The 132,500-nt window shown below is 47.6% G+C and overlaps 7 protein-coding genes across 9 annotated transcripts in view; 4 read left to right on the top strand and 3 right to left on the bottom strand.

Annotated features, from left to right (window-relative positions):
• Nucleotides 1-18,477, top strand: part of LOC140281632 (voltage-gated potassium channel subunit beta-3-like) — a 35,324-nt gene extending 16,847 nt beyond the window's left edge. The window contains exons 9-14 of the mRNA XM_072376133.1: nucleotides 254-339; nucleotides 6,370-6,490; nucleotides 14,012-14,106; nucleotides 14,186-14,306; nucleotides 16,152-16,240; nucleotides 17,268-18,477. Coding sequence (XP_072232234.1) covers nucleotides 254-339; nucleotides 6,370-6,490; nucleotides 14,012-14,106; nucleotides 14,186-14,306; nucleotides 16,152-16,240; nucleotides 17,268-17,360 — 605 coding nt within the window. The 3' untranslated portion in view covers nucleotides 17,361-18,477. The remainder of the gene's footprint in view (nucleotides 1-253; nucleotides 340-6,369; nucleotides 6,491-14,011; nucleotides 14,107-14,185; nucleotides 14,307-16,151; nucleotides 16,241-17,267) is intronic.
• Nucleotides 18,478-24,239: 5,762 nt separating this feature from the next.
• Nucleotides 24,240-35,390, top strand: mepceb (methylphosphate capping enzyme b). Its single transcript, XM_072376131.1, has 7 exons — nucleotides 24,240-24,643; nucleotides 32,193-32,556; nucleotides 32,672-33,232; nucleotides 33,312-33,858; nucleotides 33,933-34,145; nucleotides 34,224-34,332; nucleotides 34,985-35,390. The coding sequence occupies exons 2-7, from the start codon at nucleotides 32,210-32,212 to the stop codon at nucleotides 35,035-35,037; spliced, it is 1,830 nt and encodes a 609-aa protein (XP_072232232.1). The 5' UTR covers nucleotides 24,240-24,643; nucleotides 32,193-32,209; the 3' UTR covers nucleotides 35,038-35,390.
• A 4,946-nt stretch (nucleotides 35,391-40,336) lies between these two features.
• On the top strand, nucleotides 40,337-53,754 carry LOC140282314 (uncharacterized). Its single transcript, XM_072376897.1, has 8 exons — nucleotides 40,337-40,510; nucleotides 41,397-41,498; nucleotides 41,590-41,944; nucleotides 45,286-45,606; nucleotides 46,542-46,892; nucleotides 50,469-50,801; nucleotides 50,901-51,236; nucleotides 53,600-53,754. The coding sequence occupies exons 1-8, from the start codon at nucleotides 40,337-40,339 to the stop codon at nucleotides 53,752-53,754; spliced, it is 2,127 nt and encodes a 708-aa protein (XP_072232998.1).
• A 6,697-nt stretch (nucleotides 53,755-60,451) lies between these two features.
• On the bottom strand, nucleotides 60,452-69,821 carry LOC140281635 (uncharacterized). Its single transcript, XM_072376135.1, has 6 exons — nucleotides 69,701-69,821; nucleotides 62,522-62,563; nucleotides 62,135-62,398; nucleotides 61,809-62,051; nucleotides 61,527-61,736; nucleotides 60,452-60,626 (listed from the first exon to the last, which is right to left on the bottom strand). The coding sequence occupies exons 1-6, from the start codon at nucleotides 69,729-69,731 to the stop codon at nucleotides 60,544-60,546; spliced, it is 873 nt and encodes a 290-aa protein (XP_072232236.1). The 5' UTR covers nucleotides 69,732-69,821; the 3' UTR covers nucleotides 60,452-60,543.
• LOC140281631 (uncharacterized) lies at nucleotides 68,131-72,068 on the bottom strand. The gene is made up of 4 exons (XM_072376132.1): nucleotides 71,138-72,068; nucleotides 70,862-70,996; nucleotides 70,298-70,774; nucleotides 68,131-70,168 (listed from the first exon to the last, which is right to left on the bottom strand). The coding sequence occupies exons 1-4, from the start codon at nucleotides 72,062-72,064 to the stop codon at nucleotides 69,842-69,844; spliced, it is 1,866 nt and encodes a 621-aa protein (XP_072232233.1). The 5' UTR covers nucleotides 72,065-72,068; the 3' UTR covers nucleotides 68,131-69,841.
• Nucleotides 72,069-74,001: 1,933 nt separating this feature from the next.
• LOC140281934 (uncharacterized) lies at nucleotides 74,002-76,639 on the bottom strand. The gene is made up of 3 exons (XM_072376448.1): nucleotides 76,606-76,639; nucleotides 74,767-76,499; nucleotides 74,002-74,719 (listed from the first exon to the last, which is right to left on the bottom strand). Exons 1-2 carry the CDS (start codon nucleotides 76,637-76,639, stop codon nucleotides 75,235-75,237), a joined length of 1,299 nt encoding a protein of 432 aa, XP_072232549.1. The 3' UTR covers nucleotides 74,002-74,719; nucleotides 74,767-75,234.
• Nucleotides 74,988-125,809, top strand: dlg4b (discs, large homolog 4b (Drosophila)). 3 transcript variants are annotated; one of them, XM_072376127.1, is made up of 20 exons: nucleotides 74,988-75,129; nucleotides 77,121-77,240; nucleotides 80,231-80,301; nucleotides 91,153-91,278; nucleotides 108,480-108,530; nucleotides 118,563-118,687; nucleotides 118,800-118,969; nucleotides 119,721-119,857; nucleotides 119,932-120,082; nucleotides 120,174-120,427; nucleotides 121,775-121,877; nucleotides 122,102-122,198; nucleotides 122,294-122,470; nucleotides 122,558-122,595; nucleotides 123,359-123,406; nucleotides 123,654-123,755; nucleotides 123,828-124,000; nucleotides 125,013-125,122; nucleotides 125,205-125,296; nucleotides 125,372-125,809. In XM_072376127.1, the coding sequence occupies exons 1-20, from the start codon at nucleotides 75,111-75,113 to the stop codon at nucleotides 125,476-125,478; spliced, it is 2,271 nt and encodes a 756-aa protein (XP_072232228.1). In that variant the 5' UTR covers nucleotides 74,988-75,110; the 3' UTR covers nucleotides 125,479-125,809. The 3 variants fall into 3 exon arrangements, with proteins under 3 accessions (XP_072232228.1, XP_072232229.1, XP_072232230.1); XM_072376128.1 differs by lacking the exons at nucleotides 74,988-75,129; nucleotides 77,121-77,240; nucleotides 80,231-80,301 and adding an exon at nucleotides 80,404-80,681; XM_072376129.1 differs by lacking the exons at nucleotides 74,988-75,129; nucleotides 77,121-77,240; nucleotides 80,231-80,301; nucleotides 91,153-91,278 and adding an exon at nucleotides 101,782-102,167.
• Nucleotides 125,810-132,500: the final 6,691 nt, after the last annotated feature.

The following is a 132,500-nucleotide window of genomic DNA, read 5'->3' as shown; positions in this document are numbered from 1 at the left end:
ACTTCAGCACCTGTCCTGTGTGTCTCACCTGTGTGTCTTACCTGTGTGACTTCAGCACCTGTCCTGTGTGTCTCACCTGTGTGACTTCAGCACCTGTCCTGTGTGTCTCACCTCTGTGTCTCACCTGTGTGACTTCAGCACCTGTCCTGTGTGTCTCACATGTGTGTCTCACCTGTGTGTCTCACCTGTGTGACTCACCTGTGTGAATACAGCACCTGTCCTGACTCGCTGTGCTTCCACTGTCGTGTTGCAGAGATCGTGCGTGCGATGACCTTTGTGATCGATCAGGGTTTGGCCATGTACTGGGGAACGTCCCGCTGGAACGTGGTGGAGATCATGGTGAGGCACCGCACACACCTGTAGCAGACTCACCTGTGTGTCTCACCTGTCTCACCTGTGTGTCTCACCTGTGTGTCTCACCTGTGTGTCTCACCTGTGTTTCTCACCTGTGTTTCTCACCTGTCTCACCTGTGTTTCTCACCTGTCTCACCTGTGTTTCTCACCTGTGTGTCTCACCTGTCTCACCTGTGTTTCTCACCTGTGTGTCTCACCTGTGTGTCTCACCTGTGTGTCTCACCTGTCTCACCTGTCTCACCTGTGTTTCTCACCTGTGTGTCTCACCTGTGTGTCTCACCTGTGTGTCTCACCTGTCTCACCTGTCTCACCTGTGTTTCTCACCTGTGTGTCTCACCTGTGTGTCTCACCTGTCTCACCTGTCTCACCTGTGTTTCTCACCTGTGTTTCTCACCTGTGTGTCTCACCTGTGTGTCTCACCTGTGTGTCTCACCTGTCTCACCTGTCTCACCTGTGTGTCTCACCTGTGTGTCTCACCTGTGTGTCTCACCTGTCTCACCTGTCTCACCTGTGTTTCTCACCTGTGTGTCTCACCTGTGTTTCTCACCTGTGTCTCACACCTGTGTGTCTCACCTGTGTGTCTCACCTGTGTGTCTCACCTGTCTCACCTGTGTTTCTCACCTGTGTTTCTCACCTGTGTGTCTCACCTGTGTTTCTCACCTGTCTCACCTGTGTTTCTCACCTGTGTTTCTCACCTGTGTTTCTCACCTGTGTGTCTCACCTGTGTGTCTCACCTGTGTGTCTCACCTGTCTCACCTGTCTCACCTGTGTTTCTCACCTGTGTGTCTCACCTGTGTTTCTCACCTGTGTGTCTCACCTGTCTCACCTGTGTGTCTCACCTGTGTTTCTCACCTGTGTTTCTCACCTGTGTGTCTCACCTGTGTGTCTCACCTGTGTGTCTCACCTGTCTCACCTGTGTTTCTCACCTGTGTGTCTCACCTGTGTTTCTCACCTGTGTGTCTCACCTGTCTCACCTGTGTGTCTCACCTGTGTTTCTCACATGTGTTTCTCACCTGTGTGTCTCACCTGTGTGTCTCACCTGTGTCTCACCTGTGTGTCTCACCTGTGTGTCTCACCTGTGTGTCTCACCTGTGTTTCTCACCTGTGTTTCTCACCTGTCTCACCTGTGTTTCTCACCTGTCTCACCTGTGTTTCTCACCTGTGTGTCTCACCTGTCTCACCTGTGTTTCTCACCTGTGTGTCTCACCTGTGTGTCTCACCTGTGTGTCTCACCTGTCTCACCTGTCTCACCTGTGTTTCTCACCTGTGTGTCTCACCTGTGTGTCTCACCTGTCTCACCTGTCTCACCTGTGTTTCTCACCTGTGTTTCTCACCTGTGTTTCTCACCTGTGTGTCTCACCTGTCTCACCTGTCTCACCTGTGTTTCTCACCTGTGTTTCTCACCTGTGTGTCTCACCTGTGTGTCTCACCTGTGTGTCTCACCTGTCTCACCTGTGTGTCTCACCTGTGTGTCTCACCTGTGTGTCTCACCTGTGTGTCTCACCTGTCTCACCTGTCTCACCTGTGTTTCTCACCTGTGTGTCTCACCTGTGTTTCTCACCTGTGTCTCACACCTGTGTGTCTCACCTGTGTGTCTCACCTGTGTGTCTCACCTGTCTCACCTGTCTCACCTGTGTTTCTCACCTGTGTTTCTCACCTGTGTGTCTCACCTGTCTCACCTGTGTTTCTCACCTGTGTTTCTCACCTGTGTTTCTCACCTGTGTGTCTCACCTGTGTGTCTCACCTGTGTGTCTCACCTGTCTCACCTGTGTTTCTCACCTGTCTCACCTGTGTTTCTCACCTGTGTTTCTCACCTGTGTTTCTCACCTGTGTGTCTCACCTGTGTGTCTCACCTGTGTGTCTCACCTGTCTCACCTGTCTCACCTGTGTTTCTCACCTGTGTGTCTCACCTGTGTTTCTCACCTGTGTGTCTCACCTGTGTTTCTCACCTGTGTGTCTCACCTGTGTTTCTCACCTGTCTCACCTGTGTTTCTCACCTGTGTGTCTCACCTGTGTTTCTCACCTGTGTTTCTCACCTGTGTTTCTCACCTGTGTTTCTCACCTGTCTCACCTGTGTTTCTCACCTGTGTTTCTCACCTGTGTGTCTCACCTGTGTGTCTCACCTGTCTCACCTGTGTTTCTCACCTGTGTCTCACCTGTGTGTCTCACCTGTGTTTCTCACCTGTGTGTCTCACCTGTGTTTCTCACCTGTGTCTCACACCTGTGTCTCACCTGTGTCTCACACCTGTGTTTCTCACCTGTGTGTCTCACCTGTGTGTCTCACCTGTCTCACCTGTGTTTCTCACCTGTGTTTCTCACCTGTGTTTCTCACCTGTGTGTCTCACCTGTGTTTCTCACCTGTGTCTCACACCTGTGTCTAACCTGTGTCTCACACCTGTGTTTCTCACCTGTGTGTCTCACCTGTGTGTCTCACCTGTCTCACCTGTGTTTCTCACCTGTGTTTCTCACCTGTGTGTCTCACCTGTGTGTCTCACCTGTGTGTCTCACCTGTGTTTCTCACCTGTGTTTCTCACCTGTGTGTCTCACCTGTGTGTCTCACCTGTGTTTCTCACCTGTGTGTCTCACCTGTGTTTCTCACCTGTGTCTCACACCTGTGTCTCACCTGTGTCTCACACCTGTGTTTCTCACCTGTGTGTCTCACCTGTGTGTCTCACCTGTCTCACCTGTGTTTCTCACCTGTGTTTCTCACCTGTGTGTCTCACCTGTGTGTCTCACCTGTGTGTCTCACCTGTGTTTCTCACCTGTGTTTCTCACCTGTGTGTCTCACCTGTGTGTCTCACCTGTGTTTCTCACCTGTGTGTCTCACCTGTGTTTCTCACCTGTGTTTCTCACCTGTGTGTCTCACCTGTGTTTCTCACCTGTGTGTCTCACCTGTGTGTCTCACCTGTGTCTCACCTGTGTGTCTCACCTGTGTGTCTCACCTGTGTTTCTCACCTGTGTTTCTCACCTGTCTCACCTGTGTTTCTCACCTGTCTCACCTGTGTTTCTCACCTGTGTGTCTCACCTGTCTCACCTGTGTTTCTCACCTGTGTGTCTCACCTGTGTTTCTCACCTGTGTGTCTCACCTGTGTGTCTCACCTGTGTTTCTCACCTGTGTGTCTCACCTGTGTTTCTCACCTGTGTTTCTCACCTGTGTTTCTCACCTGTTTGTCTCACCTGTGTGTCTCACCTGTGTTTCTCACCTGTGTTTCTCACCTGTCTCACCTGTGTTTCTCACCTGTCTCACCTGTGTTTCTCACCTGTGTGTCTCACCTGTCTCACCTGTGTTTCTCACCTGTGTGTCTCACCTGTGTTTCTCACCTGTGTGTCTCACCTGTCTCACCTGTGTTTCTCACCTGTGTGTCTCACCTGTGTGTCTCACCTGTGTGTCTCACCTGTGTTTCTCACCTGTGTGTCTCACCTGTGTTTCTCACCTGTCTCACCTGTGTTTCTCACCTGTGTTTCTCACCTGTGTTTCTCACCTGTGTCTCACCTGTGTCTCACCTGTGTGTCTCACCTGTGTTTCTCACCTGTGTTTCTCACCTGTGTGTCTCACCTGTGTGTCTCACCTGTGTGTCTCACCTGTCTCACCTGTCTCACCTGTGTTTCTCACCTGTGTGTCTCACCTGTGTGTCTCACCTGTGTGTCTCACCTGTCTCACCTGTGTTTCTCACCTGTGTCTCACACCTGTGTCTCACCTGTTTTTCTCACCTGTGTTTCTCACCTGTCTCACCTGTGTTTCTCACCTGTGTGTCTCACCTGTCTCACCTGTGTTTCTCACCTGTGTCTCACACCTGTGTCTCACCTGTGTTTCTCACCTGTCTCACCTGTGTTTCTCACCTGTGTTTCTCACCTGTGTTTCTCACCTGTGTGTCTCACCTGTGTGTCTCACCTGTCTCACCTGTGTTTCTCACCTGTGTCTCACCTGTGTGTCTCACCTGTGTTTCTCACCTGTGTGTCTCACCTGTGTTTCTCACCTGTGTCTCACACCTGTGTCTCACCTGTGTCTCACACCTGTGTTTCTCACCTGTGTGTCTCACCTGTGTGTCTCACCTGTCTCACCTGTGTTTCTCACCTGTGTTTCTCACCTGTGTTTCTCACCTGTGTTTCTCACCTGTGTTTCTCACCTGTGTGTCTCACCTGTGTTTCTCACCTGTGTCTCACACCTGTGTCTCACCTGTGTCTCACACCTGTGTTTCTCACCTGTGTGTCTCACCTGTGTGTCTCACCTGTGTTTCTCACCTGTCTCACCTGTGTTTCTCACCTGTGTTTCTCACCTGTGTGTCTCACCTGTGTGTCTCACCTGTGTGTCTCACCTGTGTGTCTCACCTGTGTTTCTCACCTGTGTTTCTCACCTGTGTTTCTCACCTGTGTTTCTCACCTGTGTGTCTCACCTGTGTTTCTCACCTGTGTTTCTCACCTGTGTGTCTCACCTGTGTTTCTCACCTGTGTGTCTCACCTGTGTCACCTGTCTCACCTGTGTTTCTCACCTGTGTGTCTCACCTGTGTTTCTCACCTGTGTGTCTCACCTGTGTTTCTCACCTGTGTGTCTCACCTGTGTTTCTCACCTGTGTTTCTCACCTGTGTGTCTCACCTGTGTTTCTCACCTGTGTGTCTCACCTGTGTCACCTGTCTCACCTGTGTTTCTCACCTGTGTCTCACACCTGTGTTTCTCACCTGTGTGTCTCACCTGTGTTTCTCACCTGTGTGTCTCACCTGTGTTTCTCACCTGTGTTTCTCACCTGTGTGTCTCACCTGTCTCACCTGTCTCACCTGTGTTTCTCACCTGTGTGTCTCACCTGTGTTTCTCACCTGTGTTTCTCACCTGTGTGTCTCACCTGTGTGTCTCACCTGTCTCACCTGTCTCACCTGTGTTTCTCACCTGTGTTTCTCACCTGTGTTTCTCACCTGTGTCTCACCTGTGTGTCTCACCTGTGTGTCTCACCTGTGTGTCTCACCTGTGTTTCTCACCTGTGTGTCTCACCTGTGTGTCTCACCTGTGTCTCACCTGTGTGTCTCACCTGTGTGTCTCACCTGTGTTTCTCACCTGTGTGTCTCACCTGTGTTTCTCACCTGTGTTTCTCACCTGTGTTTCTCACCTGTGTGTCTCACCTGTGTGTCTCACCTGTCTCACCTGTGTGTCTCACCTGTGTGTCTCACCTGTGTCTCACCTGTGTGTCTCACCTGTGTTTCTCACCTGTGTTTCTCACCTGTGTGTCTCACCTGTCTCACCTGTGTTTCTCACCTGTGTTTCTCACCTGTGTTTCTCACCTGTGTGTCTCACCTGTGTGTCTCACCTGTCTCACCTGTGTTTCTCACCTGTGTGTCTCACCTGTGTTTCTCACCTGTGTGTCTCACCTGTGTCTCACCTGTGTCTCACCTGTGTGTCTCACCTGTCTCACCTGTGTTTCTCACCTGTGTTTCTCACCTGTGTGTCTCACCTGTGTCTCACCTGTGTGTCTCACCTGTGTTTCTCACCTGTGTTTCTCACCTGTGTTTCTCACCCTTGTGTCTCACCTGTGTCTCACCTGTGTTTCTCACCTGTGTGTCTCACCTGTCTCACCTGTGTGTCTCACCTGTCTCACCTGTGTTTCTCACCTGTGTTTCTCACCTGTGTGTCTCACCTGTGTCTCACCTGTGTCTCACCTGTGTGTCTCACCTGTGTTTCTCACCTGTGTTTCTCACCCTTGTGTCTCACCTGTGTCTCACCTGTGTGTCTCACCTGTGTGTCTCACCTGTGTTTCTCACCTGTGTGTCTCACCTGTGTGTCTCACCTGTGTTTCTCACCTGTGTGTCTCACCTGTGTTTCTCACCTGTGTCTCACCTGTGTTTCTCACCCTTGTGTCTCACCTGTGTGTCTCACCTGTGTTTCTCACCTGTGTGTCTCACCTGTGTTTCTCACCTGTGTGTCTCACCTGTGTGTCTCACCTGTGTGTCTCACCTGTGTCTCACCTGTGTCTCACCTGTGTGTCTCACCTGTTTTTCTCACCTGTCTGTCTCACCTGTGTGCATCAGGAGGCGTACTCTGTCGCCCGGCAGTTCAACTTGATTCCTCCAGTGTGTGAGCAGGCAGAGTATCACTACTTCCAGAGAGACAAAGTGGAGCTGCAGCTGCCTGAACTCTACCACAAGATCGGTACAAACACACATCGACACACAACAACTTTAACTCACCTGTCTCAGGTGTAATAATCACCCAGCTGAGGCGGGTCTAACTTTAACTCACCTGTCTCAGGTGTAATAATCACCCAGCTGAGGCGTGTCTAACTTTAACTCACCTGTCTCAGGTGTAATAATCACCCAGCTGAGGCGTGTCTAACTTTAACTCACCTGTCTCAGGTGTAATAATCACCCAGCTGAGGCGTGTCTAACTTTAACTCACCTGTCTCAGGTGTAATAATCACCCAGCTGAGGCGTGTCTAACTTTAACTCACCTGTCTCATGTGTAATAATCACCCATCTGAGGCGTGTCTAACTTTAACTCACCTGTCTCAGGTGTAATAATCACCCAGCTGAGGCAGGTCTAACTTTAACTCACCTGTCTCAGGTGTAATAATCACCCAGCTGAGGCGTGTCTAACTTTAACTCACCTGTCTCAGGTGTAATAATCACCCAGCTGAGGCGTGTCTAACTTTAACTCACCTGTCTCAGGTGTAATAATCACCCAGCTGAGGCGTGTCTAACTTTAACTCACCTGTCTCAGGTGTAATAATCACCCAGCTGAGGCGGGTCTAACTTTAACTCACCTGTCTCAGGTGTAATAATCACCCAGCTGAGGGGGGTCTAACTTTAACTCACCTGTCTCAGGTGCTTTGCTGCTGTAATAATCACCCAGCTGAGGCGGGTCTAACTTTAACTCACCTGTCTCATGTGTAATAATCACCAAGCTGAGGCGGGTCTAACTTTAACTCACCTGTCTCAGGTGTAATAATCACCCAGCTGAGGCAGGTCTAACTTTAACTCACCTGTCTCAGGTGTAATAATCACCCAGCTGAGGCGTGTCTAACTTTAACTCACCTGTCTCAGGTGTAATAATCACCCAGCTGAGGCGTGTCTAACTTTAACTCACCTGTCTCAGGTGTAATAATCACCCAGCTGAGGGGGGTCTAACTTTAACTCACCTGTCTCATGTGTAATAATCACCCATCTGAGGCGTGTCTAACTTTAACTCACCTGTCTCAGGTGTAATAATCACCCAGCTGAGGCAGGTCTAACTTTAACTCACCTGTCTCAGGTGTAATAATCACCCAGCTGAGGCGTGTCTAACTTTAACTCACCTGTCTCAGGTGTAATAATCACCCAGCTGAGGCGTGTCTAACTTTAACTCACCTGTCTCAGGTGTAATAATCACCCAGCTGAGGCGGGTCTAACTTTAACTCACCTGTCTCAGGTGTAATAATCACCCAGCTGAGGGGGGTCTAACTTTAACTCACCTGTCTCAGGTGCTTTGCTGCTGTAATAATCACCCAGCTGAGGCGGGTCTAACTTTAACTCACCTGTCTCAGGTGTAATAATCACCCAGCTGAGGGGGGTCTAACTTTAACTCACCTGTCTCAGGTGCTTTGCTGCTGTAATAATCACCCAGCTGAGGGGGGTCTAACTTTAACTCACCTGTCTCAGGTGCTCTGCTGCTGTAATAATCACCCAGCTGAGGCGTGTCTAACTTTAACTCACCTGTCTCAGGTGCTCTGCTGCTGTAATAATCACCCAGCTGAGGCGTGTCTAACTTTAACTCACCTGTCTCAGGTGTAATAATCACCCAGCTGAGGCGTGTCTAACTTTAACTCACCTGTCTCAGGTGCTCTGCTGCTGTATTAATCACCCAGCTGAGGGGGGTCTAACTTTAACTCACCTGTCTCAGGTGCTCTGCTGCAGTAATAATCACCCAGCTGAGGGGGGTCTAACTTTAACTCACCTGTCTCAGGTGTAATAATCACCCAGCTGAGGCGTGTCTAACTTTAACTCACCTGTCTCAGGTGTAATAATCACCCAGCTGAGGCGTGTCTAACTTTAACTCACCTGTCTCAGGTGTAATAATCACCCAGCTGAGGGGGGTCTAACTTTAACTCACCTGTCTCATGTGTAATAATCACCCATCTGAGGCGTGTCTAACTTTAACTCACCTGTCTCAGGTGTAATAATCACCCAGCTGAGGCAGGTCTAACTTTAACTCACCTGTCTCAGGTGTAATAATCACCCAGCTGAGGCGTGTCTAACTTTAACTCACCTGTCTCAGGTGTAATAATCACCCAGCTGAGGCGTGTCTAACTTTAACTCACCTGTCTCAGGTGTAATAATCACCCAGCTGAGGGGGGTCTAACTTTAACTCACCTGTCTCAGGTGTAATAATCACCCAGCTGAGGGGGGTCTAACTTTAACTCACCTGTCTCAGGTGCTTTGCTGCTGTAATAATCACCCAGCTGAGGCGGGTCTAACTTTAACTCACCTGTCTCAGGTGTAATAATCACCCAGCTGAGGGGGGTCTAACTTTAACTCACCTGTCTCAGGTGCTTTGCTGCTGTAATAATCACCCAGCTGAGGGGGGTCTAACTTTAACTCACCTGTCTCAGGTGCTCTGCTGCTGTAATAATCACCCAGCTGAGGCGTGTCTAACTTTAACTCACCTGTCTCAGGTGCTCTGCTGCTGTAATAATCACCCAGCTGAGGCGTGTCTAACTTTAACTCACCTGTCTCAGAAGTAATAATCACCCAGCTGAGGCGTGTCTAACTTTCACACACCTGTCTCAGGTCATTTGCTGCTGTAATAATCACCCAGCTGAGGCGTGTCTAACTTTAACTCACCTGTCTCAGGTGCTCTGCTGCTGTAATAATCACCCAGCTAAGGTGGGTCTAACTTTAACACACCTGTCTCAGGTCCTTTGCTGCTGTAATAATCACCCAGCTGAGGGGGGTCTAACTTTAACTCACCTGTCTCATGTGTAATAATCACCCAGCTGAGGCATGTCTGACTTTAACTCACCTGTCTCAGGTGTAATAATCACCCAGCTGAGGCGTGTCTAACTTTAACTCACCTGTCTCAGGTGTAATAATCACCCAGCTGAGGCGGGTCTAACTTTAACTCACCTGTCTCAGGCACTCTGCTGCTGTAATAATCACCCAGCTGAGGGGGGTCTAACTTTAACTCACCTGTCTCAGGTGCTCTGCTGCAGTAATAATCACCCAGCTGAGGGGGGTCTAACTTTAACTCACCTGTCTCAGGTGTAATAATCACCCAGCTGAGGCGTGTCTAACTTTAACTCACCTGTCTCAGGTGCTCTGCTGCAGTAATAATCACCCAGCTGAGGGGGGTCTAACTTTAACTCACCTGTCTGAGGTGCTTTGCTGCTGTAATAATCACCCAGCTGAGGCGGGTCTAACTTTAACTCACCTGTCTCAGGTGTAATAATCACCCAGCTGAGGCGGGTCTAACTTTAACTCACCTGTCTCAGGTGTAATAATCACCCAGCTGAGGCGGGTCTAACTTTAACTCACCTGTCTCAGGTGTAATAATCACCCAGCTGAGGCGTGTCTAACTTTAACTCACCTGTCTCAGGTGTAATAATCACCCAGCTCAGGCGTGTCTAACTTTAACTCACCTGTCTTAGGTGCTTTGCTGCTGTAATAATCACCCAGCTGAGGGGGGTCTAACTTTAACTCACCTGTCTCAGGTGTAATAATCACCCAGCTGAGGCGGGTCTAACTTTAACTCACCTGTCTCAGGTGTAATAATCACCCAGCTGAGGCGGGTCTAACTTTAACTCACCTGTCTCAGGTGTAATAATCACCCAGCTGAGGCGTGTCTAACTTTAACTCACCTGTCTCAGGTGTAATAATCACCCAGCTCAGGCGTGTCTAACTTTAACTCACCTGTCTTAGGTGCTTTGCTGCTGTAATAATCACCCAGCTGAGGGGGGTCTAACTTTAACTCACCTGTCTCAGGTGTAATAATCACCCAGCTCAGGCGTGTCTAACTTTAACTCACCTGTCTTAGGTGCTTTGCTGCTGTAATAATCACCCAGCTGAGGGGGGTCTAACTTTAACTCACCTGTCTCAGGTGCTCTGCTGCTGTAATAATCACCCAGCTGAGGCGTGTCTAACTTTAACTCACCTGTCTCAGGTGCTTTGCTGCTGTAATAATCACCCAGCTGAGGGGGGTCTAACTTTAACTCACCTGTCTCAGGTGTAATAATCACCCAGCTGAGGGGGGTCTAACTTTAACTCACCTGTCTCAGGTGCTCTGCTGCTGTAATAATCACCCAACTAAGGTGGGTCTAACTTTAACACACCTGTCTCAGGTGCTCTGCTGCAGTAATAATCACCCAGCTGAGGGGGGTCTAACTTTAACTCACCTGTCTCAGGTGCTTTGCTGCTGTAATAATCACCCAGCTGAGGCGGGTCTAACTTTAACTCACCTGTCTCAGGTGTAATAATCACCCAGCTGAGGCGGGTCTAACTTTAACTCACCTGTCTCAGGTGTAATAATCACCCAGCTGAGGCGTGTCTAACTTTAACTCACCTGTCTCAGGTGTAATAATCACCCAGCTGAGGCGTGTCTAACTTTCACACACCTGTCTCAGGTGCTCTGCTGCTGTATTAATCACCCAGCTGAGGGGGGGTCTAAGTTTAACTCACCTGTCTCAGGTGTAATAATCACCCAGCTGAGGGGGGTCTAACTTTAACTCACCTGTCTCAGGTGTAATAATCACCCAGCTGAGGGGGGTCTAACTTTAACTCACCTGTCTCAGGTGCTCTGCTGCTGTAATAATCACCCAGCTGAGGGGGGTCTAACTTTAACTCACCTGTCTCAGGTGCTCTGCTGCTGTAATAATCACCCAGCTGAGGCGTGTCTAACTTTAACTCACCTGTCTCAGGTGCTCTGCTGCAGTAATAATCACCCAGCTGAGGGGGGTCTAACTTTAACTCACCTGTCTCAGGTGCTTTGCTGCTGTAATAATCACCCAGCTGAGGCGGGTCTAACTTTAACTCACCTGTCTCAGGTGTAATAATCACCCAGCTGAGGCGGGTCTAACTTTAACTCACCTGTCTCAGGTGTAATAATCACCCAGCTGAGGCGTGTCTAACTTTAACTCACCTGTCTCAGGTGTAATAATCACCCAGCTGAGGCGTGTCTAACTTTCACACACCTGTCTCAGGTGCTCTGCTGTTGTATTAATCACCCAGCTGAGGGGGGGTCTAAGTTTAACTCACCTGTCTCAGGTGTAATAATCACCCAGCTGAGGGGGGTCTAACTTTAACTCACCTGTCTCAGGTGCTCTGCTGCTGTAATAATCACCCAGCTGAGGGGGGTCTAACTTTAACTCACCTGTCTCAGGTGCTCTGCTGCTGTAATAATCACCCAGCTGAGGCGTGTCTAACTTTCACACACCTGTCTCAGGTGCTCTGCTGTTGTATTAATCACCCAGCTGAGGGGGGGTCTAAGTTTAACTCACCTGTCTCAGGTGTAATAATCACCCAGCTGAGGGGGGTCTAACTTTAACTCACCTGTCTCAGGTGCTCTGCTGCTGTAATAATCACCCAGCTGAGGGGGGTCTAACTTTAACTCACCTGTCTCAGGTGCTCTGCTGCTGTAATAATCACCCAGCTGAGGCGTGTCTAACTTTAACTCACCTGTCTCAGGTGCTTTGCTGCTGTAATAATCACCCAGCTGAGGGGGGTCTAACTTTAACTCACCTGTCTCAGGTGTAATAATCACCCAGCTGAGGGGGGTCTAACTTTAACTCACCTGTCTCAGGTGCTTTGCTGCTGTAATAATCACCCAGCTGAGGCGTGTCTAACTTTAACTCACCTGTCTCAGGTGCTTTGCTGCAGTAATAATCACCCAGCTGAGGGGGGTCTAACTTTAACTCACCTGTCTCAGGTGCTTTGCTGCTGTAATAATCACCCAGCTGAGGCGTGTCTAACTTTAACTCACCTGTCTCAGGTGCTTTGCTGCAGTAATAATCACCCAGCTGAGGCGTGTCTAACTTTCACACACCTGTCTCAGGTGCTTTGCTGCTGTAATAATCACCCAGCTGAGGGGGGTCTAACTTTAACTCACCTGTCTCAGGTGTAATAATCACCCAGCTGAGGCGGATCTAACTTTAACTCACCTGTCGCAGGTGTAATAATCACCCAGCTGAGGGGGGGTCTAACTTTAACTCACCTGTCTCAGGTGTAATAATCACCCAGCTGAGGCGTGTCTAACTTTAACTCACCTGTCTCAGGTGCTTTGCTGCTGTATTAATCACCCAGCTGAGGCGTGTCTAACTTTAACTCACCTGTCTCAGGTGTAATAATCACCCAGCTGAGGGGGGTCTAACTTTAACTCACCTGTCTCAGGTGCTCTGCTGCTGTATTAATCACCCAGCTGAGGGGGGGTCTAACTTTAACTCACCTGTCTCAGGTGTAATAATCACCCAGCTGAGGGGGGTCTAACTTTAACTCACCTGTCTCAGGTGCTCTGCTGCTGTAATAATCACCCAGCTGAGGGGGGTCTAACTTTAACTCACCTGTCTCAGGTGTAATAATCACCCAGCTGAGGGGGGTCTAACTTTAACTCACCTGTCTCAGGTGTAATAATCACCCAGCTGAGGCGTGTCTAACTTTAACTCACCTGTCTCAGGTGCTTTGCTGCTGTAATAATCACCCAGCTGAGGCGTGTCTAACTTTAACTCACCTGTCTCAGGTGCTTTGCTGCTGTAATAATCACCCAGCTGAGGGGGGTCTAACTTTAACTCACCTGTCTCAGGTGTAATAATCACCCAGCTGAGGCGGATCTAACTTTAACTCACCTGTCTCAGGTGTAATAATCACCCAGCTGAGGCGGGTCTAACTTTAACTCACCTGTCTCAGGTGTAATAATCACCCAGCTGAGGCGGGTCTAACTTTAACTCACCTGTCTCAGGCACTCTGCTGCAGTAATAATCACCCAGCTGAGGGGGGTCTAACTTTAACTCACCTGTCTCAGGTGCTCTGCTGCTGTATTAATCACCCAGCTGAGGGGGGTCTAACTTTAACTCACCTGTCTCAGGTGCTCTGCTGCAGTAATAATCACCCAGCTGAGGGGGGTCTAACTTTAACTCACCTGTCTCAGGTGCTCTGCTGCTGTATTAATCACCCAGCTGAGGGGGGTCTAACTTTAACTCACCTGTCTCAGGTGCTCTGCTGCAGTAATAATCACCCAGCTGAGGGGGGTCTAACTTTAACTCACCTGTCTCAGGTGCTCTGCTGCTGTATTAATCACCCAGCTGAGGGGGGTCTAACTTTAACTCACCTGTCTCAGGTGCTCTGCTGCAGTAATAATCACCCAGCTGAGGGGGGTCTAACTTTAACTCACCTGTCTCAGGTGTAATAATCACCCAGCTGAGGGGGGTCTAACTTTAACTCACCTGTCTCAGGTGTAATAATCACCCAGCTGAGGGGGGTCTAACTTTAACTCACCTGTCTCAGGTGTAATAATCACCCAGCTGAGGCGGGTCTAACTTTAACTCACCTGTCTCAGGTGTAATAATCACCCAGCTGAGGGGGGTCTAACTTTAACTCACCTGTCTCAGGTGTAATAATCACCCAGCTGAGGCGTGTCTAACTTTAACTCACCTTTCTCAGGTTTAATAATCACCCAGCTGAGGGGGGTCTAACTTTAACTCACCTGTCTCAGGTGTCGGAGCCATGACCTGGTCCCCGTTGGCCTGTGGTCTGCTGACAGGTAAATACAACGAGGGAATCCCTGAGAGCTCCAGAGCCACCATGAAGGTACGAGTACACAGAGAAACATCACCATCAGCAGAAGGAAACCATCGGTTACCATGGTGATCAAACTGTGTGTGTGCAGGGTTACGCCTGGCTGAGGGAGCGCATGTGCAGTGATGAGGGCAAGAAGCAGCTCAGTAAAATAAAGGAGCTCCACCTGCTGGCCGACAGGCTGAACTGCACCGCCGCTCAGCTCGCTATAGGTACACTGACACCAGAACCAGAACCAACATCAGAACCAACACCAGAACCAACACCAGAACCAGAACCAACATCAGAACCAACACCAGAACCAGAACTAACATCAGAACCAGAACTAACATCAAAACCAGAACCAACACCAGAACCAGAACTAACAGAACCAGAACCAACACCAGAACCAACACCAGAACCAACACCAGAACCAACACCAGAACCAACACCAGAACCAGAACCAACACCAGAACCAGAACTAACACCAGAACCAGAACTAACATCAGAACCAGAACCAACACCAGAACCAGAACTAACATCAGAACCAACACCAGAACCAGAACTAACATCAGAACCAGAACCAACACCAGAACCAGAACTAACATCAGAACCAGAACCAACACCAGAACCAACACCAGAACCAGAACCAACACCAGAACCAGAACCAACACCAGAACCAGAACTAACACCAGAACCGACGTCAGAACCAGAACCGCAATCAGAACCAGAACCAACACCAGAACCAGAACTAACATCAGAACCAGAACTAACATCAGAACTGACATCAGAACCAGAACCAACACCAGAACCAGAACCGACGTCAGAACCAGAACTAACATCAGAAACAGAACTAACACCAGAACCAGAACTAACATCAGAACCAGAACCAACACCACACCACCACCAGAACCAACACCAGAACTAACATCAGAACCAGAACTAACATCAGAACCAGAACCAACACCAGAACCAGAACTAACATCAGAACCAACACCAGAACCAGAACTAACATCAGAACCAGAACCAACACCAGAACCAGAACTAACATCAGAACCAGAACCAACACCAGAACCAACACCAGAACCAGAACCAACACCAGAACCAGAACCAACACCAGAACCAGAACTAACACCAGAACCGACGTCAGAACCAGAACCGCAATCAGAACCAGAACCAACACCAGAACCAGAACTAACATCAGAACCAGAACTAACATCAGAACTGACATCAGAACCAGAACCAACACCAGAACCAGAACCGACGTCAGAACCAGAACTAACATCAGAAACAGAACTAACACCAGAACCAGAACTAACATCAGAACCAGAACCAACACCACACCACCACCAGAACCAACACCAGAACTAACATCAGAACCAGAACTAACATCAGAACCAGAACCAACACCAGAACCAGAACTAACTTCAGAACCAGAACTAACACCAGAACCAGAACTAACATCAGAACCAACACCAGAACCAACACCAGAACCAGAACCAACACCAGAACTAGAACTAACACCAGAACCGACGTCAGAACCAGAACCCGCAATCAGAACCAGAACCAACATCAGAACCAGAACTAACACCAGAACCAGAACTAACATCAGAACCGACACCAGAACCAGAACTAACATCAGAACTGACATCAGAACCAGAACTAACATCAGAACTGACATCAGAACCAGAACTAAGATCAGAACCGACAGACCCGACATCAGAACCAACAGACCCGACTTCAGAACCAACAGACCCGACATCAGACCCGACTTCAGAACCAACAGACCCGACATCAGACCCGACTTGGTCTTCATTTATATTTGAATCAGCGTCCCAAAACTTTTTGGAATCAGATTTCTAAAAAAGGAGCTGAAACGTTGAATTTATCCTTTTATTGTCACAATAATTTACATCCAGATTTGTACTTAAAAGGAAGTTAGAAAACTGGATGTAAATAAGTAATGAAATCAAACTGACTACTCAACCATGTTCAGGGTTCTCATTAAAAGGCACACTTAGCGCTCCGTATGTGATCTTAAACTCCAGGAAGTCCCATTCTGTTTGTCTGTTCTCCAGCCTGGTGTCTGCGGAGTGAAGGCGTCAGCTCGGTTCTGCTCGGAGTCTCCAACACGGAACAGCTGCTGGAGAACCTGGGTTCTATCAGGGTAGAACACAAACACAACAGTGGTTCTCACACAGTGCTCAGCTCAGACTGAGGTTCTGCTGAGGTTCTGCTGAGGTCGTGCAGCAGCAGGACCGGCCAGAAATGTTGGACCGTCAAGTTTTTCAGAACCAAACATGAGGTTTTTCAAAGATTCATTCCAATGTAAAGTTCAGGGGAACATTAACAGAACCACACAGGAAGGTTCTAAGAAGGTTCCCACACTACAGATGTTCTGGTTAACCTTAACTGAACATTATATTCAGATCAGGACAACTGTCAGAGGAACCAAAGATCTCAGAGATGTTAGAGCAAAGAACCCGAAAACAGAACCCGGTTTTAGCTGTAACTTTCAGAGATTTGGGCCGTCTCTAAATACAACAAATCACCATAAGCAGAACCAAACAAAATAAGAACATAATTATAGAAATATTAGATATATTCCTCTGCTAAGTCTGAGCCTAACCCAAAGTGGTCCAAAGTGTGTTCTGAACAGTCATCCTGAGCTTTCTCTACTCCAGGATTCCTGCTGTCAGCCCAAGAAAAGGTTTTTTTTAGTTTCTAGAGGCTGGAATAAGCATTACAACAGCAACACTAAGAAAAGGAGCCTGGATGAGGTGTTTTTTAAAAACTCTGAGCCCTAAAAGACAAAAACAAGCATAAAAGTGGGCTCATTAAAGATAAATAATGCTGTCCTATGCCACCAGAGGGCGTCACTCATGGCGGCTCAGTTATCCTAAAGCTGATAGTCGTCGCCTCATGAAGTCAGACAGTTCTGTTACAGAATCTGTAACTTTTATTCACAATCCTTTAGGTTCTGTTTAGATCGCGGTGCCGTGGTGTCATGATGCCGTGGATCCATACCTCTGATTCACTCGGTTCAGTTAGACTCCCTCTGGTGGCAGAGAGGAGAATTACGGAAAACAGAAAAATATACGTCTGACTCTGAACATCCAATCAGATCTCTGGGTTTGTCTGAGCGTGCAGTTCCAGGTCTGTGATTGGTTGACTGCTTCTGTTCTGTTTCTCAGGTGCTGACTCAGCTGACTCCACCCCTTATTGCTGAGATGGATGTGTTGCTTGGCAACAAGCCACGAAACACCAAGAAGGAGGGAAGGAGCTGAGGAGGAAGAACAAACTTTATTTAAAATATTCGATAAGACGACAGAAGATTTTGACACGAAGAAGCACAGAAGAGTGAAGGGAGGCAGTATTGTATTTATTCATCATGTGACCACTCCGTCGTCATGGAGACAGGAACACAGAGACCTCAGATGATCTGAAATATATCAGAAATATTTATTCTTGTATTAACCTGAAGTAATATTGCAGAGTTCTTGCATTCTGTTAATCATCAATAAAACTTATCAGATCAATAACTTATCAGCAGATTATAAAAGAACAAACATCACAAGCACAACAAAACAGGATGAAATCAGAATATAATTCCTTATTTCTTTAGTTTAGAGCCAATAATGTACATATGGAAGCCCATTCATGTGAAAAAGTTAAATGAACAGTTGAACAGACGAAGAGTTTTCTTTCATCAAACAGTTCGATCGGCTGAGATCAATAACAGATTGATCGCTGAATAATCACTAAACTAACTAAAAATGTGGTCAGTAAACACATGAAATGTTCCTACAACTAAAGTTTAAACAGGAAGTTGAATTATTTTTTGCTGCTTACATAAACATTTAGAATTATTTTCACGTTCATTCTTTTTTCTTTTTGGCATTAACGGGCTTCTGTAGTTTGTGTTTGTTGTGTCATGTTAAAGCGAACTGTTGTAAGAACTTAATGTGAAATCTAGATTTTATGAATGTAGACGCTGCCCTTCTGTCTGTGTTTAGATAGACCAGATGTTTACCTTTAAGGTGCGCAAACTGAGGGGCCGGGACCCCCGGGGGCCGCCGCTGCCGCCTCACACTGACCACGACTCAGAGAAGCATGAACGGGACACAAATATGAACCACAACAAAATAAATGAGTAATTATTGATTATCAATTATTAAATGTTTGGGTAAAAAAAGAACCAACACAACAATGAGTCCATTTTAAAAGAACCTTTAATGGAACCTTTAACAGAACCTTTAATGGGACCTTTAAAGGAACCTTTAATGGAACCTTTAACAGAACCTTTAACGGAACATTTAACAGAACCTTTAATGGGACCTTTAAAGGAACCTTTGACGGAACCTTTAATAGGACTTTTAAGAGAACCTTTAACAGAACCTTTAACGGAACATTTAACAGGACCTTTAACGGAACCTTTAACAGAACCTTTAATGGGACCTTTAAAGGAACCTTTGACGGAACCTTTAATAGGACTTTTAAGAGAACCTTTAACAGAACCTTTAACGGAACATTTAACAGGACCTTTAACGGAACCTTTAACAGAACCTTTAATGGGACCTTTAAAGGAACCTTAAACGGAACCTTTAACGGAACCTTAAATGGGACCTTTAATAGGATTTTTAAGAGAACCTTTAACAGAACTATTAACAGGACTTTTAACAGAACCTTTAACAGGATGCTAAACATAACCTTTAATGGGACCTTTAACAGATCCTTTAGCGAGACCTTTAACATGACATTAAAAAGAACCTTTAATAGGACCTTTAACGGAACCTTTAATGGGACCTTAAACGGAACCTTAAACGGGACTTTTAACAGAACCTTTGACGGAACCTTTAATAGGACTTTTAAGAGAACCTTTAACAGAACCATTAACAGGATTTTTAACAGAACCTTTAACAGAACCATTAACAGAACCTTTAACGGAACCTTTAACAGGATGCTAAACAGAACCTTTAACGGGACCTTTAACAGATCCTTTAGCGAGACCTTTAACAGGATATTAAACAGAACCTTTAAGAGGATCTTTAACAGAACCTTAAACGGAACCTTTAACGGGACCTTATATCGAACCTTAAACGGTACCTTTAACAGGACATTTAGTAGGACTTTTAAGAGAACCTTTAACAGAACCTTTAACAGAACCATTAACAGGACTTTTAACAGAACCTTTAACAGGATGCTAAACAGAACCTTTAACGGGACCTTTAACAGATCCTTTAGCGAGACCTTTAACATGACATTAAAAAGAACCTTTAATAGGACCTTTAACGGAACCTTTAACAGGACCTTTAACGGGACCTTTAACAGAACCTTTAATGGGACCGTTAAAGGAACCTTTAGCAGAACCTTTAACAGGACATTTAACAGAACCTTTAACAAAACCTTTAACGGGACCTTTAACAGATCCTTTAGCGAGACCTTTAACATGACATTAAAAAGAACCTTTAATAGGACCTTTAACGGAACCTTTAACAGGACCTTTAACTGAACCTTTACCAGAATCTTTAATGGGACCGTTAAAGGAACCTTTAGCAGAACCTTTAACAGGACATTTAAACAGAACCCTTAACAGAACCTTTAACGGAACCTTTAACATATCCTTTAGCGAGACCTTTAACATGACATTAAAAAGAACCTTTAATAGGACCTTTAACGGAACCTTTAACAGGACCTTTAAAGGAACCTTAAACGGAACCTTTAACAGAACCTTTAATGGGACCTTTAAAGGAACCTTTGACGGAACCTTTAATAGGACTTTTAAGAGAACCTTTAAAAGAACCTTTAACGGAACATTTAACAGGACCTATATCAGAACCTTTAACAGGACCTTTAACGGGACCTTTAACAGAACCTTTAATAGGACCTTTAACGGAACCTTTAACAGGACCTTTAACTGAACCTTTACCAGGACATTAAACAGGACATTAAACAGAACCTTTAACAGAACCTTTAACAGAACCTTTAACAGGACCTTTAACAGAACCTTTACCAGGACATTAAACAGAACCTTTAACAGAACCTTTAATGGGACCTTTAAAGGAACCTTTGACGGAACCTTTAATAGGACTTTTAAGAGAACCTTTAAAAGAACCTTTAACGGAACATTTAACAGGACCTATATCAGAACCTTTAACAGGACCTTTAACGGGACCTTTAACAGAACCTTTAATAGGACCTTTAACGGAACCTTTAACAGGACCTTTAACTGAACCTTTACCAGGACATTAAACAGGACATTAAACAGAACCTTTAACAGAACCTTTAATGGGACCGTTCAAGGAACCTTTAGCAGAACCTTTAACAGGACATTCAACAGAACCTTTAACAAAACCTTTAACGGGACCTTTAACAGATCCTTTAGCGAGACCTTTAACATGACATTAAAAAGAACCTTTAATAGGACCTTTAACGGAACCTTTAACAGGACCTTTAACAGGACCTTTAACAGAACCTTTAATGGGACCGTTAAAGGAACCTTTAGCAGAACCTTTAACAGGACATTTAACAGAACCTTTAACAAAACCTTTAACGGGACCTTTAACAGATCCTTTACTGAGACCTTTAACATGACATTAAAAAGAGCCTTTAATAGGACCTTTAACGGAACCTTTAACAGGACCTTTAACTGAACCTTTACCAGAATCTTTAATGGGACCGTTAAAGGAACCTTTAGCAGAACCTTTAACAGGACATTTAAACAGAACCTTTAACAGAACCTTTAAACAGAACCTTTAACAGAACCTTTAACGGGACATTTAACAGGACCTTTAACGGAACCTTTAACATATCCTTTAGCGAGACCTTTAACATGACATTAAAAAGAACCTTTAATAGGACCTTTAACGGAACCTTTAACAGAACCTTTAATGGGACCTTTAAAGGAACCTTTGACGGAACCTTTAATAGGACTTTTAAGAGAACCTTTCAAAGAACCTTTAACGGAACATTTAACAGGACCTATATCAGAACCTTTAACAGGACCTTTAACGGGACCTTTAACAGAACCTTTAATAGGACCTTTAACGGAACCTTTAACAGGACCTTTAACTGAACCTTTAACAGAACCTTTAACGGTACCTTTATCAGATCCTTTAGCGAGACCTTTAACATGACATTAAAAAGAACCTTTAATAGGACCTTTAACGGAACCTTTAACAGGACCTTTAACTGAACCTTTACCAGGACATTAAACAGGACATTAAACAGAACCTTTAACAGAACCTTTAACAGGACCTTTAACAGAACCTTTACCAGGACATTAAACAGAACCTTTAACAGAACCTTTAACAGGACCTTTAACAGAACCTTTACCAGGACATTAAACAGAACCTGTAACAGAACCTTTAACAGGACCTTTAACAGAACCTTTACCAGGACATTAAACAGAACCTTTAACAGAACCTTTAATGGGACATTAAACAGGACATTAAACAGAACCTTTAACAGAACCTTTAACAGGACCTTTAACAGAACCTTTAACAGGACCTTTAACAGAACCTTTAACAAGACATTTAACAGGACCTTTAACAGAACCTTTAACAGGACCTTTAATGGGACATTTAACAGTCACATAAACTTATAAATATGTTGATCAGGTTATTGATCAGAGGAAACCGAAATCTGATCTGATAAAACCTGAAAATATCTGCAGTTCTTTCCGAACATTTGAACTAAAGGTCTTCAGTTCTGTCTTACAGGCAGATCAATACAGAACCTAATCATAGTAATTGATCAGGAGATCCTCTGTGGTTTTCCTTTGACCCGCGTGGGCAGATTGCAGCCCTGTGATTTTACTGCGACATGTTTGGACCGACGCTGTTTATGGAGCCTGTTAAATGAAGCATTAGATCAATAAACACTGTGTAACCCTCTGGAATAATTATTGATGAGCGTATTAACAGAAACTGATCAAACTGAGGACTTAGGAAATGCATTTTGTGTGAGAACAGCTCCACAACAACAGGCGATTCTGTCACAGCTTCACACACTCAGTCACTTCCTGTCTGAGCTACAGCTGGACTGGTCCATGGAACCGGGCCGGAACATCGAACCGGGTCGGTCCATGGAACCGGGCCGGAACATCGAACCGGGTCGGTCCATCGAACCGGGCCAGCATCCTGGTCCCAGTTTACCTGATCAGGAGCAGAACCCAGTCTGACTCTGTGGACTGTGAGAAAAGCTTCCAGACTTCCTGGTCCATGTAATCCAGCTGAACTCACCGCTCAGACGCCGTCTTTCAGCTGCTTTAACGGTGATTCTGTGGTTATAAAGTCAGGATTTTATCAGAGCAGAGCGACAGTCTGAAATGCTTTAACACGAAGCCTTAATGGGCTGATTTTAGTCCCAGTTTCTGACCAAAGAAACAGAAAAATAGTGACTGAGAGCAGCTTTATGGGGAATTCAGCTGGATTAAGAAACTTTACTGTTTTTACTGAAAGATGCAGAAAGATTTTTTTGGAGCTGTTAAAAAAGTTTTTTTCTAAATTATACGTCATATTTATTCATTCATTTGTATATTTTCTGATTCAGTCATTTATTATTTATAGATTTACTTGTTTATTTGTGGCATTTCTGTTACAACTGAAGACTAAAATAGGAGTAAACCTGAATTATTACATCTCCAAAACATGAACAGGAGGAGGCGGCTCCTGTTCATGTTTCTGTATCTATCAGACGCTTTTATCCAAAGCCACTTACAAATGAAGATATAACAGCTCTATAAAAAGCTAACAATAAGCTACATAGAAGGAACCCCGGAGTCCGACTCTGTCAGAGGGGACAGAGTAGAGATAGGGTGCAGGCATAGAAGGAAGTGCAGAAAGATAAAGTGCAGAGATAGAGGGGGGAGGGAAGTACAAGGTAAGTGCTGGGATAGGAGATGCTCTCTGAAGAGCTGGGTTTTCAGGAGCTTCTTGAAGATAGACAGGGACGCCCCTGTTCTGGTAGCGCTCGGTAGGTCATTCCACCATCGTGGGACGACACATGAACAGAGTTTGGATTGTCTTAGGCGTGGTGTAGGAGCTGCTAGACGACAATCCTGGGACCAACGGAGGGACCCAGTTGGGACAGAAGCCTTTGCAAGAGCCTTCAAGTAGATGGAGCCGTTCCATTAAGCTCTTTGTAGCTAACATCAGGGACTTGGATCTGATGCAGGCGGCATCACCTGAGGTCCTGGTTCTGACTCACCTGAGTTACTGATGACGCCTCCTTCATCATCACAGTTCCTGTTTCGGGTCCTTCTCTTTGTGGTTCCTCATCTGACCTTTTCAGGTTCTGGATCTCTGTTATGTCTGTTTACAGGTCTGATTCTGTTCCTTTCAGCTGTGAAACCACCTGCCTTCTCCATGGCTGTCATTATAAAACCGTAAGCTCTGGTTCTGTTCTGGCTCAGTTCTGCTGTCTGAACATGTTTGATGATGAAATAAACTGTGTACATGGTGCAGATGCTGTGTGAAGTTTCCTCTGTGATGAGGAAGATGTTTTAAAACTGTCAGATACAAACTGTGAGCTGCTGATGTGTTAAAACATCACAGTTAAATCTGAACTAAATCTGAGCTAAATCTAAACCAAATAAAGGACTACAGCCCTCGCTCTCTTTTACCCTCAGTTTGTCTCTCAGGCTGATTCAATTTTATTTAAACTCTTTTTAAATTTAAAACCGAAAAACCAACTGGCCTATTCGACCGTCCCCACTGCCATTTATTGAGTTGGCATATTTAGTTGTTGGACACGATTAATAGTCAGAGTTGTGTTTCCTGTCAGAACAGCATCAGGGTAAAAAAATTCCGAAAACGAAGAAAAACTCCACTGTTCATCAACAAAGTCAGATTCAGAGGCTATACCCAAACTTCGCTTGTAATAACTTTATTGAGCTCAACGTCCAAGAATATTAACGCCTACAGGTGCTAAATATCACCCAGCAAACTAAACTTTTTACCGTTAAATAGTTTGTTGTTTTTAGTCAGGCACGGCTCCGGACACCTCTGCTTCAGGGACTTCTCCCGCCCCTCACTGGGCCACAGCCAATTGTACAACTGCTTGTGGGCGCGAGCGGCCCTCAGCCCCACACCTGATTGGTCAGTGGTGTTGTCACGCACGCGGCCCTGCTGTTGGCCTATAAAACTGCGGGCTGTGCTTTCTGCTCACCGTGAGGGCTGCTAACGGTTAGCTGCTTGTCACGGTCAAATCTCTACAAGTTTTGAGGAAGTTGCGGTTCAACAGCCTGCGCACGCACTCACATACATGCACGCTTACGTGCGCAGAGCTTCGCGAGTGTTCGTTTTCACGCACAGCGTGGGTTTTTGCGTTGTTTTGTATTTTCTTTAAAGGGGTGTGTGCGTTAGCCTAAGGCAGCTAGCTACAGAAGCTAACTGTTTGTTTCTTGTGGCGTTTGAATTATTCATGAAGGCGCTCCGGGATTGGTGGAGTGAGCGGAGGGGGCGTGGCTAAGCCTTCTTTTCCCCTTTGGTATGGGGGAGGGGGAGTTGGCTACAACAACCAACACACACACCCACGCTGAGGTGGAAGTGAAGAGCTGCAGGACTCGGTGAGTATGATCGATCCCACAGTGATTGATTATTGACGGTTGAGCTGTTGCTGTGAGCGAAGCGTCTCCGGTGAACTTTTAAGGGTTTTAACCTGCTTCAACAGAAGCTGCAGCCCTGAACAGAGACAGTTCGTCTTCTCCACACATCACTTCACGTTCAACACGTCCTCAGACCGTCCAGAGTTGGAGAAAGGCCCCCTGTGGGGTGTCCTCACATGGCCTGTAACACTTCTCAGGGGTTCTTTTCTGCCTTTATGCTGTTTTAAGCCTCAGGAGTTAAACACAGTAAAGTGACACCAGCCAATCAGATCGATTTATCATCAATGCCGTCTGCAGATGGCCGGCGTGTCACAGTGCTCTGAGCCCAAGTCCAGAACCCGGCTGCACCCTGACCCTCATGTTAGAGGTTCTGTCATCCAGGTTCTGCCGGCATTAATTTAGATCAGAACCAGCAGTGGAACCGGTTTAGAGCCTGAAACAGAACTCTGACTTCCTGTCTATTACGTCTAAATTTTATTTCTACTTTTTATCAAATTAATAATCAGAAGAAATAAAAACTGATTTAGTGCAGCTGAAATAATCAATAACTGTCTGTAACGATCAATAAGTATCTGAAATAATAAGTATCTGAAATAATCAATAACTGTCTGTAACGATCAATAAGTATCTGAAATAATCAACTGTCTGTAACGATCAATAAGTATCTGAAATAATCAATAACTGTCTGTAACGATCAATAAGTATCTGAAATAATAAATAACTGTCTGTAACGATCAATAAATATCTGAAATAATCAATAACTGTCTGTAACGATCAATAAGTATCTGAAATCATCAATAACTGTAACGATCAATAAGTATCTGAAATAATCAATAACTGTTTGAAATAATCAATAACTGTCTGTAACGATCAATAAGTATCTGAAATAATCAATAACTAACGATCAATAAGTATCTGAAATCATCAATAACTAACGATTAATAAGTATCTGAAATAATCAATAACTGTTTGAAATAATCAATAACTGTCTGTAACGATCAATAAGTATCTGAAATAATCAATAACTGTCTGTAACGATCAATAAGTATCTGAAATCAATAACTGTAACGATCAATAAGTATCTGAAATAATCAATAACTGTCTGTAACGATCAATAAGTATCTGAAATAATCAATAACTGTCTGTAACGATCAATAAGTATCTGAAATAATCAATAACTAACGATCAATAAGTATCTGAAATAATCAATAACTAACGATCAATAAGTATCTGAAATCATCAATAACTGTAACGATCAATAAGTATCTGAAATAATCAATAACTGTTTGAAATAATCAATAACTGTCTGTAACGATCAATAAGTATCTGAAATAATCAATAACTAACGATCAATAAGTATCTGAAATAATCAATAACTGTCTGTAACGATCAATAAGTATCTGAAATAATCAATAACTGTCTGTAACGATCAATAAGTATCTGAAATCATCAATAACTGTAACGATCAATAAGTATCTGAAATCATCAATAACTGTAACGATCAATAAGTATCTGAAATCATCAATAACTGTAACGATCAATAAGTATCTGAAATCATCAATAACTGTAACGATCAGTAAGTATCTGAAATCATCAATAACTGTCTGTAACGATCAATAAGTATCTGAAATAATCAATAACTGTCTGTAACGATCAATAAGTATCTGAAATCATCAATAACTAACGATCAATAAGTATCTGAAATCATCAATAACTGTTTGAAATAATCAATAACTGTCTGTAACGATCAATAAGTATCTGAAATAATAAATAACTGTCTGTAACGATCAATAAGTATCTGAAATAATCAATAACTGTCTGTAACGATCAATAAGTATCTGAAATCATCAATAACTAACGATCAATAAGTATCTGAAATCATCAATAACTGTAACGATCAATAAGTATCTGAAATCATCAATAACTGTAACGATCAATAAGTATCTGAAATCATCAATAACTGTAACGATCAATAAGTATCTGAAATAATCAATAACTGTAACGATCAATAAGTATCTGAAATAATCAATAACTGTTTGAAATAATCAATAACTGTCTGTAACGATCAATAAGTATCTGAAATCAATAACTGTAACGATCAATAAGTATCTGAAATAATCAATAACTAACGATCAATAAGTATCTGAAATCATCAATAACTGTAACGATCAATAAGTATCTGAAATAATCAATAACTGTTTGAAATAATCAATAACTGTCTGTAACGATCAATAAGTATCTGAAATAATAAATAACTGTCTGTAACGATCAATAAGTATCTGAAATAATCAATAACTGTCTGTAACGATCAATAAGTATCTGAAATCATCAATAACTAACGATCAATAAGTATCTGAAATCATCAATAACTGTAACGATCAATAAGTATCTGAAATCATCAATAACTGTAACGATCAATAAGTATCTGAAATAATCAATAACTGTAACGATCAATAAGTATCTGAAATAATCAATAACTGTTTGAAATAATCAATAACTGTCTGTAACGATCAATAAGTATCTGAAATCAATAACTGTAACGATCAATAAGTATCTGAAATAATCAATAACTGTCTGTAACGATCAATAAGTATCTGAAATAATCAATAACTAACGATCAATAAGTATCTGAAATCATCAATAACTGTAACGATCAATAAGTATCTGAAATCATCAATAACTGTAACGATCAATAAGTATCTGAAATAATCAATAACTGTAACGATTAATAAGTATCTGAAATAATCAATAACTGTTTGAAATAATCAATAACTGTCTGTAACGATCAATAAGTATCTGAAATCAATAACTGTAACGATCAATAAGTATCTGAAATAATCAATAACTGTCTGTAACGATCAATAAGTATCTGAAATAATCAATAACTAACGATCAATAAGTATCTGAAATCATCAATAACTGTAACGATCAATAAGTATCTGAAATAATCAATAACTGTAACGATTAATAAGTATCTGAAATAATCAATAACTGTTTGAAATAATCAATAACTGTCTGTAACGATCAATAAGTATCTGAAATCAATAACTGTAACGATCAATAAGTATCTGAAATAATCAATAACTGTCTGTAACGATCAATAAGTATCTGAAATAATCAATAACTAACGATCAATAAGTATCTGAAATCATCAATAACTGTAACGATCAATAAGTATCTGAAATAATCAATAACTGTAACGATTAATAAGTATCTGAAATAATCAATAACTGTTTGAAATAATCAATAACTGTCTGTAACGATCAATAAGTATCTGAAATCAATAACTGTAACGATCAATAAGTATCTGAAATAATCAATAACTGTCTGTAACGATCAATAAGTATCTGAAATCATCAATAACTAACGATCAATAAGTATCTGAAATAATCAATAACTAACGATCAATAAGTATCTGAAATCATCAATAACTGTAACGATCAATAAGTATCTGAAATAATCAATAACTGTCTGTAACGATCAATAAGTATCTGAAATAATCAATAACTAACGATCAATAAGTATCTGAAATCATCAATAACTGTAACGATCAATAAGTATCTGAAATAATCAATAACTGTCTGTAACGATCAATAAGTATCTGAAATAATCAATAACTAACGATCAATAAGTATCTGAAATCATCAATAACTGTAACGATCAATAAGTATCTGAAATAATCAATAACTAACGATCAATAAGTATCTGAAATCATCAATAACTAACGATTAATAAGTATCTGAAATAATCAATAACTGTTTGAAATAATCAATAACTGTCTGTAACGATCAATAAGTATCTGAAATAATCAATAACTGTCTGTAACGATCAATAAGTATCTGAAATCAATAACTGTAACGATCAATAAGTATCTGAAATAATCAATAACTGTCTGTAACGATCAATAAGTATCTGAAATAATCAATAACTGTCTGTAACGATCAATAAGTATCTGAAATAATCAATAACTAACGATCAATAAGTATCTGAAATAATCAATAACTAACGATCAATAAGTATCTGAAATCATCAATAACTGTAACGATCAATAAGTATCTGAAATAATCAATAACTGTTTGAAATAATCAATAACTGTCTGTAACGATCAATAAGTATCTGAAATAATCAATAACTAACGATCAATAAGTATCTGAAATAATCAATAACTGTCTGTAACGATCAATAAGTATCTGAAATAATCAATAACTGTCTGTAACGATCAATAAGTATCTGAAATCATCAATAACTGTAACGATCAATAAGTATCTGAAATCATCAATAACTGTAACGATCAATAAGTATCTGAAATCATCAATAACTGTAACGATCAATAAGTATCTGAAATCATCAATAACTGTAACGATCAGTAAGTATCTGAAATCATCAATAACTGTCTGTAACGATCAATAAGTATCTGAAATAATCAATAACTGTCTGTAACGATCAATAAGTATCTGAAATCATCAATAACTAACGATCAATAAGTATCTGAAATCATCAATAACTGTTTGAAATAATCAATAACTGTCTGTAACGATCAATAAGTATCTGAAATAATAAATAACTGTCTGTAACGATCAATAAGTATCTGAAATAATCAATAACTGTCTGTAACGATCAATAAGTATCTGAAATCATCAATAACTAACGATCAATAAGTATCTGAAATCATCAATAACTGTAACGATCAATAAGTATCTGAAATCATCAATAACTGTAACGATCAATAAGTATCTGAAATCATCAATAACTGTAACGATCAATAAGTATCTGAAATAATCAATAACTGTAACGATCAATAAGTATCTGAAATAATCAATAACTGTTTGAAATAATCAATAACTGTCTGTAACGATCAATAAGTATCTGAAATCAATAACTGTAACGATCAATAAGTATCTGAAATAATCAATAACTAACGATCAATAAGTATCTGAAATCATCAATAACTGTAACGATCAATAAGTATCTGAAATAATCAATAACTGTTTGAAATAATCAATAACTGTCTGTAACGATCAATAAGTATCTGAAATAATAAATAACTGTCTGTAACGATCAATAAGTATCTGAAATAATCAATAACTGTCTGTAACGATCAATAAGTATCTGAAATCATCAATAACTAACGATCAATAAGTATCTGAAATCATCAATAACTGTAACGATCAATAAGTATCTGAAATCATCAATAACTGTAACGATCAATAAGTATCTGAAATCATCAATAACTGTAACGATCAATAAGTATCTGAAATAATCAATAACTGTAACGATCAATAAGTATCTGAAATAATCAATAACTGTTTGAAATAATCAATAACTGTCTGTAACGATCAATAAGTATCTGAAATCAATAACTGTAACGATCAATAAGTATCTGAAATAATCAATAACTGTCTGTAACGATCAATAAGTATCTGAAATAATCAATAACTAACGATCAATAAGTATCTGAAATCATCAATAACTGTAACGATCAATAAGTATCTGAAATAATCAATAACTGTAACGATTAATAAGTATCTGAAATAATCAATAACTGTTTGAAATAATCAATAACTGTCTGTAACGATCAATAAGTATCTGAAATCAATAACTGTAACGATCAATAAGTATCTGAAATAATCAATAACTGTCTGTAACGATCAATAAGTATCTGAAATAATCAATAACTAACGATCAATAAGTATCTGAAATCATCAATAACTGTAACGATCAATAAGTATCTGAAATAATCAATAACTGTAACGATTAATAAGTATCTGAAATAATCAATAACTGTTTGAAATAATCAATAACTGTCTGTAACGATCAATAAGTATCTGAAATCAATAACTGTAACGATCAATAAGTATCTGAAATAATCAATAACTGTCTGTAACGATCAATAAGTATCTGAAATAATCAATAACTAACGATCAATAAGTATCTGAAATCATCAATAACTGTAACGATCAATAAGTATCTGAAATAATCAATAACTGTAACGATTAATAAGTATCTGAAATAATCAATAACTGTTTGAAATAATCAATAACTGTCTGTAACGATCAATAAGTATCTGAAATCAATAACTGTAACGATCAATAAGTATCTGAAATAATCAATAACTGTCTGTAACGATCAATAAGTATCTGAAATCATCAATAACTAACGATCAATAAGTATCTGAAATAATCAATAACTAACGATCAATAAGTATCTGAAATCATCAATAACTGTAACGATCAATAAGTATCTGAAATAATCAATAACTGTCTGTAACGATCAATAAGTATCTGAAATAATCAATAACTAACGATCAATAAGTATCTGAAATCATCAATAACTGTAACGATCAATAAGTATCTGAAATAATCAATAACTGTCTGTAACGATCAATAAGTATCTGAAATAATCAATAACTAACGATCAATAAGTATCTGAAATCATCAATAACTGTAACGATCAATAAGTATCTGAAATAATCAATAACTAACGATCAATAAGTATCTGAAATAATCAATAACTGTTTGAAATAATCAATAACTGTCTGTAACGATCAATAAGTATCTGAAATAATCAATAACTAACGATCAATAAGTATCTGAAATCATCAATAACTGTAACGATCAATAAGTATCTGAAATAATCAATAACTGTCTGTAACGATCAATAAGTATCTGAAATAATCAATAACTAACGATCAATAAGTATCTGAAATCATCAATAACTGTAACGATCAATAAGTATCTGAAATAATCAATAACTGTCTGTAACGATCAATAAGTATCTGAAATAATCAATAACTAACGATCAATAAGTATCTGAAATAATCAATAACTAACGATCAATAAGTATCTGAAATAATCAATAACTAACGATCAATAAGTATCTGAAATAATCAATAACTAACGATCAATAAGTATCTGAAATCATCAATAACTGTAACGATCAATAAGTATCTGAAATAATCAATAACTGTCTGTAACGATCAATAAGTATCTGAAATAATCAATAACTAACGATCAATAAGTATCTGAAATCATCAATAACTGTAACGATCAATAAGTATCTGAAATAATCAATAACTGTCTGTAACGATCAATAAGTATCTGAAATAATCAATAACTAACGATCAATAAGTATCTGAAATAATCAATAACTAACGATCAATAAGTATCTGAAATAATCAATAACTAACGATCAATAAGTATCTGAAATAATCAATAACTAACGATCAATAAGTATCTGAAATAATCAATAACTAACGATCAATAAGTATCTGAAATAATCAATAACTGTAACGATCAATAAGTATCTGAAATAATCAATATCTGGACAAAGTAAAGGTCCAGATGTTTTATTTATGTTTCCTGTCAAATCTGCTGTTTTGTTACAGAAGAAGAAGAAGTGACTTCTGTTATTGATCCATTGATCAGCTGATTGCTTCATGTATTGATCCTGTCGGATCTGATTGGCCCTGCCTCCTGCCGGTCTCACCGACTCCGCCCCTTTCTGCTCTCAGATTGTTGTGATTGGTGGATGATGATGTCGTTGGACAAAGAGCCTGTCCTCCCTGCTGAGGCGCCCGTCTTCCCCGTCAGCCTATCGGAGCAGTCGCAGCTGGCTAAGCCCCGCCCTTTGGTCCGGCCTAAGAACGGCCTCCAGCCCCCCAGCAGCACCCAGCCCCTCCTCCACGGCCCGCCTGCTCAGCGAATCGGGAAGAGGCGTTTCTCCATGGGTGTCGGATTTAAGGGCGTGGCCAAGCGCCGTCGCCGTGCCAACAGCGACAGCCAGACGGAGCCCGTGTTGCCGAGTCACTTCCTGATGGGCGGGAACATCTTCGACCCGCTGAACCTCAACTCGCTGCTGGACGATGACGTGAACAGGTGAGGTGCTGATGAGTTTGTGCCCGTGAGTGTGCACGTGGTGATCAGTTTGTGCCCGTGAGTGTGCACGTGTGCAGGTGCTGATGTGACCCGGTTCTGTTTTGATGGTCCACAGGGCGACCAATCAGGAGACGCCAAAGTGCTCACCCCTGCCGTCGCGCAGCAGAGACCCCGTAGAGATCCTGGTTCCCCGTGACATCACTGACCCACTGAACCTGAAGGGAGGGGGGCAGGATGGGGGGACGGCGGGGGTGCTGCTGTCGCCCCTGAAGTCCAGAAGGAGACACAGGTACCGGCACCACGGGGGCGGGGGCGGCGCTGGAGGCGAGGCGGAGAAGGAGGCGGTGCCTGCCCGGCTGTTCCGCCGTTCAGGTGCACTTCCCGCTCTGACCATAGAGGGCGGCGTCTGCACGTCCCCGCTGTCCTGCGAGCTCAACACGGCCATCACCTGCCGGGATGACGTGGCCCCGCCCCCCATCCTCCCCAGGAGACACACCCACCCTCCGCAGGGCCCCACCCAGAAGCCCGGGACCCAGGCCGATGGCCGCCATCGGAAGCGGCGCCGCACCACGTCGATCAGGTCGGCGGACGGTGGCGCAAACACTGTGCCGGTGGTGACGGCATCTCTGCCAACCAAGTTTCAGACGCCACTTGTGGGCGGGGCTAAAGCCGGCAGGTGAGTGTTACACGGGGTGTGATGCAGAGCACTGATCTGATTGGATCGTGTGGTCATGTGACCTCTGTGGCTCTCATAGGTGTGGAGGACCTCCGCTCGGCTCCGCCCGTCCACCACAGAAGAAGAAGGACAAGCACAGATACCAGTATGGCAACCACTGCCGTTACTACGGCTACCACAGTTTCTATGGCGACGGGCACGAAGGGCGGGTGGGCGTCGAGGAAGACCCAAGGCTGGGCCTCCTGGAAGCCGATTGGTTCAGAGACAAGGCGGTGCTGGATGTGGGCTGCGGCGCCGGTCACATGACGTTGGCTGTCGCACGCAGGTTTAACCCCACCCACATCCTGGGGGTGGAGCTAGACGAGAGACTGGTCCACGCCGCGAAGCAGAACATCCGGCACTTCCTGTCACATGACCTGGTGGTGGAGGAGAGGGGAGGAGAGAGGAAGGAGGGGGCGGAGCAACAAGGGGCCACGGAGGTGATGGAGGAGCTCCAGCGGGCCCTCTCCCTCCTGCCCTCCCCCCTCTCCTTCAGGGTGAGTCGGGGGCCTCTCTCTGCTCCTCTCCTTCTGCTGCCTCCCCCGTCCTCCTCCTCCAGGTTCCCCAACAACGTCACCTTCCTCCAGGTGAGCTCCACCTTACCATCCGCGCTCCGCCTGTTGCCATGGTAACTGCATCATTGCTCTGACTCCTCCCACAGGGTGACTACGTGTCAGAGAGGGAGGTGTGGCCTGGCTGTGGCCAGTATGACGTCATCGTATGTCTGGGCGTGACCAAGTGGGTGCAGCTGCAGTCAGGTGATGGGGGCGTGGTCAGGCTGTTCAAACGGGCCTATCAGAGCCTGTCGCCTGACGGATTATTCATCCTGGAGCCGCAGCCGTGGAGCAGCTACAGCCACAGCAAGAGGGCCTCGGTAACACACACACACACACACACACCTGCGCGCCTCAGGTGAGTCAGCAGCCTCATGAGTGTGCACGTTGTGTTTCAGGAGGCCACGTTACGCAACTACAAGGGTCTGAGGCTCCGCCCAGAGCAGTTCACCTCCTACCTGACAGACAGCGTGGGCTTCAGCTCCTACAGGCTGCTGAGACACTCAGGTGAGCCTCACCTGCTTCACCTGGTGGACGAACCGCTGCTTCTTCAAGAAGGAAAGCTGGTTACAGATGGTGCTGGAGCTGGGAAATGTAGTCTGTGGTGGCGTCGCTGATGATGTCACTGATGATGTCTGCGTGGCATCACTGATGGCGTCACTGATGATGTCACTGATGATGTCTGCGTGGCGTCACTGATGATGTCACTGATGACGTCACCGTGTGGCGTCACTGATGATGTCACTGATGACGTCACTGCGTGGCGTCACTGATGACGTCATCGTGTGGCGTCACTGATGACGTCACTGCGTGGCGGCTGTAGCTCAGGAGGAAGAGCAGTCACCCACCAATCGGAAGGTCGGTGGTTCGACTCTGGCTTCCCCGGGCTACATGTCGAAGCGTCCTTGGGCAAAACACTGAACCCCACGTTGCTCCCCCCAGTATCATTGGGGGTATGAATGATACTGGGGGGGGCACTCTTAGTTATATCCTAAGAGTGTGTGAGTGGGGTGAATGCAGCATGTAGTGAAGCGCTTTGAGAGGTCAGCTAGACTAGAAAAGTGCTGTACAAGTCCATTTATCATCTCCTGAACAGCCGTTCGTCTTTTCTACATGAAAACAACCTAAAGTCAGTAAAAGCATCTTTTCTTCTTTCCAGGTAACCAGCGGCCGATCTACCTGTTCCACAAAGGCCACGCCCACAGGAAGTGAGCTCAGTGGACCATGTGACCACGGTGCCGCGGCATCCTGTTTCCACTAATGAAGGGGCTGTGTCTGATTGGACGGTGGGACTCCTCCTGAGCACCTGACTGGCTGACACAGGCCCGGCGCCTCAAAGGATTGTGGGTGTTTTTGCTCACGCCGAACGTCACGTTTCTGGCCAATGAGACGTGGAAGTGCTGACAGCAGAGTGAGCGCGCTCAGTGTGACCTGAGGAGAGCTGGAACTGAGTGTGTCATGTGACCTCACTCTGATTGGACAGTGGCTGCAGACAGGAAGTGACTCTTTTCAAAATAAAACTTCCTCCTTGTGCTTTTTCAGAATAAACTGCTTTCAGAAAATGTTTCAGTTTGCTGAGATTGGACCTTAATTAATGCTGATCAATAACAGATCAATAACTGATCAATAACAGATCAATAACTGATCAATAGCAGCTTTCATGTAACTTCTGTCAGGCTGAATGTTTGTTCATCTGGTTAAAGAAAACAGACGAAAAGAGTTAAAACGCCGTCTTTGCTGTTAGTTTGTTTACAGACCGGCCTGCGCTCGGCGTGCTTTCGGCCTGCGCTCGGCGTGCGCTCGGCGTCCGCTCGGCGTCCTTGTTCGGCTTCCTGTTGGGGCTGAAAGCGGCGGCGAGGGGAACCCGTCTTTGAACGTTACACGAGACGCTGGCATTCGGGCTTTTACAGGGAAACAGAACCAACAGTCGAGTGAAAGGAGTCTGAAGCTGAAACTGCAGGAAGCGGTTGAACTCTGACCCCTGACCTCTGACCCTCAATGTGACAGATCATCAGTAAAGAATTACAGAGCTGAGTATAAAGGGTGAGATCTGATCTGAAGCCGTTCTTCTTCTGTTGGGGTAATAATTGTGTGACATCATTCCTCCACCTGTTCTGTTACGATCAGAACAGGGAGGAACCGGCCGTGCTGTGGCGAGCGCTGTGGCGTGCGCCGTGGCGTGCGCCGTGGCGTGCGCCGTGGCGAGCGCCGTGGTAACATGGGAACATGAATGAAGAAACAGATGAATCAGCTAAAACTTTATTTTCGTCTCTGAAACAAACACATTTCTATGATGAAGTCAGAACAGGGGGCGTGGCCTGTGTCACACCCCCAGTTCTAGCCCCGCCTCGTTACCGTGGTAACCTGGCAGGCGAAAGCTCAGCTCGTCAGATCCCTCCCTGCTGTCATCAGACAGCTGTGGAAGCGTGTCTTCTTCATCTGTCCGGCTGCCGACTGTGACCCCGCCCACATCCGCAGCCACGCCCCCCGTGGCCCCGCCCACTTCGGCTGTCTGGTTGGTGTCGCCGTGCAGACCCTGGATCATGGCCTGGGGCGGGGTCAGAGGGTCGAAGTTAAATGTGTGACCTGGTACAGTGTGGTGGTGTCATGTGACCTAACGGTGATGTCACCTGTGATGTCACCTGATCCCGGCGCTCCTCATCGGCGCTGTCGCCTCCTTGCTGCTCGGACTTCTTCTGTCTCGGTAAAACCAGTTCACTGAGCCACCGGCTGCTGCTGGTGGCGTTACTGGGAGGCAGGAGCAGCTCCGAGCTCTGACACGTGCACGCACACGTGCACACATGCACACACACGCGCACGCAGTTAGTCATGTGACCAACCATGTTTGTTGAAACCTGATCTGAACTGAAGCGGCGGCTCACCTCCTGCGATGAGTCCACCTGCTCCACGGCCTGCAGGAAGTGACATCATCATGACCTCGTGCACACTTGTGACATCACACACATAAAGGTCAGTTACAGGTCAACATTACCGTGTTTTCCAGCTGCTGAGGCGCTCGCTGCAGGTGGACAGCCTGTGGAAAGAAGTCCATCAGCTGACCTCACAGGTGCTGCTAAGGCTTATGGGTAATGTAGTAAAATCGTCAGCATTCACAGGAGAACGTTACGTTACATTCATCAGACCCCCCCCCCCCGACCTCTGACCTCCAAACTCTGGCTGGACTCTGAGGAAGCTGATGATGAAGAGGAGGAGGAGGATGAAGATGATGATGTCATCTGCTGAGGGATGTCAGGAGTGGGCGTGGCCTGCAGAGAAACCTGCTGAGTTACTCTGACCCAGAACTCAGTTCTTTATGTTTGATTAGATCAGACCGTTCATTAGGGAGAAAACTGCAGCTTTAAATATAAATATAAACATAAATATAAATATAAACATGAATATAAATATAAATATAAATATAAACATAAATATAACCATAAATATAAACATGAATATAAATATAAACATGAACATAAATATAAACATAAATATAAACATGAATATAAATATAAACATGAACCTAAATATAAATATAAACATGAACCTAAATATAAACATTAACATAAATATAAACCTAAATATAAATATAAACATGAACCTAAATATAAATATAAACATGAACCTAAATATAAACCTAAATATAAATATAAACATGAATCTAAATATAAATATAAACATAAATATAAACATGAACATAAATATAAACATGAACCTAAATATAAACATAAATATAAACATGAACCTAAATATAAACATAAATATAAACATGAACCTAAATATAAACATAAATATAAACATGAACCTAAATATAAATATAAACATGAACCTAAATATAAACATGAACATAAATATAAACCTAAATATAAATATAAACATAAATATAAACATGAACCTAAATATAAATATAAATATAAACATGAACCTAAATATAAACCTAAATATAAATATAAACATGAATCTAAATATAAATATAAACATAAATATAAACATGAACCTAAATATAAATATAAATATAAACATGAACCTAAATATAAACCTAAATATAAATATAAACATGAATCTAAATATAAATATAAACATAAATATAAACATGAACCTAAATATAAACATAAATATAAACATGAACCTAAATATAAACATAAATATAAACATGAACATAAATATAAACATGAACCTAAATATAAACATAAATATAAACATGAACCTAAATATAAATATAAACATGAACATAAACATGAACATAAATATAAATATAAACATGAACCTAAATATAAATATAAACATAAATATAAACATGAACCTAAATATAAACCTAAATATAAACATGAATATAAACATGAACATAAATATAAACATGAATATAAACATGAACCTAAATATAAACATAAATATAAATATAAACATGAACCTAAACCCAGAATCTGAGGCAGAAACAGTTTGTTTTTAATGTCCAGCTGCCTGAAAACATCTGGTCTGAGCAGAGAAAGGTTCTGGTTCTGTTCATGTTGTGGACTCACCGCTGACTGGTCCAGTTGGTTCTGCAGGAGGAGCTGAAGGCCGGCGTCCCCTGGAAGCTGCGCACACACGTGCACAGACACACGTGCACAGACACACGTGCACAGACACACGTGCACAGACACACGAGCACAGACACACGTGCACAGACACACATGCACACACACGTCAGGGTTCGGCCTCCAGGCCTCATCATAACCTGACCGGTCCGGTTCTTACAGGAGCGGCCCGGCTGTGACCCAGCAGACAGATGATCATCAGGAACAGAAGCATCCTGGTCCAGAAGGTTCCCGGTGCTGGTTCTGGTCCAGAAGGTTCCCGGTGCTGGTTCTGGTCCAGAAGGTTCCCGGTGCTGGTTCTGGTCCAGAAGGTTCCCGGTGCTGGTTCTGGAGAGTCTGGCCGGTTCTGAGCAGGTCTGGCTCTTATAGTGTGTTTGACAGGAAGTGAGTCGCCCTCAGGCCCCGCCCCCCTCCCACTGACGGCCGCCGCAGACAACAACAGGCTGATTTACACCGTGCGTGTGCACGTGCGTGTGCACGTGTGCGGGTTTATTGTTTGTCTTTGTCTCATTTTCACATGTAAACAGCGGTTTGGTCCCAGTCTGAGACAGACGCAGCTCAAACTCAGGGTTTGGACCCATTCTGGGCCCGGTTCAGTTCTGGCTCCGGTGTTTGGATCATTCCTGGTGGGTTTCTGAACCAACACCCTCATTTAAGGTCAGATGTGGGCCGTGTCTGGGCCAAACTTCTGGACCAGCCTGCATGAGGTCCAGTTCTGCTGAATCTGACCTTAGTTCTTCGTTCTTAGTTCTTGGTTCTGACCCGGTTCTGAGGTCTCTGCATGTCTTCCTGACAGCTTGAGAACAGATTCAGATTATTTTCCAGGTTTTAAGGCTTTCGGTCCCGACTCTTTCCTGCTCTGGGCCTGTCAGAACCCTTCTTCTTCAGGTTCTCTGCTGTTTCCTGTCTGCTGCGGTTCTGTTCAGAACTAAAGGCACATTCTTTTGGACATGTTGTGCACTGCGGGGAACCACCGGGTCAACAGCTGACTGTAAACACGTTTCACAACCAGGATTTACAGCTGTGGAGCAACAACAGCCCAGATCAGCTCCAGCTGGGTACAGCTGCTGTTCTGCAGAGAAACCGGACCGGACCGGACCGGACCGGACCGGAGGGGCTCATGTTGTTAGTATTTAATGACAGACTAATGTGATCAGCAGCAGCTTTAAAGTCGTGTTTCAGATGCAGCTGAATCTCTCGCACTTTGCTCTCAGGCTGCTGGCCGATGAGCTGGTTCTGGTTCCGTCTCGGACTCATGTGAATGCAAAATGAAACGGTTCCCCGGGGAACGGCAGGTCTTAGAACTCTCTGTCCGAAGGCCGCTGAAGGAACTCTGCTGTTTCCTGTTTGATATAAAATCACACAATGACTCCACACAGTTCACCTGTTTCCAGATGTGCGTAAAGGTCAGAGGTCATGTGAGGATTCACCTGCAGAGGATCAGAATAACGGCTCATCTCCATGTTTGAGCAGTAAAATAAACTTTATTTACTTATCATTTCATGCTCTTATTTGATGAATGATGATGTCAGACTTTACCATAAACTTTAAAATACAAACTCCTTTAAAATTAGCCTCAGATGTCATTTAAAGTCAAAAGGATTCAAATATATGTTAAAAAGGTAACTTTTAGTGTGCTGTTTACAGAAATATATTCGATAGAAACTGAAATAGATCCACTTTAATAACATTCCCGCGGAATCCGGAACCGAAAGTGAAACGGGCAGATTAGACAGCCGTCTGAGTTAGTTCGGTCCGGAGCGCGTTCAGTGGGTTTCCTGGACCATGTTTGTGGTGTTCCTGGTCCTCGTGCACGGTAAGAACCGCGCTGGGATGTTCCAGCTGGACCGGCTCTGGCAGCAGCAGAGTCCTGAGGGTCCGGAGGTTCCGTCTTTACGGGCTCTGGGGTGCGGAAACCACGCTGACGTTCAGGGGGAATGGGGCGGTTCGGCTCCTCTCTGACCCGCTTCGGCGGACAGAAGCCCCGGAGAGTCGAACAGGGGGTTCCTCAGAGGTATGAGCCCCTGTACGCGGGAGCGCGCTCCGTGTACACGGTGGCTCCACGTGACCGCGCTCTGATTCCAGCCACGAAGCCGGAACCATTTTGTCACGTTGGTGTTTCGGGTCGGTGCTGAGCCGAGCCGCTTCAGTGAAATAAAGCTTTTCATGGTTCTGCCCCAGTTATCCAACTGGATTCATCTGAACGGATCCAGAACCCACAGCACCGAGGTTCTGGGAGCCACGATCCGTTTACAGAGACGGTCACACCCAGATTTTTGAACTGGGGGGGGGGCAAGCTGTCGACAAAAGATTTCAACTCAAGTTATTTTTCAGTAATTTGGGCATTAAGTTCCTCTTTAGGACCCTGGGGAGGGACAGTCGTCCTCATTTACAATGAAACTCGGAACAATCCGCCCCCCGCCCCCCCCCCCCCCCGCCTTAAGTACGGCGGGATGGGGGGGGGGGGGGGGGCGGATCGGGGTCCCATCTGGGCCCATGATCACACCCATCATGACGTCCTGTATCGCTCTGTGAAAGGTCCAGAACCGTTACAGGATATAAACTGAACGGAAACTCCTGAAACCATCGCCTCTGGGTCAGAACCGGGTCAGAACCGGGTCAGAACCGGGTCAGAACCAGCTCATCCGCTGGAATATGTCTGCTTTTAGTTTCCTTCACTTTGGTTTAATTTTTGATCCAAATGAACCCCCCGAAGGAGCCATTTTGAGCATTTATCAGGTGGAGAAAGCTGTGAAAGAGTTCATCTAAGGGACAGAGTTCAGTTTCCTAGTGATGGAGTCACCGGTTAAAATGGGATATAGTGCAGCGATGAAGATACTTTAGACTGAGGTTGAGGACAAAAGGTTGAACAGAGTAAAAACCTTTAATTAATTTGTGATCTCCAGCTGGTTCCGAAGCCTTTCGGTTATCTTCTGCTCACAAAGACTCCAGTAGTATCAGGCCTCTTCCTTAAAGCTCCCCGGGTGGCCCTTACAGACCCTGATGGATCAGTACCGGGTCACACCTGCAGACACCTGGCCCACAGTGGTCTCACTGAACCAGCAGAGTCAGGGCAGCAGTCTGGGCTCATATCCAGGGGTTCTTACCTGGAGAAGGGGGGGGCACTACTTGTATTTGCTGTCTGTGGAGTCCTGCCCTCTGATTGGCTGCTGACCTGCTTCTGTTTCCTTCCTCAGTTTCCCAGCATGCCTTAGGGGTGCAGGTGGAGGTGTTTGAGGGGGAGACGTCTGTCCTGCTTCCCTGTAGGGTAGCAGTGACTGTTTCCAATGGATCCACGGTGGTGTGGGACCGTGGCGACCTGAAGATCTCCACAGTTCACGTTCGTAGGCCTGCTGGGGATTATCTGAAGGATCAGAACCAGATGTACAGAGACCGGACATCAGTGCAGGCTGGCGCCCTGCAGACGGGAGACGTCAGTCTCACGCTGAGAAAACCCACATTCACTGACGGTGGAAAGTACACCTGCACCATCCGCAGGATGGGGGAGGACCTGAGTCAGACTGCAATCCATCTGCAGGTCAGAGGTCAGTACGGCAGGTCAGAGGTCAGTACAGCAGGTCAGAGGTTAGTAAAGCAGGTTAGAGGTTAGTATAACAGGTCAGAGGTTAGGACAGCAGGTCAGAGGTTAGTACAGCAGGTCAGAGGTTAGTAAAGCAGGTTAGAGGTTAGTATAACAGGTCAGAGGTTAGGACAGCAGGTCAGAGGTTAGTATAACAGGTCAGAGGTTAGTATAACAGGTCAGAGGTCAGTAAAGCAGGTTAGAGGTTAGTATAACAGGTCAGAGGTTAGGACAGCAGGTCAGAGGTCAGTACAGCAGGTCAGAGGTTAGTAAAGCAGGTTAGAGGTTAGTATAACAGGTCAGAGGTTAGGACAGCAGGTCAGAGGTTAGTATAACAGGTCAGAGGTTAGTATAACAGGTCAGAGGTCAGTAAAGCAGGTCAGAGGTTAGTATAACAGGTCAGAGGTCAGTATAACAGGTCAGAGGTTAGTATAACAGGTCAGAGGTCAGTATAACAGGTCAGAGGTTAGTATAACAGGTCAGAGGTCAGTACAGCAGGTCAGAGGTCAGTACAGCAGGTCAGAGGTTAGTACAACAGGTCAGAGGTTAGTATAACAGGTCAGAGGTCAGTAAAGCAGGTCAGAGGTTAGTATAACAGGTCAGAGGTCAGTATAACAGGTCAGAGGTTAGTATAACAGGTCAGAGGTCAGTATAACAGGTCAGAGGTTAGTATAACAGGTCAGAGGTCAGTACAGCAGGTCAGAGGTCAGTACAGCAGGTCAGAGGTTAGTATAACAGGTCAGAGGTTAGTACAGCAGGTCAGAGGTTAGTATAACAGGTCAGAGGTCAGTACAGCAGGTCAGAGGTTAGTACAGCAGGTCAGAGGTTAGTATAACAGGTCAGAGGTTAGTATAACAGGTCAGAGGTCAGTACAGCAGGTCAGAGGTCAGTACAGCAGGTCAGAGGTTAGTATAACAGGTCAGAGGTTAGTATAACAGGTCAGAGGTCAGTACAGCAGGTCAGAGGTCAGTACAGCAGGTCAGAGGTTAGTATAACAGGTCAGAGGTTAGGACAGCAGGTCAGAGGTTAGTATAACAGGTCAGAGGTTAGTATAACAGGTCAGAGGTCAGTACAGCAGGTCAGAGGTTAGTATAACAGGTCAGAGGTCAGTATAACAGGTCAGAGGTTAGTATAACAGGTCAGAGGTTAGTATAACAGGTCAGAGGTTAGTAAAGCAGGTCAGAGGTTAGTATAACAGGTCAGAGGTTAGTAAAGCAGGTCAGAGGTCAGGACAGCAGGTCTGAGGTTAGGACAGCAGGTCAGAGGTTAGTATAACAGGTCAGAGGTTAGTAAAGCAGGTCAGAGGTCAGTACAGCAGGTCAGAGGTTAGTATAACAGGTCAGAGGTCAGTACAGCAGGTCAGAGGTCAGTACAGCAGGTCAGAGGTTAGTATAACAGGTCAGAGGTCAGTACAGCAGGTCAGAGGTTAGTATAACAGGTCAGAGGTCAGTACAGCAGGTCAGAGGTCAGTACAGCAGGTCAGAGGTCAGTACAGCAGGTCAGAGGTTAGTATAACAGGTCAGAGGTCAGTACAGCAGGTCAGAGGTCAGTACAGCAGGTCAGAGGTTAGTATAACAGGTCAGAGGTCAGTACAGCAGGTCAGAGGTTAGTATAACAGGTCAGAGGTCAGTACAGCAGGTCAGAGGTCAGTACAGCAGGTCAGAGGTCAGTACAGCAGGTCAGAGGTCAGTACAGCAGGTCAGAGTTAATGCTGCTGGTCTGGATCATGTGACTATGTGGGCCAACGCTCAGGTTGTCCGTGTTGTCTGCAGAAGCTCCTCCTTTCTCACTCGGGGTTCTCATCGCGGTCCTGGTTCCCCTGAGCCTGGTTCTCCTGGTTTTGCTTCCTGTCGGTGCCTTAATGTGCTACAGACATCAAAGGAAGAGGCACAAAGCAGGTATGTTGTGTTGAAGCTGGTATCAGTACACAGTAGGACCTGTTCCTGTCTGAGTCAACGTTTCACTCTCAGTTCGTTCAGATTTGAATTATTTGGCGCCAAATTACAACAAATATCATATCCGTGCACAAGTTTGAGCCTGATCTTAAAGGTAGAGAGGGTGTCTGCTTCCTGAAGCCAAACTGGCAGCTGGTTCCACAGAGAGGGGCCTGATAACTGAAGGCTCTGCCTCCCATTCTGCTTTTAGGGGCCTGATAACTGAAGGCTCTGCCTCCCATTCTGCTTTTAGGGGCCTGATAACTGAAGGCTCTGCCTCCCATTCTGCTTTTAGGGGCCTGATAACTGAAGGCTCTGCCTCCCATTCTGCTTTTAGGGGCCTGATAACTGAAGGCTCTGCCTCCCATTCTGCTTTTAGGGGCCTGATAACTGAAGGCTCTGCCTCCCGTTCTGCTTTTAGGGGCCTGATAACTGAAGGCTCTGCCTCCCATTCTGCTTTTAGGGGCCTGATAACTGAAGGCTCTGCCTCCCATTCTGCTGTTAGGGGCCTGATAACTGAAGGCTCTGCCTCCCATTCTGCTTTTAGGGGCCTGATAACTGAAGGCTCTGCCTCCCATTCTGCTTTTAGGGGCCTGATAACTGAAGGCTCTGCCTCCCATTCTGCTTTTAGGGGCCTGATAACTGAAGGCTCTGCCTCCCATTCTGCTTTTAGGGTCCTGATAACTGAAGGCTCTGCCTCCCATTCTGCTTTTAGGGGCCTGATAACTGAAGGCTCTGCCTCCCATTCTGCTTTTAGGGGCCTGATAACTGAAGGCTCTGCCTCCCATTCTGCTTTTAGGGGCCTGATAACTGAAGGCTCTGCCTCCCATTCTGCTTTTAGGGGCCTGATAACTGAAGGCTCTGCCTCCCATTCTGCTTTTAGGGGCCTGATAACTGAAGGCTCTGCCTCCCATTCTGCTTTTAGGGGCCTGATAACTGAAGGCTCTGCCTCCCATTCTACTTTTAGGGGCCTGATAACTGAAGGCTCTGCCTCCCATTCTGCTTTTAGGGGCCTGATAACTGAAGGCTCTGCCTCCCATTCTGCTTTTAGGGGCCTGATAACTGAAGGCTCTGCCTCCCATTCTGCTTTTAGGGGCCTGATAACTGAAGGCTCTGCCTCCCATTCTGCTTTTAGGGGCCTGATAACTGAAGGCTCTGCCTCCCATTCTGCTTTTAGGGGCCTGATAACTGAAGGCTCTGCCTCCCATTCTGCTTTTAGGGGCCTGATAACTAAAGGCTCTGCCTCCCATTCTGCTTTTAGGGGCCTGATAACTGATTTGATGCTCCCACAAAACGGCTTTAAAGGTGCAGAACTTGACGGGCCGAAGCAGAGTTGTTTAGAAGAAAGTGTCTCACTCCGTTCTTTTCTCAGTCTGCCAGGCGGAGACGGTGGAGCTGACGGAGGGCAAGAAATCTGTTCTACTTCCCTTTAAAACCAAACCAGGCCTCCCTGAGGGCGTCAGAGTGGAGTGGAGCTGCTCCAACCACGAACAGCTGGTCCATGTGTATCAGAACCAGTCAGGTGAACAGGTTTATCTGGGCCGCACAGAGATGAGGGAAGACCCCCTGAAAACGGGAGACCTCAGTCTGTGCCTGAAGGAGCCCCGTCTGAATGACAGCGGAGCCTACAAATGCACCGTGTTCAGGGCCCGACGCATCCTGCTGCAGAAGGTGGTGACCCTCAGCATCAGAGGTGAGTTTTTATTCCACAAGTCAAGAAAATCTGCTTCAAACGCGATGGAAATACAACAGAGAGAAGATAAACAGTTACGGGTACAACATTTTATCAGCTGCTTAAAGCTGCAATTACACAAATGTTTCATTCAAAATGAGCCGTTTTTAGTCCTTCAGGGACTCTCTGATGCCACCTGTTCTGATCACCCTATTAAAGGTGACCTTCAGTGACCTTCAGTGACCTTCAGTGTTTCGAGCCGAAATGTCCAATGATGATTTGGAGTGTAATTAAAGATATTTTATAGAATTGAATTGGTGACACAGTCATGAACTGTGAAACAGGGACTATATAGAAATGAACAGAGGAGGTCCGGAGATGGAGCCCTGAGGAACTCCACATTTCATGTAAATATGCTTTAAACACACTGTCACTGTAGAGCTGCCACAAACTGGTCTGCTCTGTGAAGTAAACCTCTGGAAGCTGAGTCTGACCAGAACTGAGATCCACGACTATCAGAACCAGATATTTTCAGCTTGATGCATCAGAAAACCCTCGTTTCTCTGTGCTGTGGTCCAGAGATGTGCCAAGTTACTGGGAACCAGTCTCTTCAACCATGTTTGAAGGTTCAGCTCAAAGAGAAGATGAGTATCTCAGCTGTTTTATTTTTTACTGAGCAGCATCTGAGGGACACTCCCTGAATGAAAACTGCAGACTACTGTCAGAGGCTATTAAAGACAAAGAAAAAACATGTTTTATGTTTTCATGCTGCTCAAAATGAATCCATCTACAGATCTCCTGGAAATCCCATGTAGGGATTTATGGTTGAATGGATTTTTAAAGCTGAAACCTTTGTTTATTCATTGATCAGTCATTTAAATATGGCCAAACTGATGAAGAGTCATTAGCAGCACCAACAGCTGTCTGAACACCTCATGTTTGCTCTGTTCTGGCAGAGAGTTTGCTGGAGAAGGTGAAGGTGACCGAGGGGGAAGAGTTCGTGCTGCTCCCATTTAAAGTGGCCAGTAACCTCCCTGATGATGTCAGAGTGACGTGGCGGCGCACTGACAAAGACGAGGCAGTGCACGAGTATCCGAGGCACCAAAACCAGTCAGACACGCTGAGCAGGATTCTCGAGGACTATCAAGGTCGCACAGAGATGACTGAAGATCGAGTGAGAACTGGAGACCTCAGTGTGACCCTGAAAGTACCGCGAGTCAGTGACAGCAGCATCTACATCTGCAGCGTCTACAACAGCGAGGGAACGGTCCTGAGACAGAAAATGGTGACACTCACTGTCAGTACAGGTTAGTATGACGCATCACACAGGTCAGTAAACGCATCACACAGGTCAGTAAACGCATCACACAGGTCAGTAAACATGTAACACAGGTCAGTAAACGCATCACACAGGTCAGTAAACATGTAACACAGGTCAGTAAACACATCACACAGGACAATAAATCATCCTACAGGTCAGTAAACACATCACACAGGTCAGTAAACACATCACACAGGTCAGTAAACATGTAACACAGGTCAGTAAACACATCACACAGGTCAGTAAATGCATCACAAAGGTCAGTAAACACATCACACAGGTCAGTAAACGCATCACACAGGTCAGTAAACACATCACACAGGTCAGTAAACACATCACACAGGTCAGTAAACATGTAACACAGGTCAGTAAACGCATCACACAGGTCAGTAAACATGTAACACAGGTCAGTAAACGCATCACACAGGTCAGAAAACGCATCACACAGGTCAGTAAACACATCACACAGGTCAGTAAACATGTAACACAGGTCAGTAAACACATCACACAGGACAATAAATCATCCTACAGGTCAGTAAACACATCACACAGGTCAGTAAACATGTAACACAGGACAATAAATCATCCTACAGGTCAGTAAACATGTAACACAGGTCAGTAAACGCATCACACAGGTCAGAAAACACATCACACAGGACAATAAATCATCCTACAGGTCAGTAAACACATCACACAGGTCAGTAAACGCATCACACAGGTCAGAAAACATGTAACACAGGTCAGTAAACGCATCACACAGGTCAGTAAACATGTAACACATGTCAGTAAACACATCACACAGGACAATAAATCATCCTACAGGTCAGTAAACGCATCACACAGGACAATAAATCATCCTACAGGTCAGTAAACACATCACACAGGTCAGTAAACACATCACACAGGTCAGTAAACATGTAACACAGGTCAGTAAACACATCACACAGGTCAGAAAACATGAAACACAGGTTAGTATGACGCATCACACAGGTCAGTAAATGCATCACACAGGTCAGTAAACGCATCACACAGGTCAGAAAACACATCACACAGGACAATAAATCATCCTACAGGTCAGTAAACACATCACACAGGTCAGTAAACACATCACACAGGTCAGTAAACATGTAACACAGGTCAGTAAACACATCACACAGGTCAGTAAACACATCACACAGGTCAGGAAACATGAAACACAGGTCAGAAAACACATCACACAGGTCAGTAAACATGTAACACAGGTCAGTAAACACATCACACAGGTCAGTAAACACATCACACAGGTCAGGAAACATGAAACACAGGTCAGAAAACACATCACACAGGTCAGGAAACATGAAACACAGGTCAGAAAACACATCACACAGGTCAGTAAACATGTAACACAGGTCAGTAAACACATCACACAGGTCAGAAAACACATCACACAGGTCAGTAAACATGTAACACAGGTCAGTAAACGCATCACACAGGTCAGAAAACACATCACACAGGACAATAAATCATCCTACAGGTCAGTAAACGCATCACACAGGACAATAAATCATCCTACAGGTCAGTAAACGCATCACATAGGTCAGAAAACACATCACACAGGTCAGTAAACACATCACACAGGTCAGAAAACATGTAACACAGGTCAGTAAACACATCACACAGGTCAGTAAACACATCACACAGGTCAGTAAACACATCACACAGGTCAGAAAACATGTAACACAGGTCAGTAAACGCATCACACAGGTCAGTAAACACATCACACAGGTCAGTAAACACATCACACAGGTCAGAAAACATGTAACACAGGTCAGTAAACGCATCACACAGGTCAGAAAACATGTAACACAGGTCAGTAAACGCATCACACAGGTCAGTAAACATGTAACACATGTCAGTAAACACATCACACAGGTCAGAAAACACATCACACAGGACAATAAATCATCCGACAGGTCAGTAAACGCATCACACAGGACAATAAATCATCCTACAGGTCAGTAAACGCATCACACAGGTCAGAAAACGCATCACACAGGTCAATAAACACATCACACAGGTCAGAAAACGCATCACACAGGTCAGTAAACGCATCACACAGGTCAGAAAACATGTAACACAGGTCAGTAAACACATCACACAGGTCAGTAAACACATCACACAGGTCAGTAAACACATCACACAGGTCAGAAAACATGTAACACAGGTCAGTAAACGCATCAAACAGGTCAATAAACGCATCACACAGGTCAGTAAACACATCACACAGGTCAGAAAACATGTAACACAGGTCAGTAAACACATCACACAGGTCAGAAAACATGTAACACAGGTCAGTAAACACATCACACAGGTCAGAAAACATGTAACACAGGTCAGTAAACGCATCACACAGGTCAATAAACGCATCACACAGGTCAGTAAACACATCACACAGGTCAGTAAACACATCACACAGGTCAGTAAACACATCACACAGGTCAGAAAACATGTAACACAGGTCAGTAAACGCATCACACAGGTCAGTAAACACATCACACAGGTCAGTAAACACATCACACAGGTCAGAAAACATGTAACACAGGTCAGTAAACGCATCACACAGGTCAGTAAACGCATCACACAGGTCAATAAACGCATCACACAGGTCAGTAAACATGTAACACAGGTCAGTAAACATGTAACACAGGTCAGTAAACACATCACACAGGACAATAAATCATCCCACAGGTCAGTAAACACATCACACAGGTCAGAAAACATGTAACACAGGTCAGTAAACACATCACACAGGTCAGAAAACATGTAACACAGGTCAGTAAACGCATCACACAGGTCAGTAAACGCATCACACAGGTCAATAAACGCATCACACAGGTCAGTAAACACATCACACAGGTCAGAAAACATGTAACACAGGTCAGTAAACACATCACACAGGTCAGAAAACATGTAACACAGGTCAGTAAACACATCACACAGGTCAGAAAACATGTAACACAGGTCAGTAAACGCATCACACAGGTCAATAAACGCATCACACAGGTCAGTAAACACATCACACAGGTCAGAAAACATGTAACACAGGTCAGTAAACACATCACACAGGTCAGAAAACATGTAACACAGGTCAGTAAACGCATCACACAGGTCAATAAACGCATCACACAGGTCAGTAAACACATCACACAGGTCAGTAAACATGTAACACAGGTCAGTAAACACATCACACAGGACAATAAATCATCCCACAGGTCAGTAAACGCATCCCACAGGTCAGTAAAAGTTAGAAGAAGTTCTCACTGAGGTACCCTTGTCAGATCACCTTCCTGTCTGTGGTGTTTTTGGTTGTCTGTCTATAGAATGTAGATATATGAACCCTCAGTCCCACCACGCCCATTAGCTACATATATATATTACTGTCAGGCCCAGCCGTCTCTCCGCAGATCTTCTGGAGGAGCAGTGAACATATCACTCTGTGGCTTTAACTCATTCTTGTCCCTTTTGCTGTCAGGACAGACAGGCTTTTCCAACATTGTACATATTTAGTGGGACTTGCTCTCAGTCTCTCAGGCACAAGTGCTGGAGGTGAGGAAAGGGGCGCGGTCTGTCTGGCTGCCCTTTAAAACGGCGCCGCACCTCCTGTGTCAGGACGTCACCGTGGAGTGGAGATGCTCGAAGCCAGAGAACACGGTGATCCACGTGTATCGGGAACACCGGCACCACCGGCACCAGGATTATCAAGGCCACACAGAGATGGGGGACGACCCCCTGACCACCGGAGACCTCAGTCTGAGACTAATAGACCTCAATCTTACTGACGATTTCTACATCTGCACCATCTACGATAACCGGGGAAAAGTGCTGAAACAGAAAGTTGTGGGATTGAGCATCAAAGGTCAGCAGAAGAAACCCCAGTTCAGGGGCTGGCACATTAAATATGTCAGATACAGAAGCTACTGCCTGAACGTTCACTTGTTCTTCTCTGTTCACTCAGTCTATGAGATGGAGATCGTAGAGGTGCCAAAGGGGGAAAAATCTGTCCAGCTGCCCTTTAAAACTGCAGCTCTGTCTGAGGACGCCAGAGTGGAGTGGAGACACCCTGACTCCAAACGCACCGACGTCCTCACCTATGAGAACGGAGACATCCGGCCAGAAAAACAGGACAAGGTCTATCGAGGCCGTACGGAGATGGACAAAGACCGAATGAAGAATGGAGACCTCAGTCTGACCCTGACAAACCCCATCCACAATGACAACGGTCTCTACACCTGCACCGTCTACAAGGGTGGAGACATTCTGCTGCACAAGCTGATGATACTCAGTGTCAGAGGTCAGTAAAGGCAACACAGGGGTCAGTAAAGGCCACACAGGGGTCAGTAAAGGCAACACAGGGGTCAGTAAAGGCAACACAGGGGTCAGTAAAGACCACACAGGGGTCAGTAAAGGCAACACAGGGGTCAGTAAAGGCAACACAGGGGTCAGTAAAGGCAACACAGGGGTCAGTAAAGGCAACACAGGGGTCAGTAAAGGCCACACAGGGGTCAGTAAAGGCAACACAGGGGTCAGTAAAGGCCACACAGGGGTCAGTAAAGGCAACACGGGTCAGTAAAGGCAACACAGGGGTCAGTAAAGGCCACACAGGGGTCAGTAAAGGCAACACAGGGGTCAGTAAAGGCAACACAGGGGTCAGTAAAGGCAACACAGGGGTCAGTAAAGGCCACACAGGGGTCAGTAAAGGCAACACGGGTCAGTAAAGGCAACACAGGGGTCAGTAAAGGCCACACAGGGGTCAGTAAAGGCAACACAAAGGTCAGTAAATGCAACACGGGTCAGTAAAGGCAACACAGGGGTCAGTAAAGGCAACACAGGGGTCAGTAAATGCAACACAAAGGTCAGTAAAGGCAACACAGGGGTCAGTGAAGGCAACACAGGGGTCAGTAAAGGCCACACAGGGGTCAGTAAAGGCAACACAGGGGTCAGTAAAGGCAACACAGGGGTCAGTAAAGGCAATGAAAACAGTGGATGTGATAAATGTACTGATAAACGGTCTATTCTGTAATCTGCAATGTGAATTGGACTCGTGAGCCAATCAGGAACACATCCATCCATTTTCTATACCTGTTAATCCAACTCAGGGTTGGGATACACAACCACTCACACCTCAGGGCAGCTGAGAGCTTAGAGTCAACCGGAAGCCGGAGAACCGGAAGAGAACCAGAAGAGAACCCGAAGAGAACCCGAAGAGAACCGGAAGAGAACCGGAAGAGAACCAGAAGAGAACCAGAAGAGAACCCGAAGAGAACCGGAAGAGAACCCGAAGAGAACCAGAAGAGAACGCGAAGAGAACCGGAAGAAAACCGGAAGAGAACCCGAAGAGAACCGGAAGAGAACGCGAAGAGAACCGGAAGAAAACCGGAAGAGAACCCGAAGAGAACCGGAAGAGAACCGGAAGAGAACCTGAAGAGAACCAGAAGAGAACCGGAAGAGAACCAGAAGAGAACCGGAAGAGAACCCGAAGAGAACCAGAAGAGAACGCGAAGAGAACCGGAAGAAAACCGGAAGAGAACCCGAAGAGAACCAGAAGAGAACGCGAAGAGAACCGGAAGAAAACCGGAAGAGAACCCGAAGAGAACCGGAAGAGAACCGGAAGAGAACCTGAAGAGAACCAGAAGAGAACCGGAAGAGAACCGGAAGAGAACCGGAAGAGAACCCGAAGAGAACCAGAAGAGAACCGGAAGAGAACCAGAAGAGAACCGGAAGAGAACCGGAAGAGAACCAGAAGAGAACGCGAAGAGAACCGGAAGAGAACCCGAAGAGAACCGGAAGAGAACCGGAAGAGAACCGGAAGAGAACCAGAAGAGAACCCGAAGAGAACCAGAAGAGAACGCGAAGAGAACCGGAAGAGAACCAGAAGAGAACCCGAAGAGAACCCGAAGAGAACTAGAAGAGAACCGGAAGAGAACCAGAAGAGAACCGGAAGAGAACCGGAAGAGAACCAGAAGAGAACCCGAAGAGAACCAGAAGAGAACCGGAAGAGAACCGGAAGAGAACCCGAAGAGAACCCGAAGAGAACCAGAAGAGAACCGGAAGAGAACCGGAAGAGAACCAGAAGAGAACCCGAAGAGAACCAGAAGAGAACCGGAAGAGAACCGGAAGAGAACCAGAAGAGAACCCGAAGAGAACCAGAAGAGAACCGGAAGAGAACCGGAAGAGAACCCGAAGAGAACCAGAAGAGAACCCGAAGAGAACCAGAAGAGAACCGGAAGAGAACCGGAAGAGAACCCGAAGAGAACCAGAAGAGAACCAGAAGAGAACCCGAAGAGAACCAGAAGAGAACCCGAAGAGAACCAGAAGAGAACCAGAAGAGAACCAGAAGAGAACCGGAAGAGAACCCAAAGAGAACCCGAAGAGAACCCGAAGAGAACGCGAAGAGAACCCGCGCATACATGGGGAGTACCTGCAGACTCCAGGAACTAATATGAAAACACATTTATTTCCCTGCGGAACCTGTATTCGTGTTCAGGCGCTACACATGCTAACAGCTACCACAGAATCACGGCTTCCTGGAGGCTTAGCTGACCTTTGCTGACCTTTGCTGACCTTTGCTCTGTTATTCAAACACAGTCAGATAATGTGTCTGATGTAGAGATGAGTTCATGAGCTCAGGTTCTCGTCTGTTTATCTTCTCTGCAGAAAGCTCCTCGATCAACTTCATTGAACAGATTCCAAGATACAAAAGGACAAGACCAAGGAACCCCTCAGCTCCTCCTTTACAGGCTCATCTTTTACAGGCTCCTCCTTTACAGGCTCCTCTCTTAGAGGCTCCTCCTTTAGAGACTCTCCCTTAGAGGCTCCTCCCTTAGAGACTCTCCCTTAGAGGCTCCTCCTTTAGAGACTCTCCCTTAGAGGCTCCTCCCTTAGAGACTCTCCCTTAGAGACTCTCCCTTAGAGGCTCCTCCCTTAGAGGCTCCTCCCTTAGAGGCTCCTCCCTTAGAGACTCCTCCCTTAGAGGCTCCTCCCTTAGAGGCTCCTCCCTTAGAGACTCCTCCTTTAGAGACTCTCCCTTAGAGGCTCCTCCCTTAGAGACTCCTCCCTTAGAGGCTCCTCCCTTAGAGACTCCTCCCTTAGAGGCTCCTCCCTTAGAGGCTCCTCCCTTAGAGACTCCTCCCTTAGAGGCTCCTCCCTTAGAGACTCTCCCTTAGAGACTCTCCCTTAGAGGCTCCTCCCTTAGAGACTCCTCCCTTAGAGGCTCCTCCTTTAGAGACTCTCCCCTTAGAGACTCCTCCTTTAGAGACTCCTCCCTTAGAGGCTCCTCCCTTAGAGACTCTCCCTTAGAGGCTCCTCCCTTAGAGACTCCTCCTTTAGAGACTTTCCCTTAGAGGCTCCTCCCTTAGAGACTCCTCCCTTAGAGGCTCCTCCCTTAGAGACTCCTCCCTGAGAGGCTCCTCCCTTAGAGACTCCTCCCTTAGAGGCTCCTCCCTTAGAGACTCCTCCCTTAGAGGCTCCTCCCTTAGAGACTCTCCCTTAGAGACTCCTCCCTTAGAGACTCTCCCTTAGAGGCTCCTCCCTTAGAGACTCTCCCTTAGAGGCTCCTCCCTTAGAGACTCTCCCTTAGAGACTCCTCCCTTAGAGACTCTCCCTTAGAGGCTCCTCCCTTAGAGGCTCCTCCCTTAGAGACTCTCCCTTAGAGACTCCTCCCTTAGAGACTCTCCCTGAGAGGCTCCTCCCTTAGAGACTCTCCCTTAGAGACTCCTCCCTTAGAGACTCCTCCCTTAGAGACTCCTCCCTTAGAGACTCTCCCTTAGAGGCTCCTCCCTTAGAGGCTCCTCCCTTAGAGACTCTCCCTTAGAGACTCCTCCCTTAGAGGCTCCTCCCTTAGAGACTCTCCCTTAGAGACTCCTCCCTTAGAGACTCTCCCTGAGAGGCTCCTCCCTTAGAGACTCTCCCTTAGAGGCTCCTCCCTTAGAGACTCTCCCTTAGAGACTCCTCCCTTAGAGACTCTCCCTTAGAGGCTCCTCCCTTAGAGACTCTCCCTTAGAGACTCTCCCTTAGAGGCTCCTCCCTTAGAGACTCTCCCTTAGAGGCTCCTCCCTTAGAGACTCTCCCTTAGAGACTCCTCCCTTAGAGACTCTCCCTTAGAGACTCTCCCTTAGAGACTCCTCCCTTAGAGACTCTCCCTTAGAGACTCCTCCCTTAGAGGCTCCCCTTAGAGACTCCTCCCTTAGAGACTCTCCCTTAGAGACTCTCCCTTAGAGACTCCTCCCTTAGAGACTCTCCCTTAGAGGCTCCTCCCCTTAGAGACTCCTCCCCTAGAGGCTCCTCCCCTTAGAGACTCCTCCCCTAGAGGCTCCTCCCTTAGAGGCTCCTCCCTTAGAGACTCCTCCCTTAGAGACTCCTCCCTTAGAGGCTCCTCCCTTAGAGACTCTCCCTTAGAGACTCCTCCCTTAGAGGCTCCTCCCCTTAGAGACTCCTCCCTTAGAGACTCCTCCCTTAGAGACTCTCCCTTAGAGACTCCTCCCTTAGAGGCTCTCCCCTTAGAGACTCCTCCCTTAGAGACTCCTCCCCTTAGAGACTCCTCCCCTAGAGGCTCCTCCCCTTAGAGACTCTCCCTTAGAGGCTCCTCCCCTAGATGCGATGCAGGTAAGCCTTTGTGTGGAGCGGACTGCGATATATGGACATAAAAAGGCGAAATTTAAAGTAATAAAAACGTAACGACTCATTTCATAGGATGATTATATAGCACTAACAACATAGTTATATGTATTATATTCCATTTCTGTTAATAAATCACCATAAATGTTACACACTGTAACTTTAAGCATTTTATAATTATAATTTTTAAAAATCATATTTTATTCCAACATTTGTGAACTCACACTTGTATTTGGCATAAAAAAGCGTGGATAAAACAGATAAAAACAACAGCTGTGCAGTGACCTTTATGGCGTTGCTTTCGTCCAGTGCACGGGAGAAAAGAGCCGATTGTTTCGCTCAGTCTGGTAGCTGCTCATGGACGTTAGCTCCCATTGCTTCTGTTCTCCCAGTGATCGCCGACAAACTCACGGAACACAGGACGTCTTTTAGGTCAGGGCAGATCTCCTCCTTTCCATCCTGCACTATTAGTCCTGCCACACCAGAGCCAGCCCGTGGACTTGCTTGATTCTGCTGCTTTTGTCTCACGAAAGTGTTGCAAAGTTAGCTCAGCACTCAATTTTCTTATCTCGTCTGTTCGTGTTTGGCCTTTCAGGTGATGGTACTTATCCTTATCTCAAAATGCCTTTGCAAGTTGTAGTCCTTTAAGACAGCCACAGACTCCTTGCATTTCATATTGGCTCGTCAACACTGAACGAAAAAATAAGCATTTGTCCACCGCTCATTAAAAGCCTGGACTCGTGATCAACTTTTCTGATTCATCTTTAATGTTGTAGTAGGCGAGGCTACATACCGTGGGGAAATTTGACTCGGTGAGGAGGCTATTCTTCACACACAGTACTGAGGTGAGAGCAGTGTGAACATGTTATGATGACTGCATAGGATATGCAGCATTGGATAAATAGACCAGAGTCCATCTCTGAAAAAGGCTGCACAACAGCGCCAAAACCTGCCAGTGGCCAAAAAAGGAATGACATGTAGCTGTTAGGAGTCGCCATAGAGAATGAACAGGGAGCAATAAGACTGAAGGTGTTGGAGTCCGGTGCAGGAGGGATGGTATACATTACGGACATATTTAATTTAAATGACCTTGTGGGCCGTAGTTTGGGGACCATTGCCTTAGAGGCACCTTCCTTAGAGTAACTTTTACTTCCTCTTTGCTCACTTTTCTTTTGTAGCTGTGAATTTTTCTGTATATGTTTTTATAAGAAGTGAAACATCTTGAAAAAGATTTTCAGTGTGTTCGGTTCCTACTTTCCTTTAGAGCTTAGAACAGTTCATCATCCATCGTGTTTGGTTTAACGGATTTGAAGAGAATTATAAATCAAACTGTGGGTTCTTTAATTAATTGATCTCCATCTGAACGGAGGACCTCAGCAGGAGCTGAGCTGTAAGAGGAAGCCTTGAAATCAGCACTGATGAGCGACTGGATCCCTGAAGAGGAAGTTTAGGTTTGAACCGTTAAACTATTGATGAAAGACGCGTTGAAAAGAAATTAATTCATCTCAATCTGAAATTAAACTGATTCTAGAACATTAATAATAATTATGGGTCCATTTCAGGAAAAGGGCAACAGAACTGTGATAAACTGAATTATTTAACAGACTGTATATTATATTATTGAACTATATATAATGAGAAAGTACCAAGTGTGAGAAGATGTTGCAGAGTCCAGGGACACTGTGTGCTGGCCTCCTATCCATCTTATTTCAGCTTCTGTCTGAGCCTCGTTCTGATTAATGTCTCATGATGTTTTCTTTTTACTCAGACAATTCTTTCTGATATGTTCTGCAGACTTGTCTCCTTGCTGCAAGAATAAATGTTTTGTGTTAATTGTCTCCAGCGACTCTGAGCCTCATTTTAAGAGTTTTCTTGACACAGCAGGGCTGTACGTGAACTTTTTCAGCACATAGCCCTGCGACAGAAGCTTTTTAGCACAGGACCAGAGAGTTGTAGCCTAACCCTAAAAAGGACAATTAATGCAGCTCAACACTTACACAGTAACATCAAAAGGTGTCATTCATACATACATAATATGATACAACTGTAGAATAATAACTCAAAATGTTTTCAGAGATACCCTCGTGAACAGGCTGAAAGCCGAGGAGCATAAACTACGCTTAAGGCGGAGGAACGGAGGAGTCATTTAAGTCCCCTGTGCGGGGAAAAGAGGTTCGTGGGAGAAACCGTGACGGTGTGTAGGAAATGACAGGAAACACATCAAGCATGGCCACACATCTGAAGCAACATCCCCCGGTTTCACTGACAGGAGTGAAAACCAAGGCTGCTCAACAATCCCAGTCCGACCGGTCACAGCATCACAGACGCTGTGGGTGCGTTTATAGGTGCAGACAGGAGGAGTTTAACACAAACTTAAGGCTTTAAATGACTGCAGCAGTCTTTTGTGGGGATGGTCAGTGTGGAAATACCGGATGGGGGATTTCTACATCAAAGAAGAGAAATTTACCACAACCTTACCCACAAAAGCATTTTGGGGGAGTTTTCTCAGCCCCTCTTTCCACAGACCTGTGCCATACATTTAGGTAAATGCATTAATAGCTTAGTGCTAACTAAGCTGAACAAACAACGGACCCTTTCAGGAGAGTATTGGGGAAAACCAGAACTGGACCCTTCTGACCCTATCTGGGTCAAAGTAAACAAAGGTGACAGTTTGTCCTGATTCTGACTCAAGCCAGAGACAGCCGGACCTCTCAGAAGGATCTCACCCAGAATCACTTTCAGCTGAATCTTTAAACTGTATTAAATGTGCTTTATATCGTTGTACAAGTTCTTTCATGTTCTCAGTGATATCACAAGCTGCATTTTTATACCTTTTTCATGATCGTACGTGGAACAATACGGAAGATATTATTATTCTGGAAAATTACCAATCAGCTTATGGAGCCACATTGCCCCTGAGTGGTCCGTAGTCCTGAATAGTTAAACCCAAACTAATCAACAACTTGCATATGACATGTGACATTTATATGGAATAATGCAACTGTTGCTTCAGTGCTTCAGCTGTTTCTTATTGTATTCTGTGTTTAACACAGGAAAATAACATTGGTTGGTTCGTTATTCATACGCCATAATTTTACAGATATCCATCTGAATGTTGAGACTCAGAACCATCATGTTATGTTATGTTATGTTGTTTTTATGTCTTTATATCCTAAGTTTATGCTATATCTTTACCCTTTATATCTTAACAAGTTGTGGTGTTTTAGAATCCTCTGAACAGATGTTTATGAGACGGAGGAATGCAGGAGTCCAGTTGCTTTGAGGCTCCCTCGGTAAAACAAAATACGCCCACGCAGACCCACAACAGTTTCAGGCATACCATTGGCTGAAAGTGTAGCGCAGGCCTACGTTATGCCCCGCCTCCGCGAATCAAACTCCGGAAACCATGAGGAAAAGTCAGTTATTGAACAGAATATGGACGGAATATTGTAGGAGTATATTGAAGGTCCAGATCAGATGAGAAGATGAAGAGCAGAGAGCTCTAACTGATGGAATGAGAGTCTGGTGGAGAGTCTTTGGAAATGGCCGGAGAGGAAGATGAGATGGAAGAAGAAGGTCCGAACAAAACAGAAAGAGAAGAATGTAGTAGAAAGATATGTTTGTGTTTTTGTTCGTCCGTCATCCTGTCTCCTCTCTATAGAGCATTTTAAACTCTGCTGCTGCAGCTTATTCACCTATTTTTGAGTCAGCGTGAAGCTTTTAAACCTTTTTGTCAATCTTTGGTGAATTTAAGTTCTCATCAGAGTTGGTCAGCAACCAAAACCAACTCCACCCTTGGACAGTTTTATCATTCTTTGCTGTGAATTCCGACACTTAACCCTAACCCCGTTCGTTTCAAGCTACCAGAAGCCACCAGAAGCCACCAGAAGCCACCAGAAGCCACCAGAAGCCACCAGAAGCCCTCCGGTGCAGGAAAGCGACCGGTCCAGTCCCTGAAAGTCAACCACAACGAAGGCCGCGAGACGCGAAACCGAGAGAGACCCAGTGGGACCCGCTGCCTTTACCTGTGGTTCGGAGCTGATCTAACAGTAAGATCTGCCCTGTTCTTACATTTCAGACGGTATGAGGTGGGTGTGGAGAGAATTCACTGTTAAAATGATAAATTAACCCAAGCTGTTAGCCTTTAAATTCAGATAGTAACAAACTGAGACTATTTGAATGATTCCGGTATCCATCCATCCCCTCCATAAGTGTTTCTTCTATAATCATCCATATTCAAAGCATTTCTCCTGTTGTCTTCAGGTTCAGGTCTTTGGTCATATCATTTTAATAAATGGTTCATATATATTCATATATAAAATCAACCGGCTTTTGTGTTCTTTACGTCTGTGTGAGTCCAACAAAACCAGAATTCATGAGTAGCGACTATATGAGCCAAGAATTTATTAGTTATTAATTAATCTTTGATTATTAATTTAACATAGTTTCTGTCTTTTTCCTTTGATTGAAGGTGGTGCCTAAAACGAGGTAAAATAAGGCTTATTCAGATAGAACTTTGGGATAAATCCTTATATCTGATCACATCACGCTACGTGTGTCGCTATAAATATATATGTTGGTGCCTCGGGTGCCGGCGATATATAATTATATCATATATCATTATATCATATATCATTATATCATATATAATTATATAATTATATCATATATAATTATATCATATATCATATATCATATATAATTATATCATATATAATTATATAATTATATCATTATATCATATATCATTATATCATTATATCATATATCATTATATCATATATCATATATAATTATATCATATATAATTATATAATTATATCATTATATCATATATCATTATATCATTATATCATATATCATTATATCATATATCATTATATAATTATATCATATATCATTATATCATATATAATTATATCATTATATAGTTTGGCTACAATGTGCTTTAACTGAAAATGCTGCAGGTGCAGGAAGCCCCCGTCTCAGAAGTCATGCTCAGTGGTGACATCATCAGGGACGCCATCTTCAACTGGCTGGGCGGTTGTCATGGGGACCGCCTTGTTTCCTGTGGGTGGAGTTAAAGAGGCCTGGTTAAAGTGATGGAGTCAGCGCCCTCTAGGATCACATTTTTATTTAATCAAAAGATGAACAGATACAACACAAATTGATTGTATTTAAACCTGGTTTGATAGGGTTAAGGTTAGATAAAACATCCCTAAAAACAAATTTATAAAATGCTTGTAAATTTTTGCTTTTTTTCCTTATTTAGTCGAGGAAAAAATGATTATGAACCAAACTCGCTTCAGTTCCTCTGATTTTCCTGAATTCTTTGAGGACTTCACTCCTAAAAACATCATTTTCCATCAGCCTTACCAGTTTATCTGACAGTAAATTATAACCTTCACAGTAAATCAATGAACAGTTTTCTTCTCACTTTCCTGATTTCAAATTCTCATTTGACTCGTCCAGTTTCCTCAAATGTTTTAAGGACATCACTTTCAGATCCTGTTCATCTGCTGGAGATAGTTTTTTAGGCCTGACACTTCTTCTTTTGTCCTCCACTTGTCCAGTTTCCTCAAATGTTTTAAGGACACACTGCACACCATGCTGAGATATGCCAAGTTTTCAGCTAATAGCTCTTTGGGAATCACCTTGTTGCTGCAGAAATCCTATTTTCTGTCTGTCAAACTGTGTTTTCTTTGCTGTTTTTCATAGATGCAGCTAAAGAAATGGGAACAAATGATGTGTCTTTGTGACAGGCTGCTGGTAACAAAGTGCCTAAAGATCCAGTTTAAAATGGCTTCTTTGCTAAGTTGTCTGTTCTGTGTTGACACACCCCACCAGTGTGAGTTGCTTTGGATAAAAGCGTATCAATCAAAATGATATTTACATTTCTTTGGGCGTTTATTACAAACCCACAATGTTTAGAGTGAAACAGCTGATTGGACATCCTGTGGTTTTCTACCTGAGTTCCTGCTGCAATAGATCCACACCAGCAGGACGCTGCAGACGCAGTACGGGCAGATGACCAGCAGGTGGCAGCAGAGACCCGGATATGAGGCAGTGGGAGGAGGAGGAGAAGGAGAAAGATGAGGAGGAGGAGAAGAACTTGGAGGATCTTCATGACCTACGGCTGAAGGAGGAAGGGAGGCTTTGATCCTGTGAGGAGGAGGATCTACAGGAGAGATGAGAGTCAGTTTGTTATCAGGTCACGTCTGTAAACAGGAAGTGATGTCAGCGTCCTGACCTCTGACCCTCAGGAAGCTCTGAGGAGATTTCCCAGCTGTATCAGTAGAGCACCAGTAGAGACCTTCATCACTCTTTTGGACTTCTCTAATGACCAGCTCTGCTGCAGATTCAGATCCAACATGAAGACCATCAACAAAGAAATAAGCAGAAACTATCTGGCCGTTACTGCGTCTGCAGCGCAGGGTGACATCACATCCTGTCCTCACAGGAAGTGCGGGGATCTCCAGGATCAGACCTTTATCTGAACAGCAGAGACAAACAGATTCAGTGTGACTGCAGCTGCTCTGTGGGGAAGAAACCAGGTGAGCTCTGATCCGTCTGCACCTGACACACTGATGCTGACGTCGTCACTCTTCTGTCCTGAAGCCTTTTCACACCAGAAACTTCCACCGGAGGGGGCGGACAGACCCAGAACACAGAGGGAACCATCGGCCCCCCCAGAACCTGCTCTGCAGTCCTCAGTGTGGCCTCCTGTGCTCCTCTTCACTGTCCACCCATCAGCCGGCTGTCCATCCTCAGCACAACTCAGAGACACCCAAGAGTCTGAGGAGAAGAACTGCTGAAGGTTTGGGCTGATGCTCAGAGAGACTGCAGGACACACAGAGAGAGCATTTATGAACACCAGATGAGCCCCGGCTGGATTTAAACCAACCAAAGAGAGGAGAGAAAACTGCTATATATATATATATATATAGTCTTTCATGGACTCACCTGCAGAAACAGTGAGTGCAGACAGCAGCAGCTCAGACACACCTGCAGAGGATCAGAAACACAGAAACACCTGCAGAGGATCAGAAACACCTGCAGAGGATCAGAAACACCTGCAGAGGATCAGAAACACCTGCAGAGGATCAGAAACACCTGCAGAGGATCAGAAACACCTGCAGAGGATCAGAAACACAGACACACCTGCAGAGGATCAGAAACACCTGCAGAGGATCAGAAACACAGACACACCTGCAGAGGATCAGAAACACCTGCAGAGGATCAGACACACCTGCAGAGGATCAGACACACCTGCAGAGGCTCAGAAACACAGAAACATCTGCAGAGGATCAGAAACACCTGCAGAGGATCAGAAACACCTGCAGAGGATCAGAAACACCTGCAGAGGCTCAGAAACACCTGCAGAGGATCAGAAACACCTGCAGAGGATCAGAAACACCTGCAGAGGATCAGAAACACAGAAACACCTGCAGAGGCTCAGAAACACCTGCAGAGGATCAGAAACACCTGCAGAGGATCAGAAACACCTGCAGAGGATCAGAAACACAGAAACACCTGCAGAGGCTCAGAAACACCTGCAGAGGATCAGACACACCTGCAGAGGATCAGAAACACAGACACACCTGCAGAGGATCAGAAACACCTGCAGAGGATCAGAAACACAGAAACACCTGCAGAGGATCAGAAACACAGAAACACCTGCAGAGGATCAGAAACACCTGCAGAGGCTCAGAAACACAGACACACCTGCAGAGGATCAGAAACACAGACACACCTGCAGAGGATCAGAAACACCTGCAGAGGATCAGACACACCTGCAGAGGCTCAGAAACACAGAAACACCTGCAGAGGATCAGAAACACAGAAACACCTGCAGAGGATCAGAAACACCTGCAGAGGATCAGAAACACCTGCAGAGGATCAGAAACACCTGCAGAGGCTCAGAAACACCTGCAGAGGATCAGAAACACCTGCAGAGGATCAGAAACACCTGCAGAGGATCAGAAACACAGAAACACCTGCAGAGGCTCAGAAACACCTGCAGAGGATCAGAAACACAGACACACCTGCAGAGGATCAGAAACACCTGCAGAGGATCAGAAACACAGAAACACCTGCAGAGGCTCAGAAACACAGACACACCTGCAGAGGATCAGAAACACCTGCAGAGGATCAGAAACACAGACACACCTGCAGAGGATCAGAAACACAGACACACCTGCAGAGGATCAGAAACACAGAAACACCTGCAGAGGATCAGAAACACCTGCAGAGGCTCAGAAACACCTGCAGAGGATCAGAAACACCTGCAGAGGATCAGAAACACAGAAACACCTGCAGAGGATCAGAAACACCTGCAGAGGATCAGAAACACAGACACACCTGCAGAGGATCAGAAACACCTGCAGAGGATCAGAAACACCTGCAGAGGATCAGAAACACAGACACACCTGCAGAGGATCAGAAACACAGAAACACCTGCAGAGGATCAGAAACACCTGCAGAGGCTCAGAAACACAGACACACCTGCAGAGGATCAGAAACACAGAAACACCTGCAGAGGATCAGAAACACCTGCAGAGGCTCAGAAACACAGACACACCTGCAGAGGATCAGAAACACAGACACACCTGCAGAGGATCAGAAACACAGACACACCTGCAGAGGATCAGAAACACAGAAACACCTGCAGAGGATCAGAAACACCTGCAGAGGCTCAGAAACACCTGCAGAGGATCAGAAACACCTGCAGAGGATCAGAAACACAGAAACACCTGCAGAGGATCAGAAACACCTGCAGAGGATCAGAAACACAGACACACCTGCAGAGGATCAGAAACACCTGCAGAGGATCAGAAACACCTGCAGAGGATCAGAAACACAGACACACCTGCAGAGGATCAGAAACACAGAAACACCTGCAGAGGATCAGAAACACCTGCAGAGGCTCAGAAACACAGAAACACCTGCAGAGGATCAGAAACACCTGCAGAGGATCAGAAACACAGAAACACCTGCAGAGGATCAGACACACCTGCAGAGGATCAGAAACACAGACACACCTGCAGAGGATCAGAAACACCTGCAGAGGATCAGAAACACCTGCAGAGGATCAGAAACACAGACACACCTGCAGAGGATCAGAAACACCTGCAGAGGATCAGACACACCTGCAGAGGATCAGAAACACAGACACACCTGCAGAGGATCAGAAACACCTGCAGAGGATCAGAAACACCTGCAGAGGATCAGAAACACAGAAACATCTGCAGAGGATCAGAAACACAGACACACCTGCAGAGGATCAGAAACACCTGCAGAGGATCAGAAACACAGACACACCTGCAGAGGATCAGAAACACAGAAACACCTGCAGAGGATCAGAAACACCTGCAGAGGATCAGACACACCTGCAGAGGATCAGAAACACAGAAACACCTGCAGAGGCTCAGAAACACCTGCAGAGGATCAGACACACCTGCAGAGGATCAGAAACACCTGCAGAGGATCAGAAACACAGAAACACCTGCAGAGGATCAGAAACACAGACACACCTGCAGAGGATCAGACACACAGAAACACCTGCAGAGGATCAGAAACACAGAAACACCTGCAGAGGATCAGAAACACAGAAACACCTGCAGAGGATCAGAAACACCTGCAGAGGATCAGAAACACAGAAACACCTGCAGAGGATCAGAAACACAGACACACCTGCAGAGGATCAGAAACACAGAAACACCTGCAGAGGATCAGAAACACAGACACACCTGCAGAGGATCAGAAACACAGAAACACCTGCAGAGGCTCAGAAACACCTGCAGAGGATCAGACACACCTGCAGAGGATCAGAAACACCTGCAGAGGATCAGAAACACCTGCAGAGGATCAGAAACACAGAAACACCTGCAGAGGATCAGAAACACAGACACACCTGCAGAGGATCAGAAACACAGAAACACCTGCAGAGGATCAGAAACACAGAAACACCTGCAGAGGATCAGAAACACAGAAACACCTGCAGAGGATCAGAAACACAGAAACACCTGCAGAGGATCAGAAACACCTGCAGAGGATCAGACACACCTGCAGAGGATCAGACACACCTGCAGAGGATCAGAAACACAGAAACACCTGCAGAGGATCAGAAACACAGACACACCTGCAGAGGATCAGACACACCTGCAGAGGATCAGAAACACAGAAACACCTGCAGAGGCTCAGAAACACAGACACACCTGCAGAGGATCAGAAACACAGACACACCTGCAGAGGATCAGAAACACAGACACACCTGCAGAGGATCAGACACACAGAAACACCTGCAGAGGATCAGAAACACAGAAACACCTGCAGAGGATCAGAAACACAGAAACACCTGCAGAGGATCAGAAACACCTGCAGAGGATCAGAAACACAGAAACACCTGCAGAGGATCAGAAACACAGACACACCTGCAGAGGATCAGAAACACAGAAACACCTGCAGAGGATCAGAAACACAGACACACCTGCAGAGGATCAGAAACACAGAAACACCTGCAGAGGCTCAGAAACACCTGCAGAGGATCAGACACACCTGCAGAGGATCAGAAACACAGAAACACCTGCAGAGGCTCAGAAACACAGACACACCTGCAGAGGATCAGAAACACAGAAACACCTGCAGAGGATCAGAAACACAGACACACCTGCAGAGGATCAGAAACACCTGCAGAGGATCAGAAACACAGACACACCTGCAGAGGATCAGAAACACAGAAACACCTGCAGAGGCTCAGAAACACAGACACACCTGCAGAGGATCAGAAACACAGACACACCTGCAGAGGATCAGAAACACAGACACACCTGCAGAGGATCAGAAACACAGACACACCTGCAGAGGATCAGAAACACCTGCAGAGGATCAGAAACACAGACACACCTGCAGAGGATCAGAAACACAGAAACACCTGCAGAGGATCAGAAACACCTGCAGAGGATCAGAAACACAGACACACCTGCAGAGGCTCAGAAACACCTGCAGAGGATCAGAAACACCTGCAGAGGCTCAGACACACAGCGGGTTCCCAACATGTGAAATCCACCTGCATCCTTCATGCTCTCTGACTGCTCAGCAGCTACCTCCCACTTTCTGTTCTGCGGCGTACCAACAGTCATCCTGAAACTATTTTCCTCACTTCCTTTTTAATGTAGCCTGCAAACACGGCAGGAAACAAGATGTTCAGCAAGAGTTTTCATGCAGCTTAAAGCAGCAGAACTGATTTAGTGATTATCAGTTGAGACAAAACCCAGAAGCAGTGTGCGACTGGTTTACTGCAACCTTTACTGAAGGGCTGCAGGAGAAAGCCTCTTCTCTCTAAAAAGAACATGGCAGCACAGCTTAGGTTTGCAAAGCTGCATCTGAACAAAGCTCAAGACTTCTGGAACAATGTCCTTTGGACAGACCAGAGCAAAGTGGAGATGTTTGGTCCTAATGCACAGCAGCACGTTTGGAGGAAACCAAACACAGCAGATCAGCACAAACACCTCATACCAGCTGTCAAGCACGGTGGTGGAGGGCTGATGATCTGGGCTGGTTCTGCAGCCACAGGACCTGGGCACCAGCTGGTGATCTGGGCTGGTTCTGCAGCCACAGGACCTGGGCACCAGCTGGTGATCTGGGCTGGTTCTGCAGCCACAGGACCTGGGCACCAGCTGATGATCTGGGCTGGTTCTGCAGCCACAGAACCTGGGCACCAGCTGATGATCTGGGCTGGTTCTGCAGCCACAGAACCTGGGCACCAGCTGATGATCTGGGCTGGTTCTGCAGCCACAGAACCTGGGCACCAGCTGATGATCTGGGCTGGTTCTGCAGCCACAGGACCTGGGCACCAGCTGATGATCTGGGCTGGTTCTGCAGCCACAGGACCTGGACACCAGCTGGTGATCTGGGCTGGTTCTGCAGCCACAGGACCTGGGCACCAGCTGATGATCTGGGCTGGTTCTGCAGCCACAGGACCTGGGCACCAGCTGATGATCTGGGCTGGTTCTGCAGCCACAGGACCTGGGCACCAGCTGATGATCTGGGCTGGTTCTGCAGCCACAGAACCTGGGCACCAGCTGATGATCTGGGCTGGTTCTGCAGCCACAGGACCTGGGCACCAGCTGGTGATCTGGGCTGGTTCTGCAGCCACAGGACCTGGGCACCAGCTGATGATCTGGGCTGGTTCTGCAGCCACAGAACCTGGGCACCAGCTGATGATCTGGGCTGGTTCTGCAGCCACAGAACCTGGGCACCAGCTGATGATCTGGGCTGGTTCTGCAGCCACAGAACCTGGGCACCAGCTGATGATCTGGGCTGGTTCTGCAGCCACAGAACCTGGGCACCAGCTGATGATCTGGGCTGGTTCTGCAGCCACAGGACCTGGGCACCAGCTGGTGATCTGGGCTGGTTCTGCAGCCACAGGACCTGGGCACCAGCTGATGATCTGGGCTGGTTCTGCAGCCACAGGACCTGGGCACCAGCTGATGATCTGGGCTGGTTCTGCAGCCACAGAACCTGGGAACCAGCTGATGATCTGGGCTGGTTCTGCAGCCACAGGACCTGGGCACCAGCTGATGATCTGGGCTGGTTCTGCAGCCACAGGACCTGGGCACCAGCTGATGATCTGGGCTGGTTCTGCAGCCACAGGACCTGGGCACCAGCTGATGATCTGGGCTGGTTCTGCAGCCACAGGACCTGGGCACCAGCTGGTGATCTGGGCTGGTTCTGCAGCCACAGGACCAGCGACCTACAAAAGAGGATATGAGACCCAGCTTTGTCAGAGTGAAACCGTTTCAGGCTGTTTTTACTGAACCGAGGTGGTCAGAGTGAAACCGTTTCAGGCTGTTTTTACTGAACCGAGGTGGTCAGAGTGAAACCGTTTCAGGCTGTTTTTACTGCTCACAGAGAGCGAAGCAGCCGCAGACTGCTAACTGCGGCTCTTACTCAGCTGTTTTCTGTCCTCTGAGACGTTAACCTCAGGTTATGGTTCCTGCTGAGAGGAGCCGATGCTGCCGAGTCTCACAGCTCAGTCAGGAGCTCATGATGACCTCCACCCGGCTCAGTGAAACTCCACCCGGCTCAGTGTAACTCAGTGTAACTCCACCCGGCTCAGTGTAACTCAGTGTAACTCCACCCGGCTCAGTGTGACTCCACCCGGCTCAGTGTGACTCCACCCGGCTCAGTGTGACTCAGTGTAACTCCACCCGGCTCAGTGTGACTCAGTGTAACTCCACCCGGCTCAGTGTAACTCCACCCGGCTCAGTGTAACTCAGTGTAACTCCACCCGGCTCAGTGTGACTCCACCCGGCTCAGTGTAACTCAGTGTGACTCCACCCGGCTCAGTGTGACTCCACCCGGCTCAGTGTAACTCCACCCGGCTCAGTGTAACTCAGTGTAACTCCACCCGGCTCAGTGTGACTCCACCCGGCTCAGTGTAACTCAGTGTGACTCCACCCGGCTCAGTGTAACTCAGTGTGACTCCACCCGGCTCAGTGTGACTCAGTGTAACTCCACCCGGCTCAGTGTAACTCCACCCGGCTCAGTGTGACTCCACCCGGCTCAGTGAAACTCCACCCGGCTCAGTGTAACTCAGTGTGACTCCACCCGGCTCAGTGTGACTCAGTGTGACTCCACCCGGCTCAGTGTGACTCAGTGTAACTCCACCCGGCTCAGTGTAACTCCACCCGGCTCAGTGTGACTCCACCCGGCTCAGTGTAACTCCACCCGGCTCTCCACCCTAACCCTAACCCTGAAGTCAAAGTGTTTTTGTGTGTTTTATCAGAGGCTGAACAAGAAGAGGATGGTTAGAGTTAAACAGTGACCGGTTTCCACAGGTGGTTTCACCTGCCTGCTGCTCAGCAGCCAATAGGAGCTCACGACTCTGAAACAGTGTTGTTAACGCATTAGCTCAGGAACATTTAACACCTCCACATTCAAAGTCACAACAAAAAAGAGACAAAGATGTGTCTGATTGCTGCGTTCGTATCAACCTGCCTCTGCTTCACCCTGACTTCCTGTTTTCAGCTCCTGCAGGAACAGCAACACTGTTTTCCCTCAGTTTCTGCCCTCAGCTGGAGCTGCTGGACCCTGATGGGTGGAGGGTGGGTGGAGGAGTGCAGCGGCTGTTTGACTCACCCAGCAGCAGATACACAGATGCAGTCTTCATGTTGTCTGAATGTCCGTCTGAACGCAGACTGACGCCTTCTGCTTCACCACTTCCTGTAAACCTCCCTCTGACGCTCAGAGCAGGAAGGTTTCCTCTGTGTGAGCAGCGCCTCAAACCCTAACATCACCGTTTCTCTGCACCGTGACGTCAGCCACCTGCCAGGGCAGCACTGACTCCAGCTCAGACTCCAGCTCAGACTGCAGCTCTGACTCCAGCTCTGACTCCAGCACTGACTCCAGCTCTGACTCCAGCTCAGACTCCAGCTCTGACTCCAGCACTGACTCCAGCTCTGACTGCAGCTCTGACTCCAGCTCAGACTCCAGCTCAGACTCCAGCTCAGACTCCAGCTCTGACTCCAGCACTGACTCCAGCTCTGACTGCAGCTCTGACTCCAGCTCAGACTCCAGCTCAGACTCCAGCTCAGACTCCAGCTCAGACTCCAGCTCAGACTCCAGCACTGACTCCAGCACTGACTCCAGCACTGACTCCAGCACTGACTCCAGCACTGACTCCAGCACTGACTCCAGCACTGACTCCAGCACTGACTGCAGCACTGACTGCAGCACTGACTCCAGCACTGACTCCAGCTCAGACTGCAGATCAGACTCCAGCTCTGACTGCAGCTCTGACTCCAGCACTGACTGCAGCTCAGACTCCAGCTCTGACTCCAGCACTGACTCCAGCACTGACTCCAGCACTGACTCCAGCACTGACTCCAGCACTGACTGCAGCACTGACTCCAGCACTGACTCCAGCTCTGACTGCAGCTCTGACTCCAGCACTGACTCCAGCACTGACTCCAGCTCTGACTGCAGCTCTGACTCCAGCACTGACTGCAGCTCTGACTCCAGCACTGACTGCAGCTCAGACTCCAGCTCTGACTCCAGCACTGACTCCAGCTCTGACTGCAGCTCTGACTCCAGCACTGACTCCAGCACTGACTCCAGCTCTGACTGCAGCTCTGACTCCAGCACTGACTGCAGCTCTGACTCCAGCACTGACTGCAGCTCAGACTCCAGCTCTGACTCCAGCACTGACTCCAGCTCTGACTCCAGCACTGACTCCAGCACTGACTCCAGCACTGACTCCAGCACTGACTCCAGCACTGACTCCAGCACTGACTCCAGCACTGACTGCAGCACTGACTCCAGCACTGACTCCAGCTCAGACTGCAGATCAGACTCCAGCACTGACTGCAGCTCAGACTGCAGCTCAGACTCCAGCTCTGACTCCAGCTCTGACTCCAGCTCTGACTCCAGCTCTGACTCCAGCACCGACTCCAGCACCGACTGCAGCACCGACTCCAGCACCGACTCCAGCACCGACTCCAGCACTGACTCCAGCACTGACTCCAGCACTGACTCCAGCACTGACTCCAGCTCTGACTCCAGCTCTGACTCCAGCACTGACTCCAGCACTGACTCCAGCACTGACTCCAGCACTGACTCCAGCACTGACTCCAGCTCAGACTGCAGCTCTGACTCCAGCTCTGACTCCAGCTCTGACTCCAGCTCTGACTCCAGCTCTGACTGCAGCTCAGACTGCAGCTCTGACTGCAGCTCAGACTGCAGCTCTGACTGCAGCTCTGACTCCAGCACTGACTCCAGCACTGACTGCAGCACTGACTCCAGCACTGACTCCAGCTCAGACTGCAGCTCAGACTCCAGCACTGACTCCAGCTCTGACTCCAGCTCTGACTCCAGCACCGACTCCAGCACCGACTGCAGCACCGACTCCAGCACTGACTCCAGCACTGACTCCAGCACTGACTCCAGCACTGACTCCAGCTCTGACTCCAGCTCTGACTCCAGCACTGACTCCAGCACTGACTCCAGCACTGACTGCAGCACCGACTCCAGCACCGACTGCAGCACTGACTCCAGATCAGACTGCAGCACTGACTCCAGCACTGACTCCAGCTCTGACTGCAGCACTGACTCCAGCACCGACTGCAGCACTGACTCCAGCTCTGACTGCAGCACTGACTCCAGCACTGACTCCAGCACCGACTCCAGCACCGACTCCAGCACCGACTGCAGCTCAGACTCCAGCTCAGACTCCAGCTCAGACTCCAGCTCTGACTCCAGCACCGACTCCAGCACCGACTGCAGCTCTGACTCCAGCTCAGAGGCTGCAGCTCGGTGGTGTTGGTGGGTGTCAGCAGAGTGTGGTCTGGAGCAGACTGAAGAAGAAGAAGATGCTGGAGGCCCTCCACACTTCTGCTGTGGGGAAACTGCTGATGCAGAGCATGATGACATCACTGTTGATGACATCACGGTTGATGACATCACGGTTGATGACATCACTGTTGATGACATCACGGTTGATGACATCACGGTTGATGACATCACGGTTGATGACATCACGGTTGATGACATCACTGTTGATGACATCACGGTTGATGACATCACGGTTGATGACATCACTGTTGATGACATCACTGTTGATGACATCACTGTTGATGACATCACTGTTGATGACATCCCTGATTTTGGCAGGGACCCTCCAACTGATCCAATCCCTTCCACCATCAGTGGATCAAACATCTCCAGATGTTCAGTCACATGACGAGCGAGCAGTCGTCACCTCAGACACTTCCACCAGTCTTACCACCGCCTTTCAGCTCAGACACAAACAGGAAGTGGTCCCCGCCCAAACTGTCACAGCAGAGATCAGCTCAGGGTCCCATCGGGCAGAGCTTATGTTGTGGTTTTTAGCAGAAATCTCACAGAGCAGAATTTTCCACTGAATGTGCAGGAAATGAACCCCCAACGAAGCAGAGCAGCTAAGCTTCCTTTAACAGTCCCTCAGCTGTGAGATACAACAGTTCCCACATCATATATCACTCCTGATCTGTCCTGGGCCTCCTCAGGTTCCTGTTCAGATCTCCTGATCTGTCCTGGGCCTCCTCAGGTTCCTGTTCAGATCTCCTGATCTGTCCTGGGCCTCCTCAGGTTCCTGTTCAGATCTCCTGATCTGTCCTGGGCCTCCTCAGGTTCCTGTTCAGATCTCCTGATCTGTCCTGGGCCTCCTCAGGTTCCTGTTCAGATCTCCTGATCTGTCCTGGGCCTCCTCAGGTTCCTGTTCAGATCTCCTGATCAGATCTCCTGATCTGTCCTGGGCCTCCTCAGGTTCCTGTTCAGATCTCCTGATCTGTCCTGGGCCTCCTCAGGTTCCTGTTCAGATCTCCTGATCAGATCTCCTGATCTGTCCTGGGCCTCCTCAGGTTCCTGTTCAGATCTCCTGATCAGATCTCCTGATCTGTCCTGGGCCTCCTCAGGTTCCTGTTCAGATCTCCTGATCTGTCCTGGGCCTCCTCAGGTTCCTGTTCAGATCTCCTGATCTGTCCTGGGCCTCCTCAGGTTCCTGTTCAGATCTCCTGTTCAGATCTCCTGATCTGTCCTGGGCCTCCTCAGGTTCCTGTTCAGATCTCCTGATCTGTCCTGGGCCTCCTCAGGTTCCTGTTCAGATCTCCTGATCTGTCCTGGGCCTCCTCAGGTTCCTGTTCAGATCTCCTGATCTGTCCTGGGCCTCCTCAGGTTCCTGTTCAGATCTCCTGATCTGTCCTGGGCCTCCTCAGGTTCCTGTTCAGATCTCCTGATCTGTCCTGGGCCTCCTCAGGTTCCTGTTCAGATCTCCTGATCTGTCCTGGGCCTCCTCAGGTTCCTGTTCAGATCTCCTGATCTGTCCTGGGCCTCCTCAGGTTCCTGTTCAGACCTCCTGATCTGTCCTGGGCCTCCTCAGGTTCCTGTTCAGATCTCCTGATCTGTCCTGGGCCTCCTCAGGTTCCTGATCAGATCTCCTGTTCAGACCTCCTGATCTGTCCTGGGCCTCCTCAGGTTCCTGTTCAGACCTCCTGATCTGTCCTGGGCCTCCTCAGGTTCCTGTTCAGATCTCCTGATCTGTCCTGGGCCTCCTCAGGTTCCTGTTCAGATCTCCTGATCTGTCCTGGGCCTCCTCAGGTTCCTGTTCAGATCTCCTGATCTGTCCTGGGCCTCCTCAGGTTCCTGTTCAGATCTCCTGATCTGTCCTGGGCCTCCTCAGGTTCCTGTTCAGATCTCCTGATCTGTCCTGGGCCTCCTCAGGTTCCTGTTCAGATCTCCTGTTCAGATCTCCTGATCTGTCCTGGGCCTCCTCAGGTTCCTGTTCAGATCTCCTGATCTGTCCTGGGCCTCCTCAGGTTCCTGTTCAGATCTCCTGATCTGTCCTGGGCCTCCTCAGGTTCATGTTCAGATCTCCTGATCTGTCCTGGGCCTCCTCAGGTTCCTGTTCAGATCTCCTGATCTGTCCTGGGCCTCCTCAGGTTCCTGTTCAGATCTCCTGATCTGTCCTGGGCCTCCTCAGGTTCCTGTTCAGATCTCCTGATCTGTCCTGGGCCTCCTGGTTGACAGAACACATAAACACTCTCTCTTTCTTTTCTTTAGTTTTTCTCTCTTCTAGTAGGACTTTGGTGCATTTTTTTCATGGTGTTTTATCAGACAACATCTGGAAGTGTTGGGTCCTCATCTGGCTGATAAAATAAATCAGGAGCACAAAGAACAGACCTGAGTTTGGACTGAAGTGTCTCTTCTGTGATGGGCCATCGAACAGTTCCTGTCTCAGTCTGTCCTCACACTCTGCTGCCATCTACTGGCCACCTGTCTGTCCTGCAGTTCAGCTGATGGACGTCAGACTTTCACCAAAACTAAATGAAAAAATAGAATAGAATGAACCCGTTGGCCTGAGCCTTTGGGGTAAAATCTCATAACTTATCTGTGATTCAGAGACTGAACAAAGGAATGATTCACTCTGTACTGATGAGAAAAACTACTCTGAAAAACACAAATAAACTATGATCAGCAGCTCAAACCATGTTTTCTGCTCCACCTCTGCTCCACCTCTGCTCCACCACCAGCCTCTGCTCCACCACCAGCTTCTGCTCCACCTCTGCTCCACCACCAGCTTCTGCTCCACCACCAGCTTCTGCTCCACCTCTGCTCCACCACCAGCTTCTGCTCCACCTCTGCTCCACCACCAGCTTCTGCTCCACCTCCACTGTATTTACTTTGTTTTTATATATCATTTGCTTTTTTATTTATTCTGAACCCATTTTAACATATTTTGATGTAATTTTAACAGTTTTACACAGAATCTCTCAGAAACATTGTTCAAAAAGCTCTTTATCTTTAAAATGACTTCTTCTCTGAATCTGCCTCAGCTCGGTGTGTTAAAGCTGCTTTATTATGTTTCTCAGTTTTCATCCAGTCCAGGCTGAGCTCTCCAGGTGGGCGGGGCTTCAGCGGGGACTGACAGTACAGCAGGGGCAGGACTTCATTACCCAGCATGCAGTGCGGGTGTTTGTAAAATCCCTAAAGAGGATTTGTGGATCAGAGAGACGACATGCCGCTGAAGAGGGAAGGTGAGACGCTGGTCTCAGCAATATCTGTTTGTTTGTTGTTTTGTCTTCTTCTTCTTCACATCCTTTCCTGCTGTCATCTGTATGACCTTTGACCTCTGCAGTGCTTCACTGTGGGTCAGTGTGACTGTGAGTAACTGGTATCTGGTTAAACTGGGACCAACATGGCTGCTGTGTCTCTTCTGGTGTCACTGGTCTGACCTCAGTGTTTGGAAGAGGCTTCTCCTGGTTCTTTAGATCCTCCTGATTCTTTAGATCCTCCTGGTCCTCGTGATTCTCCTGGTCCTTTAGATCATCCTGGTCCTCCTGGTTCTCCTGGTCCTCCTGATTCTTTAGATCCTCCTGGTTCTTTAGATCCTCCTGGTCCTCCTGGTTCTTTAGATCCTCCTGATTCTTTAGATCGTCCTGGTCCTCCTGGTTCTTTAGATCCTCCTGGTTCTTTAGATCCTCCTGGTCCTCGTGATTCTCCTGGTCCTTTAGATCATCCTGGTCCTCCTGGTTCTCCTGGTCCTCCTGATTCTTTAGATCCTCCTGGTTCTTTAGATCCTCCTGGTTCTCCTGGTCCTCCTGATTCTTTAGATCCTCCTGGTTCTTTAGATCCTCCTGGTTCTCCTGGTCCTCCTGGTTCTCCTGGTCCTCCTGGTTCTTTAGATCCTCCTGATTCTTTAGATCGTCCTGGTCCTCCTGGTTCTTTAGATCCTCCTGGTCCTTTAGATCATCCTGGTCCTCCTGGTTCTCCTGGTCCTCCTGATTCTTTAGATCCTCCTGATTCTTTAGATCGTCCTGGTCCTCCTGGTTCTTTAGATCCTCCTGGTTCTTTAGATCCTCCTGGTTCTCCTGGTCCTTTAGATCATCCTGGTCCTCCTGGTTCTCCTGGTTCTTTAGATCCTCCTGATTCTTTAGATCGTCCTGGTCCTCCTGATTCTTTAGATCCTCCTGATTCTTTAGATCCTCCCGGTTCTCCTGGTTCTTTAGATCATCCTGGTCCTCGTGGTTCTCCTGGTCCTTTAGATCATCCTGGTCCTCCTGGTTCTCCTGGTTCTTTAGATCCTCCTGATTCTTTAGATCATCCTGGTCCTCCTGGTTCTTTAGATCCTCCCGGTTCTCCTGGTCCTCCTGGTTCTTTAGATCGTCCTGATTCTTTAGATCGTCCTGGTCCTCCTGGTTCTCCTGGTCCTCCTGGTCCTTTAGATCGTCCTGGTCCTCCTGGTTCTTTAGATCCTCCAGGTCCTTTAGATCATCCTGGTCCTCCTGGTTCTCCTGGTCCTCCTGATTCTTTAGATCCTCCTGATTCTTTAGATCATCCTGATCCTCCTGATTCTTTAGATCCTCCCGGTTCTCCTGGTAATCGTGGTTCTCCTGGTTGTTGTGGACTAACTCTCAGAGTATAGACCGGGTCCGTCCTGCTGCTCTGTCATGTTCCCCTCTTTGCTACCGAGGTTGTGTTTTTAAGTATAAAAGCTGCTCATTTCTCCGGACTGGTCCTGATCCTCCCCGACCACTCAGGACCCATCGGGCCCCCAGTGATCCGTATCTGAACAGTAACAATCAGTGTTAAACCAGTCCCACCCGGCTCCTCCTGCTCTGCTGCTTGTTGGAACCGATCCGGTACCAAACACCCGGATCAGCTGACTGTGTTTGGTTTCAAACAGAGAAGCCTGGTTCTGATCCGGTTGTTCTCAGAGATCACTTCATGAAAACTTCTTATCTAAATTAAACTCTGGATATACTCCAGAGCATCATTTAGTCATAAGATAAGAAGCTTTCAAATGTTCTGAAAACATTTCAGGTCATTTTGAAACTGTTTTTACTCTTTTTCACTCTTAAATTCAGCCAATGATTGAAGAAAGAAATGTTCCTTAAAGACGGTTCTTACTTTCATCAGTTCCTAACTGATGTGGCGCTGAGGGGCCTTTCGGTGTCAGTGAACGCTTATTGGCTGAACCGGGAGAGTCCAGCAGAACCAGTGACACCGGCTCTGGTATCTCCCACAGATACGGAGCGCGCCCTGCAGGCGATGGAGGCGTGTCAGGCCGACGCCACCGACGGAGTCAAAGATCGCGCCGAGAAGCTGCTCAACATCTTCCAGAGCGACTTGTTCCAGGCGCTGCTGGGTAACGCACACTCACATGCACACTCACGTGCACACTCACGTGCACACACGCTGTCAGCTGGTCTAACAGCTGGATGAGCATTACAGAGGCTGGTGTTCACAGTGCGGCCTGCAGGGGGCGGCGTGGTGTCGCTGATCTAAAGTCTGAATGCAGACACACTGACACCGACAGCAGGGGGCGGGGCCTGAACACCGTGACTCCGCCCCTGGACTCTGGTTATAAGTGACCGATCGGTTCTGATCCGTCCGTCGTCACCGGGACTCTCAGGGTTGCTGTCTGTGTTAATCTGGTTTTAATGCAGCCAACAGAGTGACATCACAGCCGAGCAGGGATTGGACAAGATGTGCCCCCCCCACACACACCTCAGGATTAACTGAGTCATGAACTCTACCTGCTCTGATTGGCTGGGCTCATCAGGTGTTCTGATTAAGGTGGGAGCAGACCTGAGAGAATAAGCAGACTGAGTTTAGAGCAGACTGTCGGTTCCTGTCAGCCAGGTGTCTTTAGGTTCCTGTCAGCCGGGTGTCTTTAGGTTCCTGTCAGCCGGGCGTTGGTTCCTGTCAGCCAGGTGTCTTTAGGTTCCTGTCAGCCAGGTGTCTTTAGGTTCCTGTCAGCCAGGTGTCTTTAGGTTCCTGTCAGCCAGGTGTCTTTAGGTTCCTGTCAGCCAGGTGTCTTTAGGTTCCTGTCAGCCAGGTGTCTTTAGGTTCCTGTCAGCCAGGTGTCTTTAGGTTCCTGTCAGCCAGGTGTCTTTAGGTTCCTGTCAGCCAGGTGTCTTTAGGTTCCTGTCGGCCAGGTGTCTTTAGGTTCCTGTCGGCCAGGTGTCTTTAGGTTCCTGTCGGCCGGGTGTCTTTAGGTTCCTGTCAGCCGGGTGTCTTTAGGTTCCTGTCGGTCAGGTGTCTTTAGGTTCCTGTCGGCCAGGTGTCTTTAGGTTCCTGTCGGCCAGGTGTCTTTAGGTTCCTGTCGGCCAGGTGTCTTTAGGTTCCTGTCGGCCAGGTGTCTTTAGGTTCCTGTCGGCCGGGTGTCTTTAGGTTCCTGTCGGCCAGGTGTCTTTAGGTTCCTGTCGGCCAGGTGTCTTTAGGTTCCTGTCGGCCAGGTGTCTTTAGGTTCCTGTCAGCCGGGTGTCTTTAGGTTCCTGTCAGCCGGGTGTCTTTAGGTTCCTGTCAGCCAGGTGTCTTTAGGTTCCTGTCGGCCAGGTGTCTTTAGGTTCCTGTCGGCCAGGTGTCTTTAGGTTCCTGTCGGCCAGGTGTCTTTAGGTTCCTGTCGGCCAGGTGTCTTTAGGCTCCTGTCGGCCAGGTGTCTTTAGGTTCCTGTCGGCCAGGTGTCTTTAGGTTCCTGTCGGCCAGGTGTCTTTAGGTTCCTGTCGGCCAGGTGTCTTTAGGTTCCTGTCGGCCAGGTGTCTTTAGGTTCCTGTCGGCCAGGTGTCTTTAGGTTCCTGTCGGCCGGGTGTCTTTAGGTTCCTGTCGGCCGGGTGTCTTTAGGTTCCTGTCGGCCGGGTGTCTTTAGGTTCCTGTCGGCCAGGTGTCTTTAGGTTCCTGTCGGCCAGGTGTCTTTAGGTTCCTGTCGGCCAGGTGTCTTTAGGTTCCTGTCGGCCAGGTGTCTTTAGGTTCCTGTCGGCCAGGTGTCTTTAGGTTCCTGTCGGCCAGGTGTCTTTAGGTTCCTGTCGGCCAGGTGTCTTTAGGTTCCTGTCGGCCAGGTGTCTTTAGGTTCCTGTCAGCCAGGTGTCTTTAGGTTCCTGTCAGCCAGGTGTCTTTAGGTTCCTGTCGGCCGGGTGTCTTTAGGTTCCTGTCAGCCGGGTGTCTTTAGGTTCCTGTCAGCCAGGTGTCTTTAGGTTCCTGTCGGCCAGGTGTCTTTAGGTTCCTGTCGGCCGGGTGTCTTTAGGTTCCTGTCGGCCGGGTGTCTTTAGGTTCCTGTCGGCCGGGTGTCTTTAGGTTCCTGTCGGCCAGGTGTCTTTAGGTTCCTGTCGGCCAGGTGTCTTTAGGTTCCTGTCAGCCAGGTGTCTTTAGGTTCCTGTCAGCCGGGTGTCTTTAGGTTCCTGTCAGCCAGGTGTCTTTAGGTTCCTGTCGGCCAGGTGTCTTTAGGTTCCTGTCGGCCGGGTGTCTTTAGGTTCCTGTCGGCCAGGTGTCTTTAGGTTCCTGTCGGCCAGGTGTCTTTAGGTTCCTGTCAGCCAGGTGTCTTTAGGTTCCTGTCAGCCGGGTGTCTTTAGGTTCCTGTCAGCCAGGTGTCTTTAGGTTCCTGTCGGCCGGGTGTCTTTAGGTTCCTGTCGGCCAGGTGTCTTTAGGTTCCTGTCAGCCAGGTGTCTTTAGGTTCCTGTCGGTCGGGTGTCTTTAGGTTCCTGTCGGCCAGGTGTCTTTAGGTTCCTGTCAGCCAGGTGTCTTTAGGTTCCTGTCGGCCAGGTGTCTTTAGGTTCCTGTCGGCCAGGTGTCTTTAGGTTCCTGTCGGCCAGGTGTCTTTAGGTTCCTGTCGGCCAGGTGTCTTTAGGTTCCTGTCGGCCAGGTGTCTTTAGGTTCCTGTCGGCCAGGTGTCTTTAGGTTCCTGTCGGCCAGGTGTCTTTAGGTTCCTGTCGGCCAGGTGTCTTTAGGTTCCTGTCGGCCAGGTGTCTTTAGGTTCCTGTCGGCCAGGTGTCTTTAAGTTCCTGTCGGCCAGGTGTCTTTAGGTTCCTGTCGGCCAGGTGTCTTTAGGTTCCTGTCAGTGAGGGTCTCAGCTGGGCTGAAAACAGTTTGGGATGGGGGGTGGTTCTGGTCAGAGGTCAGAGGTTGACCCCCGACTCTAAACTTCTATGCTGACCTGTGACGCGCACACACACACGCATGCACACACCTGACACTCATGAAAACGGACAGACTAATATGTGTGTGCATGTGTGTGTGTGTGTGTGTGCATGTGTGCATGTGTGTGCATGTGTGTGTGTGTGTGCATGTGCATGTGTGTGTGTGTGTGTGTGTGCATGTGTGCGTGTGCATGTGTGTGTGTGCATGTGTGTGTGTGTGCAGACATACAGGAGTTCTACGAGCTGACGGTGTGTGAGAACCAGACGGTGAGCCGACCGCACACACCTGCCCAGGTATGAACACACAGAACACACACTCTAATCCACATGGCAACACCCGTCTCTGTTACCTAGCAACAGCTGCAGCAGCATTACCGGGGCAACAGCTGCATAACGCCATGGCAACAGGAGCCCAGCCCCCTCCTCTCTATCACTGTGTCTCTATGTCTCTCGACCTCTGCCGCCCGCTCTGTGCCCCCCCCCAACACGGCGTCCTCCTCTTCATCGCCCTCCTCCTCCTCCTCCTCCTCGGCGCCGACAGACAGAAGAGAGCGGGCGAGCGAGCACAGACAGACAGACGGAGAGAGAGAGAGCATGTGTGTGTGAGCGCGTGTGGAAATGTGTGAGTGTGTGTGGGGGGGGATATGGACTGCCTCTGCATTGTCACCACCAAGGTAGGAGCAGACCGCCCGCATGCATCCGACAACACACACGCTTGTGGGTCCTCATAGAGCACGTGTGCACGTGTGTCCTCATAAAGCATCAAAGCCTCTTTTCATGTGTGTTTGCTGCTTTCATGTTTTCATTCACCAGGCTGCCTTCACGTGTGTGTGTGTGTGTTAGCGTAGCCACATTAGCATGTATGTTAGCTCCAGCAGCTAGCTGTTAGCTGGCTGTAGCCATGTGGAACCAGCAGGAACCATGTGCACGTTCTCTTTCTGCTCAGATTTGAGCCGACATTGATCAGCTGCTGGGGGCTGCAACAGGTTGAGGGTTGAGCTGAAATGTTCTGTAACTCTGGTGCGTTTCAGGCAGAGAAGCAGCTGCTCGTGGTGCTCGTTCAGCTGGAGGAAACTCTTGAGTCACTCTGAACACATGGATGGAAACTTGTGGGTTTAGGATGGACTCGTGTGGGCTGTGTTCTGGTTATTTGCTGTGTTCTGATTCATGTGAACTAAACAGCTGCTCCAGAGGACAGCTGATGTTTCAGCGGCACTCATGAGGGTTGATGTAGTCGTGAAGCTTGGTGTCACAGATGGGATCCCCACTGTGAGAGTCTGCAGGTCAGTGAAGTGGGTGTTTAGCCACATCTTAACGATTTCGCTAACTTGCTAACCAAGTAACTGGGTTAAAAAGTTAAACAGTTGGTGTTGAACTTTAAGCCAAGCAGGAGGTGAAAAGAATCTCCCCGTCCATGATGTTTAACGGGCTCTTCTTCGTCATGTTTCATGGTATTTTCCATCCATTTTCTATACCCACTTCTCCCAACTCAGGGGCTGGAGCCTGTCCAGGTGTCATGGGCCCAGAGGCCGGGTTCACCTGGACCGGTCAGCAGTCAGGACTTATTCTAAACCACCCAAAGATAATAAAGGTCTGGTTCCCTCTCTGTTAGCTCCATGCTCTGCTGTTAGCTCCTGCAGATGCTAACGGTTGCCTTTAGCATCAGTCTGTAATGTGTCAGCTACCAAAATCATCTTTTCTTTACCAAAAATGTGCAAGAAGCCAAAAGGAGTAAATGAAGGAATAAATAAGTTTAAAAGCTGTGGCCTCAGAAAACTTTATAACAGATTAATGATCCAGAACTAGTCTCGGTCCTTTAGTTCCCAAACCAACGCTCGCATCGGAGCAGCAACGCCACAGCACAGCTCGCCATGCAGGGCGATGACATCACCACGGTTACGCCAGCACACGGGTCAGCAGTGGAACACACAGCATGTGGTTCTACAGGTGGACCTCATCCTGTTTCTAACTGAACTCAACGAAGTGTCCTGAAGTGAAGTGGAGGGCCGCCTCTGAGGGAGATCCATCCCAGTTTAGTATCTGTTCAAAGTGAGAAATAAAACCTCTGAACTCAGCTCGCTTTGGGCTGTAAAAACAGGAGTTTGTGAAAACATCGGCTGGTTCCATCTCTGTGATATTCTCTGATTCTCACGTATCACTGGGAGCTGATATTTACCGGGTTTCTCTTGGTTTCTGCTCCGGTTTGATATTCCTATATAGACCCTAACCCTGGTTCAAGCTTCAGTGACCCAGCTTCAGCGCCAACACTGATCAGCCACAACATTAACACCACTGAGAGATGATCATCCGTGGAACGGCACTCAGAAGATCCGTGTGTCCGGCCGCAGCTCAAAAACTGCTGGGAACACAAAGGGGTTGACCAGCCCCCCCAGATCCCAGCTCCCACATCTCCAGCCCCCCCAGATCCCAGCTCCCACATCTCCAGCCCCCCCAGATCCCAGCTCCCACATCTCCAGCCCCCCCAGATCCCAGCTCCCACATCTCCAGCCCCCCCAGATCCCAGCTCCCACATCTCCAGCCCCCCCAGACTCCCAGATCCCAGATCTCCAGCCCCCCCAGACCCCCAGACCCTCGACCCCCAGATCCCAGCTCCCATATCTCCAGCCCCCCCAGACCCCCAGCCCCCCCAGACCCCAGCTCCCACATCTCCAGCCCCCCCAGACCCCCAGACCCTCGACCCCCAGATCCCAGCTCCCACATCTCCAGCCCCCCCAGACCCCCAGCCCCCCCAGACCCCCAGCCCCCCCAGATCCCAGCTCCCACATCTCCAGCCCCCCCAGACCCCCTAACCCCCCAGATCCCAGCTCCCACATCTCCAGCACCCCCAGATCCCAGCTCCCACATCTCCAGCCCCCCCAGACCCTAGACCCCCAGACCCCAGCTCCCACATCTCCAGCCCCCCCAGACCCCCAGACCCCAGCTCCCACATCTCCAGCCCCCCCAGACCCCCAGAATGATCCCACACTGAGTTCCTCTGGAACAAGTGTGATCCACAGCAGCTCCATCCCACAGAACCCAAAACATCTACCATTAACGTCCCAGATCCCCCAGATCCAGGACACCCAGAGGACCCCCCAGATCCCGATGGCCTTGAGCTGTTTTGGTGGCAGAAGCAGACCTACATGATGTTAGTTTTAATGTTCTGGCTGATTGGTTAAGAATGTCCAAGCTCAGGTGTACATATTCATGTCCTTTTTTAAGCCGTCACTTGGTCCTGCATCTATTTGTGTTATTCTCATCAGAGATATTTGCTTTTCTTCCAACACAAAGGAAATGTTCTATTTTCACACTCAGAGACGTTGGATCAAAAATAGCCTCGGCTATCTTTAGCTACGCTAGTTCAGGTTGTGTTTGTGCATCTGGCGAACGCTTTTATCCAAAGTGACTTACGCTGGTGGGCGGGGAGGAGAGGGGGCCTGGCCTACCGACCCCTAGAAGGTACTGACCCCTACCGATCCCTAGAAGGTACTGACCCCTACTGACCCCTAGAAGGTACTGACCCCTACCGACCCCTAGAAGGTACTGACCCCTACCGACCCCTAGAAGGTACTGACCCCTACCGATCCCTAGAAGGTACTGACCCCTAGAAGGTACTGACCCCTACCGACCCCTAGAAGGTACTGACCCCTACCGACCCCTAGAAGGTACTGACCCCTACTGACCCCTAGAAGGTACTGACCCCTACCGATCCCTAGAAGGTACTGACCCCTAGAAGGTACTGACCCCTACCGACCCCTAGAAGGTACTGACCCCTACTGACCCCTAGAAGGTACTGACCCCTACCGACCCCTAGAAGGTACTGACCCCTACTGATCCCTAGAAGGTACTGACCCCTAGAAGGTACTGACCCCTACCGATCCCTAGAAGGTACTGACCCCTAGAAGGTACTGACCCCTACCGACCCCTAGAAGGTACTGACCCCTACTGACCCCTAGAAGGTACTGACCCCTACCGACCCCTAGAAGGTACTGACCCCTACCGACCCCTAGAAGGTACTGACCCCTACCGACCCCTAGAAGGTACTGACCCCTACCGACCCCTAGAAGGTACTGACCCCTACCGACCCCTAGAAGGTACTGACCCCTACCGACCCCTAGAAGGTACTGACCCCTACTGACCCCTAGAAGGTACTGACCCCTACCGATCCCTAGAAGGTACTGACCCCTACCGACCCCTAGAAGGTACTGACCCCTACTGATCCCTAGAAGGTACTGACCCCTACCGACCCCTAGAAGGTACTGACCCCTACCGACCCCTACTGATCCCTAGAAGGTACTGACCCCTACTGATCCCTAGAAGGTACTGACCCCTACTGATCCCTAGAAGGTACTGACCCCTACTGATCCCTAGAAGGTACTGACCCCTACCGACTCCTAGAAGGTACTGACCCCTACCGACCCCTACAAGGTACTGACCCCTACTGATCCCTAGAAGATACTGACCCCTACTGAGCCCTAGAAGGTACTGTGGCGGTTCTGGTCCGGTCCAGTTTGAAGCTATAACAGGTTTAAACCGGTTTGGGCCATGTTTGAGGGCTTCAGTCCAGACTTTTCTAGTTTCACTTGTGGGATTAAACCGGGTTTCAAAATGGTTTAATCAGCGTTTGGACCAGTTTGGATCATGAGTTCTGTTCGGTTCGGTCCGATGATTCCTGCGTTGTGTTGAAGTTTTTCATGAATGACATCATTTAGCGTGAGATCGTTGTTGATCAGTTAAAACTTTTAGTCCCACACGTGTAACAAACTGACCATTTGAGACCGGTTTTAGTAAATGAACCCCAGCTCACTCTGCTGTAATCTACAGTTCTGAACAGAGAATAAGTGAATCAGTTTGGTTTCAGGATCATTTCCTTCATATCTGACCTGGTAAAGGTTAAAACCAGCTAGTTAAACCTGCTTACAGCGGTCATGTCGTGCAGTTCTGGATCTCTCTGGAGGGTCCCCTTCAGAGCACTTTTAGGACAGCCAGGTCCATGAAAAGTTCCATCAGTTTACAGCAGCTTGTTTTACATCCAGAGAGATTTAGATCAGCTTTGAAATGATCGGACCACAGACTAACAGAACCAACATAAAGAGGCAGATGGGTCCAAACGTTTGACTGGTTCTGTATTTAAACAGGTTTGACAGGTTCCTTTCAGACCAGTCCACACTGTTGAGTCATATGACTGCTTTGGACCCATGTCAGACTGGTTCTATAATGGCAGCGTTGGCCCATTTACATTCAGACCAGTTTAGTTCAGATCAACTTACAAATTACTCCTAAATTTATCCATTTGTTTCACATTTACTCAGACAATCTATCTTTGAAGTTTAGTTGTTCTGGTTTTCTTTCGGGCCATTGAAAGCAGCATCGGAGCACCTTCAGTCCAGCTTTGGCGTCAGCATCACTGAGGACCGACGGGTGGCTCTTCGAATAGTTCCTCATCCAGATTCTGACTTGTTTCAGCTGGAAGTCACTAATTGGATGAATTATTCCAACATTTAGCGCTGATCAGTTCCTTCTCTGGTCCGTTGGAACACGAGTTCATTAACTTTGTACACTCACTGATTCAGACTCATTAATGTGGTATTAACATCCGTCTATGAGGAGACCCGAGCTTTGGTTCCGTCTGGTGCTGTGCATCATGTTTCATTGGACTCGGGTTTTTCAGGATGTACCACTGTTCCACTTTGGGTTTGGTCAGATAAATAATGATCCTTTTGGCCCAGTAATCGTTTTAATTCTGGGTTGGTCCCAGAGATAACGTGTTGTTGGTTCTAGTTCTGGTTTGGTTCTGTGACTCTTGGTGTCTCATCCTGTCATATCTTTCCTATCAGCGCCTGTTTGCTTACTGATTCTGATCAGGCCCGGTGTTCATCAGTCAGTGTTTGTTGCAGCTCCGATGAACCGCGACACCAGAAGCTCCCATCAGTCCTCAGTCCACAGCAGGAACCAACGCTGTGGGAACCAACTGTGACGTGGGTACAGTAGTGGATGCTTGACAGAGCGCCTGCAGCGCAGGGCGCCGCATGTCAGTCAGACCCGGCTGTAAACACACACTGTAATTATCAGCCAGGCACACTTCCAGCAACACATCAACACGCTTTACACAGCGAGGGATTTACAGAGCGCTTTACCGCCACTCCAAATCAGCTGCTCCACCCCCCGCCGTCACTCTGACGTCACAACAGCCTGTCAGAGGTCAGGGGTCAAGGCCTCTGAGTCAGGTCCTTTCCTTCCAATGATACAGACAGACGGGTGGGAAACAGAGAGACGGGTGGGAAACAGACAGACGGGTGGGAAACAGACAGACGGGTGGGAAACAGACAGACGGGTGGGAAACAGACAGACGGCTAAAGAGGCGGGAAACAGACAGACGGGTGGGAAACAGACAGACGGGTGGGAAACAGACAGACGGCTAAAGAGGCGGGAAATAGAGAGACGGGTGGGAAACAGACGGCTAAAGAGACGGGTGGGAAAAAGACAGACGGGTGGGAAACAGACAGACGGGTGGGAAAAAGACAGACGGGTGGGAAACAGACAGACGGCTAAAGAGGCGGGAAACAGACAGACGGGTGGGAAACAGACAGACGGGTGGGAAACAGACAGACGGGTGGGAAACAGACAGGCGGGTGGGATACAGACAGGCGGGTGGGATACAGACAGACGGGTGGGAAACAGACAGACGGGTAAAAAGGCAGGTGGGAAACAGAGAGACGGGTGGGAAACAGACAGACGGGTGGGAAACAGACAGACTCTGCTCTGTGTCTTTATGAATCAGGGTTGGCTCCTCCTCTATCCGGTGATGTCAGTTGCCGTGCAACCAAGGTTCTCCAGGGGCCTTCTTGTTGCCCTGGCAACCACATCACCATACTTCTTCTCTACTTTCTCTGCTACTTTCTTTGTTTCCCTACTTTCTTCTTTGTCTTTCTGTTATTCCCTTCCTCTGTCGGTTCCTTCCTTCCTTCCTTCCTTCTGGGCCATTTCCCTCCCTCCCTCCCTCCCTATCATTCAGTGAAAGTAAAAAACTAAATCAGCTTTTTGGGGCAGTTCCAGGGTCCCTTCAGACGTGCAACTGGTGTTAATTACAACTTAGCCCTGAGAGGAAAAGTCTGTTATAAAACACGAGCATTTACCTTTTGGAATGCATCGGTTTAGCTTTGTTTTGGCTACATCAACTGTCCTTTTACCTTTGCCCATGTGTGTGACGTGTCTGTGGTCAGTTCATGCATATCAGACCTGCTTCTGTCCATTAGCAGGAAATCTCTTTGCATAATGTCCAGGAGCACATTTAGGCACATTTAGCACACAGTGGATTGTTGAGCTCTTCATTTATTAGCAGCATAACCTGGAGTTTAAATGGATTTTGGGGGGAAAAAATGTATTCACCAGCTTCTGGTGCCACCAGCTACCTTTAGAAGTCACCAGATGAGTTAAGGTGCACCTGTGTGCAGGTGTCACATGACCTCAGTATATAAACACCTGATCTGAAAGGTCCCAGAGTGCCTGCAACACAGCCAATCAGGAGGCACCGCGAGGACCAATGAGCTCACGGTTAAAGAAGAGAAGCACAGAACAGGGTTGGGTTGTTAGAAAATATCAGACATTTTGGAAATCCCACTCCATTAAATGCATCATTTCAATGAGAATGAATAAGAACCCAGGCAGAGAGGGTCATCCACCCAAACCCCGCCCAGAGAGGGTCATCCACCCAAACCCCGCCCAGAGAGGGTCATCCACCCTAACCCTGCCCAGAGAGGGTCATCCACCCAAACCCTGCCCAGAGGGTCATCCACCCAAACCCCGCCCAGAGAGGGTCATCCACCCTAACCCTGCCCAGAGAGGGTCATCCACCCAAACCCTGCCCAGAGGGTCATCCACCCTAACCCTGCCCAGAGAGGGTCATCCACCCTAACCCCGCCCAGAGAGGGTCATCCACCCAAACCCCGCCCAGAGAGGGTCATCCACCCAAACCCCGCCCAGAGAGGGTCATCCACCCTAACCCCGCCCAGAGAGGGTCATCCACCCAAACCCTGCCCAGAGGGTCATCCACCCTAACCCTGCCCAGAGAGGGTCATCCACCCTAACCCCGCCCAGAGAGGGTCATCCACCCTAACCCTGCCCAGAGGGTCATCCACCCTAACCCTGCCCAGAGAGGGTCATCCACCCAAACCCCGCCCAGAGAGGGTCATCCACCCAAACCCCGCCCAGAGAGGGTCATCCACCCTAACCCTGCCCAGAGAGGGTCATCCACCCAAACCCCGCCCAGAGAGGGTCATCCACCCAAACCCCGCCCAGAGAGGGTCATCCACCCAAACCCTGCCCAGAGGGTCATCCACCCTAACCCTGCCCAGAGAGGGTCATCCACCCTAACCCCGCCCAGAGAGGGTCATCCACCCAAACCCTGCCCAGAGAGGGTCATCCACCCAAACCCCGCCCAGAGAGGGTCATCCACCCTAACCCTGCCCAGAGGGTCATCCACCCTAACCCTGCCCAGAGAGGGTCATCCACCCAAACCCCGCCCAGAGAGGGTCATCCACCCAAACCCCGCCCAGAGAGGGTCATCCACCCTAACCCTGCCCAGAGAGGGTCATCCACCCAAACCCTGCCCAGAGAGGGTCATCCACCCAAACCCTGCCCAGAGAGGGTCATCCACCCAAACCCTGCCCAGAGAGGGTCATCCACCCTAACCCTGCCCAGAGAGGGTCATCCACCCAAACCCCGCCCAGAGAGGGTCATCCACCCAAACCCAGGCAGAGAGGGTCATCCACCCAAACCCTGCCCAGAGAGGGCCATCCACCCAAACCCAGGCAGAGAGGGTCATCCACCCAAACCCAGGCAGAGAGGGTCATCCACCCAAACCCAGGCAGAGAGGGTCATCCACCCTAACCCTGCCCAGAGAGGGTCATCCACCCTAACCCTGCCCAGAGAGGGTCATCCACCCTAACCCCGCCCAGAGAGGGTCATCCACCCTAACCCCGCCCAGAGAGGGTCATCCACCCTAACCCAGGCAGAGAGGGTCATCCACCCAAACCCCGCCCAGAGAGGGTCATCCACCCAAACCCCGCCCAGAGAGGGTCATCCACCCTAACCCCGCCCAGAGAGGGTCATCCACCCAAACCCAGGCAGAGAGGGTCATCCACCCTAACCCCGCCCAGAGAGGGTCATCCACCCAAACCCCGCCCAGAGAGGGTCATCCACCCTAACCCCGCCCAGAGAGGGTCATCCACCCTAACCCCGCCCAGAGAGGGTCATCCACCCTAACCCCGCCCAGAGAGGGTCATCCACCCTAACCCCGCCCAGAGAGGGTCATCCACCCAAACCCAGGCAGAGAGGGTCATCCACCCTAACCCCGCCCAGAGAGGGTCATCCACCCTAACCCCGCCCAGAGAGGGTCATCCACCCAAACCCCGCCCAGAGAGGGTCATCCACCCTAACCCCGCCCAGAGAGGGTCATCCACCCTAACCCCGCCCAGAGAGGGTCATCCACCCAAACCCCGCCCAGAGAGGGTCATCCACCCTAACCCCGCCCAGAGAGGGTCATCCACCCTAACCCCGCCCAGAGAGGGTCATCCACCCTAACCCCGCCCAGAGAGGGTCATCCACCCTAACCCCGCCCAGAGAGGGTCATCCACCCTAACCCCGCCCAGAGACGGTCATCCACCCCAACCCCGCCCAGAGAGGGTCATCCACCCAAACCCAGGCAGAGAGGGTCATCCACCCAAACCCAGGCAGAGAGGGTCATCCACCCTAACCCCGCCCAGAGAGGGTCATCCACCCAAACCCAGGCAGAGAGGGTCATCCACCCAAACCCCGCCCAGAGAGGGTCATCCACCCAAACCCTACCCAGAGAGGGTCATCCACCCAAACCCCGCCCAGAGAGGGTCATCCACCCTAACCCCGCCCAGAGTGGGTCATCCACCCAAACCCCGCCCAGAGAGGGTCATCCACCCAAACCCCGCCCAGAGAGGGTCAACCACCCTAACCCAGGCAGAGAGGGTCATCCACCCAAACCCTGCCCAGAGAGGGTCATCCACCCTAACCCTGCCCAGAGAGGGTCATCCACCCAAACCCTGCCCAGAGAGGGTCATCCACCCTAACCCTGCCCAGAGAGGGTCATCCACCCAAACCCTGCCCAGAGAGGGTCATCCACCCTAACCCTGCCCAGAGAGGGTCATCCACCCAAACCCTGCCCAGAGAGGGTCATCCACCCAAACCCTGCCCAGAGAGGGTCATCCACCCTAACCCTGCCCAGAGAGGGTCATCCACCCAAACCCCGCCCAGAGAGGGTCATCCACCCAAACCCCGCCCAGAGAGGGTCATCCACCCAAACCCCGCCCAGAGAGGGTCATCCACCCTAACCCCGCCCAGAGAGGGTCATCCACCCTAACCCCGCCCAGAGAGGGTCATCCACCCAAACCCGGGCAGAGGACTTTAACCAGAGAGCTCTACGGACCACAGTCAGCTGCACACCTCACAGAGCTTTAACCAGAACATGGTGCTCTGGTCCGCTGGAAGTGTCTGCTCCAAACTTCCCGTCGCCACAGGAACAGCATCCTCACAGTGAGGCATGGTGGCGGCAGCTTCATGCTGTGGAGGTGGGCAGCAGCAGGGAGACCTCAGCAGGTGTGACACTGGGCCGGAGGTTCAGCTTCCAGCAGGACGATGACCCCCAGCTTTCTGCTGAAGTAACACTGGGGAGTTTCAGAGGAAGATGGATTTACCTTCCAGCTCAATCCATCTGAGAATCTGTGGCATGACTTAACGGTTGCTGTGCACCCCCAACCCTAACCCCCTAACCCTAACCTGAAGGAGCAGCAGCAGCTTTGGTTTGAGGACATGTCAGCGATCCCAATAGATGTGGAAAGCTCATAGGAACACATCCTACGAGACTTTATAAGCTGTAACTAAAGGTTGTTTACAAAGTACTGCGTTTAGGGTGAATGTACATACACACACCAGCTTTAGTCTTTTATTTTCAATTGTTTGAATAAGAAAAAAGTAAGAAAAAGCCCAAAGAGGGTGAATACTGTTGCAAGCCTCTGTGTATCAGACCTTTCTGAAACAGAGAAGGAGCAGATTCTCGGTAAATGTGATCATGCTAACAGCTAGTGCTAACACCTGGTGTCACCTGTGTCCCTGCAGAAATATCGTTACCAAGACGATGAGACTCCGCCTGTCGATCCCAGCCCTGGTCATGTGACCTACGGACGCAGTACTGAGCTCAGCCACACACACCTGGACGGATACACACACCCTGCTGCACTCACTGTAAGCACGCATCCTCACACCGGCCGTCCTTGTGGGGTCTCTGCACTACACTTCCCAGAATTCAGCTGGTTGGGTCTGGCAGGAGAAGTCCTTCACGGACAGATATCTGTAGAAATATGAAGAGTCCTTGGTGGGATGTGAGGGGTCATTCAGACGGTTGGATGGGTTAAAAGGAAAGGTCTAAGAATCCTTTTGAATCATTCGAGGAGGCACTTGAGAGGTTTTAATAGATCATAGAAAGATTAGAGGTCAGTGGGGAGGTCCTGAGGGTCCTTATGCAGGTTTTAGTGTCACTGAGGAGCTTCTCCAGTCCCTAGAGAGGGTTTCAGGGGTTATTGGGAAGGTTCTGATGGTCTTTGACAAGCTTTGAGCAGTAGCTGGAGATGTTTTTACATTAAAAAACCCTTTATTAGCCCAAAGGTCCTGCTGCCAGGCAGGCCCTCCTGCAGCTCTCTGTGTTGCAGCAGAGCTGAAGAAGCCTCTGACTGAACTTTGTTCCTTTAACACGATGTCATGTAGATCATCGTCAGTGTTGTTCTGAATCCAATCTGTTCCAGAGCAGCACAGAACCAGCCTTCTTTATCGGTTGGTTCCGTTTCTCTGGTCTCTGGTTCTGATTCTCAAGAAGTTCAGTCTGTCGTATATTTTCTTAAAGACAGATTCAGGGTTGCATTTCCAGTCATCTTCAACACCAACCGCACACGTTAGTGGGTTCACTTACTTATTTATGAGAGCCAATAACAGTCTGTCCGTGACTTTCATGATGTGGGATGTTAGGGCTGCAGCCTGGTTCTGGTTCTGGGAGGATGTGGGTGCAGGTAGGGCTGATCTGAACCTAGTGAAATACAGGTTGAATGCATTGGTTCTGTCCAGGCAGGTCCATGTTGTCCCATTAATGACGTCACAAATGTTTTAAGCAAAGAGGTGGTTTGAGGGGCGACGACGGAGCTTTAAGGTGTTTTAAAGAAGGTTTTAGGGGCGATGACGGAGCTTTAAGGTGTTTTAAAGAAGGTTTGAGGGCTGATGACGGAGCTTTAAGGTGTTTTAAAGAAGGTTTGAGGGGCGATGATGGAGCTTTAAGGTGTTTTAAAGAAGGTTTGAGGGGCGATGATGGAGCTTTAAGGTGTTTTAAAGAAGGTTTGAGGGGCGATGATGGAGCTTTAAGGTGTTTTAAAGAAGGTTTGAGGGCTGATGACGGAGCTTTAAGGTGTTTTAAAGAAGGTTTGAGGGCTGATGACGGAGCTTTAAGGTGTTTTAAAGAAGGTTTGAGGGCTGATGACGGAGCTTTAAGGTGTTTTAAAGAAGGTTTTAGGGGCGATGACGGAGCTTTAAGGTGTTTTAAAGAAGGTTTGAGGGGCGATGACGGAGCTTTAAGGTGTTTTAAAGAAGGTTTGAGGGGCGATGATGGAGCTTTAAGGTGTTTTAAAGAAGGTTTGAGGGGCGATGATGGAGCTTTAAGGTGTTTTAAAGAAGGTTTGAGGGGCGATGATGGAGCTTTAAGGTGTTTTAAAGAAGGTTTGAGGGGCGATGACGGAGCTTTAAAGTGTTTTAAAGAAGGTTTGAGGGGCGATGACGGAGCTTTAAGGTGTTTTAAAGAAGGTTTTAGGGGCAATGACGGAGCTTTAAGGTGTTTTAAAGAAGGTTTGAGGGGCGATGACGGAGCTTTAAGGTGTTTTAAAGAAGGTTTGAGGGGCGATGACGGAGCTTTAAAGTGTTTTAAAGAAGTTTTGAGGGGCGATGACGGAGCTTTAAAGTGTTTTAAAGAAGGTTTGAGGGGCGATGACGGAGCTTTAAGGTGTTTTAAAGAAGGTTTGAGGGGCGATGACAGAGCTTTAAGGTGTTTTGAAGAAGGTTTGAGGGGCGACGACGGAGCTTTAAGGTGTTTTAAAGAAGGTTTGAGGGGCGATGACGGAGCGTTAAGGTGTTTTAAAGAAGGTTTGAGGGGCGACGACGGAGCTTTAAGGTGTTTTAAAGAAGGTTTGAGGGGCGACGACGGAGCTTTAAGGTGTTTTAAAGAAGGTTTTAGGGGCGATGACGGAGCTTTAAGGTGTTTTACAGAAGGTTTGAGGGGCGATGACGGAGCTTTAAGGTGTTTTAAAGAAGGTTTGAGGGGCGATGACGGAGCTTTAAGGTGTTTTAAAGAAGGTTTGAGGGGCAATGACGGAGCTTTAAGGTGTTTTAAAGAAGGTTTGAGGGGCGATGACGGAGCTTTAAGGTGTTTTAAAGAAGGTTTTAGGGGCGATGACGGAGCTTTAAGGTGTTTTAAAGAAGGTTTGAGGGGCGATGACGGAGCTTTAAGGTGTTTTAAAGAAGGTTTGAGGGGCGATGACGGAGCTTTAAGGTGTTTTAAAGAAGGTTTGAGGGGCAATGACGGAGCTTTAAGGTGTTTTAAAGAAGGTTTGAGGGGCGATGACGGAGCTTTAAGGTGTTTTAAAGAAGGTTTGAGGGGCGATGACGGAGCTTTAAAGTGTTTTAAAGAAGGTTTGAGGGGCGATGACGGAGCTTTAAGGTGTTTTAAAGAAGGTTTTAGGGGCGATGACGGAGCTTTAAGGTGTTTTAAAGAAGGTTTGAGGGCTGATGACGGAGCTTTAAGGTGTTTTAAAGAAGGTTTGAGGGGCGATGATGGAGCTTTAAGGTGTTTTAAAGAAGGTTTGAGGGGCGATGACGGGGCTTTAAGGTGTTTTAAAGAAGGTTTGAGGGGCGATGACGGAGCTTTAAGGTGTTTTAAAGAAGGTTTGAGGGGCGATGACGGAGCTTTAAGGTGTTTTAAAGAAGGTTTGAGGGGCGATGACGGGGCTTTAAGGTGTTTTAAAGAAGGTTTGAGGGGCGATGACGGAGCTTTAAGGTGTTTTAAAGAAGGTTTGAGGGGCGATGACGGGGCTTTAAGGTGTTTTAAAGAAGGTTTTAGGGGCGATGACGGACCTTTAAGGTGTTTTAAAGAAGGTTTGAGGGGCGATGACGGAGCTTTAAGGTGTTTTAAAGAAGGTTTGAGGGGCGATGACGGGGCTTTAAGGTGTTTTAAAGAAGGTTTGAGGGGCGATGACGGAGCTTTAAGGTGTTTTAAAGAAGGTTTTAGGGGCGATGACGGACCTTTAAGGTGTTTTAAAGAAGGTTTGAGGGGCGATGACGGAGCTTTAAGGTGTTTTAAAGAAGGTTTGAGGGGCGATGACGGGGCTTTAAGGTGTTTTAAAGAAGGTTTGAGGGGCGATGACGGAGCTTTAAGGTGTTTTAAAGAAGGTTTTAGGGGCGATGACGGACCTTTAAGGTGTTTTAAAGAAGGTTTGAGGGGCGATGACGGAGCTTTAAGGTGTTTTAAAGAAGGTTTTAGGGGCGATGACGGACCTTTAAGGTGTTTTAAAGAAGGTTTGAGGGGCGATGACGGAGCTTTAAGGTGTTTTAAAGAAGGTTTGAGGGGCGATGACGGGGCTTTAAGGTGTTTTAAAGAAGGTTTGAGGGGCGATGACGGAGCTTTAAGGTGTTTTAAAGAAGGTTTTAGGGGCGATGACGGACCTTTAAGGTGTTTTAAAGAAGGTTTGAGGGGCGATGACGGAGCTTTAAGGTGTTTTAAAGAAGGTTTGAGGGGCGATGACGGAGCTTTAAGGTGTTTTAAAGAAGGTTTGAGGGGCGATGACGGAGCTTTAAGGTGTTTTAAAGAAGGTTTTAGGGGCGATGACGGAGCTTTAAGGTGTTTTAAAGAAGGTTTGAGGGGCGATGACGGAGCTTTAAGGTGTTTTAAAGAAGGTTTGAGGGGCGATGACGGAGCTTTAAGGTGTTTTAAAGAAGGTTTGAGGGGCGATGACGGAGCTTTAAGGTGTTTTAAAGAAGGTTTGAGGGGCGATGACGGACCTTTAAGGTGTTTTAAAGAAGGTTTGAGGGGCGATGACGGAGCTTTAAGGTGTTTTAAAGAAGGTTTGAGGGGCGATGACGGAGCTTTAAGGTGTTTTAAAGAAGGTTTGAGGGGCGATGACGGCGCTTTAAAGTGTTTTAAAGAAGGTTTGAGGGGCAATGACGGAGCTTTAAAGTGTTTTAAAGAAGGTTTGAGGGGCGATGACGGAGCTTTAAGGTGTTTTAAAGGTTTGAGGGCTGATGACGGAGCTTTAAGGTGTTTTAAAGAAGGTTTGAGGGGCGATGATGGAGCTTTAAGGTGTTTTAAAGAAGGTTTGAGGGGCGATGACGGGGCTTTAAGGTGTTTTAAAGAAGGTTTGAGGGGCGATGACGGAGCTTTAAGGTGTTTTAAAGAAGGTTTGAGGGGCGATGACGGAGCTTTAAGGTGTTTTAAAGAAGGTTTGAGGGGCGATGACGGGGCTTTAAGGTGTTTTAAAGAAGGTTTGAGGGGCGATGACGGAGCTTTAAGGTGTTTTAAAGAAGGTTTGAGGGGCGATGACGGGGCTTTAAGGTGTTTTAAAGAAGGTTTGAGGGGCGATGACGGAGCTTTAAGGTGTTTTAAAGAAGGTTTTAGGGGCGATGACGGAGCTTTAAGGTGTTTTAAAGAAGGTTTGAGGGCTGATGACGGAGCTTTAAGGTGTTTTAAAGAAGGTTTGAGGGGCGATGATGGAGCTTTAAGGTGTTTTAAAGAAGGTTTGAGGGGCGATGACGGGGCTTTAAGGTGTTTTAAAGAAGGTTTGAGGGGCGATGACGGAGCTTTAAGGTGTTTTAAAGAAGGTTTGAGGGGCGATGACGGAGCTTTAAGGTGTTTTAAAGAAGGTTTGAGGGGCGATGACGGGGCTTTAAGGTGTTTTAAAGAAGGTTTGAGGGGCGATGACGGAGCTTTAAGGTGTTTTAAAGAAGGTTTGAGGGGCGATGACGGGGCTTTAAGGTGTTTTAAAGAAGGTTTTAGGGGCGATGACGGAGCTTTAAGGTGTTTTAAAGAAGGTTTGAGGGGCGATGACGGGGCTTTAAGGTGTTTTAAAGAAGGTTTGAGGGGCGATGACGGGGCTTTAAGGTGTTTTAAAGAAGGTTTGAGGGGCGATGACGGAGCTTTAAGGTGTTTTAAAGAAGGTTTTAGGGGCGATGACGGACCTTTAAGGTGTTTTAAAGAAGGTTTGAGGGGCGATGACGGAGCTTTAAGGTGTTTTAAAGAAGGTTTGAGGGGCGATGACGGGGCTTTAAGGTGTTTTAAAGAAGGTTTGAGGGGCGATGACGGAGCTTTAAGGTGTTTTAAAGAAGGTTTTAGGGGCGATGACGGACCTTTAAGGTGTTTTAAAGAAGGTTTGAGGGGCGATGACGGAGCTTTAAGGTGTTTTAAAGAAGGTTTGAGGGGCGATGACGGAGCTTTAAGGTGTTTTACAGAAGGTTTGAGGGGCGATGACGGAGCTTTAAGGTGTTTTAAAGAAGGTTTGAGGGGCGATGACGGAGCTTTAAGGTGTTTTAAAGAAGGTTTGAGGGGCGATGACGGAGCTTTAAAGTGTTTTAAAGAAGGTTTTAGGGGCGATGACGGAGCTTTAAGGTGTTTTAAAGAAGGTTTGAGGGGCGATGACGGAGCGTTAAGGTGTTTTAAAGAAGGTTTGAGGGGCGATGACGGAGCTTTAAGGTGTTTTAAAGAAGGTTTTAGGGGCGATGACGGACCTTTAAGGTGTTTTAAAGAAGGTTTGAGGGGTGAACATTGACATTCTACACTGAGATATGTTAGCAGTATTTCGTAGTGTTTTTGGTCTGTTTTTCTTGGGTTTTATTGACTCTTTTGCATCCTGGTCATGACAACAGCAGCAGCAGAGCTGCAGTAAAGATTTAAAATGAGTCTCGACTAAAATAATAAGATAAATATCTCATCTCTAATCTTTTAGTCACATGAACTTATTCTAAATTCATTCAGTGTGTTTATGAAGTTGGTCCAAAGTAAAAGGAGCAGAATAAATAAATAAATGCTTATTCTTTTTAACATGTAGCTTTAAGTGACGTGTGTCAGTTAATTCCTTAATATTGCATCAATTTTCTGTTTAATTTCATGTGGTTAAAACATTTATTTTCATGGACCTGCTGCCATTCCTGTTTTCAGACGATTAAAGATTAAAACGTGTGTTTTATTGAACATATTAAGTCTTTAACTCACTCATACACCTGTGCTGAGGAGGTGGAGGAGTTTAGATGCATTTCTTTATGTGACCACCAGGGGGCAGCACCACGCAGCCTGCAGCTGTCTCTGTGTTTAATGAGCATCCATCTGCCCTGCTGCCCTCCAGACACACTAAGATAATTAAGCAGGTCGGACGGATGGAACAGATGCAACCACACGGTCGGATGTAGGTCATTAAAAGCATCCAGACGCATCTTTTTATCACGTGGTTTTTCCATGAGGAGCGTCAGTTTCTGCTGAACTCTGCAAACAGAGATGAGCATTCACACACAAACAGGAGTTACAGGACGTGAACACAGATTCTGTTTCACAGCAACCGTCACTGAGGAGGTCTCTGACCGGGATAAAGTTATCCCTTGATCAGGTTCTGCCTCTCTGAGGAGGTCTGTGACCGTTATCCCTTGATCAGGTTCTGCCTCTCTGAGGAGGCTCTGACCGTTATCCCTTGATCAGGTTCTGCCTCTCTGAGGAGGCTCTGACCGTTATCCCTTGATCAGGTTCTGCCTCTCTGAGGAGGCTCTGACCGTTATCCCTTGATCAGGTTCTGCCTCTCTGAGGAGGCTCTGACCGTTATCCCTTGATCAGGTTCTGCCTCTCTGAGGAGGCTCTGACCGTTATCCCTTGATCAGGTTCTGCCTCTCTGAGGAGGCTCTGACCGTTATCCCTTGATCAGGTTCTGCCTCTCTGAGGAGGTCTGTGACCGTTATCCCTTGATCAGGTTCTGCCTCTCTGAGGAGGTCTCTGACCGTTATCCCTTGATCAGGTTCTGCCTCTCTGAGGAGGTCTCTGACCGTTATCCCTTGATCAGGTTCTGCCTCTCTGAGGAGGCTCTGACCGTTATCCCTTGATCAGGTTCTGCCTCTCTGAGGAGGCTCTGACCGTTATCCCTTGATCAGGTTCTGCCTCTCTGAGGAGGCTCTGACCGTTATCCCTTGATCAGGTTCTGCCTCTCTGAGGAGGCTCTGACCGTTATCCCTTGATCAGGTTCTGCCTCTCTGAGGAGGCTCTGACCGTTATCCCTTGATCAGGTTCTGCCTCTCTGAGGAGGTCTCTGACCGTTATCCCTTGATCAGGTTCTGCCTCTCTGAGGAGGTCTCTGACCGTTATCCCTTGATCAGGTTCTGCCTCTCTGAGGAGGCTCTGACCGTTATCCCTTGATCAGGTTCTGCCTCTCTGAGGAGGCTCTGACCGTTATCCCTTGATCAGGTTCTGCCTCTCTGAGGAGGTCTCTGACCGTTATCCCTTGATCAGGTTCTGCCTCTCTGAGGAGGTCTCTGACCGTTATCCCTTGATCGGGTTCTGCCTCTCTGAGGAGGTCTCTGACCGTTATCCCTTGATCAGGTTCTGCCTCTCTGAGGAGGCTCTGACCGTTATCCCTTGATCAGGTTCTGCCTCTCTGAGGAGGCTCTGACCGTTATCCCTTGATCAGGTTCTGCCTCTCTGAGGAGGCTCTGACCGTTATCCCTTGATCAGGTTCTGCCTCTCTGAGGAGGCTCTGACCGTTATCCCTTGATCAGGTTCTGCCTCTCTGAGGAGGTCTGTGACCGTTATCCCTTGATAAGGTTCTGCCTCTCTGAGGAGGCTCTGACCGTTATCCCTTGATCAGGTTCTGCCTCTCTGAGGAGGTCTCTGACCGTTATCCCTTGATCAGGTTCTGCCTCTCTGAGGAGGTCTCTGACCGTTATCCCTTGATCAGGTTCTGCCTCTCTGAGGAGGTCTCTGACCGTTATCCCTTGATCAGGTTCTGCCTCTCTGAGGAGGCTCTGAGTGCTGATGAGTCTTATGAGACCCGGATGGGAAACAGTGGAGCTCCACGAATGTCCCGGATGTCTGCAGGGACACGATAAGGATTAACTTAAAGGTTTCAGGTCATTGAGCAGGTTTGTTCGGTCTCTGGAGGTGTCAGAGTACGTTAGCCTCATCAGAACCACAAAGTAATTCATTCCTGCTGCCATCAGTAAAAGCAGCATTTCAGTAGAATCTGTTTTCTGTGACTGGCTGCAAACAAATGATCCGTCTGGATTAATAAAGACGCCATGAACCCGTTTCTGGAGTCTCTAAGGACCCGTGTGAGGTTCCTGTTCCTCTTTAAGGAAGTCCTGGAGCTGACCGGAGACGTCCTGGAGTTGGGTTCAGGCCTCTTTGGAGTTTTTCTCTTAGTCCTCAGTGTTCTACGGGTTTGCCTCCAGGACCCAGATTATCTGCTTTTCACACACTGCAGGACACCTTCAGCATGGCAGCGTCCATCAGGCAGAGCAGGTGCACCTGCACAAAGAAGTCCTACCGGGTAGGACTGACAGCGGAGAACAGATAACAACGGATAAAAAGAGTATTGATGAGGGTGCCAGCAGCCAATCAGTGAATCAGTCCCTGCCTCCCTACATGTTAACAGCTCAGGTAGCTCAGCCCCCCCAGCAGGTGTCGGCACCTTTAAGGGTGGTCCGAGCAGGTCTGAGTGGACCTCCTGCAATGAATCATCTCAGCTGCAGGACGGACTCATCCCACCGATCACACAAATCATCCAGCGAAGAAGACCCAGAACCACCGAGTCGCCTTCAAACCGTCAGACTCGCTGTGGCAGTCACTGGTGGGAAATCTCTGGTGTGAACTTTGCAGAGTGAAGGGCAGCATCCCCCAGGAGAGGAAGAGCCTGTTTCCACTTTAAAAAGAAAGGAAGTTTCTCTGCTCAGGGTTAACCCAAGAAGCTGACCTCAGACACACCAGCAGGAGCTCTGCAGTTGGTCCTCATTCACCACCACAGAGAAGCCACTTGGATCTTAGATCATCCACCAGCTGCCTAAAGCAGAGCCAGTCAGGGTCTGTATTCGCTCTGTTACGGACGTCAAAGCTTCTCCACACCATCAGCTTCATCTGCATCTCTGTATTTCAGTCCTCATTAAATATCCTTTCATTAATAACCAGAATTCATCCAGTTTACTGCTCAGCAACTGGATGTTGGCCAAGATTATAGAAGGCAGAGGGATGAGGGGGGCACCACCTTTCTCCCTCAATTCCTTCATGGAGCTCCTTTCTCAAAGGGATCCTGATGACCAGGTTCCTAAATATCTGATGTCGGAGGCTGGTGAAGGAAACATATCATCCAGAAGAAAAACAGACTGTACTGAACCATTTCATAAAGTGTCCGAGTTCAGAGCAACAATGGAATGGTCAGCCTCACTCAGCTGCAGCTGGCCACTGTTCTTCTGGAGGTTTGAAGGACCCTGATGTCCCTACAGAGGCTGAAAGGAGGCCTTCATGGAATCAAAGGCTGATTGAAAAGGAAAATGGAAGCTGAAGTTGTCTTTCTTAGTGAGGACCACCTTCTCCAAAAGAAGGAGAAAGGCTCCTGGAGGAGGTGGCTCTGTGGGGTCTAAAGCCCAACAAAGGCCTCCGGTGAAGTTATAAAGGCATTAAAGAGAGGAGTAGGGCTACTGGAGACGTTTCAGGGACCAGGGGTCCATTTCAGGAGCTCCAGGGGGTCCATCATAAGGTTCTGAGCTCCAGGGGGTCCGTGTTAAGGTTCTGAGCTCCAGGGGGTCCGTGTTAAGGTTCTGAGCTCCAGGGGGTCCATCATAAGGTTCTGAGCTCCAGGGGGTCCATGATAAGGTTCTGAGCTCCAGGGGGTCCATCATAAGGTTCTGAGCTCCAGGGGGTCCATGATAAGGTTCTGAGCTCCAGGGGGTCCATCATAAGGTTCTGAGCTCATTCGGTCAGGATCCAAACTTCCTGAAGACACGGCAGAGCTTCATGGAGGAGATTCGAGGACCTGATGAACAAATTCCAGGTTCTCCCTGAGAGGATTTAGTCCTTTCGGGCCGTGCAGGGTCCTTTTTGGACTGAACACACGTGTCTCTGACTGAGGATCAGAGCTGATGGTGGTGACTGTGAGCAGATCTCAGGTCAGATTCAGCTGAGTTTCAGAGTGATGTCACAGGTCAGAGGTCAGCTGTTCCTGTTATTATTCACCGAGGAGCAGAGCTGCTGAGATCAGAGCTGCAGGGCTGACAGCCGCTGACGTGCACACTGACACGTGCACACTGACACACACACCCACCCACAGCGTGGGCTGCTGGTGCCCACTCTGAATGCGATGCATCCCTCTACCTTTTGCTCTGGCGTCGCCATGGCAACGGGAAGAATGGCAGCAGAGGGGGGGGGCACTGAGGAGAAAAGACAGTGGACTGGGGGGGTTACCATGGCAACAGTGTGAGCCGTGTGTGTTTGCTGAAATGTAAGGATTCAATTACTCTCCCTCTCCCCCCCCCCCCCGTGATGTCACTCACAGAGGGGAGGGGATTCCTTCGGTGGGCGAGGGAGGGAGGGAGAGAGAGAGAGGGAGGGAGAGAGAGGGAGAGATAGAGAGAGAGAGAGGGAGAGAGAGGGAGGGAGAGAGAGAGGGAGAGAGGGAGAGAGAGAGAGGGAGGGAGAGAGGGAGAGAGGGAGGGAGGGAGAGGGGGGCGTGCAGCGGAGCGAGCGATAAACAGCCTCTCTCTCTCCTTTCTTCCCGTTCACTCGTTCGCTGGCTGCTCCGAGGCGCTCCTCTTCCTCCTCTTCCTCCTCCTGAAGGGGGGGCGGCGCCGATGCGCCCAGCTGTCAGTCATGCCTCGGCGCTTCGTGAACACGTCCGGGAAACGGCCCCCAACGAGCTGAGCGACCCCCTGCCTCTCCTGGCCGTTAATTATTCATCGTCTTTATGTAACCGCCGTCGAGCTGCAGACAGGAAGTGATGTTCGTGTCGGTGTGGTACGCCAAGAAGATGGGAAGAAGATTCATCAACAACGTGAGGAGAGCCAAGAGGCACCGGCAGAGGATGATGGTAGGACTCTTTCATTCAGCCGGCAGCTTTCGTAGCTCGCGTTAGCGTGGGATTGGCTCTAAAGGCGAGGGGGCGGGGCCTAGAGGACCAAGCATCAATAACCTTCTTCAGAGCAGTAGTCTGGGTAAAACTCGTGGGTTCTGGAGGAACCCGGCTGCAGGGTTCGTAGCTCCAGATGTTGGCTGATTGGACCCAGAATAACCCGGTTCTGGTGCGGTACCAAAGCGCTGAAACTGAACCGTGTTGGTGCCTCTGCCTGGTTCAGATGGACCAGCAGGACCCAGCCCAGAGCTGGCCCACCTAAACCGGGCCCAGCCAGAACCCAGCTGGGTTTACCATCCACCTGCTTTACCAGAACGTTCAGTCTCTGAATAATTAGTCATCTTTACATCCAGATGTGGCAGCTGCAGATGTTTCAGCAGCTCTTATTCATCCGTGCGGGTCAGAACTTTTCCAGGGGTCGAGCCTGAGCTCGTTTGGGTTCAGATCGGGATCTTTAAACCCCTCTGTGAGCGCTCCTGGTTCTTTAAAACGTGAATAACCCCAACTCCCCAGCGCTGTGAGGTCATGTGACTTCGTCATCAGTCATTGGTTGAATCTGGCTGTTTGAGCTCAAACAGAAAACCTGAACTTATCGGGTTCAAAGCGACCCGCCTGATGGTGATCGGATCAGCTGATGGACGCCATCAGTGATCAGCTTCTCCAGTTTGAGTTGATTTTGGGTCCAACGGATTCAGGTAAAGCAGATTTTAATGATTAAAGCAGATTTTAATGTTTAAAGAAAGTTTTCTGAAGCCTCACCTCCAAAACCACGAGTCTCACTGCGTGAGAAAAGCTGTAAAACCAAAGGTTTTAAAGACCAGAGAACATGGGAGGGGCGTGACATGAGATAACTGGGATCCCCTGCTGGGCCGTCAGGTGTAGCTCCGCCCATAAACCCCGCTAACTTCTACAGACTGCAGTTAGTTCTGAGCTTAGATCAGGGGGGGGGCTCAGTTTGGGATTCTGACAGCGAGCTAAGCTAACGGCTGCTAAATCAACCTCTAAAACAAGTGAAAGTGTGCAGACTGAATAACTGAGTGACTGTTAGCTCTTACTCTGCATGAGTCCATCACAGATCTGTAGCCACTGCTGGGGGTCCCTTTAGCAAAGCTTTAAACATGCTTTTCCAGACTTTCTTTCTCTGTCTCTGTTGGTATTTTGGGATTCGGGATTCTGATAAATGACAGGATACAGGATGCTGCTGCTGCACAGGTTTAAAAACCACTGCACAGATATATATATTCACCAAAACACGGAACATTGTGAGGCGTGAAACATTTAGCTGCTAGCTTAGCTGCTAGCTTAGCTGTTAGCTTAGCTGTTAGCTTAGCTCCAAACTGAGCGCGAAACTCAAATTCAAATTAAATTTATTTGGAGCACATTTCATGTACAAAACAATTCAAAGTGCTTCACATTAAATAAAAGCATTAAAATATGTAAAATAATATAAAGAGAAACAAATAAAATAATTAAAATGATTAAAACAAGCAACAGTTTAGATAAGTTAACAGATATCGTGCAGAGACACGTGAGAAAATAAATGTTTTTAACCTGGATTTAAAAACATTTGGTGACAGTTTAACCTCTGGGTTAATCTAACCTAAACCTAACCCTAAACCTAAACCTAAACCTAAACCTAAACCTAAACCTAACCCTAACCCTATCTCTGGCAGTTTGTTCCACTTGTTTGCAGCATAGCAGCTAAATGCTGCTTCTCCAGGTTCAGTCTGGACTCTGGACTGGACCAGCTGACCTGAGTCCTTGGATCTAAGAGCTCTGCTGGGTTTATATTCTCTGAACATATCACAGATTCTGGGATTTATAAACCAGCAGCAGCTTTTAAATCTATTCTGTGACTGACTGGAAGCCAGAGTAAAGACTTTAAAGCTGGTGTGATGTGTTCAGATCTCTGAGTCCTGGTTTAAACTCCAGCAGCAGCGTTCTGGATGAGCTGCAGATGTTTGATGCTCTTTTTGGGAAGTCCAGCTAAAAGACCGTTACAGTAATGGAGTCTAGAAACCAAAACTACAAAATGTAGAGAAGAAGATGAATCTGGCTCTAAGGTTCATGGGTTAGGGTTAAACCCGTTGTTTAGGTTCAGGAGAACACTGTGGCCAGCTCTCTGGGTGCTGATGAGACAGCTTCATGATGTTCGTTAACTGAAGCCAGCCTTCTGTGTTCAGTACATCCTGAGGAAACAGCAGAATATGTCAGTGCTCAGCATTTCCCAGCTTCCCTCAGCTTCAGAGCCAAACCAGTCCTGGTGGGTTTCAAAGTGGACCATGAAGTCATTGTAATCTGATTCAGTTGGTGGAAGTCGTGATGAGATCAGGACATCAGTTGTTGTTGTGACCATCATGTGGAGAACACAGAGCTGGTGAAACTAGTATTCAGGTGATAACAGAAGGTTCTGATAACAGTTTATCTCTGAGTGTCGCTGAGTCCTGACAGGTTGGACCACAGAGTTACCGTATTTTATTATAAGACTCACCTGATTGTAAGGCTCACCTGATTATAAGGCTCACCCGATTATAAGGCGTACAGTATTACCTACTGTTCTCTGATTGGTTTATCTGGACACCTGGTGGGAACACCTGGTGGGTCACCTGGTGGGAACACCTGGTGGGAACACCTGGTGGGAACACCTGGTGGAACACCTAGTGGGTCCACCTGGTGGGAACACCTGGTGGAACACCTAGTGGGAACACCTGGTGGGAACACCTGGTGGGGTCACCTGGTGGAACACCTAGTGGGAACACCTGGTGGGAACACCTGGTGGGTCACCTGGTGGGGTCACCTGGTGGGAACACCTGGTGGGAACACCTGGTGGGTCACCTGGTGGGAACACCTGGTGGGAACACCTGGTGGGTCACCTGGTGGGGTCACCTGGTGGGTCACCTGGTGGGAACACCTGGTGGGAACACCTGGTGGGAACACCTGGTGGAACACCTAGTGGGAACACCTGGTGGGAACACCTGGTGGGTCACCTGGTGGGGTCACCTGGTGGGGTCACCTGGTGGGAACACCTGGTGGGTCACCTGGTGGGGTCACCTGGTGGGAACACCTGGTGGGAACACCTGGTGGGTCACCTGGTGGGAACACCTGGTGGGAACACCTGGTGGGTCACCTGGTGGGGTCACCTGGTGGGTCACCTGGTGGGGTCACCTGGTGGGAACACCTGGTGGGAACACCTGGTGGGTCACCTGGTGGGAACACCTGGTGGGAACACCTGGTGGGTCACCTGGTGGGAACACCTGGTGGGAACACCTGGTGGGAACACCTGGTGGGAACACCTGGTGGGAACACCTGGTGGGAACACCTGGTGGGTCACCTGGTGGGAACACCTGGTGGGAACACCTGGTGGGAACACCTGGTGGGAACACCTGGTGGGAACACCTGGTGGGAACACCTGGTGGGAACACCTGGTGGGAACACCTGGTGGGTCACCTGGTGGGAACACCTGGTGGGAACACCTGGTGGGTCACCTGCTGAAGTTTGAAAAGTTAACTGAGAAACAAAGGAGAGATTTTAAACTGAAGCTCATAAAAGAGGATGAGAATCATTTCTAACCGACATGTTCCTCACAAAAACTGATCACATGATCAATCAGCTGTCCGATGATCAATTTATTCACAACAAACCATCTGATGGAGATGAGTTTGAACAGGTTATATGAAGAGAATTAACTTCTAATTTTACTTGATAGTTGAATCAAAAGTCAGCCGTAGATGAATCTCGTGGCTTTTTAGGCTTTAGAGTAACTGTAACAATCTGCAGGTAAACTCACCTGTAGAGGAGAAACATGACTTTTGTTCTTTATCAGTGATTTAAATCTGATTTCTGATCCATCCTGAATCCTTCATTACATAATAAGGACGTGTTCCCTCAAACTTCACCAAATCATCCACCCCACCGGATTCCTCCACCTTCTTCTTCACCACCTTCTTCTTCTTCTTCTCCACCACCTTCTTCTTCTTCTTCTTCTTCTTCTTCTTCACCACCTTCTTTACCACCTTCTTCACCACCTTCTTTACCACCTTCTTCACCACCTTCTTTACCACCTTCTTCACCACCTTCTCCACCACCTTCTCCACCACCTTCTTCTTCTACAACCCTTTTATGGCAGCAACACGGCCGTTCTCCCTGTAGAAGAAGCTGCAGCAAACAGATGAATTTGTTTCTCGGAGCTTTACATCCTGACAGTGAGACGCTTTTAATCATCATCCTGCTGGAACTCAGCCTTCTTACTCACATTTTTTCATTTCAGCAGTTTGGTACGCAGAAACAAAAGGAAAACGCTCAAACGGCGTGGAGTGGGACTTTGTCCTCATTCAGGGCCGAGTTGGCCCCGCCCACCTCAGCTGACTCTGCTTAGGCTCTGCTCTGTTTGGCAGCGCTTGGATTGTGGTAATTCAGCTGGAAATGTTGCCGTTCCGTTTGCTCGCCGTCTCTGAGCAGGAAGGTCCAGTCGGCGCCGCAGAACCTGCCGCCGCCCTGATCGGCAGCAGCTGATGGAGACGCTTCCTGGCATCAGTGTTTACACTAAATCGGAGTGAACCCGGCTGTGTGCGGGCTGGTTCTGATGGATGTGGAGCGGTTGGGATGTTCTGACCTCAGAGCAGCAGAAGCAGAGCTGTCAGGGGAAATGAGGCGTAGTTTAATTACTCCCAGCTCTCTGTCAGCCGTTACACAACCCAGCTGAAGCTCTGCAGAGAGACAGAGAGGCGGGTTCTGCTCAGGCCCGCCGGGCCGGGGGGTTCTGCTCAGGCCCACCGGGCCGGGGGGTTCTGCTCAGGCCCGCTGGGCCGGGGGGTTCTGCTCAGGCCCGCGGTAACAGGGGGGTTCTGCTCAGGCCTTTAAATTCATGAGCCTGAATTATTGAATGTATGAATCTCCATAAAAATGTAGCAGCTCCAGGACAAGAGGCCGGGTCTGAGCGGGCCGGGCCGGGTCTGAGCGGGCCGGGTCTGAGCGGGCCGGGTCTGAGCGGGCCGGGCCGGGTCTGAGCGGGCCGGGTCTGAGCGGGCCGGGCCGGGTCTGAGCGGGCCGGGTCTGAGCGGGCCGGGCCGGGTCTGGGCGGGCCGGGTCTGAGCGGGCCGGGCCGGGTCTGGCCGGGCCGGGTCTGAGCGGGCCGGGTCGGGTCTGAGCGGGCCGGGCCGGGTCTGAGCGGGCCGGGTCTGAGCGGGCCGGGCCGGGTCTGAGCGGGCCGGGTCTGAGCGGGCCGGGCCGGGTCTGGCCGGGCCGGGTCTGAGCGGGCCGGGTCGGGTCTGAGCGGGCCGGGCCGGGTCTGAGCGGGCCGGGCCGGGTCTGAGCGGGCCGGGCCGGGTCTGGCCGGGCCGGGTCTGGGCGGGCCGGGTCTGAGCGGGCCGGGCCGGGTCTGAGCGGGCCGGGTCTGGGCGGGCCGGGTCTGAGCGGGCCGGGTCTGGGCGGGCCGGGTCTGAGCGGGCCGGGTCTGAGCGGGCCGGGTCTGAGCGGGCCGGGCCGGGTCTGGGCGGGCCGGGTCTGAGCGGGCCGGGCCGGGTCTGAGCGGGCCGGGTCTGAGCGGGCCGGGTCTGAGCGGGCCGGGCCGGGTCTGAGCGGGCCGGGTCTGAGCGGGCCGGGTCTGAGCGGGCCGGGTCGGGTCTGAGCGGGCCGGGTCGGGTCTGAGCGGGCCGGGCCGGGTCTGAGCGGGCCGGGCCGGGTCTGAGCGGGCCGGGTCTGGGCGGGCCGGGTCTGGGCGGGCCGGGTCTGGGCGGGCCGGGTCTGGGCGGGCCGGGTCTGGGCGGGCCGGGTCTGGGCGGGCCGGGTCTGGGCTCTCATCACAGAGTTCATTCAAAGGGTTTAAAGCAGTGTTTCTCAATTCCGGTCCTCATGACCCACTGCCCTGCATGTTTTCGATGTTTCCCTCCACCACCACACCTGATTCAAATGAATGGCTCCTTCTCAGGCCACTGCAGAGCTTGATGATGAGCTGATGATGAAACACTGGTTTAAACCCTTTGAATGACCTCTGTGATGAGAGGGTGAAGCTTTAATTTAATGACTGAACGCGTCTCTGGAGACTTTCACAGATTCTGATCCTCGCAGTAGGAAGTGATGTAATGACCGCGTCCTGTAGTGCTGGAGCCGGTATGACACAGAGAGGTGGTCACCATGGCTACAGTTACAGTTGCCTTGGTAACCGGCCCCCTGAGGGCGCAACAGCTGTTACCATGGAGTTGCCGTGGTGACGGGCAGAGAGATGCTGGGATGTGATTTTAACCCTTTGTGACTGTTTCTGTGTGGTTACAGATGAACGGATCCGAGGGAGAGCTGGAGTACGAAGAGATCACGCTGGAGAGGGTGAGGACGCACCAACACACACACGGGCCCGTGGCGTCCACAAACAGCTCCTCGCCACTCTGTTTTTAGAAACTGTCACTCTGCATCTGAAAGCTGCCTTCACCCCCTCCAGAACAAACCCCACCCGGCTGACATCAGCGGGTTATTTTTAACCGGCTGCTTTTAGAAATCAAAGCAACCTGAAGCGTAATGAGCGCCGCCTCGTAGCCGCTGTCAGCTTCCTCTGATCAGTCCGAGGAAGCGGAGCAGCATCTCAGTTATCTAACCCATGAGAGGAGGCTGAGTCACTGATCTGACAGACAGCAGCTGACTCTGCGGCCCGTCTGCTCAGGATCGCGTTGGCTTCATCTGGACGAGGGTCACAGCCTCCTCATCTTCCTCGCTTCAGTTTGTTTCACACTTTGAACCTCTATTCTCTGGCTTCCTGCTCGTGTGCTCTGTGCCTCTGAGGGTTAAATGTGCCCCCACTGGGGTTCAGATCTGAGCTGAGTCATCCCTGACTGAAAGCAGAACATCCTCCCTTCAAACATTCGCTGCCGTTCAGATCTCAGCAGAGATGGCGATACTTTCAGCCCAAAAGCATTCAGTCTCTCCTCAGATGTCCTCCGCCCCCTGCTGGTCACCGGCTGAACTGCAGCCACGGGTGAACGTCTGAGGTCACCACGACGCCTCTAACCCGTAGCTCCATGTCAGCCTTACCAACCCAGGGTCCACAGCAGATATTACCCTGTAAACCCGAATAAGTTACCAGAAGCCTTTAAGCAGATCAACTTAACCGCCCAGAGCATAAAAGTTTGGGTCACATGCTGCTTCCATCTTTTGATAACAGTTCGATTAAAGTGCTCATTAAGTCAGCTCAACTGTCTGCAGTTACTAAGACGTAAAGTTTCCAAACCACAGGAAGAAGTTCACACAACCTCGTCACTTTTATGTTGAAACTGGTTGTTTATTAGTTTGTGTCATTGTTTTAAGTCCAGATTAGTCAAAGATGTTGAGTTCGTATTCTGAAAACCATCCGACTGAAAACATTTGAACTGATTCCATCATTTTCAGCGATAGTTCAGGCAAAGTAGCGTTTTACCACAGACTAAAAGAACCTTTTGCAGCTTAGATCGACTCTATGAGGAGTCCAGAACATACTCAGAGTCCTAGAATTCCTGGTTGAGGAAATATGTTAAATTCTCTTAAGGCCAGACAACCCCCCCCCCCATGGGGCCAGTTTTCCTTTCACTCCTAAAATTAAACTTTATACAGTGAAAGTACAACTTTCTTAGAAAATTAATCTGCGAATGAGCGATACACGAATCAAAAAAGCCCCAAATACATCCAACTAGGCTTCATCTTTTGCTTTAGTCCTACCACAATAAAACTTTACACAGTAAAAATACCTTTTTGTCTTTGTTACTTTTGAAATTAATTCTTTTTTACAAATACAAACAACACAAACTGCCCCACAGCCCAGAGAAGGCATGGCAGAATAATCTGGCATGCTGCGTTTTGCACATTATTGCCATGAATGAGGGTCTCCACCACCCGAACCAGCCCAGGCAGACCAGAAGGGGCCAGAAGACCCCCATGGACCGCCCATCTAAGTGCCTTCATGATGAGGCAACAGCTGATTGGACGGCTGTAGCTGCGGCCATCGAGCGCCTGCACACTTTCATATGAAACCGCTTTGTTTTGGTGTCATTACGAGCTACAGGTGACACAGAATTAACCTTCCTTCGCTGTAACAGGTCCTGTAATTCCACTGCTGACACTGACATTTTCCTTTTTGGATGTGAAAGCAGAACTTCAGAGCCCATAAAGACAGGAAGCGCAGCCTTTTACGGTGTTACTGTTGGTGTTACTTAGATACGCTCCGGGGGGATTCATCATTTACACACTTTTCCAAACTTAAGTTTAGGAACCGTTTAGCATTTCAGAAAATGTTCTTCCACGAGGCCCAGTGTGTAGTTCGGGCCTTTCGGCTGAACTCCTGCAGAGTAGAGCAATAACTTTTTAAAGCATTATTTAGAGAAAAGGAGAGAACTTTCAACAGTCTTTTACAATGTTTTACCTTCTTTCAGAGGAGTTATATCAGGGCTGGGCACATTAACGCCTTATTTTTCTGTTAACTAATGAATTCTTTATCGCCAACAATTATTTGCCTCCCATTAACGCAGTTTAAGTGTTGGTCAGTGAGGTGTAGATCAGTCCAAACATTACCAGGAAGGCAGAATCCATTTACCTGCTCATCGTGGCTTTTAAAGGTTCAGCCAAGGCATCTGCTGCCTTCCCACTTTGTCATGGCGGTCAAACCGAGGATGGAGGGATGTGTTGGGCAGCATCTGCTTTCTACTACGCTGGAACTCTGCATGCAGCTACATTAAAATAACAGCAGGAGGGAAATACAGCAACAACACTTAATCAGTTCAATTTGAACAATCTCACACGCATTTAGAAAGCTGCCAATAGCTGCCAAATTAGTAAGAATTATAATTTTCACTCTAAAGAAAGCGCTAATAGTAGTGGTACCAGTGCATAGGCAGCAAACTTTCCTACGTGTCGGTGCTAAAATTGTGAATGTAACGAAATTTGTGGCCACAGGAGACTTATTTTTTAAATTTTTCTGTGCTTCACTCTGGCGCTGACGTCATCCACTCTCTATCAGGCCAATACACATCATTATAAACGCAGATTTGGAGTAAAAACCTGCTGAACTTTAAGCTTAATAGTTTAAAAGACGGTAAAAAAGTTGAATACAACGATAATAGTGTAATGCCCTTTGGCATTAACTAATTACTGTAAAGCAGCAGCACATGTTGGTTAAATTAACTATGACGCCATTTCTAGCTAGCCCTGCTAGCACAAGGCTTCCCTCGGGAGAGCAGCAAAGCACATAAAAAACAGGAACCGCCATTTCTGCTATTCTTTTCAACACACAAAATACAAATGTTAGTCTATTCTATACTAATATTAACACTCAAAACTTACAGTAAGTCCAGTGATGCTGGCTGCTGCCACGTGGGTCCAAACTGTAGCCAAATAAAGAATAGACGCCACATCCACCGCTGCTGCCCATTGGCGCTGACGGGGCCGCCATCTTGGACCGGTCACCCGCTCCTCTCAGAGTAATCTGTACTAATCTGTCAGCGCATTTAATCAGTCATAACTCGCTGAATACAAAACTGATTCCCGTTCACGTTTTTCCTGCAATCTTTGTAATGTCTCCGCTGCCTCTCGTCGCTTGCGCTGCTTAACCCCGCTCGCGCCCAACTTTTTCTTCTTCTGTTTTTTTTTTAAAAGAGCGGTAAGAAATCAGTGTATCATGCGCATTAGCGCCGCCTTCTGCTTCGGAGGAGAAATCAGAGACTCGGAATAAAAATTGATTCCCGCACCTGACCTCATCATAGTTAAAGGAAAAAAAATTTAAAAAATAGGCTACATTAAACTGATAAGACATCTATCCATCCATTTTCTATACCCGCTTAATCCGTCAGTCGGGTCGTGGGGGGGCTGGAGCCTCTCCCAGCGGTCATTGGGCTAAAGGCGGGTTCACCTGGACAGGTCAGCAGTTCATCACAGGGCCACACAGAGACAAACGAGACACACAACCAAACACACACTCACTCCTAAAGACAATTTAGAGACACCAGTTAACCTAACATGCATGTTTTTGGACAGTGGGAGGAAACTGATAAAGTCAAGATTAAAATAAATAGGCTACATTTTGTCTTCCTCTAATGTCTAATGGAAGAACATGTTACATGACCATAATTAAGTTAGTAGAACTTTATTTAAACTTTTTAATCTATTTAATTACTTTGAACTTTCGGATTTACAGAGTAAGATTTAATCTGCAAAGGTGATTATTAACTAAATGAAAGGGTTTTAAACAAGAGTTACGGGTTAGTGAGCTGTTGTAACAGAATCTAAACTCATCTCAGAGTAAAAACCTTCAACAACTGAAATGTTCTCTATGTGCAGATGAAGACAGATGGATAGTTCTGTAGCCAGTTCATTCCTACGCTGACAGTACTTGTTACAGATGGATGGTAAACACACAGCAGGTCTCTGGTTTAATAAACATTCATGAGGAAAACACATTCAGTCAGCTGTCATGGGGTGTGTGAGCTTCTTCATCAGCAGGAGGTGGTGTGGCCTGAACATGATGCTGCTCTCTGATAACTGTAAGAACTGACCTGCAGCATGAGCTTCTCAGGTTTCTGTAGGCGTAACAGACTCACCGCTAACAGACTTACCGCTAACAGACTTACCGCTAACAGACTTACCGCTAACAGACTCACCGCTAACAGACTTACCGCTAACAGACTCACCGCTAACAGACTCACCACTAACAGTTGTTGTTTACCAGTTGTTACCTGAAACACCAACAGTAACTGGTGTTTACCAGGTGCTACCTGAAACACCAGGTGTTACCTGAAACACCAACAGTAACTGGTGTTTACCAGGTGCTACCTGAAACACCAGGTGTTACCTGAAACACCAACGGTAACTGTTGTTTACCAGGTGTTACCTGAAACACCAACAGTAACTGGTGTTTACCAGGTGTTACCTGAAACACCAACAGTAACTGGTGTTTACCAGGTGCTACCTGAAACACCAGGTGTTACCTGAAACACCAACAGTAACTGGTGTTTACCAGGTGTTACCTGAAACACCAACAGTAACTGGTGTTTACCAGGTGCTACCTGAAACACCAACAGTAACTGTTGTTTACCAGGTGTTACCTGAAACACCAACAGTAACTGGTGTTTACCAGGTGCTACCTGAAACACCAACAGTAACTGGTGTTTACCAGGTGCTACCTGAAACACCAACAGTAACTGTTGTTTACCAGGTGTTACCTGAAACACCAACAGTAACTGGTGTTTACCAGGTGTTACCTGAAACACCAACAGTAACTGGTGTTTACCAGGTGCTACCTGAAACACCAACAGTAACTGTTGTTTACCAGGTGTTACCTGAAACACCAACAGTAACTGGTGTTTACCAGGTGTTACCTGAAACACCAGGTGTTACCTGAAACACCAACAGTAACTGGTGTTTACCAGGTGTTACCTGAAACACCAACAGTAACTGGTGTTTACCAGGTGTTACCTGAAACACCAACAGTAACTGGTGTTTACCAGGTGTTACCTGAAACACCAACAGTAACTGGTGTTTACCAGGTGTTACCTGAAACACCAACAGTAACTGGTGTTTACCAGGTGTTACCTGAAACACCAACAGTAACTGGTGTTTACCAGGTGTTACCTGAAACACCAACAGTAACTGGTGTTTTCCAGGTGCTACCTGAAACACCAGGTGTTACCTGAAACACCAACAGTAACTGGTGTTTACCAGGTGTTACCTGAAACACCAACAGTAACTGGTGTTTACCAGGTGTTACCTGAAACACCAGGTGTTACCTGAAACACCAACAGTAACTGGTGTTTACCAGGTGTTACCTGAAACACCAACAGTAACTGGTGTTTACCAGGTGTTACCTGAAACACCAACAGTAACTGGTGTTTACCAGGTGTTACCTGAAACACCAACAGTAACTGGTGTTTTCCAGGTGCTACCTGAAACACCAGGTGTTACCTGAAACACCAACAGTAACTGGTGTTTACCAGGTGTTACCTGAAACACCAACAGTAACTGGTGTTTTCCAGGTGCTACCTGAAACACCAGGTGTTACCTGAAACACCAACAGTAACTGGTGTTTACCAGGTGTTACCTGAAACACCAACGGTAACTGGTGTTTACCAGGTGTTACCTGAAACACCAGGTGTTACCTGAAACACCAGGTGTTACCTGAAACACCAACAGTAACTGGTGTTTACCAGGTGTTACCTGAAACACCAACAGTAACTGGTGTTTACCAGGTGCTACCTGAAACACCAGGTGTTACCTGAAACACCAGGTGTTACCTGAAACACCAACAGTAACTGGTGTTTACCAGGTGTTACCTGAAACACCAACAGTAACTGGTGTTTACCAGGTGTTACCTGAAACACCAACAGTAACTGGTGTTTACCAGGTGTTACCTGAAACACCAACAGTAACTGGTGTTTACCAGGTGCTACCTGAAACACCAGGTGTTACCTGAAACACCAACAGTAACTGGTGTTTACCAGGTGTTACCTGAAACACCAACAGTAACTGGTGTTTACCAGGTGTTACCTGAAACACCAACAGTAACTGGTGTTTACCAGGTGTTACCTGAAACACCAGGTGTTACCTGAAACACCAACAGTAACTGGTGTTTACCAGGTGTTACCTGAAACACCAACAGTAACTGGTGTTTACCAGGTGCTACCTGAAACACCAGGTGTTACCTGAAACACCAACAGTAACTGGTGTTTACCAGGTGTTACCTGAAACACCAACAGTAACTGGTGTTTACCAGGTGTTACCTGAAACACCAGGTGTTACCTGAAACACCAACAGTAACTGGTGTTTACCAGGTGTTACCTGAAACACCAACAGTAACTGGTGTTTACCAGGTGTTACCTGAAACACCAACAGTAACTGGTGTTTACCAGGTGCTACCTGAAACACCAACAGTAACTGGTGTTTACCAGGTGCTACCTGAAACACCAGGTGTTACCTGAAACACCAACAGTAACTGGTGTTTACCAGGTGTTACCTGAAACACCAACAGTAACTGGTGTTTACCAGGTGTTACCTGAAACACCAGGTGTTACCTGAAACACCAGGTGTTACCTGAAACACCAGGTGTTACCTGAAACACCAGGTGTTACCTGAAACACCAACAGTAACTGGTGTTTACCAGGTGTTACCTGAAACACCAACAGTAACTGGTGTTTACCAGGTGTTACCTGAAACACCAACAGTAACTGGTGTTTACCAGGTGTTACCTGAAACACCAACAGTAACTGGTGTTTACCAGGTGCTACCTGAAACACCAACAGTAACTGGTGTTTACCAGGTGTTACCTGAAACACCAACAGTAACTGGTGTTTACCAGGTGTTACCTGAAACACCAACAGTAACTGGTGTTTACCAGGTGTTACCTGAAACACCAACAGTAACTGGTGTTTACCAGGTGTTACCTGAAACACCAACAGTAACTGGTGTTTACCAGGTGTTACCTGAAACACCAACAGTAACTGGTGTTTACCAGGTGTTACCTGAAACACCAGGTGTTACCTGAAACACCAACAGTAACTGGTGTTTACCAGGTGTTACCTGAAACACCAACAGTAACTGGTGTTTACCAGGTGTTACCTGAAACACCAACAGTAACTGGTGTTTACCAGGTGTTACCTGAAACACCAACAGTAACTGGTGTTTACCAGGTGTTACCTGAAACACCAGGTGCTACCTGAAACACCAACAGTAACTGGTGTTTACCAGGTGTTACCTGAAACACCAGGTGTTACCTGAAACACCAACAGTAACTGGTGTTTACCAGGTGTTACCTGAAACACCAGGTGTTACCTGAAACACCAACAGTAACTGGTGTTTACCAGGTGTTACCTGAAACACCAACAGTAACTGGTGTTTACCAGGTGTTACCTGAAACACCAACAGTAACTGGTGTTTACCAGGTGTTACCTGAAACACCAACAGTAACTGGTGTTTACCAGGTGCTACCTGAAACACCAACAGTAACTGGTGTTTACCAGGTGTTACCTGAAACACCAACAGTAACTGGTGTTTACCAGGTGCTACCTGAAACACCAGGTGTTACCTGAAACACCAACAGTAACTGGTGTTTACCAGGTGTTACCTGAAACACCAGGTGTTACCTGAAACACCAACAGTAACTGGTGTTTACCAGGTGTTACCTGAAACACCAACAGTAACTGGTGTTTACCAGGTGTTACCTGAAACACCAACAGTAACTGGTGTTTACCAGGTGTTACCTGAAACACCAACAGTAACTGGTGTTTACCAGGTGTTACCTGAAACACCAACAGTAACTGGTGTTTACCAGGTGCTACCTGAAACACCAACAGTAACTGGTGTTTACCAGGTGCTACCTGAAACACCAGGTGTTACCTGAAACACCAACAGTAACTGGTGTTTACCAGGTGTTACCTGAAACACCAACAGTAACTGGTGTTTACCAGGTGCTACCTGAAACACCAGGTGTTACCTGAAACACCAACAGTAACTGGTGTTTACCAGGTGTTACCTGAAACACCAACAGTAACTGGTGTTTACCAGGTGTTACCTGAAACACCAACAGTAACTGGTGTTTACCAGGTGTTACCTGAAACACCAGGTGCTACCTGAAACACCAACAGTAACTGGTGTTTACCAGGTGTTACCTGAAACACCAGGTGTTACCTGAAACACCAACAGTAACTGGTGTTTACCAGGTGTTACCTGAAACACCAGGTGTTACCTGAAACACCAACAGTAACTGGTGTTTACCAGGTGCTACCTGAAACACCAACGGTAACTGGTGTTTACCAGGTGTTACCTGAAACACCAGGTGTTACCTGAAACACCAACGGTAACTGGTGTTTACCAGGTGTTACCTGAAACACCAGGTGTTACCTGAAACACCAGGTGTTACCTGAAACACCAACAGTAACTGGTGTTTACCAGGTGTTACCTGAAACACCAACAGTAACTGGTGTTTACCAGGTGTTACCTGAAACACCAACAGTAACTGGTGTTTACCAGGTGCTACCTGAAACACCAGGTGTTACCTGAAACACCAACAGTAACTGGTGTTTACCAGGTGTTACCTGAAACACCAACAGTAACTGGTGTTTACCAGGTGTTACCTGAAACACCAGGTGTTACCTGAAACACCAACGGTAACTGGTGTTTACCAGGTGTTACCTGAAACACCAGGTGTTACCTGAAACACCAACAGTAACTGGTGTTTACCAGGTGTTACCTGAAACACCAGGTGTTACCTGAAACACCAACAGTAACTGGTGTTTACCAGGTGTTACCTGAAACACCAGGTGTTACCTGAAACACCAGGTGTTACCTGAAACACCAACAGTAACTGGTGTTTACCAGGTGTTACCTGAAACACCAGGTGTTACCTGAAACACCAGGTGTTACCTGAAACACCAACAGTAACTGGTGTTTACCAGGTGTTACCTGAAACACCAGGTGTTACCTGAAACACCAGGTGTTACCTGAAACACCAACGGTAACTGGTGTTTACCAGGTGTTACCTGAAACACCAACATTAACTGGTGTTTACCAGGTGTTACCTGAAACACCAGGTGTTACCTGAAACACCAACAGTAACTGGTGTTTACCAGGTGTTACCTGAAACACCAACAGTAACTGGTGTTTACCAGGTGTTACCTGAAACACCAGGTGTTACCTGAAACACCAACGGTAACTGGTGTTTACCAGGTGTTACCTGAAACACCAACGGTAACTGGTGTTTACCAGGTGTTACCTGAAACACCAGGTGTTACCTGAAACACCAACGGTAACTGGTGTTTACCAGGTGTTACCTGAAACACCAGGTGTTACCTAGAACACCAGGTGTTACCTGAAACACCAACAGTAACTGGTGTTTACCAGGTGTTACCTGAAACACCAACAGTAACTGGTGTTTACCAGGTGTTACCTGAAACACCAGGTGTTACCTGAAACACCAGGTGTTACCTGAAACACCAACAGTAACTGGTGTTTACCAGGTGTTACCTGAAACACCAGGTGTTACCTGAAACACCAGGTGTTACCTGAAACACCAACAGTAACTGGTGTTTTCCAGGTGCTACCTGAAACACCAACAGTAACTGGTGTTTACCAGGTGCTACCTGAAACACCAGGTGTTACCTGAAACACCAACAGTAACTGGTGTTTACCAGGTGTTACCTGAAACACCAACAGTAACTGGTGTTTACCAGGTGTTACCTGAAACACCAGGTGTTACCTAGAACACCAATGGTAACTGTTGTTTACCCACCAGGTAACACACCGAACAAAGTGTGGGACGGGCCTCTTAATCAGAGGGTTAAATGCAGATCCTGTAGCTCACAAACGGGCATCCATGTTGTTCTGGGTCCAAATGTGTCCATGTGTGTGCTTCAGGGGAACTCTGGTCTGGGCTTTAGCATCGCAGGAGGAACCGATAATCCTCACATCGGAGATGACCCGTCCATCTTCATCACCAAGATCATCCCTGGAGGAGCGGCCTCCCAGGATGGGCGCCTCAGGTGTGACAGGGTGCTTCCCTGAACCCCTCCCCCAAACCATTACAACCTGCCCAAGCTTGGCCCGGTTCTGATCCGACTATGACAACGGTTTAATCTCTATGTCCATCTTCAGGGTGAACGACAGCATCGTGTTTGTTAATGATGTGGACGTCCGGGAGGTCACTCACTCCTTTGCCGTGGAGGCGCTGAAGGAGGCGGGGCCTGTGGTGAGGCTGTACGTCCTGCGGAGACGTCCGTCCAGTGAACGCATCACACAGATCAAGCTCATGAAAGGACCCAAAGGTTTGTGGATCAGAACCAGGTGTTTACGGTAGAATAACCTGGATCAGAACCAAGAGTTTACGGCAGAGTAACCTTAGTCAGAACCAAGAGTTTATGGCAGAGTAACCTTTATCAGAACCAGGTGTTTACGAAACAATTACCTGGATCAGAACCAGGAGTTTACGGCAGGATAACCTGGATCAGAACCAAGAGTTTACGGCAGAGTAACCTTAGTCAGAACCAAGAGTTTACGGCAGAGTAACCTTTATCAGAACCAGGTGTTTACGAAACAATTACCTGGATCAGAACCAGGAGTTTACGGTAGAGTAACCTTTATCAGAACCAGGTGTTTACGAAACAATTACCTGGATCAGAACCAGGTGTTTACGAAACAATTACCTGGATCAGAACCAGGAGTTTACGGCAGGATAACCTGGATCAGAACCAAGAGTTTACGGCAGAGTAACCTTTATCAGAACCAAGAGTTTACGGTAGAATGACCTGAATCGGAACCTGTTGTTTATGGCAGAGTAACCTTTATCAGAACCAGAAGAACATCCTGTTCTGGTTTAGTTTTTTTCAAGGACCAGAACCCATTCTTCGTTGGAAAACCCTGTTTTAAAGTTTTTTCAGCAACATTTTGAAGGACCTATGATTTTTATTCTTCTGGTTCCAGAAGCTGCTGATGATCACAAAAGCTGCTTTTTCTTTTGGAGGTCTTTGAACTGACAGATCCACTAACAGACTCACCATTTGCCCCCCTCTGGTTCAGGTCTGGGCTTCAGTATAGCTGGAGGAGTGGGGAACCAACATGTTCCTGGAGACAACAGCATCTACGTCACCAAGATCATCGAGGGTGGAGCTGCTCATCGCGATGGGCGGCTACAGATTGGGGACAAAATCCTGGCGGTAGGTGACTTGTCTTTCCTTACTCAATGCTTCCTCACAGTACTGTGGTCTAACCTGAGCTCTGAACCCGGCAGGTGAACCACATGTCCCTGGAGAACATCCTGCATGAAGACGCTGTGTCCGCCCTCAAGAACACAGGGGAGGTGGTGTACCTGAAGGTGGCCACCCCCACCTCGCAGTACATCAATCAAGTTGATCGATATAGCCCACCTGACCTGACCAGCTGTACGTACACCTGAGGTCTGGTTTGATCCTGAAGTCCCGCCTTCTTCCTCAGTGCAATCATCCAAACTCTCTGTGTATGACTCCCCTGTAGCCTACATGGAGCCGGACTACATGTGCGACTACCCACAAGCCCTCCCCCCTCCGTCACCACGACGCTACTCCCCCATCCCCCAGGACGACTACTCCCGGGAGCCCCGCAGAGTCTGCATCCAGCGTGGGTCCACCGGTCTGGGCTTCAACATCGTCGGTGGGGAGGACGGCGAGGGGATCTTCATCTCCTTCATCCTCGCAGGGGGTCCGGCAGACCTGAGTGGGGAGCTCCGCAAGGGAGACCAGATCCTCAGCGTGAGTACTTGGACCAGATCCCCACAGTCCAGGTCCCCATAGACCAGATCCCCACAGTCCAGGTCCCCATAGACCAGATCCTTAGTATGAGTACTCGGACCAGATCCCCACAGTCCAGGTCCCCATAGACCAGATCCCCACAGTCCAGGTCCCCATAGACCAGATCCCCACAGTCCAGGTCCCCATAGACCAGATCCTTAGTATGAGTACTTGGACCAGATCCCCACAGTCCAGGTCCCCATAGACCAGATCCTTAGTATGAGTACTTGGACCAGATCCCCACAGTCCAGGTCCCCATAGACCAGATCCTTAGTATGAGTACTCGGACCAGATCCCCACAGTCCAGGTCCCCATAGACCAGATCCCCACAGTCCAGGTCCCCATAGACCAGATCCTTAGTATGAGTACTCGGACCAGATCCCCACAGTCCAGGTCCCCATAGACCAGATCATCAGCGTGAGTACTTGGACCAGATCCCCGCAGTCCAGGTCCCCATAGACCAGATCCCCACAGTCCAGGTCCCCATAGACCAGATCCCCACAGTCCAGGTCCCCATAGACCAGATCCTCAGCGTGAGTACTCGGACCAGATCCCCACAGTCCAGGTCCCCATAGACCAGATCCCCACAGTCCAGGTCCCCATAGACCAGATCCCCACAGTCCAGGTCCCCATAGACCAGATCCTCAGCGTGAGTACTTGGACCAGATCCCCACAGTCCAGGTCCCCATAGACCAGATCCCCACAGTCCAGGTCCCCATAGACCAGATCCTCAGCGTGAGTACTCGGACCAGATCCCCACAGTCCAGGTCCCCATAGACCAGATCCCCACAGTCCAGGTCCCCATAGACCAGATCCTTAGTATGAGTACTCGGACCAGATCCCCACAGTCCAGGTCCCCATAGACCAGATCCCCACAGTCCAGGTCCCCATAGACCAGATCCCCACAGTCCAGGTCCCCATAGACCAGATCCTTAGTATGAGTACAGACCCAATCGTCAGTTGGTAGGAATTGGTTGAGCTCTGTCTGAACCAGTTGTTTTCCACCACATCTCTGGTCTCTGGTCTGGTTCTGGATCTGTGGTTGGATGAATTCTGAACCTGCTCTGCTGCTGTACTCTGAGTTTCTGTAGAGGACCACAGATGTTTTATCTCCTAGATCTCTGGGTTTGTCTGGTTTTCCTGCAGCCTGATGTCTGTATATCACTCATATGTTACCATAACAACATGAAACTTTCAGTCAATCAGAGGGTCAAACAGTTTGAGTACAGAGGAGCTGTAACCTGCCTGGAACCTGGCACCTGCTGGTCAAACAGCGGTAGTGACACACCTGTCTGTATGTGTGTGCAGGTGAACGGCGTGGATCTCAGGTACGCCACACATGAGCAGGCTGCCGCAGCCCTGAAGAACGCCGGACAGACTGTCACCATAGTAGCACAGTACAGACCTGAAGGTAAGATAATATCCACCACTGGAACGCAGGATCTGTGCACACCTGGGTAGAGTTGGTCTGACTGCTTTATGTTAGGGTCTGTGTACGAATATGAAGAGATCTCTGATGACCCCACTCTGGGTCTAACCCCCTAACCCATAAGAAGTGGGTCCAGTAAAACAAAGGCAGCCCTGAGAGTCACGGCGTCTGAAGTGCTTTAGATAACAGGCAGGCTGTGTGTGCAGAGTACAGCCGGTTTGAAGCAAAGATCCACGACCTGAGGGAGCAGATGATGAACAGCTCGTCCGGCAGCCTGAGAGCCAACCGCACCTTTTACATCAGGTAACCTGAGCCGCCACACCTGAGGCGCTCCAGCCCACAAACACAGGCTCAGAGGTGCTGAACTGAGTCAGACTCAGACTGTGATCTATTTTCAGAGCTCTGTTTGACTACGATAAGCAGTGGGACTGCGGCGTCCTGTCGCAAGCTCTGGACTTTAACTTTGGGGAGGTTCTTCATGTGATCGACAGCGCTGATGACGAGTGGTGGCAGGCCAGGCGGGTCAACCAGCAGGGGGAGCTGGAGGAGCTGGGATACGTCCCGTCCAAACACAGGTGAGCGGCGACTGGACCGACCTGTGGCAGGTGTTACTGTCGCTGTGTGTTGGAGCTCCATGAACACTGACTGTGTTTGGGTTTCAGAGTGGAGAGGAAGGAGTGGTCACGGATGAAGAGTAAAGGTAACTGCTGATCAGCTTCATCATTTTATCATCATTACACCTCATTTCTTCTCCTGATGCTGTGATGATATTGTTTTGTGAATGCTTTTGGCCTCAGTAGTTTGATACTGTGACAGCTCTGCTGCAATAACTAAGAATATTTAAAATACCTTATTATGAACTGCATGCTTTGGCTGTACAATCAAGTTAATAATGAAGTAGATGTTAACATTATGGCAGAAATAATAAATCAAAGGCAAAAGTTAAAAGTTTGTTAGCAATGAGGTGATGAAATGTTTCTTAAAGATAGAGTTAAAGGGACTAACCGGCACGAACGGTGACATCATCAGCTGCAGATGGTGGTTCCTCTCATATCCATCAGAGATCAGACATGAGGTGCCACAGGGCTCCTGTCTGGGAACATTTTCATTTCCATAGAAAACATTTCCACACATCCTAAAGTTCTTCATCATCTGTAACGTCTGCTTTTATGTGGATGATGTGCTTTTATTTCCTTCTGGCCCTAATTCATCTTCATTCTGATCTTATCCTGATGGAGATGTCATAAAGCTGTGTTCCTCGTGGTCAAACATTTAAATCTGGAGGGTTAGGGTTAAGCTCTTCATTATCTGTAACGTCTGCTTTTGTGTAGATGAGATATGTAAACTGGCTCCCTGCAGACGCTCCGAACACTTGGTGCACAGCGTTAAGCTCTCTGTGTTCCTATCTGAATCTTAAAGAAACTGAAGGTAAAACAACCTGTTTGTGTGTTTTCTCCTCGCAGGTAGAGAAGGATTCGTTCACAGCTACGAGCTCATCACTCAGATTGAAGGTCAGTGTCACCTTCAGATGGTTTATTTATTATCATTAGATTATTATTAGACCATTAGGAGGTGTTTTTCTTCTGCATCTGTAATTAAATCCTTCCCTGTGAGTCCATCAGGAACATTTACAGGTAAACTAAAAACCCGAACCCATGGACAAACAGAAGACTCTTACTCCCCATCTCTCAGCAGTTCAGTATTCGCTTCCTTGTTCGTGTTAACGATGTAAATAAAGTTTCCTCTGACTGTCCTCAGTGGACTACGCCCGGCCCGTCATCATTCTGGGGCCGACCAAGGACCGGGTCAACGATGACCTCCTGTCTGAGTATCCGGACAAGTTCGGCTCCTGCGTCCCTCGTAAGTCTGCTCACAGTGAGGGAACGTAAACGACAGCAGGTCAATGATGTCGCTCTCTGGCTCCGCCCACAGATACGACTCGCCCTCGCAGGGACTACGAGGTCGATGGGCGGGACTACCACTTTGTTTCATCGCGGGAGCAGATGGAGCGGGACATCCAGTCGCATCGCTTCATCGAGGCGGGGCAGTACAACAACCACCTGTACGGGACGTCGGTGCAGAGCGTCAGACAGGTGGCTGAGCAGGTGAGCTTAAGTTACCATGGTGATGGTCAGCCTGCGTTATGGAAACCAATTATTACAGTGATTGACTCGACTTTGAGAACAGAATCTGAGCAGAACCGGTCCAGAAGTCCAGATTCAGAGTGAGTCAGATGTGTTAGAGGTGTTGGAGAGGAGGTGTGAAAGCAGCTGGTTCCACCATCATGGAACCACCAGTGAGAACAGACTGGACGGAGACTGCCGTGTTTGTAGGGAATACCATCCAGAGTAACTATATAACAGGACAATTTCTCCCTGAAGCGCTCAGGTCCAAAGAGAACAACTTCAGTTTGTCTGAGTTTAGAAGCAGACAGTTCTGAGTCATCCAGGTCTTTATGTCTTTAAGACAGGCTTGTAGTCTGACCAACCTGTTGGTTTCATCTGGTTTCATAGATAAGTACAGCTGAGTATCATCAGCATAACAATGGAACTTTATGCCATGCTGTCTGATAATGTTACCTAATGGAAGCATGTATGAAGTAAAAAGAATCGGTCCAAGCACAGAACCCTGAGGAACTCCATGACTTACTCTGGTGTGTGAGGAAGATTCTTCATTTACAAGAACAAACTGGAATCTATCAGATAAATATGACTTAAACCAGCCTAATGCAGTTCCTTTAATCCCAATAACATGTTCAAGTCTCTGTAACAGAAAGCTGTGATCGATCGTATCAAATGCAGCACTGAGATCCAACAGGACAAGAAACAAGTCCGCTATCAGAGGCTAAGAGGAGATCATTGGTAACTTTCACCAGTGCTGTTTCTGTGCTATGATGCACTCTGAATCCTGACTGAAACTCTCCAAACAGATTATTTCTGTGGAAATGATCATTTTGTTGTCACTCTTTGTTAGACTGCTTTTGTTGCCATGGTGATTGGTCACGTTACACTATCATGACATCATAATTCCTACGGTGAGGAGGCCTTGAGGTGTGTGATAACTCGGTCATGTTGGAAACCTTTAGTTAGCTTTAGCCTGTCTGCTGTGCTTCACCAGGGGAAGCACTGCATCCTGGACGTGTCGGCCAACGCGGTGCGGAGGCTGCAGGCGGCTCAGCTCCACCCAGTCGCCATCTTCATCCGACCGCGGTCCCTGGAGAACATCCTGTAAGATGGTGTTCAAACCTCTGTTTAAATCCTTCCAGTACAACACTGATGAAGTGTTTTATAAACATTGACATGTGTGCAGGGATCTGAACAAGCGTCTATCAGAGGACCAGGCGAGGAAAGCTCTGGACCGAGCCATCAAACTGGAACAGGACTTCCTGGAATGTTTCACAGGTAAAAACACACCTGTGTCTGTCGCAGAAAGGTTCGGAGCCTCGCGGTTCGACGCTAATCTCTGCCTGTTTTCAGCCATCGTTCAAGGCGACAGCTTCGAGGAGGTTTACCACCAGGTCAAGCTGGTCATCGAAGACCAGAGCGGCCCCTACATCTGGGTCCCCGCACGAGACAGACTCTGATTGGCTGCAGCCAGCCACTGTCTCCATAGGACCGCCACCCCCCCACGTGCTGGTCCTCCCGGCGGCGCCACCTGACACGGATCAGACGCTTTGTTTTTATCAGTTTTCTTTCTTTTTACACAAGGAGGACCAGCGAGCTCAGTGATTGCATGAATGCCGTAACCACGGCAACCAGGAGATGTGTTTTTGTTTCGAGGAGCACAGATGTGTGTGTGTCCGTCACACGATTGGCTGATTGAGTCTGTGTTGAGTGACTAATCCTGTATTATCAGAAAATAACACATCACAGATTGTAGAGTTCAGTTACTATCGAAGTATTTATATTAACCTATTTATTTATTGATTCATTTATCTATTTATTTATTTATGTGATGTGAAAATGGTGCGTGCGTGCGTGCGCGTGTGTGTGTTTGTGTGTAGTGTACATAAAGACTTGTGTGACTGTAAATAAAACGATGGGGCTCAAACACACAGTCTATTCAGGGCTTAAAGAATCTGAAAACCACTGGACTACAACACCCACAATCCTCACCTGTCTGGACTACATCACCCACAATCCTCACCTGTCTGGACTACATCACCCACAATCCTCACCTGTCTGGACTACAACACCCACAATCCTCACCTGTCTGGACTACAACACCCACAATCCTCACCTGTCTGGACTACATCACCCACAATCCTCACCTGTCTGGACTACATCACCCACAATCCTCACCTGTCTGGACTACAACACCCACAATCCTCACCTGTCTGGACTACAACACCCACAATCCTCACCTGTCTGGACTACAACACCCACAAGCCTCACCTGTCTGGACTACAACAACCTTTTACTATGACCCACAATCCATCTCTGCCTCAGCTGAAATGTGCATCATCCCTCAGTGCTGGGACAGACAGACTCCCTTTCTATAGACTACAGCTCCCACAATCCCATTCTGCTGCTGTTTGGATAATGCTTTCTCTTTGTTGCTTAGCAGCAACGAGGAGGTAAAACAAATGGAACCGCTTTCAGTTTTAAGCAAAAAGCTGGACTTCATTACCCCGAATTCCCAATTTGCAACCTGAAATGTCTGCAGACTACAGAACCTGTAGGTTCCGGTTCTGCCCAGACACCGGGGGTCCGGTCAGACCGAAGAAAGACCGCCTGTCTCCTCCTGAACTCTGCTGGAAGATCTCATTGGAGGAGTTGAGGAAAAACAGCACTCTGACACTCAGCTGTGGAACTCCAGATGTTCAATAAATCTTCTCCAGAAACAGCTGCAGATACTTAATTTGATGGGATCTTATGTTGTTACAGGAAGGTTATTACCCGAGTTTGGAAGTGAAAAATGAAGATAAATGCACTATATTAATGAGATTAAAGGAGCCATATAATGTCTTAACATAGTGCTGTCACAGGCTGCTCATCCTGTCCTCATATTTATGAAGGAAGCTGGAGGATTTGGAGGATTCAGACGGCTCTGATCATGGCCGCTGCTCACATGTTTCCAGCTCATTACTCAGTTAGGAAGGTTCTGAACAGGTTCTGTTGGACCGGGCCCGAAGGCAACTGAAGCTTCAAGGTAACACACCTGGCAGAATGAGGCTATGACTCCTGCAGCCCAACCATTGGACTCCATTACCCACAGTGCATTGGGCTGTGGTCCCTCGGGGGCTGCTGGTAGACCTGTTGGTTCTGGAGGGTTTCAGACTGAACACTGGGTTGTGTGAATAGTTCTGATATTGATATTGAATAATCCTGATTATCGATGATGCTCCATCATCTCACCACCTGCGAGCACTGACAGAAACACTCGTTATCATATTATTGATTAGCTTTTGACACACACCTTGTTCAAAGGAGGCTGTTGGTTTGATGAATGACTTGTTGTATTATGAAATAAATTAGTTATAAATTAAATACTACTAATGAAATATTGAAATAAATTCCTTATAAAAGCTGAAGGTGGCTGCTGTCTGATTCATGCACAGATTTATTTTAACCTGCAGGGCAGAGCTTTTGTCTCCCCCCTCAGGCAGTGAAAGGAATTACACTTCATGTTCAGAAAGACTGCCCATTAATTAATAAAGAAATAGAATAGAAAAGAAATAGCGAACTAAGGATATATACAATAAGCAAGATTAATAAAAATATGCTAAATAAGTGGAAATTAAACAGTTCTGTACCATTGTGTGCAAGTTGGATTAAAGTGACGTTACAGCAGTCCTCCAGAGTTCAACAGTCTCACAGCTTCCAGGTCAGGTGCTCCTGCTCTGAATGCTCTGCAGCCTCCTGCCTGAGGGGAGGGGGGCAAACACAGTGTGAGCGGGTCCTTGGGCTGTAAATGGTGCTTCTCCCTGGAAGCTGTTCCTCGGTCAGGTGCTCCTGCTCTGCGGCAGAGAAGAAGAAGAAGGTGGTGAAAGCTGCATCTGGACCGCGGGTCCACCACCTCAGACCCGCTCACACTGTGTTTGCCCCCCTCCCCTCAGCACCGTGGACATTTACAGCCCCAGATGCAGGAAGCGGGCCGCCTGCATCATGAAGGACCCACCAATTCATTTCCACTTATTTAGCATATTTGTATTAATCTTGCTTATTGTATATATCCTTAGTTCGCTATTTCTTTTCTATTCTATTTCTTTCTTTATTTTTAATGGGCACACCCCGGGACCAGAGAAACTAAGTTCATTTCACCCCATGTTTTTAACGTGTCGAAATGACAATAAAGAAACTTTGAGTCTTTCTGAACATGAACAGTGTAATTCCAGGCTGGTTCTGTCTGTGTGGAGTCTGCATGTTCTGCTGTGTGTGCGTGGGTTCTCCCTGGGTTCTCCCTGGGTTCTCCCCGGGTTCTCCCTGGGTTCTCCCTGGGTTCTCCTCGGGTTCTCCCCAGGTTCTCCCTGGGTTCTCCCTGGGTTCTCCCCGGGTTCTCCCCAGGTTCTCCCTGGGTTCTCCCCGGGTTCTACCCGGGTTCTCCAGCTTCCTCTCTGTGTGGCCTGTGATGAACTGGCGACCGCTGGGATAGGCTCCACCTCCTTGGATAGGCTCCACCCCCGGGATAGGCCCCACCCCTGGTATAGGCCCCACCCCCTGTGATAGGCTCCACCCCCCGACCCAACAGATGGATTAAGCGGGTATAGAGGATGGATGGATGGAAATTAAAATGATTAAAAACAAGCAAGAGTCTGGATAAGTTAAAAGATATCGTGCAGATTTCATGCAGAGACACATGAGAAAATAAATGTTTTTAACCTGGATTTAAAAACATTCTGTGACAGTTTAACCTCTGGGTTAATCTACCCTAACCCTAACCCTAACCCTAACCCTACCACTGAGTAAAAACTCTTGACCCTAACCCTAACCCTAACCCTAACCCTAACCCTAAACCTAAACCTAACCCTAACCCTAACCCTAACCCTAACCCTAAACCTAACCTAACCCTATCTCTGGCAGTTTGTTCCTCTTGTTTGCAGCATAGCAGCTAAATGCTGCTTCTCCAGGTTTAGTCTGGACTCTGGACTGGACCAGCTGACCTGAGTCCTTGGATCTAAGAGCTCTGCTGGGTTTAGATTCTCTGAACATATCACAGATTCTGGGATTTGTATGTATTTGAATGGACTTAAACTGTAACTCGTCTGATTTATTGTATTTAAAGTGGAGGAAAAAGCAGGAAACGGCAGCAACAGGTTATAAATTCAGGGCCTCTGAACTGAGACGGAAGGAAACAGAAGTGTGATGCTGCCACTTAAAGCAGAAGTTTAACATCAGAGCAGAAGCCGACCACCAAGCAGGCAACATGAAGAATCCGTCTGCCTCCACCTCAGTAAGTCAAGCTCACTTTGAGTCTTTCTGAAGATAAATCCCAAATATCACGTTACTGAGTTTCTGACTCAAATCATTCAGCAGGTTCAGAGACTCAAACTGTATATTTAGACATGTTGTAAGGCCTCAGCTGGTTTAAATCAGGCCTCAGCTGGTTTAAATCAGGCTTTAGCTGGTTTAAATCAGGCCTCAGCTGGTTTAAATCAGGCCTCAGCTGGTTTAAATCAGGCCTCAGCTGGTTTAAATCAGGCCTCAGCTGGTTTAAATCAGGCTTTAGCTGGTTTAAATCAGGCCTCAGCTGGTTTAAATCAGGCTTTAGCTGGTTTAAATAAGGCCTCAGTTGGTTTAAATCAGGCCTCAACTGGTTTAAATCAGACAGAAGCTGGTTTAAATCAGGCCTCAGCTGGTTTAAATCAGGCCTCAGCTGGTTTAAATCAGGCTTTAGCTGGTTTAAATCAGGCCTCAGCTGGTTTAAATCAGGCTTTAGCTGGTTTAAATCAGGCCTCAGCCGGTTTAAATCAGGCCTCAGCTGGTTTAAATCAGACAGAAGCTGGTTTAAATCAGGCCTCAGCTGGTTTAAATCAGGCCTCAGCTGGTTTAAATCAGGCCTCAGCTGGTTTAAATCAGACAGAAGCTGGTTTAAATCAGGCCTCAGCTGGTTTAAATCAGGCCTCAGCTGGTTTAAATCAGGCCTCAGCTGGTTTAAATCAGGCTTTAGCTGGTTTAAATCAGGCCTCAGCTGGTTTAAATCAGGCTTTAGCTGGTTTAAATAAGGCCTCAGTTGGTTTAAATCAGGCCTCAACTGGTTTAAATCAGACAGAAGCTGGTTTAAATCAGGCCTCAGCTGGTTTAAATCAGGCCTCAGCTGGTTTAAATCAGGCTTTAGCTGGTTTAAATCAGGCCTCAGCTGGTTTAAATCAGGCTTTAGCTGGTTTAAATCAGGCCTCAGCCGGTTTAAATCAGGCCTCAGCTGGTTTAAATCAGGCCTCAGCTGGTTTAAATCAGGCTTTAGCTGGTTTAAATCAGGCCTCAGCCGGTTTAAATCAGGCCTCAGCTGGTTTAAATCAGGCCTCAGCTGGTTTAAATCAGGCTTTAGCTGGTTTAAATAAGGCCTCAGTTGGTTTAAATCAGGCCTCAACTGGTTTAAATCAGACAGAAGCTGGTTTAAATCAGGCCTCAGCTGGTTTAAATCGGGCCTCAACTGGTTTAAATCAGACAGAAGCTGGTTTAAATCAGGCCTCAGCTGGTTTAAATCAGGCCTCAGCTGGTTTAAATCAGGCCTCAGCTGGTTTAAATCAGACAGAAGCTGGTTTAAATCAGGCCTCAGCTGGTTTAAATCGGGCCTCAACTGGTTTAAATCAGACAGAAGCTGGTTTAAATCAGGCTTTAGCTGGTTTAAGTCAGGCCTCAGCTGGTTTAAATCAGGCCTCAGTCGGTTTAAATCGGGCCTCAGCTGGTTTAAATCAGGCCTCAGCTGGTTTAAATCAGGCCTCAGCTGGTTTAAATCAGGCCTCAGCTGGTTTAAATCAGGCTTTAGCTGGTTTAAATCAGGCCTCAGCTGGTTTAAATCAGGCTTTAGCTGGTTTAAATCAGGCCTCAGCCGGTTTAAATCAGGCCTCAGCTGGTTTAAATCAGGCAGAAGCTGGTTTAAATTAGGCTTTAGCTGGTTTAAATCAGGCCTCAGCTGGTTTAAATCAGACAGAAGCTGGTTTAAACCAGTCCTCAGCTGGTTTAAATCAGGCCTCAGCTGGTTTAAATCAGACAGAAGCTGGTTTAAATCAGGCTTTAGCTGGTTTAAGTCAGGCCTCAGCTGGTTTAAATCAGGCCTCAACTGGTTTAAATCAGGCCTCAGCTGGTTTAAATCAGACAGAAGCTGGTTTAAATCAGACAGAAGCTGGTTTAAATCAGGCCTCAACTGGTTTAAATCAGACAGAAGCTGGTTTAAATCAGACAGAAGCTGGTTTAAGTCAGGCCTCAGCTGGTTTAAATCAGGCCTCAGCTGGTTTAAATCAGACAGAAGCTGGTTTAAATCAGGCCTCAGCTGGTTTAAATCAGGCTTTAGCTGGTTTAAATAAGGCCTCAGTTGGTTTAAATCAGGCCTCAACTGGTTTAAATCAGACAGAAGCTGGTTTAAATCAGGCCTCAGCTGGTTTAAATCAGGCCTCAGCTGGTTTAAATCAGGCTTTAGCTGGTTTAAATCAGGCCTCAGCTGGTTTAAATCAGGCTTTAGCTGGTTTAAATAAGGCCTCAGTTGGTTTAAATCAGGCCTCAACTGGTTTAAATCAGACAGAAGCTGGTTTAAATCAGGCCTCAGCTGGTTTAAATCAGGCCTCAGCTGGTTTAAATCAGGCTTTAGCTGGTTTAAATCAGGCCTCAGCTGGTTTAAATCAGGCTTTAGCTGGTTTAAATCAGGCCTCAGCCGGTTTAAATCAGGCCTCAGCTGGTTTAAATCAGACAGAAGCTGGTTTAAATCAGGCCTCAGCTGGTTTAAATCAGGCCTCAGCTGGTTTAAATCAGGCCTCAGCTGGTTTAAATCAGACAGAAGCTGGTTTAAATCAGGCCTCAGCTGGTTTAAATCAGGCCTCAGCTGGTTAAATCAGGCCTCAGCTGGTTTAAATCAGGCTTTAGCTGGTTTAAATCAGGCCTCAGCTGGTTTAAATCAGGCTTTAGCTGGTTTAAATAAGGCCTCAGTTGGTTTAAATCAGGCCTCAACTGGTTTAAATCAGACAGAAGCTGGTTTAAATCAGGCCTCAGCTGGTTTAAATCAGGCTTTAGCTGGTTTAAATAAGGCCTCAGTTGGTTTAAATCAGGCTCAACTGGTTTAAATCAGACAGAGCTGGTTTAAATCAGGCCTCAGCTGGTTTAAATCAGGCCTCAGCTGGTTTAAATCAGGCTTTAGCTGGTTAAATCAGGCCTCAGCTGGTTTAAATCAGGCTTTAGCTGGTTTTAAATCAGGCCTCAGCCGGTTTAATCAGGCCTCAGCTGGTTTAAATCAGGCCTCAGCTGGTTTAAATCAGGCTTTAGCTGGTTTAAATCAGGCCTCAGCCGGTTTAAATCAGGCCTCAGCTGGTTTAAATCAGGCCTCAGCTGGTTTAAATCAGGCTTTAGCTGGTTTAAATAAGGCCTCAGTTGGTTTAAATCAGGCCTCAACTGGTTTAAATCAGACAGAAGCTGGTTTAAATCAGGCCTCAGCTGGTTTAAATCGGGCCTCAAC

The sequence above is a fragment of the Leuresthes tenuis genome, unplaced genomic scaffold (genome assembly GCF_036924035.1).
Source record: "Leuresthes tenuis unplaced genomic scaffold, fLeuTen1.0.hap1 SCAF_22, whole genome shotgun sequence".
In the NCBI taxonomy this organism is placed as follows: Eukaryota; Metazoa; Chordata; class Actinopteri; order Atheriniformes; family Atherinopsidae; genus Leuresthes; species Leuresthes tenuis.
Note: the sequence above shows the minus strand (reverse complement) of the source record. Positions and strands in the feature narration are given on the sequence as shown.

Excerpts from the sequence above, each read along its gene's own strand:
- mepceb (XM_072376131.1), top strand. The coding sequence starts at position 32,210 with ATGATGATGTCGTTGGACAAAGAGCCTGTCCTCCCTGCTGAGGCGCCC. Across the intron at positions 33,859-33,932 it reads ACAACGTCACCTTCCTCCAG|GGTGACTACGTGTCAGAGAG; the intron begins GTGAGCTCCACC and ends CTCCTCCCACAG. Across the intron at positions 34,333-34,984 it reads CAGGCTGCTGAGACACTCAG|GTAACCAGCGGCCGATCTAC; the intron begins GTGAGCCTCACC and ends TCTTCTTTCCAG.
- LOC140282314 (XM_072376897.1), top strand. The coding sequence starts at position 40,337 with ATGGGGCGGTTCGGCTCCTCTCTGACCCGCTTCGGCGGACAGAAGCCC. Across the intron at positions 41,499-41,589 it reads GTCTGGGCTCATATCCAGGG|TCCTCAGTTTCCCAGCATGC; the intron begins GTTCTTACCTGG and ends CTTCTGTTTCCT. Across the intron at positions 50,802-50,900 it reads TGTGGGATTGAGCATCAAAG|TCTATGAGATGGAGATCGTA; the intron begins GTCAGCAGAAGA and ends CTGTTCACTCAG.
- LOC140281635 (XM_072376135.1), bottom strand. The coding sequence starts at position 69,731 with ATGAAGACTGCATCTGTGTATCTGCTGCTGG. Across the intron at positions 62,564-69,700 it reads ATCTGTGTATCTGCTGCTGG|GTGTGTCTGAGCTGCTGCTG; the intron begins GTGAGTCAAACA and ends GATCCTCTGCAG. Across the intron at positions 61,737-61,808 it reads GAGCTTCCTGAGGGTCAGAG|ATCCTCCTCCTCACAGGATC; the intron begins GTCAGGACGCTG and ends TCTCTCCTGTAG.
- LOC140281631 (XM_072376132.1), bottom strand. The coding sequence starts at position 72,064 with ATGTCATCAACCGTGATGTCATCAACAGTGATGTCATCAACCGTGATG. Across the intron at positions 70,775-70,861 it reads TGGAGTCAGTGCTGCAGTCA|CTGGAGTCAGTGCTGGAGTC; the intron begins GTGCTGGAGTCA and ends CTGGAGTCAGAG. Across the intron at positions 70,169-70,297 it reads TGGAGTCAGTGCTGGAGTCA|TCTGAGCTGGAGTCTGAGCT; the intron begins GTGCTGCAGTCA and ends TCTGAGCTGGAG.
- dlg4b (XM_072376127.1), top strand. Across the intron at positions 108,531-118,562 it reads AAGAGATCACGCTGGAGAGG|GGGAACTCTGGTCTGGGCTT; the intron begins GTGAGGACGCAC and ends TGTGTGCTTCAG. Across the intron at positions 122,596-123,358 it reads GTCACGGATGAAGAGTAAAG|GTAGAGAAGGATTCGTTCAC; the intron begins GTAACTGCTGAT and ends TTCTCCTCGCAG.
- LOC140281934 (XM_072376448.1), bottom strand. The coding sequence starts at position 76,639 with ATGGGTCCTGAGTGGTCGGGGAGGATCAGGACCA. Across the intron at positions 76,500-76,605 it reads GTCGGGGAGGATCAGGACCA|TCCACAACAACCAGGAGAAC; the intron begins GTCCGGAGAAAT and ends TCTGAGAGTTAG.